Below are 142,118 nucleotides of genomic sequence, written 5' to 3' on the forward strand. Positions count from 1 at the left end.
CCCTGTGTAAAATTTGACGGTACTGTATTGGCTACCGGAAGGGTTTGATACTACTGCCAGTACTGTGAAACTGCTAGATTGTCACTGAACGGCCAGCACTGTGTTTCTCTAGCAGGGGTGCTTAACCCACAGCCCAAATCTGGCCTTCTTTCACACGTCTCCACACAATTTGTCTTGTTATTATTACTTTCACAGTTTTACTAATGGCTACTGCTGTGATTTGATTATGCCAAAAGGTTTTTATGCCCCCTCCACCATGGGTCAAATGCAGCCCTCAGCCTGAAAAAGGTCAGCTGTCAACCTCTAATCCTATAGATTACCATTGTTCACTTATAACGTAGCTCTTGGTAAAATTCAAAACAAGAAGTTTTTCAATGTTAACTGAGCTTTCAGATGAGAGCTTAAGTGATTCTGTCTCATAGCTATTCTAAACAATCCTATACCTAAAATATGACTATTTTATTAAAATATGATTGTTTCCATCCTGCATTTTATTCAAATAATTGCATTTTTTACCATCTGGTGATATTCAACCTTTGAGGGGTTTTCATTGGCACTGGGCAACCTCCTTTTTCATTTTTTGTTCAGTTACTGGATACACTGGATTTTAATATCAGTTCAACTGCCACCAACTGCCACCAAGGCATGCCACTCCCTGTGTCTGTCAACTGCAGTTATTGCAGACCCAAACACAGCAGAAGAGCACACAATTTGAATACAAAAGGTCCCAGATTCAATCTCTGGTATCTCAAATTAACAACAGATTATCATTATCAATATGAGGCACCCAAGGTGGCTCACGATAGGATCAATTTTTTTAAAAAAACCAACAACCACAAATCAATAAATCTACAAATAAAATGGCAGCAGCAATAAACTCTAACAGAGAATGTAAACGAAATAATAGCAAGGGAACCAGAGAAAAAGTCAGGAATGGAAAGGCTGCCTTCAAACAAGTTTTGCTTTGTTTTTCAACTAACCACAGTTTCTTTTTATACTTGAGCCCAACTGAACTGTGGTTAGCCTTAAGTATGGCATGTTGAAAACTGAAGCAAAAGCTTCCAATATCTAACACGCGTGGCTGTGTCAAGAGTCGGAGTGGGGACCACACCAGCCCAATGCGGATGAACGTAATACTGAGTTTAGCATTCCATCCAAACCCCAACATCCAATTGGCCAAAGGGGTGCCTAGAAGAAAAAAAGATATTATGATCCATCAGCAGGTAATGAGAAAGACTTTTCTCAGCCCAAAACAATGGTGAGCCAGTCCCAGTCAGAGTAGACAATACTGATAGAAAAGGCCAAATATCTCTGCGGCTTCATAGGGCTGCCGCAAATAAAGACTTTGAACAAGGACTCCCCAAATCCCCACAGCAGGGAGACTGCAGACCTGAAAATTATTATTGTGACATGATCACTAAAAGGGCCTGGCCAGTCCATTATGGATTTTTGTTTCTCAGCCTCTACACAAAGCTTCTTTGAAGTCCAGCCCTGAGTAAACTATTAATCCCGAAATCAAGGACAACACTGTTTATGCCGCACCTGCTGTAGAAAGGCAGGTAGCTGGAGTCGCAGGTGCTCCTGAAGTGGGGGGTTGCCGGCGAAGAGGGGAACATTCACCATCATCTGCAAAGAAGAGCAAAGGCAGCTCAGGAAGGTGGAAGTTGCTATTCCTAGCACATGTCCCATGCAGCTAGGCAACAGCGGCATATTCTGATGCCACCAAAAGCACACAAATATAGGATCTTTTTAGTCTATTCCTGCTCCCTTTTTGGAAGATTCGGGAAAGATGACAGAAAGTCTTTCTTCATGCAGCACGTAGTTAATGTATGGAACTCTTTCCCCCAAGAGGCAGCAATTGCCACCAATTTACATGGCTTGAAAGGAGGATCAGACAAATTCATAGGAGGCTACTGATCCACAGGTGGAGGCAGCAATACTTCTGGATACCAGTTGCTGGAAACCGAAGGAGGGGAGAGGGCTCCTGTACTCAGGTCCCGCTTGCTGCTTTCCCACAGGCATCTAGTTGGCCACTTTGAGGGCCAGGATGCGGGCCACTGGACTGATCCAGCTGCAGAGCTCTCCTTCTGGTAGTTTTTAATTCCACATCTAGTAATCAATTCATATGAAGGGGCCCATTCTGCAAACAGCACACACTGCAACTTGACTTGTAAAAAGCAAACGTGAGAGTGCAGGAGTCATGAGATTCTGCTGCAGCTTTGTCAGTTACAGATATGAAATTGCTTTTGCTAAGGTAAGAGCGCTGCACTGCTCAACATCACACCAAAAGGAGGCTTCCTGGCTAACAGACCCCCCCTCCTTCACGTATTGGGCCCTATGAATGCAGACTGGGCTGTACTCACCTGTGCTGCAATGTCAGGGTACTGGCCTAGCTTTTCCCCCCAGGGGGTACACAAGGGTATGCAGTACCGGCACCTCTTTGTTGTTGTTGTTGCTGTTGTTGTATAAAAGTGTGGCACTTACCTTAACAACTTCATGGTGAGTACTGTCACCTCTTTTTCTAGAAAAAAAGGACTGGATATGACTAATATTGCTGTGTCATAAATGTCTGTTTTTAATGTCCATGGAGGCACAGGTCAATTCTGCGTCCAGGGCAACTGTTTACCAGTTCCATCTGCAATGCAGGCTGAGACCCTACCTGCCCGCAGACTGTCTCGCCAGAGTGGTGCATGCTCTAGTTATCTCCTGCTTGGACTACTGCAATGCGCTCTATGTGGGGCTACCTTTCAAGGTGACCCGGAAACTACAACTAATCCAGAATGCGGCCGCTAGACTGGTGACTGGGAGCAGCGGCCGAGACCACATAACACCGGTGTTGAAAGACCTACATTGGCTCCCAGTACGTTTCCGAGCACAATTCAAAGTGTTGGTGTTGACCTTTAAAGCCCTAAACGGCCTCCGTCCAGTACGGCCTCCGTCCAGTATACCTGAAGGAGCGTCTCCACCCCCATCGTTCTATCCGTACACTGAGGTCCAGTACCGAGGGCCTTCTTGCAGTTCCCTCACTGCAAAAAGTGAAGTTACAGGGAACCAGGCAGAGGGCCTTCTCTGTAGTAGTGCCCACCCTTTGGAATGCCCTCCCACCAGATGTCAAAGGAAAAAACCACCTACCAGATTTTTAGAAGACATCTGAAGGCAGCCCTGTTTAGGGAAGCTTTTAATATCTGAAGGACTATTGTATTTTAATATTTTATTGGAAGCCGCCCAGAGTAGCTAAGGAAACCCAGCCAGATGGGCGGGGTATTATTATTATTATTATTATTATTATTATTATTATTATTTCACAATATATATATGCCACTTGATTGTAGAAAACAACAACAACAACCATGTATAGGCTGCACAAATCACCCCCACCCCACCCCCCGTCCACGTCAAACATTTCAGGATCTTTACATTAAATTACAATGATAAATTCTCTTCTAACAATACAGTGGAACCTCTACTCGCGACCACAGTCCGTTCCGGAGGCCCGTCCTTATGGCGAAACAGGTCGCTGGGAGAGGCGCCATTGTGCGCAGGCACGGGCAACAGTTGCCCGCTTCTGTGCAGGCGCGAACGGCAGCAAACCCGCCAGTTACATCCGGGTTTGCCGTGGTCGCAACTTAGAATTTCTGCGAGTGGTGGCGGTTGTAAATAGAGGTTCTACCATTTCAAACACATTTCACAGAACTTACGGATGCTTCCAACTACCGAAGCACCTTCATGAAGAACGATGATTCCTTTCCTGTTCCCAGCAGGTGATGTCTTGGGCTTACTTTTCTTAATTGTAATTATAAATAGATTGCAGCAATATTAGCAAGAAGACTCAAACAAGTGTTAGGAAACTTAATACATGAAGACCAGACAGCATTTCTGCCGATGAGGCAGTTACAAGATAATGTTGCAATTGTATTAAATGCTACTGAATATTTTGAAAAAAGAAATGATTAGCAATTACCCATGGTTTTTCTAGATGCAGAGAAAGCGTTTGATAATTCACTGGTCAACAACAAATTTGTTGTCTGCATTTTTTCAGTTGATTTAGGACGAATCTGATGCGCTGAATCCAAAAATCACATTGGTTTTGCTCAATCAGTTCAAGTTTTTGAGCTATGGCCACATGTCGGTTTTTTTCACGTTTTTGTTCACATGTACGTTTGTCTGGAGCATTTTAGAAGAAGTTGGTGGGGGTAAAATGTCATGTCGAATAATTGTTTTGATTGGAAATGATTATTTTAATGACAAGAAGTATTCAGGTCCGATAGTTCTGGGTGATTATGTCGAAAAGGGATCAGTTTGAAGTTATAAAACCTCGAAGAAGAAGAAGTGGTTCTTGAAGATGATGCTCCACATCCATTTTCCCAAAAGGAGTTGAATGATCTAGTTCGCGACCTCAGCTTGTAAAGGACTCTGCCAAACTGTTGGCATCTAGATTGAAGGAAAAAAACCTCTCTGACAGTGCTTGCATCAGCTTCTTCAGCAACAGGCATCAAGAGTACCTCCGTTTTTTCTCGGAAGAGAAGGGCTTGGTGTACTGTGCAGATATTGCGCAGCTTCTGCTCAAGCTTGGAGTGCCACAGTACGAACCCAAAGATTGGAGACTGTTCATTGACAGCAGCAAGCGATCACTGAAACGTGTTCTGCTACACAACGGCAACCAGTTTGCCTCTATACTCCTGGCTCACTCGAGTACACTGAAGGAGAACTATGAAGCGGTGAAGTATGTGCTGGAGAAAATTGGTTATGATCAGCATAAGTTGTTTGTTTGTGTTGACCTGAAGATGGTGAACTTTTTGTTGGGACAACAGTCTGGCTTCACCAAGTACCCATGTTTTCTGTGCATGTGGGAAAGTAGGGACCGTGCTCAGCATGACACGAAGAAGGACTGGCCTGTGCGGGAGGAATTGGTGCCTTGCAAAGAAAGGAACGTCATCAATGACCCTCTGGACAGAGACAGAATACTCTTCCCACCGCTGCACATCAAGCTTGGCTTAATCAAGCAGTTCATCAAGGCTCTGGGCTGCAACTTGAGCATCAAGATGCACTACCTGGACCAGTTTCCTGAGAACCTGGGTTCAGTGAGTGATGAGCAGGGGGAGAGAATCCATCAGGACATGAAAGATATGGAGACCAGGTATCAGGGTCTCTGGGACACAGTCATGATGGCTGACTACTGTTGGACTCTGAAGAGAGACCTCCCTGCCGCTGAGCATTCCAGGAGTTCCAAGAAACGGAAGTTCAAGCACTGAAGTTTGAAAAATGGTGAAGCAACATGCAATTCACGTGTACTTACCTTTATCAATGCCCACCCTTCAGTTTACAGTAAACCTGACCTGATGGAGAGAAACGGATGCCATTTCCTGATTCAGCAGTGCAAAAATACATTAATCAGTTGTAGAAATCTAGACAACATTCAAAAAGTAAAAAATGGTTACCCAGTGTAATGCTTCTTGGAGTTGGGGGCGGGAATTACTAGATAAAATGGGGTTCAGGGAGAAATTTGTGAGAGGAATAAATACATTATATACAGAGCGATTTGCAAACAGTAAACAGAATTTTATAAGAAAAATGCATTATTGGCGAGGAAACAAGAGAAGGTTGTCTACTTTCACCATTATTGTTTATTTTGGTTTTAGAAGTGTTGTGTGGGGATATTAGGGAAAATGATATACGAAGCCTCCAAGTGAGTCTTCAAACTTACAAACGGAGGGCATTTGCGGATGATGTGGAAAACCTGATGGAAAACCTGATGAAAATGTGGTTAATTAAAAGGGGCGGCACAACGATGCAGGAGGGGCTGGCTGGCACAACACTACAATGGCATCCTCCCAACAGGGGTGTCACTGCAACTTTCCAGAACAGTGTGGTGAGGAAAGAGGTTGGCGCTGAGCAGGCTGACCAATGAGAGCCAATCCCACCCAGTCTATTGCTCCACTTTTCATTTATAAAGTCCATTTATTTATTTATAAAAGCTTCCTCTGCTTCCTCTACTGTTGGACCCATTGATGGCTTCTTGCTGAACTGATACAAAGAGTCTGAGGGGAGGTGAAATAAAATGGGATTTAATTCACTCATTTAATTATAAAAGCTTCCTCTGCTGTTGGACCCATTGGTCATTTGCTGCAATGATACAAAATGGAAGCATCCTGTCTTTCTTGGTTGAAGGAATGGATAACATTAGAGAATTCACATATTCTACACTTAGAAGGTCATGATAATATTTTTGGTTGGCACACTTCATTATGGTATGAAAAGGTGAAAGTACATAAAGGATTTATAAATCATATAATTAGGGGGTGGAATTGTATAGAATATGGGATAAATAGAAGCATTTATTAGAGGGGAACCACTTTGGCTCTCAATGCTGGAATTTATAGAGGTAAAGAAAAAGAATATTATTATTATTATTATTATTATTATTAATTGAATTTATATACCACCCTATACCTAGAGGTCTCAGGGCGGTTCACATAAAAGGATTACAATATGATAGAATGGTGGACAACTTACAAAAAATTATTAAAACAAGTGGGAGGAAAGTATTAATTTATAAAAAATAAGGAATTATCAGGAAAACTAACAACAAGGATACAATATCATCATTTGAATGGAGTATTTAAGAAAGATAGGCTACAAGGGTCTGGGGAACAAATATCACAACTGGAGAGAGACCTGTTGGAATGGAATGTAAAAGTGCTGTCTATAATGTATAAAATATTATTGGAATGGGAGACAAAGGATGAGGAAATAAAATCCCCAATGATACATAGTGCAATAGAAATTGGTCATAATATAGACATGGAAGCATGGGGACGATTGTGGAATGTGGATATAAAATTTACAGCATGTTATGGTTTAAGAGAAAACTATATGAAAATAAACTATCAGTGGTATCTAACCGTTGGCAAAAATGGCAAAAATGTATAAATCTAAATCAAATAAATGTTGAAAATGTAAAGAGGAAGAAGGTTCTTTTTATCATGTGGTGGTCTTGTAGTAAGGTTAAAGCTTACTGGGAAATGATATATCATGAATAGAAAAGGATATTTAAAATAATGTTTGTAAAACAATATTTTTCTTTTGGGAATTATAGGGACAAAACTTCTTAAACTGTATAGAAACTTGTTTGTGTTTGCTACTACAGCAGCAATAATGCTACTTGCCCCAAAATGGAAAGAAGTAGAAGTCGCAGGAAAGGAAGAATGGATACACAAAACTTAAGGAATATGCAGAAATGGCAAAACTTACCAGAGAAATAAAAAACCCAGATAACAAACTTTTTATAAAAGAATGAAAATGGTTTATTGAATATTTACAGATACATTGTAAACAGATAAGAACATTGGCAGGATTATTGTTACAACCTGCAGTTTCAAAAGAGTATATATTTAAAGTAGAAGAATAAATTAAGTTAATTTGAATATGCAGAATATATTAAAAATAAATATCCCTTCCTCCCCCCCCTCTCTTTCTCAATGTGAAGTCCCAAAATTGTCACATCATAACTCCAGGCAGATGTTGCTACATAATATCTGCTTGAGTTTGAAGATTTAGCAACGAGAAACATCTGTGCAAAAAGCTAAGCCAAGTCCTTTGGAGTGCAATGGGTCCATTTCATTATACCCACATTAGACAGAATTATAATCAAACCCAGATACCCGGACACACAAAAGGCAAGACATTATGCTGCTCTCTCCATATCAGGCCAACAAGCAAGAAGATGTCGTTGGATCTCACCATCCTCTGATCACTTGAATTCAAACTTTGAGCTGCCAAGGAGAACCTTGAAATGTCATCCAGGCCAATAAGTCAGTGAACAAACAGTTGCAAGCAGTATATCAAGAGCAGGTGTTAAGAAGCGGGTGGTCAGGGCAGCCCTCTGCTGAACCCTATCTGCAGGGGGCTCCCAGAGAAGGACCCACCATCCTAAGGTCCAGCTTTGAAGGGCAAGGGTGTCTATAAAAAAGGTAAAGGGACCCTGACCATTAGGTCCAGTCGTGGCCGACTCTGGGGTTGCGGCGCTCATCTCGCTTTACTGGTCGAGGGAGCCGGCGTACAGCTTCCAGGTCATGTGGCCAGCATGACTAAGCCACTTCTGGTGAACCAGAGCAGCGCACGTGTCAGGGGCTCAGGAGCAGAGGCACAGGGGAGAGAGGAAATGGAGAGCGAAGGGGAAGAGTCGGAGGGCAGCGTAGGGGAGTATGAAAGTGGCCCAAGAGATTCCATGAGCTTCTCCAGCGATTCAGAAGATTCCCAGAGGGGGGCGCCGATGGCCAGGGCAAGGGGGGCCAGCGGGGACTCCCAAAGCAGCAGCGGGAGATCGGGACCAGCTCCTCCACCAGAGCGTAGTGGGGGGGAAGAGTCCCATGTATCAGGGCCAGCTTCTCCTCCAGCAGGGAGAGAAGATGAATCAGGGCTGGCCACGCCTCTATCGCAGAGTGAGGGAACGGAGGGGAAGTCAGGTCCAGCTAGCCTCTCCAAAGGGGGAAGCAGTGACAGGAGCAGTGTAACGGTCAGAAGGAAGGTTGCCGGCTGGGCGCGCGTGCCAAGTTCGAATGTACAGGCGCGCGGCACAGCAGGAAACCCGGATTGGGAACCAGGTCCTAAAGCCCGCCGGAGGGAGCGGGAAGACTCAGGGGACTCAGCGTCAGAAGAGTCTAGAAAGGGCAAGACCCCAGCGGACAGGCGGACCCAGGGGAGGAAAGAGCAAAGGAAGAGGTGGAGCAAGGCTAGAGTCTTAAACTGGTGTCTGGGGGGAGGAGATTCAGACGGAGCTTCAGCGGTCTAGAGTTTAAGACGTAGAGCTGCACGCCGTGGCTTTGAAATCGAAAACGAACTTCAATAAAGACTTTTGTATATAACAACGAACTGGCGTTGGTCCTTTGTGAGCTGGGACCTCGGGCAGCTCTGACAGTAAGCTCCGTCTCCATAAGAATTGAACCCTCGCAGTGTGAGTTGGCGCAGCGAGGGGCAAAACTTGGTGTTTTGCGAGCTCACCAAGATCGGTAAAGATGACTACAGAGGACCAGGTGAAAGACCTGCAAGAAGCAGTCACGAGGCTTCACGCAGAAATAGCAGCATCCAGAAAGAGAGAGGAAGAAGCAGTAGCGCTCTGCCGGGATCTGCAAAACAGGTGGGAACGTTTGGGCAGAGAGGGGCTGCCAGGACCCAAGCCGGAGGGAGTTGGCCTCGGGAAGAGGGGGGGCAGCATCGTAGCCCACTTCGACGGGAACCTGCAGCAGTATCCTAACTTCAGAGCAGACATAGTTTTCGCGCTCAATTTGCTTCGGAAAGACTTTAGAGATGAGGAGGAGAAAGTAGGCTTCATAATAACTCATCTGCATGGGGAAGCGAAATCGTGGCTGTGCAATTTATGGCGCGAAAATGACCCCGCCCTCCAAGATTCAAAAGCCTTTATCAAGGCTATGGACGATTGTTTTAAATCAACGGTAGATGTGGATGTGGCCAGGAGGGAAATGCATGGGCTGAAGCAGGGCAAAGCCACTGTGAGACAATATCACTCCCGCTTTTCTGCGTTAGTAAATGTGCTGGGCTGGGAGAAGGACTCCGCTGCCGTCAGGGATCTGTTCTGGGAGGGGCTGAATGGGGCTGTGAAAGATGAGCTGGCGAGAGGGGAGAGACCCAACAGCACCACCGAAGTCGTCCAAAGAGTGCTGGCAATAGGGGTGCGCCTGGAAGAACGCCCTTGGAGCAGGGATGAGGGACGTATGGCACGCACACCAGCCAGAACAACTCCCTTCCTACCCAGAGAGACAGCGTGCGCGCAGTCCACGCCTCCAGTGGGGGGGGGGGGAGAAGAGCCGATGGAGATAGGTGGTGCCAGGGCTCAGACAGCAACCAGAGCCCAAACACCAGGAGCAGTCAAGGCGAAGTCTCCTAGAGGGAACAGGAAGTGTTATATCTGCGACAGTGCACAGCACATGGCCAAAGAGTGTCCCCAGAGGCTCCAGAGGCAAACTGCAGCCTCAGCAACAGTAAGGGGAGCAGTTCAGCAGGGGGAACAGCTGCAGGGAAACGACGAAGCCTGGTTGGAGGCAGAGGCACTGGGGCCCAGCCAGGCGAGTCATTGAAGCAGCCCCTAGAGATTTTACAGCCCACAGACCCCCTCCCGCCCAAACCAGTGGTGCAACTCACCGCATCGCTCCAGCTGCCCAATGGACTCACCCTGGAAGTTCCTATTACCATTGACTGTGGTAGTAATGCAGACTTTGTAGGAGTGGATTTCATCAAGCAACATCGCATAGCGCTCCTACCAGCCACGATGCCCCTAAACGTCGTCACGGTCGATGGCAGAGAGCTACTGGGAGGACAGGTGGTACAGCAAACACCGCCAATGGTAATGCAAATTGGAAATCACCGCGAAGTCATCAGCTTCAACGTCACCCACCTGTCGGACACGCCCATAGTGTTCGGCATCAGTTGGCTGGATAGGCACAGCCCGGCATTAGCATGGTACCAGCGGCGATTGACCTTCTGCTCCTCCTACTGCGCAGAACACTGCATCCTGACCAGCCAGGAAGATGAGGGGCAAGAGGATGAACTACGGCTACACTTAGGCATGGTGCAAGCGGTACCCAACAAGTACAAGGCATTTTTGGAAGTCTTCTGCGAGAAGGAAGCGGACAAGTTGCCTCCCCATAGGCCCTACGACTGCAAGATTGACCTCCTGCCGGGGGCGACGCTGCCGACTGGAAAACTGTATTCCATGTCTGAAGACGAACTGCAAGAACTCAGGGAGTTCATAGATCACAACTTGAAGCGGGGATTCATCCAAGAATCCAAAGCGGTGGGGGGCAGTCCCGTGTTTTTCGTGAAGAAGAAAGACACGCCCCAACGGAGGCTGGTAGTTGATTACAGAATCATCAATTCCAGGACAAAGCCCACAGCATTCCCCATGCCCAAGATCGATGACCTGCTCGCGACGGTGAGGAAGGGACGCATCTTCACCAAGTTGGATCTTTGAGGGGCGTACAACCTTATACGCATGCGGGAGGGCTATGAGTGGAAGACGGCCATGTTTATGCCTTTAGGCACCTATGAATATCGAGTTATGCCGTTTGGTTTGCAGAATGGCTCCCATTGTTTCCAAGCCTTCATGCACCACGTGTTAGCGGGACTCCTCTACAAGAAGTGCGTCTGCTTCCTAGACGACATCCTGATCTTCTCGGAATCGCAGGAGGCTCACGAGAGAGACGTCAAGGAGGTCCTGCAGAGACTACGGGAGCACAGACTTTACGCCAAACTGGAGAAGTGCCAGTTCAACATGACGGAGGTGGATTTCCTGGGCTACAAGCTGTCCGACAAGGGACTCGCCATGGACAGCACCAAGGTCCACTCGGTGTTGGACTGGAAGAGCCCGCGCAATCGGAAGGAGGTCCAGAAGTTCGTCGGTTTCGTCAACTTTTATCGCAAGTTCATCAAGGGGTTCGCGATGGAGACGGCGGCCATCACGGACACCCTCAGCTCCAAGAAGAAGAAGTTCACCCGGACGGACCAGGCGGAGCAGTCCTTTCAGAGACTCAAGCGTCTCTTCGCGTCCGAAGAACAGCTGCTACACGTAAACCCCAGCAAACCAATGAGGGTTGAAACGGACGCCTCGGACAGAGCGGTGGGGGCGGTCCTGTTGCAGCAAGATCCGCAAGGGGACTGGAGGCCATCGCATTCTACTCCAGGAAACTCAGCAAGTCGGAACAGAACTACACCATCTGGGACAGGGAGTTGCTGGCCATTCATGCAGCCTTCAAGGCGTGGCGGCACTTCCTCATCAGAGCCAAGCACACAGTGCAAGTCCGCACGGACCATAAGAACCTGGAGTACTGGCGCACGGCGCAGTTCCTGAACCAGAGACACATCCGCTGGGCGGAGTTCTTTGCGGATTTCGACTTCCGGATAGAATACATCCCGGGAGACAACAACGTCATGGCGGATGTGCTATCCAGGAAGCCGTAGTATCTCGAGGAAGCGGCACCGGTGGCAGCCAAACACATTTTCGCACTGAAAGCGTGGGCGTGCACTTCAGCCACCGTGGACCTGGACGCGGTACGTCGCGCGCTGCAGACGGATTCGTTCGCGCAATCCAAGATGGAGGGGGTGCGAAGAGGCACAGCAAAGGACGACGAGTTCCAGATACGCGACGGACTGCTCATCCGCAAAGGGACCCTCTACGTGCCGGGAGACGACCTCCACGCGAAAGTACTGCAGCAGTTACACGACGCGCCCAGCGCCGGGCACTTCGGTAAGGACAAGACGGCGGAATTAGTAGCCAGAGACTTTTGGTGGCCCAAGATGAGGGGAGAAGTCGCGGATTACGTCACTAGGTGTGACACATGCCAAAGGGCCAAACCAGTACACAGACCGCCGGCGGGACTGCTGGAACCGCTACAGACGCCGCTCGAGCCGTGGGAGAAAGTGGCCCTGGACTTTGTCACAGATCTGTCCAGCTCGCGGGGCAAAACAGCGGTACTCGTGGTCGTAGACCTGTTCACCAAGATGGCGCACTTCATTCCTTGCGCGAAGGTGGCCACAGCGGAACAGACAGCCAAGCTGTTCATAGACCACGTGTTCAAGGTTCACGGCTTACCGCGATCCATCCTGTCCGACCGGGGTCGCCAATTCATCTCGAGCTTCTGGCAGAAGCTGCTGGGCATCCTGAACGTCAAGATCAACTTAGCGTCGGCACGACACCCGCAGACCAACGGACAAGCGGAGAGGGTCAACGCCATCATGCAGCAGTACCTGAGATGCTACGCGAATCAACAGCCCTCGACCTGGGTGGACTACCTACCGCTGGCCGAGTTTGCCTACAACAACACGAAGCACGTGTCCACGGGGGTGACACCGTTCTTCACCAACAATGGACGGCATCCCAGAACCTTCCCGGGATTAGAGAAAGTGGGGGAGGGGGAGACACAGGGAGCAGAGGCCTTGGCAGCGGAATTACAGGAGGTCCACGAGCAACTCCGAAGGCACTTAGAACTAGCAAAACACGCCTACAAAGTGCAGGCAGACAGGCACAGGAGAGTCGGGGAAGACATCCAGGTGGGGGACTGGGTCTGGTTAGCAGCCCAGGCAGTGCTGGCCAGAACGTTAGCTAAGAAGAAGCTCGGACACAAGCAGCTAGGGCCTTACCAAGTCGAGGCACAAATCAATCCGGTAGCCTTCCGGTCGACACTCCCGGAGGACTCCAGAATGCACCCGGTCTTTCATAGATCAGTGCTTACACCCTACAAGGAACCCCACAGGTTTCAGGCGCCAGGGAACGCACCAGACCCACCCCGCAAATCACCAAGAAGGGGGGGGGTCACTGAGGGCGGCGCCACTCAACGAGGTCACGGAGATTTTAGACTCGAGATGGGGGGAAGAGGGGGTTGAATATCTACTCGCCAGGGAAGGTACCATGGCCAGCGCCAACAGGTGGGTACCGTACTATGCCGTGGAGGAGCACTACCTCAAAGACGAGTTCCATGCACTCTTCCCACACAGACCTATGCCGGTGGATTATTTTGACGACTATCTTTTCACACCCACACTTTCAGCCAGCACGTTCCAGGGGTTCTCATCAGCTGAGGAAACGGCGCCAGAAACAAGCTCCCCAGAGGGATCACTCTCGGGGTTTGTCACAGACCGCTCTTATTGGTGGGACAATCAACCGGAGGTGGGGTGGAGCAGGGAACTGCTGAGGGGGCCCTTACACGCAGCATCACCCGAGGCAACAGGGGGAGAGAGGGACATGGACGTGTTGGGGGAGTATCCTGGGTTCGAGCACAGCTGCAGAGAAATGGAAGCAGAGGAGATCGACATCGACGAGCCCATTACGGACTGGCCGGATCCAGCTGGCGGGCTGCACACCAGGGGGGAAGAACTGTATCCCGCACTCACCCCCACAGCACTGGAGCACCTGGAACCCACACCCGAAGAGGGGGAGGGGGGAAGGGGGGGCTTCGAGGGGGAGATGGATGTCAGGGGCTCAGGAGCAGAGGCACAGGGGAGAGAGGAAATGGAGAGCGAAGGGGAAGAATCGGAGGGCAGCGTAGGGGAGTATGAAAGTGGCCCGAGAGATTCCATGAGCTTCTCCAGCGATTCAGAAGATTCCCAGAGGGGGGCGCCGATGGCCAGGGCAAGGGGGGCCAGCGGGGACTCCCAAAGCAGCAGCGGGACATCGGGACCAGCTCCTCCACCAGAGCGTAGTGGGGGGGAAGAGTCCCATGTATCAGGGCCAGCTTCTGCTCCAGCAGGGAGAGAAGATGAATCAGGGCTGGCCACGCCTCTATCGCAGAGTGAGGGAACGGAGGGGAAGTCAGGTCCAGCTAGCCTCTCCGAAGGGGGAAGCAGTGAGAGGAGCAGTGTAACGGTCAGAAGGAAGGTTGCCGGCTGGGCGCGCGCGCCAAGTTCGAATGTACAGGCGCGCGGCACAGCAGGAAACCCGGATTGGGAACCAGGTCCTAAAGCCCGCCGGAGGGAGGGGGAAGACTCAGGGGACTCAGCGTCAGAAGAGTCTAGAAAGGGCAAGACCCCAGCGGACAGGCGGACCCAGGGGAGGAAAGAGCAAAGGAAGAGGTGGAGCAAGGCTAGAGTCTTAAACTGGTGTCTGGGGGGAGGAGATTCAGACGGAGCTTCAGCGGTCTAGAGTTTAAGACGTAGAGCTGCACGCCGTGGCTTTGAAATCGAAAACGAACTTCAATAAAGACTTTTGTATATAACAACGAACTGGCGTTGGTCCTTTGTGAGCTGGGACCTCGGGCAGCTCTGACAGCACGGAAACGCCGTTTACCTTCCTGCCAGAGTGGTACCTAAAGCATAACTCGGGCATAGGCCAACTGGGCCCTCCAGAAGAAGAAAAGATAACAAATCAAACAGCAGCATTTCAAAGCATTTTTACACCGACCTGGATACTCACCCGTCGCTTCGGGGCAACAATTTCAGTCAGTGGTGGAGTTAGCTTCACAGACTCCCGGAGCACTGGCCATGCCGTGCCCCCGGGGGGGCAGGGCGAGCTGTGGGAGCGTGCGCAGTGATCTGCTGTGGGCAGTGGTGGCAACTCGAGCCGCTGCACATGGGGCAGCAGGGCAAGCCCCCTGCAGTGTGCCTTTTTGTCACCCCACCTCAGGGATGACACACAGGGCGGGCTGCCGCCACCACACCCCCCTTCCTACGCCCCGGATGCCTCCTAATAATAAAAATTAAGCCTCGTGTCTGTGTTTGGGTGCTTCCACTCCCACCCCCTTTCCTTGCCTGCCGGGCGCAGGCGGACTCTTCTTCAAACTGGCTTTGCCCAAGGAAAGTTCCCCGTTTTCCCTCCCCGCCTCCTCTCAGCCTTCCCCAGGACCAATAACAAGCTGCTCTAAGGGACAGCAGCATCGCGTTTTCAGATTTGGACCAGCCTCCCACCCCCTATAAGGGACGCAGGTGGCGCTGTGGGTTAAACCACAGAGCCTAGGACTTGCCAATCAGAAGGTGGGCGGTTCGAATCCCCACGGCGGGGTGAGCTCCCGTTGCTCGGTCCCTGCTCCTGCCAACCTAGCAGTTCGAAAGCACACCAAAGTGCAAGTAGATAAATAGGTACCACTCCAGCGGGAAGGTAAACAGCATTTCCGTGCGCTGCTCTGGTTCGCCAGAAGCGGCTTAGTCATGCTGGCCACATGACCCGGAAGCTGTACTCCGGCTCCCTCGGCCAATAAAGTGAGATGAGTGCCGCAACCCCAGAGTCGGTCACGACTGGACCTAATGGTCAGGGGTCCCTTTACCTTTACCTTTTACCCGCCCCTACCCTGCTTTTCCCAACCTGTAGAAGGACCAGACTCCAGTTTCTCACCTCTTGATCCCTCTGCAAAGCTTTTTCCCCACCCTCCCCTCTCCCCCACTGAAGTTTTCTAAATCCGGCCCGCAGACGGTCTGGGAACCAGCATGTTTTTACATGAGTAGAATGTGTCCTTTTATTTAAACTGCATCTCTGGGTTATTTGTGGGGCATAGGAATTTGTTCATTTTCCCCCCACTTCAAAATATAGTCCGGCCCACCACATGGTCTGAGGGACAGTGGACTGGCCCCCTGCGGAAAGTTTGCTGACCCCTGCTAAGTACCTTTTTGATGGACAGCAAAGCCAGACCAGAGTTTGGTGATGCAGTCCCTCAGAATTCCACCAGAGGGCTGGAGCCTCTCTGAATGAGTACTAAGCAGAGTGGGAGGAGGAAAATAAAAGGAGCAGTTTCTGAGGGAGTTTTTAGACTGGGCTTGGTTTGAGTGTCTTGGGAGAGTTTTATGCCAGGAGCTAGCTGGAGGGCTGACTTTGAGCCAGGAGAAGTAGCAGCTGTGTGGATACAGCCTACATGGGTCTCATTCCAGTCAGGAGGGGAGAGATCTTCTAGAAAGAGAAGACTCCCAAACCAGTAGCAAGGGGTGTGGCAGTCCTCAGGGTCTGTTATACTATTTACTTCAATAAGAGTATGTGTCAGGGACTCAGCGGGAGCGCAGGGAGGAGAGGAGATGGAAAGCGAGGGGGAGCAATCCGAGGGCAGCGTAGGAGAATATGACAGCAGCCCGATAGATTCCATGAGCCTCTCCAGCGAATCGGAAGATTCACAGAAGGGGGCGCCGATGGGCAGGGCAAGGGGCGACCCAAGGGGGACACCCCAGAAGCAAGGGGCCAGCGGGGACTCCCAGAGCAGCAGTTGCAAATCAGGACCAGCTTCCCCACCAGAGCGTAGTGGGGGGGAGGAGTCCCAGGTGTCAGAGCCCACATATGCACCACCAGCGAGAGAAGATGAGTCAGGGTGGACCACGCCTCCATCGGAGAGCGAGTTAACGGTTAAGAGGAAAGTTGCAGGCTGGGCGCGCGCGCCAAGTTCAAAGGTACAGGCGAGCGGCACAGAAGGTAGCCCGGATAGGGAACCAGGTCCTAAAGCCCGCCGGAAGGAGGGGCAAGAATCGTCAGGGTCAGCGTCAGAGGAGTCCAGGAAGGATGAGACCCTAGCGGGCAGGAGGGCCCAGAGGAGAAAGGAATTTAGGAAGAGGTGGAGCAAAGCGAGAGTCTTAAACTGGTGTGGAGGGGGAGGAGACTCAGACAGGACTTCGCCGGTCTAAGGTCGGGACGTAGAGCTGCACGCTGCGGCTTTAAAATGGAGACTGAATCTCAATAAAGACTTTTGTACATAACTACAGCCTAGCGTTGGTCCTCTGTGAGCTGGGACCTGGAGGCAGCTCTGACAGTATGTAAACGTAGTCAGTAACATTGGAAGATAAGGACGGATCAAGGACGGCGCGCAGGAAGTCACTTACACAGAATTGTATTAATTTGTTATAATTTTTATAATTGGGTTAAAATCTGGAAAATCAATTAAAAAAAAGTGATGAAGAAGTTCCAACAAAAGAGGAGAAGGACTTTAAAACTATTGGACTATATGGAGAAGGCAAAAATAAGAAACCAAAAAGACGAAATGCTTATGGAGGAGTGGAGATCCTTTTCAGAATATCTGAGAAAATATTATAGTCAAATGAAAACACAGGCTGGACTGGAAATATAAGCAAAGGAAGGAGAATGATAAAGGAATCTAATGTTGGATATTTGTTATAGAAATGAGTATTACATTTAGTAGACAAAGAATTTGAACAGGAACATCATGGAAGTAAGAATGAGGAGTCAAAATGTTGAGGGAATATTGTATTGAAACTGAATTGAATTTGTTAAATTGTATGAAAATTAATTTAAAAAATATGTAACATAAAGAGAACAAGATGCTGCATGAAGTGAGCCAATGGCTTGATCCAGTAGGGCTTTGCTTTTTACTTCAGAGCCCATGGTGATTTCAATAAATTAAACAGAGTAGAACTTTTGATCAGATTTTTTCTTTTTACTTCAGGATTGGCACAATGAGGAACGATATTTCCCTCCACAGAAGGGGAATACTGCCATAGGAAGACAAAGAATGTCATTCATTTCTATAAACCTTTTAAGAACTGTATTACATTCTGCAAACATTTCTGTGTGCTTGGATATTCAATTGCCTTCAAACCAACCATGATCATTATTCCATGAAATCCATCTTGAACATGATACCATGTCACTGACACACCGTGGTCCTCTAGCCGCTTCTTATACAACAGCCCATCGTCCCGGAGAAAATCATATTCACAGGTTAGAATGAAAGCCTCTGGGAGCTGGCGGATTATGTCATCCTCTGCTAAAAGGGGGGCAAACATTGTCTCAGTACCTCTTTTAACTTGTTCATAAAGTTCTTCTGAAAATGGGGCAGGTGCTACAGGAACATAGCCCCTAGCTTTAAATTCTTCTGGAATGTTATCAGCACTGATCCATTTTTGGTATTTCTCTCTCAAATCAGGAGGGACATGGGCACCTTTCAGAATTCCATCTACATTCATTGTCTTCCCAATGAGATATGTCAAAGCGAATTTAACACCTCGTTTGCTAAACAAGGGAGGAACTGAATGGTTTTGCTGATAGGATGGCAAATTGAAGTCCACTGCTTGGAGGAATGGGTAGATCAGGACCTGAGCTCGCACCTTTGGGAGGTCCTCTCTGGTCACCAGTTCTTGGCAAATGGCTGCAGCAAAAGTGCCTCCACTACTCTCCCCAACAATGGTAATGCAGTTGGGGTCCACTCCGTATTCCTCTGCATTTTTCATAAAATGTATTACAGCAGTTAAACAGTCCTGTACAGGGACTGGATATGGATGCTCAGGAGCTAAACGAAATCTAAAGAAAAAGCAAGATATCATCAACATTTGACATCATACTTGGGGCTGAGGTACCTTCAGCACCCCCAAGGAGGCTGGGTCCCCCTAAGCTGATTGACATTTCCATTCAAATGGTTATGTGCTCCATGTCATGTGATCATTTATGCAATATGGGACTTACCGGGGGGGGGGCAATATTTACTCAGGTTGGCACCCCTGCCTTCATGCAAGCAAGACAAATTCCAGTCAGGCAGATGCCACTCAAGGAGGGTGCAAAAGAGGGGCAATGGTGCAGAGATGGGGGTCTGCGGTGATTTCAGAGGGAAGAAGAGGAGTTTGGATTTGATATCCTGCTTTATCACTACCCTAAGGAGTCTCAAAGCGGCTAACATTCTCCTTTCCCTTCCTCCTCCACAACAAACACTCTGTGAGGTGGGTGGGGCTGAGAGACTTCAAAGAAGTGTGACTAGCCCAAGGTCACCCAGCAGCTGCATGTGGAGGAGCGGGGATGCGAACCCGGTTCACCAGATTACGAGTCCACCGCTCTTAACCACTACACCACACTGGCTCTTCAGGGAGAACTGAAGAGGCCTGGAGTGGAGCATTGAGCCCCAGTGCCTGAGGTTTTCCATGGTAATATAATGCTAGTTCACATCCTGTTCTCAGTGGCCAGTGGTCAATCATTGGAGAAACTCACAATCAGAACATGAATCCTGTGGTGCTCTTCCCTCCCACAGCTTCCAGCAACTGGCATTCAGAAGGACACTGTCTCCACCTGCAAAGGCAGGCTATAGCCATCATGGCTAGTAGCCACTGGTAGTCTTATACCGTGTGCATTTGTCTAATCCTCTATTAAAGCCACCCAGGTTGGAGGCCATCATTGCCTCCTGAGGGAACGAGTTCCACAGCTGAACTACACACTGCGTAAAGAAGTACTTTCTTTTAGGTGAATCTTCTAGCATTCAGCTTCATTGAATGTCCACATGTTCTAGAGTTAAGAGAGAGGGACAAAAGCATTTATCTAGTTTTATGTAAGAGTAGTTTAATGTTCCTTATATGATGCCTTGGAAGGACTTTTGTCCTGAAAGGCAGGATAGAGATAATTGCAACAGACAGAACTAGCATAGATTGAGACGCCATATTAGCCTCTCATGGTGGATGAGGTTATCCATGAATACTAGTCACAAGGCCGATGGGCCATCTCCACTATCACAGGCAGTAATGCTTCTGAATACCAGATGATGTACATTGCAACTGGGAGCAGTGCTCCTGTGTCTGGGTCCAGCTTGTGGGCTTTTCATTGGGATATTTGGTTGGCCACCGTGAGAACAGGATGTTGGGCCCCCTTTGGCCTGATCCAGCATCTTAAAGCCAGAGGGACTGGGTCCAAAGGCATAAAAATCAAAATACAAAGGTGAACACCCATTCTAAAGGTTGGCAAATTCACGATGTTGGCAAAATCAGCCGTTTTCTGGGCTCATGTGGAAGGGTTAGAAACTGAAGCGTGAAGATACTTACTCAACACACATAACCACTGAGTCGGTTCCGTGGGCAAGCGAATGGCAGATCCTTTCAGAAGTTCCTGGAAAAAGGCACACAACCTTTAACGAATCTCCTTTGGCAACAACTAAGCTGAACTGAGGGGACGCAGGTGGCGCTGTGGGTTAAAGCCTCAGCGCCTAGGACTTGCCGATCGAAAGGTCGGCGGTTCGAATCCCTGCGGCGGGGTGCGCTCCCGCTCCTTGGTCCCAGCGCCTGCCAACCTAGCAGTTCGAAAGCACCTCCGGGTGCAAGTAGATAAATAGGGACCGCTTACCAGCGGGAAGGTAAACGGCGTTTCCGTGTGCGGCTCTGGCTCTGGCTCTGGCTCTGGCCAGAGCAGCGATGTCACGCTGGCCACGTGACCCGGAAGTGTCTCCGGACAGCGCTGGCCCCTGGCCTCTTAAGTGAGATGGGCGCACAACCCCAGAGTCTGTCAAGACTGGCCCGTACGGGCAGGGGTACCTTTACCTTTACCTTTAAGCTGAACTGAACCCTTTATAAATGGGGCATCACTATTTGAAAACCATTATGTACATTTTGTTCCCTCCTGATCCACAGTTTCAATGGGTAAAACTCAGAAGAGAACCAAAAAAATCCATACTTTTAAAGCAAGGTGTGCTAGGAAGAACAAAGACTGGGATCCATTTTGGACTGGCTAGCTAAAGGCTGGCTGGGAAAGATGCCTTTGACTCCAGTGCTGCACAGCTGTGGGAACAAGCCCTGCTTGAGATGACCATGGACTCCCTCCATGCAGAATGAACGTGTAAATATGTGAATAAGTCAGAACAGGGCCAAACAAACCTCAGACCACATTTTTGGGCTTCTTTCAAATTAATTCTGACCATCTCTGGAAGACCTTTCATAGAAGTCCATTGAAGTACGAAGCACAAATACCTTCTTTGGCATTTTTCATTGACCTTGACATTAGGAATTAATACAGAACCAGACATCTCTGGAACAGGAAGGCTCAGCCCTGTTTTCTTACCACACAATCCCATCCTGCCATGTAAAGCTGCCTACAGTTCAGAAACTTCAGCTGGTGCGGAATTCAGCAGCCAGGTTGCCCACCGTGGTTTGAGCATATAATGCCAATCCTGGTGTGACTGCATTGGCTGCCAATTTGTTTCTGGGCCCAAGCCCAGAACTGTTGTGGCTCCCTGTTTGTGGAATGCTCTCCCCCGGGAGACTCACCTGGCGCCTTCGTTTCATATCGTCAGGTGCCTTTGGCTAATTAACCAATAGACGGCCTTTTAAACTGTGTGTAGGCACAGGTTATTGACATTGTTTGTTGTTATTCTTTATATTGTTATAGATTTGGGGGGAGACCACCCTAAACCTTAGAAATTAATAAGTTGATTATTATTTGGAGCAGGCATAGGCAAACTCCGGCCCTCCAGATGTTTGGGACTACAATTCCCATCCTCCCTGATCACCGGTCCTGTTAGCTAGGGATATGGGAATTGTAGTCCCAAACATCTGGAGGGCCGGAGTTTGCCTATGCCTGATTTGGAGTATTGAAGGGAAGATTGGAGGCCAGCGGAAAAAACACTTTCCAAGTCAGTGCCTCACTTGGATAGAGGCCTTAACATGACAAAGGGGCTGGTGGCACATATGTGAGGAATTCTTGGGCCTGAGCAGAAAGAGGTTGTCAGACTCATGGCAGTGGGGGGGGGGGGGTTGAGTTTTCAGGAAAAGAGTGTCTTTAGAGCGGTGTTTCCCAAGCTTGGGTCTCCAACTGTTCTTAAACTACAATTCTCATCATCCCATACTACTGGTTTGGCAGAGAGTGGAGGTGGTACCCAACTTTTGTAGCAGTATTCATAAAGCTAAAAATAAAAACCCAGAGGCAGCACAAACCACCCCCACCCCTCCATAGCAAACATTTCATGACCTTTACATTAAAGTATCACCCCAAATTCTCCACAAACAACAAAGTGAACCATTTCAAAGAACTTACGGATGCTTGCAAATAGTGCAACCCCTCCATGAAGATAGATGATTCCTTTCCTCTTCCCAGCAGGTGATGTCTTGGGCCAGTACAGCCTCACAGGCACCCCATCAAAAACCAGGTCCCTTGTGATCATTTTTGGGTCCTTCACTTCTGGAATGAGTAGGTTTAGGATCCTGAGTATGGAATATCTATGGCAGATGCCAAGTTTTTCCAGAATCCCTCCCTGTTTAAGCCAAAACATTTAGCATTTTAAATCAGCATTAGATATATGTATTGCATATATGTATTGCCTATGGAACAGAAACCGTGCATGGGAGATGACTGTGCTGTTTATCTTTTCCTTCCTCTTGGGATGGAAAATTATTCTCTTTGACCAGCACAGAAGTGAATCCCCTGCCCACTCCCCTTTCCTAGTATGCTTCCTGTTATTTCAAACCTTAAGATGCAACACAAATTGGGGGTATTCAGTGCTAGTACTCCTCAGGATAAATCCACTGGAGTGCATAAGAACCTAAGTAGTGTAGGAGTACAAATATCCAGAGTGTGGGGATCAGATGGGATTACTATGAGGAATTATAAAATATGCCTCAAGCCATTGTGTCAGCTGTGAAAGCATGGTGTTGATTGGGTTTAATTCATTGACAGTAATTTCTGATCAAATCCCACAACCCTCTGCATCTCTGGCCATTTCCTCTACTGTCCATTTCTCTCTGCTTGCGTACACAGCCCAGCTGCCAGTTGCTTTGCTAGGCATCACAGCTGTCAACCGTCCCTTATTTGGCGGGAAACTCCCTTATCCCAGCGCCGTTTCCCGCTGCTGTCCTGGATTGATGATGTCCCTTAAATTTCCCAGGTTTCAAAGGAAGCAGCTCCTCTCCCTCCCTCCCTGCCAGCCAGGGAGGAGGGAGGCTCCAACTGTGTTGCTTGGTTGCGTTGCTCACCCAATAAGGAGTCTAAGAACGACTGGGGGATGGAGCTTGCATGCCTTGTGCCGATCAAATCGGCCGCGTTGCCTGGGGACTCGCCTTTGCTCAGCGCTTCCCAGCGGAGAGGTGACGGTGTGGTAATATTGAGGCTTGGAAGTGAGCAATAGCCCTGGCGGAGCTGGTCTGGGGAAAGGAGAAAGGTCTGCTTATGGAAAGTAACTGCAGCACTTACCAAGCAACGGTCAGGGGGGCGGAATGAGAAGCAAGGAAACGTGGGGGGGCCACCAGGGGGCTCATTGGAAGATAGCCAACAATAACATCTCTCCGACCCACACGAGGCAATTAAGAGGCTGACATGGGAGTATGCAGCCTCCCTTGCCCCCCCCCCAGGGAATGGGGGGGACTGCCTTGCCAGCTGTGCCCATAATTCACCCCCGGATTCGAAAGAAGGGGGTGACTGGGCACTTGGCACAAAGCCCTCGGGTGGGGCCCCTCTCCCGGACGCTGTCTCTGATCGTGCACTGGTTTGCATTACTTCGAAATATGTAATTGGATAAAGAAGCAAATGCACATACTTCAAGTGAAGATCGGGTGTAAAGACTGCTGATTAATGGGATCTCTGTGTGCGGAGCGACGGGCTGGACAATAAATCAAGTGAAGACTCATCATTAAAAGATTGGTATGTCAGACTGAAATGGAAAGGGGGGGGGGAGGAAAAAACTTTTCTTTTTTTTGTCTTATGTGAGTACCCAATAATCCTCCCTCCCAGAGAGAAAGAATTGTTGCAAATTACTAATCACAAACTGGAGATTAAAAGCTGTGTGGAAATGAATTATTGATCAAAGAGAGGCTGGTGGGAATATCGGGAATGGAAGGAAAGCTTTGTGACGCAGTTTCAAATGGAGATTCGTCAAGTCGGCCTGCCCACAGGAGGACGGGGGGAGGAGGACCGTGGTCATCGGAATGTGAATGTATGGTTATCAGAATGTGAATTTGACCTGGCAGGGCCCCCTGAGATACAGATTCGCAGGCCGGTGGAAATCACGGACAGACTGTATGAATGTTTTTTATGGAGGTGTGGAAATGGTGGCTGTCCTTTATGTGATATGGCTCCTGGAGAGTGTAAAATCCACACAGGATATGTTTGTTTTCAACCCGCTTGTGAAGATTATCAGAGATCGTAAAGAAAGGAATATATGATTACAATAAAAAGATGAGGAAAATAATAAGGAGACTATCTGGACAGAACTGGATAGAACTGTGAAATTAAAGCAGCAGCAAGAGCGATGTTTGGATCCCTTTCGGAGCGCGAAGTATGGGTACCCCCAATAAAATTTTAAAAATTTGGCTGTATAATTTGGAACTAATGTGATTTGGAATTAATGTGATTTGATTGGACTGTTAATAAAAATTATTTCCAAAAAAAAAAAAAAAAGAGAGAAGCAAGGAAAGGTTATGTTGGGATCCACCTCTGAATTACCTGATGCAATTTGCCAGGAAGGCGCCTGATAACAAATGCTGGAAATGTAAAGAAACTGAGGGAACATTCTTTCACCTTTGGTGGACATGCCCAAAGGTTAAGGCTTTCTGGGAAATGATCTATAATGAACTAAAAAAGGCATTTAAATATACCTTTCCTAAGAAACCAGAGGCCTTCCTTCTGGGCATTGTCGGCCAATTGGTGCCAAAGAAAGATAGAACATTCTTTATGTATGCAACAACCGCAGCAAGAATACTCATCGCAAAGTATTGGAAGACACAAGATTTGCCCACTCTGGAAGAATGGCGGATGCAAGTGATAGACTATATGGAATTGGCAGAAATGACTGGCAGAATCCAAGAACTGGGAGAAGAGTCGGTGGAAGAGGACTGGAAGAAATTCAAAGAATACCTACAAAAACATTGTAAAATGTTTGAATGTTAAAATGATGTTGGATATAAAGATAATATGGCATTAGTGACATGGTAAAAAGAAAAATGCAAAAATGTTTTAAAAGAGAAGGGTGTAAAGGCCAGAGTAATATTATGTCGAAATTAAACAAAATGATATAAGGGACTAAGTTATAAAGAACATGTAAAAATGGATTTAAAAAGAAAGGGAAAATTGAAGACATAATAGGTTGAAATGTATAATATTGATTAAGATTTGAAAGAGGGTAAGGAGCTGCTGAATTTGATTGTGTAAAGGAGAATGCAGGAAAGGGAGACGTGAGGAAGTCAGGAAAGAGGGTTATAAAGATAAGAATCCAAAAACTAATTTTCTTTATTTTCTGCTCTTTTTTTATTTTTTCTGTCATATGTTCTTTACTGTGTTTTTTTTTAGCTCTGTTGGATTATGTTGCTTTTTATTGTACTTCTTTTCTGTTTTGTTTGATTGTAATATTTGTTTTATTATATAAAACCAAAATAAATATCTTTTTTTAAAAAAAAAAACAATTTGCCAGGAAGGCCACTGGGTGGCAGTACATTACAAAATGACTGAAACATGAAAAGAGGGTGCTGCGATTGTTTGCAAGGGCAAAAGCCCACCTACAGATTAGCTGAGCTCTTTACTTTGGGACCTGTAATCCCTTATTCCAGCTGCTGATCCCTTATTTTTAAATCTGAAAGTTGACAGCTATGCCAGGCATGCATCCTGGGCTGTGAAAGATAGTGGGCAAAGGATGTAGCTTTTGATGTAGCTTTTCTGATATGTTAATTTTAAGATGTTAATCTTAGGGCCGGGAAATAGATCTCACATGAAGGTGATAATGATCCCTGGCCTCCTGGCCTCCTTCTTATCATGTATATTGCTTGCTTGTGACTTCCAGGGTTGCTGGATGCACTCCTTTGTAGTTCTGTTTTGTTTACCCCAGAAATATGCATGCTAACGGTAATTAGTTTTTGTAGGTTAACTTTGTCCCCACGCATAGGCGCCGACTCCATGGGGCCTGAGGGGGCCCGAGCCCCCTCAAAAATTCGTTTGGGGGGGCTCCGCCCCCCCAATAATTTAAGAAAATTATTAGTTATATTATGCTTTGTAAAATCACAAAATTATGTTGGTATTTTTTATTTTCCTTGTTTGATGATAGTTACCTTTTAAAATACATTCAGTAATGAGTTAAAACAAAGCCACTCCCGATCTAGAGAGGGGGTGGGGTTGCGGGCTCTCGACCCATCAACAATCTCGCGGGGCTGGCGTCAGCCCCGCGAGAAGCGGGGATTCCCCCTAGCTCATTAATATTCACCGCCCACGGCGGCAGCCAATCGGCTGCCGCAAAGGGCGGGCCCTCACAGGTTCACTTAAGGTCGGGGCAGCCCGGGGCTCGCCCCTTTCGTTCCCCCAGCAGCAGCGGTTTGGAGGTCTTGGGCCCCCCCAATATTTTTTATGTCGGTATGGGCCCCCGCCCCCCCCCAATATTTTTTATAAGTCGGCGCCCCTGTCCCCACGTGGGGTTTGTTGAAATGCTCAGAGGAAATCTGATTGGTTCTTCCAAACACGGTGACAAAAGTTCTTTTGTGAATAAAACAACCTGGGCCGGAGGGTGGACAGGAATTATTATTATACGCAACCAGTCTTGCTGGTTCAAGCCTCTGTGTGTATTTTCATAATCAGAGTTTCCGTATGCGGCTCTGGCTCGCCAGATGCAGCTTTGTCACGCTGGCCATGTGACCCGGAAGTGTCTCCGGACAGCGCTGGCCCCTGGCCTCTTAAGTGAGATGGGCGCACAACCCCAGAGTCTCCCAAGACTGGCCCGTACGGGCAGGGGTACCTTTACCTTTACCTTTACCTTGCTGGTTCAAGCCTCTGTGTGTATTTTCATAATCAGAGTTCAATCCTTTCTTTACTTTGGGAACGCCTCAAAGCAGAGCCTGCTGGATTAGGACAATGGCCCATCTAGTTCAGCATCTCGCAGTTGTCAACCAGGTGCCCCAATGGGAAACCCACAAACCCGGACCCAAGCACAGGAGCCCTCTCCCCTCCTGTGTTTTCCAGCAACTGGTGTTCAGAAGCATTGCTGCCTCCATCTCTAGAGCCAGAGCTAGTTAATAAGCATCCATAGCTATTGCCTCCATGAATTTCTCTATTTCTCGTTGGAAGCTATTCAACTTGGCAGCCATCACTGCCTCTTGTGAGAGTGACTTCCATGGACTGAATATATTATGTGTGAAGAAGTCCTTTCTTCTATCTGTCCTGAATCTTCCAACATTCAGCTTCATTGGGTTGTCTACAAGTTCTAGTGTTGTGAGAGATGGAGGAAAACCTTTCTCTCTCTATTTTCTCCATAATCTTAAACATTTCTATCACGTCGCCTCTTACTTGCCTTTTCTCTAAACTAAAATATTTCAAATGTTGCAGCCCTTTTTATAGAGGTGTCGCTTCATCCCTGTAATATATGTAAAATAAACTTACCAGTACAAATCCATATCCCACTAAGAGATTTAAAAGTATCAATAGTGCAGGACGACTCATTCCTCGAGGCACGTGGGTCCTGGCAAGAGCATAAGAAACTCCCCACACTAACAGCAAGAAATGAATGAAAATAGTTGTATATAATATCAGCATCCACAGAGTTCCACCAAATGCCATTTCCCTTCAACTCAGAGGCACAGAGACAAGGACTTTGCCTTCGCCAATGCTGATGGCTTTTATACAAGAACAGTCGATGTCACCTGCAAGAGGACATCCTCGGACAACCCACTTAATCTCTCAGCTGAGAAGAAAACAAATGGTTTAGGAATGTGGTAATATTGTGCAGGCTAACCATAGACTTGCTTAACAGCTTATCTTTAGAATGACTCGTGGTTAGAATGCCCGAAAACAGGTTGGCTGACAGTTGAAATGGATGCATGCTTCAGCAAATATAGAGCTTGCTTATGCCCAGGGGTTATCAGTATGTGGCTTTATTGCTTGAGTCAATGTGTAAAAGCATAGGAACACAGACCAAAGAAGAAGGAAAGAAATTAGGAGGAATGGTCATCAAATGCAGAGTAATGGGAGATGTCAACAAAGGGGGGGGGGATTTTAGTATTTTAATTGGGCGGATGTGATAGGCTGTAAACCCTGCACATACCCAGCCAATGGGGAAACAGGAGGGAACCTGCCTCGGGTATAAGGGATATAAGCTTCGGTCTTACTATTTTTGGGTGTGTCTGCTTTTGGACACCTGATCTTACAAGTACGTTATTTTGTAATCGATAAACTCTCTGCTGCTTCACCAATTTTGTTCAGATTTTGAGTCTCACACCCACTTCGAACATTCCTCACACAGGGTGTGAATTTGCCTAAACTCCCCTGTCAAGTGCCAATCAATGTCCCTGCAGTCGTTATTAGCACTAGCTCAGGTTTCCAGCCCATTTCCAAATTCAACTCCTTGCACAACACGTTGCAGTAAGCCAAATGAAAGGTTGCAAGTATTGATTTGTCCTCAAGATTTGCAGGCCACCACCTAATGCCATGACGCCATAGGGTGGAGGTGATGAGCGCAAGGAAGGAAAGTCAACATTACTGTGGTGTTGCGTTCGCAAAGTAAAGGAAGGATTGAACTCTGATTAATAAGAATACACACAGAGGCTTGAACCAGCAAGACTCTGGGAAGGGTGCGTATATTTGTGTCTCTTTGTGCTTGTCCGTGTTTTTTTCGCAGACCCCGGCCCAGGTAGTTTTATTCACAAAAAAGCTTTTTACACAGTGTTCCTAAGAACCAATCATATTTCTTCTGAGCATTTCCACAAATCCACGTGGGGACAAAGTTAGATCAAAAGAAATTCTTTTAACTACAAAGACTACTACTCTGAGCATGCATACCTAATCTGAAAGTAAATAAAAGAGGACTAGAGAAACTCTGGAGATCACAAACAGGAGTAAACAAGAGAGGATGGAAGGATGGCAAGGAGATAGGCATCATTATCACCTTCCTGTGAAACTATTTCCAGGCCCTAAGATTAACATCCCAAGATTAATTAAGATTATATAAAAAACTACTTCAAAGGAGGGACACGGGTGGCGCTGTAGGTAAAACCTCAGCGCCTAGGACTTGCCGATTGCATGGTCGGCGGTTTGAATCCCCGCGGCGGGGTACGCTCCTCTCGTTCGGTCCCAGCGCCTGCCAACCTAGCAGTTCGAAAGCACCTCTGGGTGCAAGTAGATAAATAGGGACCGCTTACCAGCGGGAAGGTAAACGGCGTTCCGTGTGCTGCGCTGGCTCGCCAGATGCAGCTTGTCATGCTGGCCACGTGACCCGGAAGTGTCTGCGGACAGCGCTGGCTCCCGGCCTATAGAGTGAGATGAGCGCACAACCCTAGAGTCTGGCAAGACTGGCCCGTGCGGGCAGGGGTACCTTTACCTTTACCTTTACTTCAAAGGAACTTGCCCAGTGTCTTTATGGCCCAGGATGCCTGCCTGGCGAAGCAACTGCTGTGTACGTGACATGTGAGGAAGAGAGGAATGGAACAGGGATGCAGGGGTGTAGATTGATCAAGAATCATTTCAAAATAGTTTAAACCCAGGCAACGCCATGCTTTCATTGCTGATGCAGATGGCTTACTCTATATCTGTTATAATTCCTCATAGCAATCCCACCTAATCACTACATCTCTGGATATTTGCACTCCTACATCTCACCATTTTTTTTTTATTTTTTTTTTATTGTGTACAGAGAAGCTTAAGGCATTGTGAGATGGCATTGTGTCCTCATAATCTTCCTGCATGTGTTTCTGTATCAGACATTCCTGAAGGAGGGCGTGGAAAAAATGTAGTGCAGAGAGAGAACAAGGAAAGGATACACTGTAAAAATCAAGAAGTTCCAATTAAGGCAACAATGATTAGCAACCCATACATGAGCCGCGTTCGAAACCACCCAATCTGTGGTAACCAAGGACCACAGAGTGTCCCACCAGGAGGGAAGAACATCCTGTGTGATGTTGTGTGCTAGTGCTGGCAATTGATCTATTTGAGTTTGCACATGGTAACTATCATCAGTCAAATTAAAACAGAAAAGATTAGACACAACTTGACATCCTAGATGCTGGTGTAGCAAGAGATAGTCTTATAGAAGCTTTCAGTGTAATAACAGCTTCTCTTAAAATCTTCTGTTCTTGATTTAAAAGAGCTAAAGCACGTGAGGTCCTTGCAAAGTCTGGAAGGGGATTCTGCAGGCCTTGGTGCCAGCTCATGTCTTGGCCAATAGGGATGGGTACAGTGACCTGGAATCCACACAGGACCTGGGAAAGTAAGAACAGTAGGGCATCCCTGCCCCTAGGTAAGCAAAGGAACAGGTTCCTCTCACTTCGGGTTGGGGAGCTGCTGGTACATCACTAGAGGGCATTCCAGAGGTCATTCCAGAGGTGCCTCTTCCCTACAATGGTGATCCATAGGAGAAAATTTATTAGGAAAGGAAACAGTTAATTGAAGGTAAAGTTAACAGAAGTTAAAGCACAGGAAGGACATCCATCAACAATATCCTTAGCTTGTGTCAGAGGAATGAAAAAATAGTTTAAAATCAGCTGTTTAGCTCCCTGGTGTAAAAATGCATGGCTGTCAATTGGATTAGAAAATAATGGACAGAAGGATTTCAGAGCAGAATCAGCATGTTGATTACCTTCTGAAATTATATCCTTGAATTCTGTATGGGAGCAAAATGTGAGCAGCATAGAAAGGCATAGTTCTATGCATTAAGAGATATTTCAGTGTCGAGATCAAAGAGTAGATTAAACTCTAGCATAGGAGAAAGATAGGATTAGCCAAATGTGATAAAAAGATATCCCACTTCACACAAAAATCACAAAATGCAGTGGAAATGTAGGCTGGTCTCTGTCAGTTTTCTGATTAGCTGCAAAAAAATATGCTAGTTATTTTCAGAAAGCCACTCCCGACATAAGGGGGGGGGGTTGCGGGCTCACGCCCCATCTACATCCTCGCGGGGCTGGCTGCAGCCACGCGGGACTTGGGGAATCCCGGGATTCATTAGTAATCATCATTCACTGTGCCAGCCAATCGGCAGGCAGCGGGCTGCAGGCTTAGTAGGGGGCATTTAAGGTCGGGGCAGCCCGTGCTCGCCCCTTTCTTTTCTTACAGCCAGCTGCGGTTCCCCACCCACCCACCCTCTAGGTTGTCATTTGGACTTTGCTATGGGCTTCGGCTGGTCGCCGCAAGGGGCCTGGTAGGAGTTTTTCCACTTGGCTAATTGGCATTATTTTAGAAGCCACTTGGTTTTTTCACCTACCTCATAGCAAAACGTCACAACACCTTTGGTTTGGGCGGTTAGGCATTGGCGGGGGGGGGGAGGAATGCCATCACTTCCCCCAAATGTTGAAGGGTAGTTCGTTAAAGGACTCCGGGGGGCGTCGCCTCGTCCGAAACCTATGGAGGCTAGTGCCTAAAGCGCGCTCCCGAGCGGTAACCCCTCGGGGAGCGCCTAGGGATGTGCATCTCGGGGGCTCCCCCTGTTGGTGCTTAACCCTTCCCGGTTTTATGCCGGTTAGTCTGATAGGGCCAATGCCTAAAGCCAATACTGCTCTTACCTGTAATCAATAAAGTTGTGGCCATTTTTCACCCATTAACCTAAATTTTGGTGTCCTGTGTCTTTATTTATTCCATCTGTGGGAGGGGACGGGAATCGCCACGCAATCCTTATATGTTAAAACACTCTAGAGGTGTTGAATAGGAACCTGTTTTTGGACAGAAACCAATTTTCAGGGTACCTGTTGAATTAAACTAGGCGTGAATCTTTAGGAGGGTTAAAATAAACTATCCCAAGTTAATCAGTAAATGCAAACAGATAGGAAAGAAAAGAACTCATTGATCCTGTTTAGAAATAAGCAAATAACAAGCAGCAATATCAAATCTAGTGTTAGGCAATTCAGAGTGTAGCCACTCTAAAATCACTATTCTGTCAGCAGTGTCTGGGGAAAAAGTAGTCCTGTAGGTGAAAGCATTGTATTAAAAGAATCACGCGTATGAAGTGACCCCAAAACTCTGCAACTGCTGTAAAGTAAATTCATTAGGAATTTTAAGTCAGGGAGGAAAGGAGAAAAAACAGTCTGCAAAAAGCGATTAAGAATGAGTCTCACTGTCTGAGGTGGAATCAGACCTGTGTGCTACGTCTTAATTGTATACACCACCATAGGGAACTGGAACTGAAAAGTAGCAAGTTCTGCTGTCATTAGATTCAAACCAGCACTGCCCTTAGCGGCATGGCGCAGATTTGTCACAGGAGACTGTGTGTTCAAAGCAGCTGTGTTAGAAGCAATACCTGGCTCTTGCTAATTTACGGTAGCTTCAGTAAAAGACTGACAATCAGCTGGCACAACAGTCTTTGTTTTCCCATTTAAACTCAGGCTGGAAGGCCATCCATTGTGGCATTGCCTGTCTTTAGCAGGATGCACTGAAGGAGACAAAGCTGCTGCTAGGAGGGCAGATTTGTGAGTCTCGGTGTCAATATTCTGGCAAGGCTTACTCATTTGAGCAACATCTGTTTCTGGCTTCTGCTACATCGCTTTAAGAGCAGTCTTGCAATCAGCATTTTCATTTTCATAAGCCAATTGTTTCATTGAAACTTCAGAGGCGTCAAAGTTTGGAATTAAAGTACTGGCTGCTCTTAGGCCATCAAGAATACCATGCAAGCCATTTTCTGTCACACTTCGCTTCAATTTTTTAAAAACTACAAAGGGCAATGATTCATGGGCTCTCTGTTCCTGTGCATTCTGAACAACAGGAGAGACTGCTAATAATGGTAAGGTGTCAGCTGTTTTTTCTTCACTGCTTCCTTCTGCCATATTTGGAATAGTCAATTTTTGCACTGTGGTCTGAGCCCCTTGCAGGCATTGGTCCACCAAAGAAGGTGGCATGGAATTTACATTCGACCCAGGCAAATTTTTGGCAAAGGAAGGTGCCAATGGAATTACCTTTGGCATGACCTCAGAGGAGAGAGGCTGGAAATCTAGAGGCTGAGATGGAGGGAACAATATTATGGTATTTTTAAAAGCAGCTAGGGGTTGCAACAATGTGGGAGCATTCACAGAGACAGCTGGTGGCTGGAGCAAAGGGTTAGAGAGCTTTCCAACTGCGTCTCTACACAAATGCCAGGTGTGCAAGACTTGTACAGATGCCTCAGGATGTCTATGGAGTGCATCTCCCAGCTCATTCCATTTCTTAATGTCATAAGTACCCCCCTCTGGAAACCAGGGGCACAGTCTAGCAATCTCTAACAACAATTTTTCTACTGGGGTGCTAAATGCTTATCATGCCCTTCCTGAGTTAGGAAAAATAATAAATTATTCCTATGCTTTTCCTGCACATGTGAAAGCTTGCTTCTCATGATCTCACCTTAAGGGTAACAGACGCGCGTCTTTGGGGCTCGTTCCGAGCAAATGAGATCCTAAGTCCAGGAATCGTTTTGCAGGAGATGATCCACCGCGACCGAGGGATAGCAGGTTGCTAGCTCCGAGGAGAGTCCAATCCTGGGGGTTTCCTTTCGCTGAGGTTTCCTTTTGCTGTGCCTCAAATGCTGAGGTTTTCTTTTTAGCTTTGCCTCACACGCTGAGGTCCCCCCCCCCAAGCCTCACACGGTTCCCTTTTAGGTTTGCCTCACCTGGAGCACCACTTGAGGTGTTCTCAAAGTAAAGGAAGGATTGAACTCTGATTAATAAGAATACACAGAGGCTTGAACCAGCAAGACTCTGGGAAGGGTGCGTATAATAATCTCTGCGTGCCTCCACCCCTCGGCCCAGGTCGTTTTATTCACAAAAGAACTTTTACAGAGTGTTCGTAAGAACCAATCAGATTTCCTCTGAGCATTTCAACAAACCCCATATGGGGACAAAGTTAAACTACCAAAACTAATTAAGCACACATAGTTCTGGGGTAAACAAAGGAGTACATTTGGCAACCCCTGAGGTCATAAACAAGCAATATACATGGTAAGGAGGATGGCCAGGAAGACAGCGATCATTATAACCTTCAGGTGAGATCTGTTTCCTGGCCATAAGATTAACATCCTAAGATTAACATCAGAAAAGCTACATCAAAGAAACTGCCCACTGTCTTTGATAACCCAGGATGCCTGCCTGGCGAAGCAACTGGGCTGTGTAAGTGACTTGTCAAGCAAGAGAGATGGGCAGTAGAGGAAATGGCCAGAGATCCAGAGGGTTGTGGGATTTGATCAGAAATTATTGTCAATGAATTAAACCCAGTCAACACAATGCATTCATTGTGGACACAATGACTTGATGCATATTTTATAATACCTCATAGTAGTCCCACCTGACCCCACACTCTGGATATTTGCACTCCTACAAGGTCATTCATTTCTATAAACCTTTTAAGAACTGTATTACACTCTGCAAACATTTCTGTGTGTTCAGGAATGCAAGTGGCCCCCAACCAGCCAAGGCCATTATTCCGTGGTATCCATCTTGAACATGATACCATGTCACTGGCACACCATTGTCCTCTAACCGCTTCTTGTACAACAGCCCATCGTCCCGGAATCCATCATATTCACAGGTTAGAATGAAAGTCTCTGGGAGCTGGCGGATTATGTCATCCTCTGCTAGAAGGGGGGAAAACATTGTCTCATAACCTCTTTTAACTTGTTCATAAAGTTCTTCTGAAAATGGAGCAGGTTCTACAGGAACATAGCCCCTAGCTTTAAATTCTTCTGGAATGTTATCAGCATTGATCCATTTTTGGTATTTCTCTCTCAAATCAGGAGGGACATGGGCGCCTTTCAGAACTCCATCTACATTCATTGTCTTCCCAGTGAGATATGTCAAACCAACTTTGACAGTTCTTTTCCGGAACATAGGAGGAACTGAATGGTTTTGCTGATAGGATGGCAGATTGAAGTCCATTCCTTGGAGGAATGGGTAAATGAGGACCTGAGCTCGCACTCTTGGGAGGTCCTCTCTGGTCACCAGTTCTTGGCAAATGGCTGCAGTAAAAGTGCCTCCACTGCTCTCCCCTGCAATGGCAATGCGGCTGGCGTCCACTCCATATTCCTTTGCATTTTTCATAAAGTATATTACAGCAGTTAAACAGTCCTGTACAGGGACTGGATACGGATGCTCAGGAGCTAAGCGATACCTAAAGAGAAGGCAAGATGTCATCAGCATTCATCATGTTAAGTCATGGGCGAACATATCAGACGACACAGCGATTCTTCCAAAGCAGCTCTTTATTTGTAAGCTGGAACAGAACTGAACTGAGGAGCTCGGTCAGCCTGCTTATATAGAGCTCCACTAGAATGCAACAGTAACCATTTTCTGTAACTAGCCAATCACTGAACGTCACTTTCAATCCTTCATTTGCATACAAACTATCCAATCACTGAATGTCACTTTTGATCCTTCATTTGCATAACTATCTACAGTATCCCCCTGCTGGCCCAGGGTGAGAACTTCAGTACATAACACATCATACACTTTGCAGCATTTTCCTGCAATGGCATATATATCAAGGGTGGCCCCCTAGGGCCACATTCCTTTCTATGCAACCTTCCTGGGGGCCACATGTCAGCTGTGGGTGGGACCAGAGAGCAAAATGGAAAGCAAATGCGAACTTTCCCACTGGACAAGTAGGTTGGTTCCTACACACAGCCACACACCTTTCTCTACCCTCCAACCAAGCAAGCAAGACACATTCACACCAGTCAGATGCCATTCAAGGATGGTGCAAAAGAGGGGCAATGGTGCAGGGGTGGGGTCTGGGGTCAGAGGGGAATTGAAGTGGCCCAGAGGGCAACATTCAGCCCCTGTGGCTGATGCTCTGCACCCAAATATAATGCTAGTTCAGCATCCCATTCTCAGTGGCTGATGGTCAAATCTGATTCCGACCATAGAGGCAGACTATAGCCAGCATAGCTAGGAGCCACTGGTAGCCTTATACTCTGCCCAGTTATTTAATCCCTTTTCAAAGCCATCCACATTGGAAGCTATCTCTGCTTTCTGTGGGAATTAGTTCCATAGTTTAACTTTGCACTGTATGGATAAGTACTTTCTTTTATCTGAATCTTCTAGCATTCAGCTTCATTGAATGTCCACATGTTCTAGAGTTCAGAGAGAGCGACAAACACATTTCCCCAGGCCACTTTCCACATGACATGCCTAATATAACCAACTTCTATATTTTGAATATTTTGAACTTCTATAGTTTGAATGTTCCCTTGATTTCATTTTCCATCTCAGGAAAACAACCCCAGTTCTGAATCACCTTCAGTATGTCCCACCATGCCTTCCTGAGATCAGTGCTTCCCACTCTTTCTGCCCACTTTAAACCATATGGCCTTAAAGCCAAGAACTCCTGTTCACCCACCTTGGCCAGGAGGCTTCAGATCATGCACCAAAGGTGCACTAAGGCAGCGAGGGCAGCCATTGGGAGAGATGATGTTCATTACTGTCGGGAAGGCTTGCCTTGTAAAGGGCTCTGAAGCCCTGGCAAATAACACTTCTCCCATTGCCCAATGTACCACTGCTCTCATTGGGTGGTAAGTGTGGCTGACAGGACAGTTGGGAACAGCTTGAGCTTATTTCCCGGAGAGAAGTTCACCTTAACTCCAGCTGCACTTTCCCTCTCAACCGCAGGGCCATTTTGCCTTAGGAGAAGAATCCTAATGGCTTTTTATGGGTTGATGTGGTGGTTTTCTTTAAAAGTAGTTTAATGGCCTGATCCAGCAGAGCTCTTCTTATCATAAAAGCCAGAGGGATTGGGTCCAAAAGCATAAAAATCAAAATACAAAGGTGAACACCCATTCTAAAGGTTGGCAAATCCACTATGTTGGCAAAATCAGCTTTTTTCTGGGCTCATGTGGAAGGGTTAGAAACTGAGGGGAAATACTCTTTTTTCTGCTACAACAAGCATGAAGATACTTACTCAGCACACATAACCACTGAGTCAGTTTGGTGGGCAATGGAACGGCAGATCATTTCAGAGGTTCCTAGGGGGAGGAAACACATCACACACTGCCTGCTGTGAGCAATTATTTGTTACTCTCCATTACAAATTTCCTTGGTCGTTCACATTGAAATCACTGTGAGTTGAATCCACTGTGAGTTAGTCCTACTGAAAGTAAACCTGTTGAAATTAACAGATATGACCAATGCTTCCGCCCCCCAGGGGGTACACAAGGGTATGCAGGACCGACACCTCTTTGTTGTTGTTGTATAAATGTGTGGCACTTACCTTAACAATTTCATGGTGAGTACTGCCACCTCTCTTTCTAGAAAAAAAGGACTGGATATGACTAATATTGCTGTGTCATAAATGTCTGTTTTTAATGTCCATGGAGGCACAGGTCAATTCTGCGTCCAGAGCAACTGTTTACCAGCTCCATCTGGAATGCAGGCTGAGACCCTACCTGCCCGCAGACTGTCTCGCCAGAGTGGTGCATGCTCTAGTTGTCTCCTGCTTGGACTACTGCAATGCACTCTACGTGGGGCTACCTTTCAAGGTGACCCAGAAACTACAACTAATCCAGAATGCGGCAGCTAGACTGGTGACTGGGAGCAGCCGCCGAGACCACATAACACCGGTGTTGAAAGACCTACATTGGCTCCCAGTACGTTTCCGAGCACAATTCAAAGTGTTGGTGTTGACCTTTAAAGCCCTTAACGGCCTCCGTCCAGTATACCTGAAGGAGCATCTCCACCCCTGTAGTTCTGCCTGGACACTGAGGTCCAGTGCCGAGGGCCTTCTTGCAGTTCCCTCACTGCAAGAAGCGAAGTTACAGGGAACTTCCAAACCAGGTTTGGGAGTTGGGAGTTTAGGTTTGTCAGTTGGGAGTTGAGGCTTGGGTGTTGGAGAAGGAAGATGGTGGATTAGGAGTGGGTTGGTTAGTTGTATTGTGAGAGAGTGAGAGGAATTGTTAGGGAGTTAGATAGATAGTTGAGAATAATTCAGTTTGAAGTTGTAGGAACTAAGATTAGGAAACTGACCAGAAGAAAATGAACTGCAACCATATGCTTGTTCCTGCTCTTAAAAATAAACTTGATTATTTGTTTATGTTGACAACTGTCTGGACTCCGTGTGTCCCTGTGAGAAGTGGGGTGGTGGCAGCGAAGAAAGGAACCGCAGTGGTGGCACAGGGTCAATAGACCGTGAAACGTCCGGGGGCCATGTGTGATCGCCACAAAATTGGTGGTGCAGCGGTGGGATAACAACTGAACCTGCCGCCACAAAATTGGCGACAGCAGCAGGATTCAATAAGTCTAAGTGCCTGTGAGGGGAAACAATACACCTGGAGAGGGGAAGGGTAAAACCGGTGAAGAGATTACCTGGCCTGAGGGTGTGATTGAGGATAAACCCCAGATTGCCGTTTGGCCGAGATCACAATAAGAGCAAGAGATCTCAAAAGACTGTTCTGGCGGAGGCTTAGGCTCAGGGTCAGAGGAAGTAAGCTTGAAAGGTTAGAGGGGAAAACCTAAAACTATACTTTGGGGACCGGGGTCTTGGAAAGCCAAGCCGGGAGGAACTGTGCTGAGAGTAAAAGTCTCTTATTTAATTAGTGCAAAATACTGACTCAACCATAATGCCACCCAAGAAGACTAAGCACCCAGTGAGAGAAAACCAACATGAAAGCTCTGGAGAAGAGAATGGGAATCCCCAGGGGGAAGAAACCAGAACAGAAGAGATGACTAAAACTCCACTGAAGTAGAAGTTCCACAGTTTTCAGAGGATTTTGAAAAGTGGAAATTAGTACAAGAATATAACTTGAAATTAGAGCTTGATAAAAATAGGCTTGAGAAAGAATTGGAAAAAGAAAAATTGAGGGCTGAGCAGGAAAGGGAACAGCAGCAGTTTCAGTTAGAGATGAGACGGTTGGAACTAATGGTATTAGAAAAAGTAATAATAGTAATAACACCGATGGGCAGAATCAAATGAAGATAGATTTAAAACGCTTTCCTGAATTTAGAGATAGGGATAGCCCAGAAGCATTTCTAGTAGCCTTCGAGAGAGCCTGTCACGATTTTCAAGTAAAAGAGGAAGATAAAATGATGATCTTGAGAGCTAGAATAAGCGGTCCTCTAGCCGAATTATATGCTCAAATGACTGAGGAACAATCCAAGAGAATGCAGACACAGTACCTAAGATTAGAGAAGTGATGGCGTTGGAGCAATTTTACGACACAATAAATGGCCATTTGAAGTACCTGATAAAAGAAAGAAACCCCAAGACAATAGAGGAAGCAGCGGGTTTAGCCGATAAAATAGATGAAATCTGAGACCATGGATTTGATGGGCCAAAATTTGGTGGGAGATATTGGGAAACAAACAAGAATAACTTTCAGCAAACCAAAGGAAAGTTTACCTCAGTGACGAGAACCCGCTCGCCATCCGTAAATAATCAGTCTCACGCCAAGATGGGTTGAAGAAGTCTGGCCGCAGCTCTCCCTAGAAGCTGCTGCTGCCCCAACCTTTATTGTGTGTGTCCAAGAAAAGATACAAATTCAAGGAGAGAGCTTTGCCTCAGTCAGCAGATAAAAGGCAATACAATACATTAGTCTCATGTTCTCACACCAGACCACGCAGTTGATCATGTTATACTACGGGGACCAATCATTGGATGGCATGAGCTGTCCACGCGCTGCTCATGCTTCCAAGCAATGCTTTCTACTATGAAATCATCCTTGCAATAATAATCTTTTGCCCATGCTCTTATGGACAAATGACCATATTCCCACACCTCAGAAACCGATAAGAGAGGCAGGCCCTCATCGGGAAGCCCACATGAGAAGGCACACACCCATACAGAGTTTACTGAGGGAAAAGTAAATAAAACAAGTTATGCAGGACCCAAATACATTTCATGCTGGAGATGTGGGAAATTAGGTCATAAACGTTTTGATTGTAAAACAGGAAAAGAAACATCTAGTTATAGTACCACACAGAAACAGACATATTGTATCCAGTCTGTGGAGCAGAGCCCAACTAGCCAGGTTGTCAAGGAAACAGACCTGCCAACTAGGCCTGAGCCTGCTGAGGTAGTAGAGGCCAAAGTCCTGCACTGTTATGTGATTCAACAAGATAATCTCTTGTTAAATAGATGGAAAAAGATATCTCGGGTTAAAGGACATGGGATCGCAAGTCACCATAGTCCACCTGGATATAATCAGGGATGATGCCATAATTCCAGGAAAAGTAATGAAATTAAAAGGAATTTCGAAACAAGCAGAAATCCTAAAGGTGGCGGAAATAGATGTCAGATTCAAAAACTGGGTAGGGAAGTGGCAGGTAGCCCTGTCGGAAGAAATTCCCGCCCCTGTGCTCATTGGTTGGGACATTTTAGAACATGTGCAGAGTACTTTCATAGTTACCAGAGCAAAAGGGAGTCCACAGTCACCTAATCCTGAGGGGGTGGATACAGTAGCAGAGGCAGACAGTGCTGAAGAACAGCAAGGGAATGATCAGTGTGAGGAAAGAAAAGACACCTTTTTATTTCCTTTGACTAAAAGTCAAACCTCAAGTTTTGCCAAAAAGCAAAAAGAAGATACTGAGTTACAAATGTACTTTGAGGCAGCCGAGTCGGAGAGGTCGTTAACTCCTGAGTGCCCAGAACGGTTTTGTTTGAGCAAGGGCCTTTTATATCGAGAAGTCCTTGACCCACCATGCGGGGGGGGGGGGGGTGAAGAAGTGAAAAGACAGTAATCCCTCATACTTATAGAGAAAAGATTTTGCAACAAGCCCATAATAGCATTCTTGGTGCACACATGGGAGTTGTACATCATATCGACACTGGAGATGCTAAGCCAATTGCTGTCAACCCATATAGAATAACTGGGGAGAGTATGTGGGGAAAGTTAGCAATGAGATAAGGGCAATGCTGAAGGCAGGGATTATAACCACTTCGGAAAGTCCCTGGGCAGCACCCATAGTGTTATTAGACAAACCTGATGGAGCTATTGGGGGGGCCACTAGGTGGCGCATCGGAAGATGGCTGACAATAACATCTCTCCGACCCACACGAGGTAATTTGGAGGCTATGATGGGGGTAATTAGCCTCCTTAACCCCCCCCCCAGGATTGTGGGGGGGACGGCCCTTGCCTGCTGTGCCCTATACCACCCCCGAATTTGTGGGGGTGGGGGCACTAGGCACAAAGCCCTCCTGTGGGATTCCGGCACTCCTCGATGCTGTCTCTGATCCGCGCCTCTAGTTGGAACAATCTTCAAAAGAAACAATTTGGACAAGATAAATTGCACATACTTCAAGGAAAAAGGGGAAGTAAAGACTGCTGACAGAAGAGCTCTCTGATAACAAGACAAGAATAAAATATGAGAAGATACGTCAAGATACGGTACGACAAATGACTGAGGGGGGAGGGGGGGAAAACCTGCCTCTCCTTTTTTTTATGTGATTAAACAAGAATCCCCTCCCCTAATGAGTCAGAAATTAAGGACTTAAGCTGTGGATTTAAGACTGTGTGGAGATAAACTTTCGAACCAAAGCAATGTTTCAAGAAGAAGCTGGAAAGCTAAGAGTTTTGGAATGACGCAGTTAAAAATGCCGTCGCCATTTTGGGAGGCATTGATGGAGCTCTTGGGTCTGGGAGGAGAAAGAGAGAAATCAACTTCTCGGTGGGACTTAAGAGTGACAATGCCTAATTTATGATGGAAAGAGCGATGTTATCTACGAAGGAGATATATGGAAACCATCTGGACTTAGTTTGGAGGAACGGGAAATCCACACAGGATCATTATACTTGCTTACCGGCTTAAGGAGACTAACAGAAGAGATCGTAAAGGAAAAAGAGAAATTATATGAACAAGATATGATGTGGAAACACCAAGATAAGACTGGATAGGATAATGAACTTTGTCTGGACTGATTGGGACTGATTTGGACATTAACGCAGTAATAAGAAGATGATCTGAATCCCCCTTTGGATCTTGAAGTATGGGTTCCCCCAACAAAATTTAAAAATTTGGCTTTGTAATTTGGAATTTATGCGATGTGATTTAATTTGATGTGACTGGCCAGTTAATAAAAATTATTAAAAAAAAAAAACAACCTGATGGAGCTATTAGATTTTGCCTAGATTATAGGAAGCTGAACCATGTCACTAAAGCGGATGCATATTTAGATGACCTGAACGAAGCTATAGGCCAGTGTCATTTCATCACCTGCCTAGACTTAACAAAGGGGTACTATCAAGTAGAAATGGACCCTAAGGACCAGGAGAAAACTACGTTCAGAAGTCCTTTAGGGTTGTTTGAATTTAAAATAATGCCCTTTGGCTTAAAGAATGCGCCAGCAACTTTTCAGCGATTGGTGGACAAAATCCTGAATAGATTAAGAAACTGGACAGCAGCATGTCAGCAGGCGTTTGATGCCTTAAAAAGTGCCTTGACATCAAATCCAGTCCTTGTTGCTCCTGATTATGATCATGTAATGGTTGTAAGGGGTTACTTGTGCGTAAGTTGCCTTCAATTTCGGTTAGATTGCCTGGGTCACCATGCCTTGGCTGACAGCCCACACTCCGTGGCCGGTCAGTCGCTTGCAGAATCCATCAGTGGGCGTTTCTTGAACCTCTTCCAGCATAAGAGCTGTTTGACGCCAAGTCTCCTCCTACTTTCCCTGCGCGGAACTCGTCTGCGCAAGTAAGGGGAAGGCAGAGGCGTGTCAGCGCTCTCTCCACTAGTCTCTGGTGAAGGTTCACCGTCTTAACCGAAGCATCTAATGCCAGGATCGGGGCCGTGCTGTGCCAACAGGGAGAGAAGGACGACCTGCATCCCATCACCTTCATAAGCAAGAAACTACTACCAAGGGAAAGACATTATTCGACCATCGAGAAGGAATGCCTTGCCATTGTATGGGCATTACAGAAGTTGAAGTTGTACATCTGGGGCCGAACTTTTACTTTATGTACTGACCGCTCACCCTTGTTGTGGTTGAGGACAATGAAGACCAACAGTAAGTTGTTGAGGTGGGCCCTATCACTGCAAGACTTTAATTTTATGATTAAAAATGTGAAAGGGACCCTGAATACCGTCACAGATGCTTTGTCCAGAAGACCTGCAGTTGAAAGTTAACTGAATACCTAACATGTAACAGGTTTTTGTATATATGTATATTTTACCAGAACACAGTATTTGATGTGCAAATGTTAGATGTGATGTGAAGGGTGAAATGACAGGTTAGGAAATGTTTATTTGCCATAAAAATGTACTGCTGATTGATCAGGAGAATAACTAGGTTAAGTTATCCCTCCTGAGTCAATCTTCTTAAGGGGGGAGGAATGTGGCGTTTGCCCCCTAGGATGTGTCAAGGAAAGGGTTAAAATGGGTGTGAGGTGATTGGCCTGTGAGAATGCGAGGGGGGAGTAAAAGATAGAGTGGGAGGTTTTGAAAAGTCACTTGAGGTCTGGGAGTTGATGGTTGAGGTCTGGGGGTTGGGAGTTGAGGTTTGTCAGTTGGGAGTTGAGGCTTGGGTGTGGGAGAAGGAAGAGGGTGGAATACGCAGTGGGGGTTGAGTTGTATTGTGAGAGAGTGAGAGGAATTGTTAGGGAGTTAGATAGATAGTTGGGAATAATTCAGTTTGAAGTTGTAGGAACTAAGATTAGGAAACAGACCAGAGGAAAATAAACTGCAACCATATGCTTGTTCCTGCTCTTAAAAATAAACTTGATTATTTGTTTATGTTAACAACTGTCTGGACTCCGTGTGTCCCTGTGAGAAGTGGGGTGGTGGCAGCAAAGAAAGCAACCGCAGTGGTGGCACAGGGTCAATAGACCGTGAAACGTCTATTGGGGCCCTGTGTGATCGCCACACCGTCCTTATGGCAAAACAGGTCGCTGGGAGAGGCGCCATTGTGTGCAGGCACGGACGACAATTGCCTGCTTCTATGCAGGTGTGAACGGCAGCAAACCCGCCAGTTACATCCGGGTTTGCCGTGGTCGCAACTTAGAACGTCCGTGAGTGGCGGCGGTTGTAAATAGAGGTTCTACTGTACAGTTAACCATTTCAAACACATTTCACAGAACTTACGAATGCTTCCAGCCACTGCAGCACCTCCATGAAGGAAGATGATTCCTTTCCTGTTCCCAGCAGGTGATGTCTTGGGCCAGTACAGCCTCACAGGCACCCCATCAAAAACCAGGTCCTTTATGATCAGTTTGGAGTCCTTCATTATCGGAATGAATAGGCACATGGCCCTGATTATGGAATATCTATGGCAGATGCCCATTTTTTCCAGAATTCCTACCTGTTTAAAACAAAACATTTAGCATGCATAATTAGCATTAGATATTTTTCCACTTACAATTTTTTAATACTTAAAAAAGTATTTTGGGACCGTCTAATCCAGCCTTTAGAAATGATCATGACCAGTACTTTGACACAGGGTGAGATACCTGATACTTGGAAGACCATTCCCTGCTGAAAGGCCCATTTCCCCTTGGCCTAGGGGGCAGGGCCCACTGGGGACTCACCTTGAACAGCTAAAAGGGGATGCTGGGAGGCCAGAGGGGCATTGCTGGAACAACTCTTGGGATGTGGCAACTGGCTAAAAAGTTTTAAAATCTTTAATTTTAGTTCCCCGTTTTGTTTTTGTTGGGTTGGGGTTGGTTAAATGTCTTGTTGGGATTGGCAGCTATTTTAATTTGGGTATTATTATTATTATTATTATTATTATTATTATTATTATTTTATATTGATTTATAGGTTTATTTTAGTCTGTATAAGATATTCTATTTGTTAATGTTTGATGTTTTATTATGCTTATATATGCTGTAAGCCCCCCAGAGTGGCTGGGTAAACCCAACCAGATGGGCGGGATACAAATAATATAATTAGTATTATTATTAGTATGCCAATATCACATTGATAGCAAAACAAGATCATGACCCAGCCCAAGTCAATAATTATAGACCTATTACTTTGCTTAATTGTAATTATAAATGGTTTGTGGCAACATTAGCAAGAAGACTCAAACAAGTGTTAGGAAACTTAATACATGAAGACCAGACAGCATTTCTGCCGATGAGGCAGTTAAAAGATAATGTTGCAATTGTATTAAATGCTACTGAATATTTTGAAAAAAGAAATGATTAGCAATTACCCATGGTTTTTCTAGATGCAGAGAAAGCGTTTGATAATTCACTGGTCAACAACAAATTTGTTGTCTGCGTTTTTTTTAATTGATTTAGGATGAATCTGATGCGCTGAATCCAAAAATCACATTGGTTTTGCTCAATCAGGTCAAATTTTTGAGCTATGGCCACATGTCGGTTTTTTTACGCTTTTGTTCACATGTACGCTTGTGTGGAGCATTTTAGAAGAAGTTGGTGGGGGTAAAATGCCATGTCGAATAAATGTTTTGATTGGAAATGATTATTTTAATGACAAGAAGTATTCAGGTCCAATAGTTCTTGGTGATTATGTCAAAAAGGGATCCGTTTGAAGTCATAAAACCTCGAAATCTTCCATAAATTGGTGCACTGTTGATGTGACTGGGATCAACAGAAAGAACCGGAGCAGCCTCAAGTATCCTGATCTTCAATCAGCACGTCGTCCTGTAGCTCATTGTGATGAAATTCCAGTGCCTATCTTCAGAGAACTTCCTGACGAAGATGCCTCCAGTGTTGAAGGACATGAAGAAGAAGAAGAAGTGGTTCTTGAAGATGATGCTCCACATCCATTTTCCCAAAAGGAGTTGAATGATCTAGTTCACGACCTCAGCTTGTAAAGGACTCTGCCAAACTGTTGGCATCTAGATTGATGGAAAAAACCATCTCTGACAGTGCTTGCATCAGCTTCTTCAGCAACAGGCATCAAGAGTACCTCCGTTTTTTCTCGGAAGAGAAGGGCGTGGTGTAGTGTGCAGATATTGCACAGCTTCTGCTCAAGCTTGGAGTGCCACAGTATGAACCCAAAGATTGGAGACTGTTCATTGACAGCAGCAAGCGATCACTGAAATGTGTTCTGCTATACAACGGCAACCAGTTTGCCTCTATACCCCAGGCTCACTCGAGTACACTGAAGGAGAACTATGAAGCGGTGAAGTATGTGCTGGAGAAAATTGGTTATGATCAGCATAAGTGGTTTATTTGTGTTGACCTGAAGATGGTGAACTTTTTGTTGGGACAACAGTCTGGCTTCACCAAGTACCCATGTTTTCTGTGCATGTGGGAAAGTAGGGACCGTGCTCAGCATTACACAAAGAAGGACTGGCCTGTGCTGGAGGAATTGGTGCCTTGCAAAGAAAGGAACGTCATCAACGACCCTCTGGTGGACAGAGACAGAATACTCTTCCCACTGCTGCACACCAAGCTTGGCTTAATCAAGCAGTTCACCAAGGCTCTGGACAAGGATGGTGACTGCTTCACTTACTTGTGCCAGGCTTTTCCAGGATTGACCATGGAGAAGTTGAAAGCTGGCATCTTTGACGGTCCTCAGATCCGTCAGCTCATCAGAGATTCAGAGTTCGGAAAGTTAATGAACGAAGTGGAACTGAAAGCGTGGAAGGCATTTGTTCTGGTAGTGAAGAACTTTCTTGGCAACAATAAGGCCAGAAACTACGCAGAACTTGTCAACAACATGCTGACTGCTTTCAGAAACCTGGGCTGCAACGTGAGCGTCAAGATGCACTACCTATTTTCACATATGGACCGGTTTCCTGAGAAACTGGGTTCAGTGAGTGACGAGCAGGGGGAGAGATTCCATCAAGACATGAAAGAGATGGAGACCAGGTATCAGGGTCGCTGGGACACAGTCATGATGGCTGACTACTGTTGGACTCTGAAGAGAGACCTCCCTGCCGCTGAGCATTCCAGGAGTTCCAAGAAACAGAAGTTCAAGCCCTGAAGTTTGAAAAATGGTGAAGCAACATGCAATTTACGGGTACCTACCTTTATCAATGCCCACCCTTCAGTTTACAGTAAACCTGACCTGATGGAGAGAAACGGATGCCATTTCCTGATTCAGCAGTGCAAAAATACACTAAATCAGTTGTAGAAATCTAGACAACATTCAAAAAGTAAAAAATGGTTACCCAGTGTAATGCTTCTTGGAGTTGGGGGCGGGAATTACTAGATAAAATGGGGTTCAGGGAGAAATTTGTGAGAGGAATAAATACATTATATACAGAGCGATTTGCAAACAGTAAACAGAATTTTATAAGAAAAATGCATTATTGGCAAGGAAACAAGAGAAGGTTGTCTACTTTCACCATTATTGTTTATTTTGGTTTTAGAAGTGTTGTGTGGGGATATTAGGGAAAATGGTATACGAAATCTCCAAGTGAGTCTTCGAACTTACAAACTGAGGGCATTTGCGGATGATGTGGAAAACTTGATGGAAAACCTGATGAAAATGTGGTTAAGGTACTGGAAGCAATAAAGCAGCTTGGTGATTTTCTTTTATAAGAGAAAGAAAGTAGTGGGCAGCAGAGGGCGGGAGATAAAAAAAATTTGACCAGATATCAAAATTTACTTGAACAGAAATCACTTTTATGATTATCTCCTATTGAAGCCAATACACTAAGGAAATTAAACATTCAAGAGAATTGGGGTACTTATAGAGACATACTATGTTTTTCTGGTAATGCATATAAAATGATAAAGTTAGAAGAAATTCAAGAATGGGTATCAGATTGGTTTCAATATTTTCAAATTAGCATTTTTAAAAGAATTATTCTAAATTATTTTATTGACTCTAAAGGGTTGCAGCCCCTTTTATAGAGGTGTCTTCATCCCCATGATATATGTAAAATATACTTACTAGTGCCAATCCATATCCCACTGAGAAATCGTGAAGCAGTATTATTAGGCGATAGGACAGTCCTCGAGGCAGGTGGGTCCTGGTAAGACGATAAGAAACTCCCCACACTAACAGCAAGAAATGAATGAAAATAGTTGTATATAATATCAGCATCCACAGAGTTTCACCAAACGCCATTTCCCTTAAACTCAGAGGCACAGAGACAAGGACTTTGCCTTGGCCAACACTGGTGGCTTTTATAGTAGAACAATCTATGCCATGAGGAAAAGAACACCCTAGGTCAACCCATATAGTTCTCAGTTGAGAAGAAAAGAAATAGTTTAATAATCCAGTAAGACATTGCAGCTATCCTGGATTCCTGAAAGACACTGTTGTTCCTCACACAGGGTGTGGATACGCATTGGTGGGTGTGAATTTGCCTATCTTCTCCTCCCAAGGAAAGTCGTGCATTGGAGTGTGCCTGCCCTCCCACACAAAATCATTGTGCCTCTTCCCTCCCTGAGGAGTTTATCAGGGATAATTAAAAGGGGCGGCACAACGATGCAGGAGGGGCTGGCTGGCACGACACTGCAATGGCATCCTCACAACAGGGGTGTCACTGCAACTTTCCAGAACAGTGTGGTGAGGAAAGAGGTTTGGCGCTGTGCAGGCTGACCAATGGGAGCCAATCCCACCCAGTCTATTGCTCATATAACTCCACTTTTCATTTATAAAGTCCATTTATTTATTTATAAAAGCTTCCTCTACTGTTGGACCCATTGATGGCCTCTTGCTGAACTGATACAAAGAGGGGAGTTGAAATACAATGGGATTTAGTTCATTCATTTATTTATAAAAGCTTCCTCTGCTGTTGGACCCATTGATCATTTGCTGCAATGATACAAAATGGAAGCATCCTGACTTTCTTGGTTGAAGGAATGGAGAACATTAGAGAATTCACATATTCTAGACTTAGAAGGCCATGATAAAATTTTTGGTTGGCACACTTCATTATGGTATGAAAAGGTGAAAGTACATAAAGGATTTATAAATCATATAATTAGGGGGGGGAATTGTATAGAATATGGGATAAATAGAAGCATTTATTAGAGGGGAACCACTTTGGCTCTCAATGCTGGAATTTATACAGGTAAAGGAAAAGAATATTATTATTATTATTATTATTATTATTATTATTATTATTAATTGAATTTATATACCACCCTATACCCAGAGGTCTCAGGGCGGTTCACATAAAAGGATTACAATATGATAGAATGGTGGACAACTTACAAAAAATTATTAAAACAAGTGGGAGGAAAGTATAAATTTATAAAAAAAATAAGAAATTATCAGGAAAACTAACAACATGGATACTATATCATCATTTGAATGGAGTATTTAAGAAAGATAGGCTACAAGGGTCTGGGGAACAAATATCACAACTGGAGAGAGACCTGTTGGAATGGAATGTAAAAGTGCTATCTATAATGTATAAAATATTATTGGAATGGGATACAAAGGATGAGGAAATAAAATCCCCAATGATACATAGTGCAATAGAAATTGGTCATAATATAGACATGGAAGCATGGGGACGATGGTGGAATATGGATATAAAATTTACAGCATGCTATGGTTTAAGAGAAAACTATATGAAAATAAACTATCAATGGTATCTAACCGTTGGCAAAAATGGCAAAAATGTATAAATCTAAATCAAATAAATGTTGAAAATGTAAAGAGGAAGAAGGTTCTTTTTATCATGTGGTGGTCTTGTAGTAAGGTTAAAGCTTACTGGGAAATGATATATCATGAATAGAAAAGGATATTTAAAATAATGTTTGTAAAACAATATTTTTCTTTTGGGAATTATAGGGACAAAACTACTTAAACTGTATAGAAACTTGTTTGTGTATGCTACTACAGCAGCAATAATGCTACTTGCCCCAAAATGGAAAGAAGTAGAAGTCGCAGGAAAGGAAGAATGGATACACAAAACTTAAGGAATATGCAGAAATGGCAAAACTTACCAGAAAAATAAAAAACCCAGATAACAAACTTTTTATAACAGAATGAAAATGGTTTATTGAATATTTACAGATACATTGTAAACAGATAAGAACATTGGCAGGATTATTGTTACAACCTGCAGTTTCAAAAGAGTATATATTTAAAGTAGAAGAATAAATTAAGTTAATTTGAATATGCAGAAGATATTAAAAATAAATATCCATTCCTTCCCCCCCCCCTTTCTCAATGTGAAGTCCCAAAATTGTCACATCATAACTCCAGGCAGATGTTGCTACATAATATCTGCTTGAGTTTGAAGATTTAGCAACGAGAAACATCTGTGCAAAAAGCTAAGCCATGTCCTTTGGAGTGCAATGGGTCCATTTCATTATACCCACATTAGACAGAATTATAATCAAACCCAGATACCCGGACACACAAAAGGCAAGACATTATGCTGCTCTCTCCATATCAGGCCAACAAGCAAGAAGATGTCGTTGGATCTCACCATCTTCTGATCACTTGAATTCAAACTTTGAGCTGCCAAGGAGAACCTTGAAATGTCATCCAGGCCAATAAGTCAGTGAACAAAGAGGTGCAAGCAGTATATCAAGAGCAGGTGTTAAGAAGCGGGTGGTCAGGGCAGCCCTCTGCTGAACCCTATCTGCAGGGGGCTCCCAGAGAAGGACCCACCATCCTAAGGTCCAGCTTTGAAGGGCAAGGGTGTCTAAAAAAAAGGTAAAGGGACCCCTGACCATTAGGTCCAGTCGTGGCCGACTCTGGGGTTGCGGCGCTCATCTCGCTTTACTGGTCGAGGGAGCCGGCGTACAGCTTCCGGGTCATGTGGCCAGCATGACTAAGCCGCTTCTGGCGAACCAGAGCAGCGCACGGGAACACCGTTTACCTTCCCTATTTATCTATTTGCACTTTGACATGCTTTCGAACTGCTAGGTTGGCAGGAGCAGGGACCGAGCAACTGGAGCTCACCCCGTCGCGGGGATTCGAACCGCCGACCTTCTGATCGGCTCTGTGGACAGCGCCACCTGCGTCCCAAGGGTATCTATACCCTTCACAAATTAGGGCCATGATACCTGAAGGAATTCCGCACGTGGGCCTATTCAGATCAGACGTGCACACCTGAAAACAGACTGGGATCTACCCAGGCCCAGATGAGATATGGATCTGTTGCCAAGCAGTGGCGTAGCGTGGGGGGTGCAGGGGGGGCCAGCCGCACCGGGCGCAACATCTGAGGGTTAGGGTTAGGGGGCGCAAATCCATGGGTTAGGGGGCGCAAATCCATGGGTTAGGGGGCGCAAATTACTTGCCTTGCCCTGGGTGCAAACAACCCACGCTACGCCACTGTTGCCAAGTGCCAATCTATGTCCCAAGAGTCACTATTGGTACTAACTGAAGTTTCAGAATTCAACTCCTTGCATAACACATTGCAGAAATCCAAATGGAAGGTTGCCAGTGTTAATTCTGAGATCAAGATAAAGCTGCAGGCCAGCATCTATTCGTCCTCCCCCCAACCCCATCCCGCTCCTCTTTCTCCATTTGCTCTCCTTTCCCCCTGCTTCCTCAGCACTTCCCTCCATCTGCAGCAGGCTGCTTCTTTCTGTCCCCCTCCATCTTTCTATCCGGGGACGCAGGTGGCGCTGTGGGTTAAAGCCTCAGCGCCTAGGACTTGCCGATCGAAAGGTCGGCGGTTCGAATCCCTGCGGCGGGGTGCGCTCCCGCTGTTCGGTCCCAGCGCCTGCCAACCTAGCAGTTTGAAAGCACCTCCGGGTGCAAGTAGATAAATAGGGACCGCTTACCAGCGGGAAGGTAAACGGCGTTTCCATGTGCGGCTCTGGCTCTGGCTCTGGCTCTGGCCAGAGCAGCGATGTCACGCTGGCCACGTGACCCGGAAGTGTCTCCGGACAGCGCTGGCCCCTGGCCTCTTAAGTGAGATGGGCGCACAACCCCAGAGTCTGTCAAGACTGGCCCGTACGGGCAGGGGTACCTTTACCTTTATCTTTCTATCCAGTGGCAGCAGGATGCCTGGAGCTGATAAGGAAGGTGAGGAGCCGCCCCGGGTGTCACCACTGAGGGGGTGACAAAATACCGGGCAGTACACATTGTGGCACCTGCAGTGCGCCCAAGTCATGCGTCTCGCAGGCTTTGCGCTGCCCAAACGGTCCGCCTGCTGCCTCTCCCCCAGATGTAGGGCGGTTGAGTGGGAGGAAACAGGCTCCTGAACACGCCACCCCAGGTACCCGAGCGGCTTCCTCCGCCGCTGCAGACAAGTACGCCCAAAGGGAGAGGGGAGTCCCAGAAGCAGCGGAGCTGTATGGTTCCTAGAGGTGCATAGATAATAAGGCAGAAAGTCAATTTTTTAAAAAATATATATAATTTTTATTACTTTTTTTAAACATATCATTTTCAACAGTAATTAAACATACTTTTACATCTTATTCAAATTTTTGACTTCCATCAATCCTGTCTGAAAATTTTCCAATCTAATCTCTCAGTATGTATTTCTTATCTTCCCTATTACATTTCAAACTCATAACCAATATCTCTATCTTTTTCTACTTTGTAACACTTAATATATTTCTCCTTACAAAACTTCTTGTAGTCCTACTAGCGTAATTTGTTGATTACAGTTGCTCTTCAAATAATTCATATACTTCTTCCAATCTTCTGTAAATCTCTGGTCCCGCAGGTTTCGAATCCTTCCTGTCATTTTGCCCAATTCTGCATAGTCCATTAATTTTGGCTGCCATTCTTATTTTGTCAGAATTTCTTCTTGTTTCCATTTCTGGGGTTACAATACTCTTGCCACAGTTGTTGCATATAAAAACAATTTAGCAGAAAGTCAAATTAATGAGATGTTGAAAGGAAGCCTGGTACAAAGTAATTAGCTTTCTAGCAACATATATTTACCAGAATAAAATTGTCCTCGCCATTGTATATGACTCCACAATTAAAACAAAAACACAGATTAATCGCTGGGATTAATTGCTGGGATTAACTTTACCTTGTTATTTTTGTTTTGATTATGACTAGCAGTAGTGTAGCAAAAGTCTGGTAAAGTATAACTCAGACCTAGGCAAACTGGGCCCTCCAGATGTTTTGAGACTACAGTTCCCATCATCCCTGACCACAGGTCCTGTTAGCTAGGGATGATGGGAGTTGTACTCCCAAAACAGCTGGAAGGCCAAGTTTGCCTATGCCTGGCATAATTAATTGCATGTGAGCTGCGACCCTTTCACCTTACTTGTGAGTAAACTCTAAAACCAATGGGATACATTTCTGAGTAAGTGTACCGGGTAGGACAACTCGATATTAAGGATTCTACCCACCCAGGCATTTGGAGATAGAGAGTGGGGGGAGAGGCCTCTCGAAGAGAGGATAATAAATCAAACAGCAGCATTTCAGAGCATTTTTACACCGACCTGGAAACTCGCCCATCGCTTCGGGGCAAAAACTTCAGGCAGTGGTGGAGTTAGCTGCACAGACGCCCGGAGCAGCAGCCATGCCGTGCACCTGGGGGGGGGGGCGAGCTGGGGGGCGCGCGGTGATCTGCTGTGGGCAATGGCGGCAACTCGAGCCGCTGCACATGGGGCAGCAGGGCGAGCCCCCTGCAGTGTGCCTTTTGCCACCCCACCTCAGGGATGACACACAGGGCGGGCTGCCGCCACCGCACCCCCCTTCCTACGCCCCGGATGCCTCCTAATAATAAAAATTAAGCCTCGTGTCTGTGTTTGGGTGTTTCCACTCCCACCCCCTTTCCTTGCCTGCCGGGCGCAGGCGGACTCTTCTTCAAACTGGCTTTGCCCAAGGAAAGTTCCCCGTTTCCCCTCCCCGCCTCCTCTCAGCCTTCCCCAGGACCAATAACAAGCTGCTCTAAGGGACAGCAGTGTAGGAATGGAGAATCAGGACAGACAAGGAGTTTTAATGATCCGAGAGACGTTCCTCCTGGCAAGCCTCCAGAATCTCTCTTTTATTGAGTATTACAAACATTGCCACCAGTGTGCTGGTGGCTGATTGGTTAACATAAAGACAAAGAAACTCATTGCTGATTGGTTAACTTTGCATAAGGCGGGTACAAGGCAGGATTACATATAAACATTAATCTTTACTAGTTCAAAGACTGTTAAACAAGGTAGAGCTTAGACAGGTATGAAAGCTCTTAATCCACTTATAACTAAGATTGACTATAATACGTCTAAAGCAATTACTAATGTTATGATCATAACATAAGAGCACATAATCAATTATATTTTGAAGTAAAATATATCAGGGTAAACATTAGGTGAACTAAAGAAAAGAATGTGTGCCTGGCACATCTTTGGTATGTGCAGAAAGGGATTAGAAAGATAGCTATAGGTTGAATATGATTAGAGGGGACCGGTTGGTGGAAGGGATTCAGGTCGGAGCGAAACAATATAAACTTAAAGCTTTTGCAGATGACCTAGTTCTGACCCTGCAGGAGCCAGAATCTAGTACAAAAAGAGTACTACAACTGATTCAAGATTTTGGTCGGGTGGCGGGATTTAAACTAAATAAACAGAAAACTAAGGTGTTGGGGGAAAATCTGACAGATACAGAGTCGGAACGGTTTCAGAGAGAAACAGAACTAACTGTGGTTAAAAAAGTAAAGTACCTAGGGGTTAACATAACAACAAAGAATCTGAGTCTATTTAAGGATAACTATGAAAAATGTTGGTCTGAAATTAAGAGAGACTTGGATAGTTGGACAAAATTGAAGCTTTCTTTGTTAGGCCGAATTGCTGCTGTTAAGATGAATGTATTGCCAAAGATGTTGTTTTTGTTTCAAACATTGCAGATTGTGGACAAGACAGAGTGCTTCCGGAAGTGGCAGAGAGATATATCTAAATTTGTCTGGCAGGGCAAAAAGCCCAGAATTAAGTTTAAGATACTAACTGATGCGAAAGAAAGAGGGGGCTTTGCCCTGCCGGACTTAAAGTTGTACTATGAAGCCGCAGCTTTTTGCTGGCTAAAAGACTGGCTACTTCTCGAAGACACTGACGTATTGGACTTGGAAGGTTTTAACAATGCTTTTGGTTGGCATGCATACCTTTGGTACGATAAGGTTAAGATCAATAAGGTCTTTAAGAACCATATTGTCAGGAAAGCAGTTTTTAATGTCTGGACAAAATACAAAGACTTATTGGAAAACAAAACTCCGAGGTGGTTTTCACCTCTGGAAGCTAAGGCCCGAAAAAGACCCAATATGGAGGCCAAATGGCCAAAATATTGGGAAATATTAGAAAAAGATGGAGACAATTGGAAATTGCAGAGTTTGGAGAAAATGAAGGATAAAGTGCGAGACTGGTTACATTACGCTCAGATTAAAGAAGTTTTTAAAAATGACAAAAAGGTAGGGTTCCAGGTGGAGAAATCGAAGTTGGAAACAGAATTGTTAGAACCAAAAAATAAGGTACTATCAAGAATGTATAACTTGCTGTTGAAATGGAATACACAAGACGAAATGGTTAAATCGGTTATGATAAAGTGGGCTCAGGATATTGGGCATAATATCTTGTTTGAGGACTGGGAAAGGTTGTGGACCACAGGGCTGAACTTCACTGCATGTAATGCTTTGAAGGAAAATGTAATGAAAATGATATATAGATGGTACATGACCCCAGTTAAACTTGCCAAAATATACCATCTGTCTGATAATAAATGTTGGAAATGTAAAGAACATGAAGGAACATTCTTTCACCTCTGGTGGACTTGCCCTAGAGTGAAGGCCTTCTGGGAAATGATATATAATGAGTTGAAAAAGGTATTTAAGTATACCTTCACTAAGAAACCAGAGGCCTTCCTTCTGGGCATTGTCGGCCAGAAGGTGTTAAAGAAGGACCGAACATTTTTTATGTATGCAACAACGGCAGCAAGGATACTTATCGCTAAGAGCTGGAAAACTCAAGATCTACCCACACTGGAAGAGTGGCAGATGCAGCTGATGGACTATATGCAACTGGCCGAGATGACTGGTAGAATTCGAGACCTGGGAGAAGAGAGGGTTGAAGAAGACTGGAAGAAATTCAAGATTTATTTACAAAAGTATTGTAATTTGGTCGAAGGCTAAGAAGGATGCTAGATCATAAATAACTGCCTACCATCGAATTCGATTTGAATTTGACGATAAGTGAGATTGAGGAAAATATAAAATTTTTGGAGAATTACTAGATTAAATTAATTGAATGAGATTTAAGAATGTAAACAAGATGATAAATTGCTGGAAAAAGGTCACAATGATGTAAGTGGGAGTGGGAGACGTGAGGGAGTCCAAAGAAGTGTTGAAAAATGTGTTATGATACATGTTACATTGTTTATCATTTTTACATTTTGTACTTAAAAAATCTCAATAAATATTTATAAAAAAAATAAAATAGAAAGATAGCTATAGGATTAAAAGGTGAAGCTTGAGTGTTTCAAGAAAGGCAAGAAGGGAGGGCAATAGTGATTCCCAAAATCTCCCAGAATCTCCCAGAATGCCACACAGAAAAGAACCAATGTTTTACTATACTGGTATAGAAAGAGAACATCCTTTCACAGCAGCATCACGTTTTCAGATTTGGGCCAGCCTCCCACCCTCTATAAGGGACGCGGCTGGCGCTGTGGGTTAAACCACAGAGCCTAGGACTTGCCAATCAGAAGGTCGGCGGTTCGAATCCCTGCGACGGGGTGAGCTCCCGTTGCTCGGTCCCTGCTCCTGCCAACCTAGCAGTTCGAAAGCACGCCAAAGTGCAAGTAGATAAATAGGTACCACTCCAGCGGGAAGGTAAACAGCATTTCTGTGCGCTGCTCTGGTTCGCCAGAAGCGGCTTAGTCATGCTGGCCACATGACCCGGAAGCTGTTCTCTGGCTCCCTCGGCCAATAAAGCGAGATGAGCGCCGCAACCCCAGAGTCGGTCACGACTGGACCTAATGGTCAGGAGTCCCTTTACCTTTACCTTTTACCCACCCCCTACCCTGCTTTTCCCAACCTGTAGAAGGACCAGACTCCAGTTTCTCGCCTCTTGATCCCTCTGCAAAGCTTTTTTCCCCACCCTCCCCTCTTCCCCACTGAAGTTTTCTAAATCCGGCCCACAGACGGTCTGGGAACCAGCATGTTTTTACATGAGTAGAATGTGTCCATTTATTTAAATTGCATCTCTGGGTTATTTGTGGGGCATAGGAATTTGTTCATCCCCCCCCCCCTCAAAATATAGTCTGGCCCACCACATGGTCTGAGGGACAGTGGACTGGCCCCCTGCGGAAAAGCAAAGGAAGGAGAATGATAAAGGAATCTAATGTTGGATATTTGTTATAGAAATGAGTATTACATTTAGTAGACAAAGAATTTGAACAGGAACATCATGGAAGTAAGAATGAGGAGTCAAAATGTTGAGGGAATATTGTATTGAAACTGAATTGAATTTGTTAAATTGTATGAAAATTAATTTAAAAAATATGTAACATAAAGAGAACAAGATGCTGCATGAAGTGAGCCAATGGCTTGATCCAGTAGGGCTTTGCTTTTTACTTCAGAGCCCATGGTGATTTCAATAAATTAAACAGAGTAGAACTTTTGATCAGATTTTTTCTTTTTACTTCAGGATTGGCACAATGAGGAACGATATTTCCCTCCACAGAAGGGGAATACTGCCATAGGAAGACAAAGAATGTCATTCATTTCTATAAACCTTTTAAGAACTGTATTACATTCTGCAAACATTTCTGTGTGCTTGGATATTCAATTGCCTTCAAACCAGCCATGGCCATTATTCCATGAAATCCATCTTGAACATGATACCATGTCACTGGCACACCGTGGTCCTCTAGCCGCTTCTTATACAACAGCCCATCGTCCCGGAGAAAATCATATTCACAGGTTAGAATGAAAGCCTCTGGGAGCTGGCGGATTATGTCATCCTCTGCTAAAAGGGGGGCAAACATTGTCTCATAACCTCTTTTAACTTGTTCATAAAGTTCTTCTGAAAATGGGGCAGGTGCTACAGGAACATAGCCCCTAGCTTTAAATTCTTCTGGAATGTTATCAACACTGATCCATTTTTGGTATTTCTCTCTCAAATCAGGAGGGACATGGGCACCTTTCAGAATTCCATCTACATTCATTGTCTTCCCAGTGAGATATGTCAAACCAACTTTGACAGTTCTTTTCCGGAACATGGGAGGAACTGAATGGTTTTGCTGATAGGATGGCAAATTGAAGTCCACTGCTTGGAGGAATGGGTAGATCAGGACCTGAGCTCGCACCTTTGGGAGGTCCTCTCTGGTCACCAGTTCTTGGCAAATGGCTGCAGCAAAAGTGCCTCCACTACTCTCCCCAACAATGGTAATGCAGTTGGGGTCCACTCCGTATTCCTCTGCATTTTTCATAAAATGTATTACAGCAGTTAAACAGTCCTGTACAGGGACTGGATATGGATGCTCAGGAGCTAAACGAAATCTAAAGAAAAAACAAGATATCATCAACATTTGACATCATACTTCGGGCTGAGGTACCTTCAGCACCCCCAAGGAGGCTGGGTCCCCCTAAGCTGATTGACATTTCCATTCAAATGGTTATGTGCTCCATGTCATGTGATCATTTATGCAATATGGGACTTACCGGGGGGGGGGCAATATTTACTCAGGTTGGCACCCCTGCCTTCATGCAAGCAAGACAAATTCCAGTCAGGCAGATGCCACTCAAGGAGGGTGCAAAAGAGGGGCAATGGTGCAGAGGTGGGGGTCTGCGGTGATTTCAGAGGGAAGAGGAGGAGTTTGGATTTGATATCCTGCTTTATCACTACCCTAAGGAGTCTCAAAGCGGCTAACATTCTCCTTTCCCTTCCTCCTCCACAACAAACACTCTGTGAGGTGGGTGGGGCTGAGAGACTTCAAAGAAGTGTGACTAGCCCAAGGTCACCCAGCAGCTGCATGTGGAGGAGCGGGGATGCGAACCCGGTTCACCAGATTACGAGTCCACCGCTCTTAACCACTACACCACACTGGCTCTTCAGGGAGAACTGAAGAGGCCTGGAGTGGAGCATTGAGCCCCAGTGCCTGAGGTTTTCCATGGTAATATAATGCTAGTTCACATCCTGTTCTCAGTGGCCAGTGGTCAATCATTGGAGAAACTCACAATCAGAACATGAATCCTGTGGTGCTCTTCCCTCCCACAGCTTCCAGCAACTGGCATTCAGAAGGACACTGTCTCCACCTGCAAAGGCAGGCTATAGCCATCATGGCTAGTAGCCACTGGTAGTCTTATACCGTGTGCATTTGTCTAATCCTCTTTTAAAGCCACCCAAGTTGGAGGCCATCATTGCCTCCTGAGGGAATGAGTTCCACAGCTGAACTACACACTGCGTAAAGAAGTACTTTCTTTTAGGTGAATCTTCTAGCATTCAGCTTCATTGAATGTCCACATGTTCTAGAGTTAAGAGAGAGGGACAAAAGCATTTATCTAGTTTTATGTAAGAGTAGTTTAATGTTCCTTATATGACGCCTTGGAAGGACTTTTGTCCTGAAAGGCAGGATAGAGATAATTGCAACAGACAGAACTAGCATAGATTGAGACGCCATATTAGCCTCTCATGGTGGATGAGGTTATCCATGAATACTAGTCACAAGGCCGATGGGCCATCTCCACTATCACAGGCAGTAATGCTTCTGAATACCAGATGATGTACATTGCAACTGGGAGCAGTGCTCCTGTGTCTGGGTCCAGCTTGTGGGCTTTTCATTGGGATATTTGGTTGGCCACCGTGAGAACAGGATGTTGGGCCCCCTTTGGCCTGATCCAGCATCTTAAAGCCAGAGGGACTGGGTCCAAAGGCATAAAAATCAAAATACAAAGGTGAACACCCATTCTAAAGGTTGGCAAATTCACGATGTTGGCAAAATCAGCCGTTTTCTGGGCTCATGTGGAAGGGTTAGAAACTGAAGCGTGAAGATACTTACTCAACACACATAACCACTGAGTCGGTTCCGTGGGCAAGCGAATAGCAGATCCTTTCAGAAGTTCCTGGAAAAAGGCACACAACCTTTAACGAGTCTCCTTTGGCAACAACTAAGCTGAACTGAACCCTTTATAAATGGGGCATCACTAGTTGAAAACCATTATGTACATTTTGTTCCCTCCTGATCCACAGTTTCAATGGGTAAAACTCAGAAGAGAACCAAAAAATCCATACTTTTAAAGCAAGGTGTGCTAGGAAGAACAAAGACTGGGATCCATTTTGGACTGGCTAGCTAAAGGCTGGCTGGGAAAGATGCCTTTGACTCCAGTGCTGCACAGCTGTGGGAACAAGCCCTGCTTGAGATGACCATGGACTCCCTCCATGCAGAATGAACGTGTAAATATGTGAATAAGTCAGAACAGGGCCAAACAAACCTCAGACCACATTTTTGGGCTTCTTTCAAATTAATTCTGACCATCTCTGGAACACCTTTCATAGAAGTCCATTGAAGTACGAAGCACAAATACCTTCTTTGGCATTTTTCATTGACCTTGACATTAGGAATTAATACAGAACCAGACATCTCTGGAACAGGAAGGCTCAGCCCTGTTTTCTTACCACACAATCCCATCCTGCCATGTTAAGCTGCCTACAGTTCAGAAACTTCAGCTGGTGCGCAATTCAGCAGCCAGGTTGCCCACCGTGGTTTGAGCATATAATGCCAATCCTGGTGTGACTGTATTGGCTGCCAATTTGTTTCTGGGCCCAAGCCCAGAACTGTTGTGGCTCCCTGTTTGTGGAATGCTCTCCCCCGGGAGACTCACCTGGCGCCTTCGTTTCATATCGTCAGGTGCCTTTGGCTAATTAACCAATAGACGGCCTTTTAAACTGTGTGTAGGCACAGGTTATTGACATTGTTTGTTGTTATTCTTTATATTGTTATAGATTTGGGGGGAGACCACCCTAAACCTTAGAAATTAATAAGTTGATTATTATTTGGAGCAGGCATAGGCAAACTCCGGCCCTCCAGATGTTTGGGACTACAATTCCCATCCTCCCTGATCACTGGTCCTGTTAGCTAGGGATATGGGAATTGTAGTCCCAAACATCTGGAGGGCCGGAGTTTGCCTATGCCTGATTTGGAGTATTGAAGGGAAGATTGGAGGCCAGCGGAAAAAACACTTTCCAAGTCAGTGCCTCACTTGGATAGAGGCCTTAACATGACAAAGGGGCTGGTGGCACATATGTGAGGAATTCTTGGGCCTGAGCAGAAAGAGGTTGTCAGACTCATGGCAATGGGGGGGGGGGTTGAGTTTTCAGGAAAAGAGTGTCTTTAGAGCGGTGTTTGCCAAGCTTGGGTCTCCAACTGTTCTTAAACTACAATTCTCATCATCCCATACTACTGGTTTGGCAGAGAGTGGAGGTGGTGCCCAACTTTTGTAGCAGTATTCATAAAGCTAAAAATAAAAACCCAGAGGCAGCACAAACCACCCCCACCCCTCCATAGCAAACATTTCATGACCTTTACATTAAAGTATCACCCCAAATTCTCCACAAACAACAAAGTGAACCATTTCAAAGAACTTACGGATGCTTGCAAATAGTGCAACCCCTCCATGAAGATAGATGATTCCTTTCCTCTTCCCAGCAGGTGATGTCTTGGGCCAGTACAGCCTCACAGGCACCCCATCAAAAACCAGGTCCCTTGTGATCATTTTTGGGTCCTTCACTTCTGGAATGAGTAGGTTTAGGATCCTGAGTATGGAATATCTATGGCAGATGCCCAGTTTTTCCAGAATTCCTCCCTGTTTAAACCAAACCATTTAGCATTTTAAATCAGCATTAGATATATGTATTGCATATATGTATTGCCTATGGAACAGAAACCGTGCATGGGAGATGACTGCACTGTTTATCCTTTCCTTCCTCTTGGGATGGAAAATTATTCTCTTTGAGCAGCCCAGAAGTGAATCCCCTGCCCACTCCCCTTTCCTAGTATGCTTCCTGTTATTTCAAACCTTAAGATGCAACACAAATTGAGGGTATTCAGTGCTAGTACTCCTCAGGATAAATCCACTGGAGTGCATAACAACCTAAGCAGTGTAGGAGTGCAAATATCCAGAGTGTGGGGATCAGATGGGATTACTATGAGGAATTATAAAATATGCCTCAAGCCATTGTGTCAGCTGTGAAAGCATGGTGTTGATTGGGTTTAATTCATTGACAGTAATTTCTGATCAAATCCCACAACCCTCTGCATCTCTGGCCATTTCCTCTACTGTCCATTTCTCTCTGCTTGCGTACACAGCCCAGCTGCCAGTTGCTTTGCTAGGCATCACAGCTGTCAACCGTCCCTTATTTGGCGGGAAACTCCCTTATCCCAGCGCCATTTCCCGCTGCTGTCCTGGATTGATGATGTCCCTTAAATTTCCCAGGTTTCAAAGGAAGCAGCTCCTCTCCCTCCCTCCCTGCCAGCCAGGGAGGAGGGAGGCTCCAACTGTGTTGCTTGGTTGCGTTGCTCACCCAATAAGGAGTCTAAGAACGACTGGGGGATGGAGCTTGCATGCCTTGTGCCGATCAAATCGGCCGCGTTGCCTGGGGACTCGCCTTTGCTCAGCGCTTCCCAGCGGAGAGGTGATGGTGTGGTAATATTGAGGCTTGGAAGTGAGCAATAGCCCTGGCGGAGCTGGTCTGGGGAAAGGAGAAAGGTCTGCTTATGGAAAGTAACTGCAGCACTTACCAAGCAACGGTCAGGGGGGCGGAATGAGAAGCAAGGAAAGGTGGGGGGGCCACCAGGGGGCGCATTGGAAGATAGCCGACAATAACATCTCTCCGACCCACACGAGGCAATTAAGAGGCTGACATGGGAGTATGCAGCCTCCCTTGCCCCCCCCCAGGGAATGGGGGGGACTGCCTTGCCAGCTGTGCCCATAATTCACCCCCGGATTCGAAAGAAGGGGGTGACCGGGCACTTGGCACAAAGCCCTCGGGTGGGGCCGCTCTCCCGGACGCTGTCTCTGATCGTGCACTGGTTTGCATTACTTCGAAATATATAATTGGATAAAGAAGCAAATGCACATACTTCAAGTGAAGATCGGGTTTAAAGACTGCTGATTAATGGGATCTCTGTGTGCGGAGCGACGGGCTGGACAATAAATCAAGTGAAGACTCATCATTAAAAGATTGGTATGTCAGACTGAAATGGAAAGGGGGGGGAGGAAAAAACTTTTCTTTTTTTTGTCTTATGTGAGTCCCCAATAATCCTCCCTCCCAGAGAGAAAGAATTGTTGCAAATTACTAATCACAAACTGGAGATTAAAAGCTGTGTGGAAATGAATTATTGATCAAAGAGAGGCTGGTGGGAATATCGGGAATGGAAGGAAAGCTTTGTGACGCAGTTTCAAATGGAGATTCGTCAAGTCGGCCTGCCCACAGGAGGACGGGGGGGGAGGAGGACCGTGGTCATCGGAATGTGAATGTATGGTTATCAGAATGTGAATTTGACCTGGCAGGGCCCCCTGAGATACAGATTCGCAGGCCGGTGGAAATCACGGACAGACTGTATGAATGTTTTTTATGGAGGTGTGGAAATGGTGGCTGTCCTTTATGTGATATGGCTCCTGGAGAGTGTAAAATCCACACAGGATATGTTTGTTTTCAACCCGCTTGTGAAGATTATCAGAGATCATAAAGAAAGGAATATATGATTACAATAAAAAGATGAGGAAAATAATAAGGAGACTATCTGGACAGAACTGGATAGAACTGTGAAATTAAAGCAGCAGCAAGAGCGATGTTTGGATCCCTTTCGGAGCGCGAAGTATGGGTACCCCCAATAAAATTTTAAAAATTTGGCTGTATAATTTGGAACTAATGTGATTTGGAATTAATGTGATTTGATTGGACTGTTAATAAAAATTATTTCCAAAAAAAAAAAAAAAAAAAGAGAGAAGCAAGGAAAGGTTATGTTGGGATCCACCTCTGAATTACCTGATGCAATTTGCCAGGAAGGCGCCTGATAACAAATGCTGGAAATGTAAAGAAACTGAGGGAACATTCTTTCACCTTTGGTGGACATGCCCAAAGGTTAAGGCTTTCTGGGAAATGATCTATAATGAACTAAAAAAGGTATTTAAATATACCTTTCCTAAGAAACCAGAGGCCTTCCTTCTGGGCATTGTCGGCCAATTGGTGCCAAAGAAAGATAGAACATTCTTTATGTATGCAACAACCGCAGCAAGAATACTCATCGCAAAGTATTGGAAGACACAAGATTTGCCCACTCTGGAAGAATGGCGGATGCAAGTGATAGACTATATGGAATTGGCAGAAATGACTGGCAGAATCCAAGACCTGGGAGAAGAGTCGGTGGAAGAGGACTGGAAGAAGTTCAAAGAATACCTACAAAAACATTGTAAAATGTTTGAATGTTAAAATGATGTTGGATATAAAGATAATATGGCATTAGTGACATGGTAAAAAGAAAAATGCAAAAATGTTTTAAAAGAGAAGGGTGTAAAGGCCAGAGTAATATTATGTCGAAATTAAACAAAATTATATAAGGGACTAAGTTATAAAGAACATGTAAAAATGGATTTAAAAAGAAAGGGAAAATTGAAGACATAATAGGTTGAAATGTATAATATTGATTAAGATGTGAAAGAGGGTAAGGAGCTGCTGATGGGACGCAGGTGGCGCTGTGGGTAAAAGCCTCAGTGCCTAGGGCTTGCCGATCGAAAGGTCGGCGGTTCGAATCCCTGCGGCGGGGTGCGCTCCCGTCGTTCGGTCCCAGCGCCTGCCAACCTAGCAGTTCGAAAGCACCCCCGGGTGCAAGTAGATAAATAGGGACCGCTTACCAGCGGGAAGGTAAACAGCGTTTCCGTGTGCGGCTCTGGCTCGCCAGAGCAGCGATGTCACGCTGGCCACGTGACCCGGAAGTGTCTCCGGACAGCGCTGGCCCCCGGCCTCTTGAGTGAGATGGGCGCACCAACCCCAGAGTCTGGCAAGACTGGCCCGTACGGGCAGGGGTACCTTTACCTTTACCTTTAAGGAGCTGCTGAATTTGATTGTGTAAAGGGGAATGCAGGAAAGGGAGACGTGAGGAAGTCAGGAAAGAGGGTTATAAAGATAAGAATCCAAAAACTAATTTTCTTTATTTTCTGCTCTTTTTTATTTTTTCTGTCATATGTTCTTTACTGTGTTTTTTTTTAGCTCTGTTGGATTATGTTGCTTTTTATTGTACTTCTTTTCTGTTTTGTTTGATTGTAATATTTGTTTTATTATATAAAACCAAAATAAATATCTTTTTTTAAAAAAAAAAAAACAATTTGCCAGGAAGGCCACTGGGTGGCAGTACATTACAAAATGACTGAAACATGAAAAGAGGGTGCTGCGATTGTTTGCAAGGGCAAAAGCCCACCTACAGATTAGCTGAGCTCTTTACTTTGGGACCTGTAATCCCTTATTCAAGCTACTGATCCCTTATTTTCAAATCTGAAAGTTAACAGCTATGCCAGGCATGCATCCTGGGCTGTGAAAGATAGTGGGCAGGTTCTTTTGATGTAGCTTTTCTGATATGTTAATTGTAAGATGTTAATCTTAGGGCCGGGAAATAGATCTCACATGAAGGTGATAATGATCCCTGGCCTCCTGGCCTCCTTCTTATCATGTATATTGCTTGCTTGTGACTTCCAGGGTTGCTGGATGCACTCCTTTGTAGTTCTGTTTTGTTTACCCCAGAAATATGCATGCTAACGGTAATTAGTTTTTGTAGGTTAACTTTGTCCCCACGCATAGGCGCCAACTCCATGGGGCCTGAGGGGGCCCGAGCCCCCTCAAAAATTCGTTTGGGGGGGTCCGCCCCCCCCCCAATAATTTAAGAAAATTATTAGTTATATTATGCTTTGTAAAATCACAAAATTATGTTGGTATTTTTTATTTTCCTTGTTTGATGATAGTTACCTTTTAAAATACATTCAGTAATGAGTTAAAACAAAGCCACTCCCGATCTAGAGAGGGGGTGGGGTTGCGGGCTCTCGACCCATCAACAATCTCGCGGGGCTGGCGTCAGCCCCGCGAGAAGCGGGGATTCCCCCTAGCTCATTAATATTCACCGCCCACGGCGGCAGCCAATCGGCTGCCGCAAAGGGCGGGCCCTCACAGGTTCACTTAAGGTCGGGGCAGCCCGGGGCTCGCCCCTTTCGTTCCCCCAGCAGCAGCGGTTTGGAGGTCTTGGGCCCCCCCAATATTTTTTATAAGTCGGTATGGGCCCCCGCCCCCCCCAATATTTTTTATAAGTCGGCGCCCCTGTCCCCACGTGGGGTTTGTTGAAATGCTCAGAGGAAATCTGATTGCTTCTTCCAAACACGGTGACAAAAGTTCTTTTGTGAATAAAACAACCTGGGTGGGTGGACAGGAATTATTATTATACGCAACCAGTCTTGCTGGTTCAAGCCTCTGTGTGTATTTTCATAATCAGAGTTCAATCCTTCCTTTACTTTGGGAACGCCTCAAAGCAGAGCCTGCTGGATTAGGACAATGGCCCATCTAGTCCAGCATCTCGCAGCTGTCAACCAGGTGCCCCAATGGGAAACCCACAAACCCGGACCCAAGCACAGGAGCCCTCTCCCCTCCTGTGTTTTCCAGCAACTGGTGCTCAGAAGCATTGCTGCCTCCATCTCTAGAGCCAGAGCTAGTTAATAAGCATCCATAGCTATTGCCTCCATGAATTTCTCTATTTCTCGTTGGAAGCTATTCAACTTGGCAGCCATCACTGCCTCTTGTGAGAGTGACTTCCATGGACTGAATATATTATGTGTGAAGAAGTCCTTTCTTCCATCTGTCCTGAATCTTCCAACATTCAGCTTCATTGGGTTGTCTACAAGTTCTAGTGTTGTGAGAGAAGGAGGAAAACCTTTCTCTCTCTATTTTCTCCATAATCTTAAACATTTCTATCACGTCGCCTCTTACTTGCCTTTTCTCTTTTTTTTTTTAAATAATTTTTATTCGTTTTTCAAACACATAATAAAAACAGAACAAGACAAACAGAAGAAAAACAAGAAAATCAAAACACACAAAACAATTAGACCAATATAACTTCAAAATCATCATTTCATACCCTTCTTTCTTTTGACTTCCCCATACCTCCCCATCCCTGCATCCTTGTTTAGTGATTCTTTAGCAACCCTTAAGTCAATTGTCTTAATTCCCTTTCATAAAGTTTCCTTTAGTTTTTTAGTTACTGCTGCAATTCTTTACCTCTTACCCCCTGACATCTTAACATTCCTCAATTTTGCAATAGTTTTTGAGATATATTTTAAATTTCTTCCAGTCCTCTTCCACTGTCTCCTTCCCCTGGTCGCGGATTCTGCCCGTCATCTCAGCCAGTCCCATAAAGTCCATCACCTTTGTTTGCCATTCTTCCAGAGTAGGTAGTTCTTGCATCTTCCAATACTTTGCCAGTAGAATTCTTGCTGCTGTGGTGGCATACATAAAGAAAATCCTATCCTTCTTTAACACCAATTGGCCAACCATACCCAAGAGAAAAGCCTCTGGTTTCTTAGGAAAAGTCCACCTAAGGACCTTCTTAATTTCATTATAGATCATTTCCCAGAAAGCTTTAACCTTTGGGCAGGTCCACCAAAGGTGGTAAAAAGTGCCTTCAGTCTCATTACATTTCCAACACTTATTGTTAGGCAGGTGATAAATTTTTGCAAGCTTGACGGGGGTCATGTACCACCGATAGATCATTTTCATAATATTTTCTTTTAAAGCATTACATGCAGTAAATTTAATACCGGTGGTCCATAACTGTTCCCAGTCAGCAAACATAATATCATGACCAATATCTTGTGCCCATTTAATCATAGCTGATTTCACCGTTTCATCCTGTGTATTCCATTTCAACAGCAAGTTATACATTTTTGATAAATTCTTAGTATTGGGTTCCAACAATTCTGTTTCTAGATTTGACCTCTCTTTCTGGAATCCTATTTTCCTGTCCTGTTTGAATGTCTCATTTATCTGATGATAGTGCAACCAATCTCGAACCTTGGGCTTTAATTTCTCATAACTCTGAAGTTTAACCCTTTCACCATCATATTCTAGAATTTCATAATATTTTGGCCATTTAGAGTCCATATTAAGCTTTTTTACTTCCCTAGCTTCCATTGGTGACACCCACCTGGGGGTTTTACTTTCCAACAAATCTTTGTATCTAATCCAAACATTATACAATGCTTTCCTTACAATATGGTTTTTAAAGCCTTTATACACCTTTGCCTTGTCGTACCATAAATATGCATGCCAACCAAAGCTATTGTCATACCCTTCCAGATCCAAAATGTCTGTGTTCTCAAGAAGTAGCCAGTGTTTCAACCAGCAAAAAGCTGCCGATTCATAATAGAGTCTTAAGTCCGGCAGGGCAAACCCCCCTCTATCCTTTGCATCAGTTAAAATCTTAAATTTAATTCTGGGCTGTTTGCCCTGCCAGACAAATTTTGATATGTCTTTCTGACACTTCTTGAAACAGTCCATCTTATTTGCCTTTTCTCTAAACTAAAATATTTCAAATGTTGCAGCCCTTTTTATAGAGGTGTCGCTTCATCCCTGTAATATATGTAAAATAAACTTACCAGTACAAATCCATATCCCACTAAGAGATTTAAAAGTACCAATGGTGCAGGACGGCTCATTCCTCGAGGCATGTGGGTCCTGGCAAGAGCATAAGAAACTCCCCACACTAACAGCAAGAAATGAATGAAAATAGGTGTATATAATATCAGCATCCACAGAGTTCCACCAAATGCCATTTCCCTTCAACTCAGAGGCACAGAGACAAGGACTTTGCCTTAGACAATGCTGGTGGCTTTTATACAAGAACAGTCGATGTCACCTGCAAGAGGACATCCTCGGACAACCCACTTAATCTCTCAGCTGAGAAGAAAACAAATGGTTTAGGAATGTGGTAATATTGTGCAGGCTAACCATAGACTTGCTTAACAGCTTATCTTTAGAATGACTCGTGGTTAGAATGCCCGAAAACAGGTTGGCTGACAGTTGAAATGGATGCATGCTTCAGCAAATATAGAGCTTGCTTATGCCCAGGGGTTATCAGTATGTGGCTTTATTGCTTGAGTCAATGTGTAAAAGCATAGGAACACAGACCAAAGAAGGAGAAAAAGAAATTAGGAGGAATGGTCATCAAATGCAGAGTAATGGGAGATGTCAACAAAGGGGGGGGGGATTTTAGTATTTTAATTGGGCGGATGTGATAGGCTGTAAACCCTGCACATACCCAGCCAATGGGGAAACAGGAGGGAACCTGCCTCGGGTATAAGGGATATAAGCTTCAGTCTTACTATTTTTGGGTGTGTCTGCTTTTGGAATAGCAAGGAGAGACAAGAAGACCTTCTTAAACAAGCAATGCAAAGAAATAGAGGAAAGCAATAGAATGGGAAGAACCAGAGATCTGTTCAAGAAAATTGGAGATATGAAAGGAACATTTCGTACAAAGTTTTCCATAATAAAGGACAAAAGTGGAAAGGACCTAACAGATGATGGAATATCTGTCTGTTAGGATTGATAAACAAGCCATAATGATGTTTGTCGATGCCGAAAAGGCATTCGATAACATAACATGGGATTTTATGCTGATAAATTTAGAATATATGGAGATTGGTAAAGAGTTTCTTAACGGAATAAAAGCAATCTACACAGAACAAAAAGCCAAACTGATTATAAATAATGTAGTCACAGAAGAGATAAAGATACAAAAAGGAACAAGACAGGGTTGCCCACTCTCACCGTTACTTTTCATAACGGTATTAGAAGTACTTTTGAATTCGATTAGGCAAAATAAGGAAATAAAGGGTGTGACAATCGGTCGGAACGAATATAAGATCAAAGCGTTCACGGATGACTTGGTAATAATGATTGAAGAACCAACAAGTACGGTAAAAGAAGTTTTGGAGGAAATGGAACAGTTTGGAAGTGTGGCGGGATTCAAACTAAACAAGAAAAAAACAAAAATGATAGTGAAAAATATGGATCAAGATCAAATAGAAGTATTGCAACAACAAACACAAATAGAGGTGGTTAAAAAGGTGAAGTACCTGGGTATATGGATAACTCCCAAAAATATAGATTTATACAAAAATAACTATGAACCAGTTTGGAAGGAAATAAAGGACCTAGAGGTGTGGGGAAAATTGAAATTGTCATTCTGGGGAAGGATCTCTACAATTAAAATGAATGTGCTTCCAAAGATATTATTCTTATTTCAGACTATCCCTATAATTAAGGGGAATAAGATTTTCAAAGAGTGGCAAAGAGCGATTTCGAGATACATCTGGCAGGGCAAAAAGCCGAGAATTCAATTTAAATTGTTAACAGACATAAAGGAAAGAGGAGGCTTTGCCCTGCCAGATCTGAAACTATATTATGAGGCATCATGTCTTTGCTGGGTGAAAGAGTGGATTAAATTAGAGAATAACGAATTGTTGGATCTAGAGGGGTTCGACAATAGATTTGGATGGCACGCCTACTTATGGCATGAGAAAAGGAGAATCCATAAAGGCTTTGAGAGCCACATCTTTCGGGGTCCTTTAATTGAGGTATGGGACAGGTATAAAAACCTACTAGAACCTAGAACACCACGTTGGTTATCACCTCTAGAAGTTATGAGTGTAAGGAGAATTAATATGAGAAGTAATTGGATAACGTACGGTCAACTGTTATTTAAAGAAGGAGGAAAGTGGAAAATAAAACCGTATGAGCAGGTGAAAGAACATGTATATGATTGGATGCACTACTTCCAAGTAAATGAGATGTTTAAGAAAGATGGCAAAGAACGAGGTTTTACGGATAAGGAATCGAAATTTCAAAGTGAGGTTATAGATAACGACGGTAAAAATTTATCTAAAATGTATAGGCTGTTGTTAGACTGGAATTTGGAAGATGAAGAAGTCAAGTCGGTGATGATTAGTTGGGCCAGGGATGTGGGTCATAATATACAATTTGAGGATTGGGAGAAACTATGGAAGGAGGGTCTGAAATTCACTGCTTGTGTGACGTTGAAAGAGAATATGATGAAGATGTTCTATAGATGGTATATGACACCGGTAAAACTGGCGAAAATGTATAAGACATGTAATAGGTGTTGGAAGTGTAGGGATAAAGAGGGTACTTTCTACCACATGTGGTGGGAATGTAAGAAAGTGAAAGACTTCTGGGAAAAAATATATAATGAGTTAAAGAAGATCTTAAAATACACATTTGTAAAGAAGCCAGAAGTCTTTCTGTTAGGAATAGTAGGAAATGAGATAAAAAGGATAGATTGTAAATTTTATCGATATGCAATCACAGCTGCAAGAGTGTTACTGGCCCAGAAATGGAAACAGCAAGAAATACCGACCGTGGAAGAGTGGAGAATGAAATTGTTAGATTACGCAGAGTTAGATAAATTGACAGGGAAGATCAGATACTCAAGAGACCAAAAGTTCATCGAGGACTGGGGGAAATTTGTGGAATATCTGGAATATTTAAGTGAAGGACAGATGACGCTTAAGGGATTTAAAGAAGCTCTGTAAAAAAGTAAGAAATATTGTCTAAAGGGAATAGGAAAAAAAGAGATAAACAATGTCAATATAAATTTGAGAAATGTGTAATTAAAATTATGACTATGGATGATTTACGGAACAGCTGAGGGAAGTCCAAAGGAGAAATAAGTTATGAAAATGATGTGAATTAATGTATTTTGTATTGTTTGCTGATGTTGATTAATAAAAATTATATGATAAAAAAAGGAAAGGACCTAACAGAAGCAGAAGACATCAAGAAGAGGTGGCAAGAATACACAGAGGAATTATACCAGAAAGAAACGGATGTCTCATATACCCCAGGCAGTGTGGTTGCTGACCTTGAGCCAGACATCCTGGAGAGTGAAGTCAAATGGGCCTTAGAAAGCACTGCAAATAACAAGGCCAGTGGAAGTGATGGTATTCCAGCTGAACTATTTAAAATTTTAAAAGATGATGCTGTTAAGGTGCTACACTCAATATGCCAGCAAGTTTGGAAAACTCAGCAGTGGCCAGAAGATTGGAGAAGATCAGTCTACATCCCAATCCCAAAGAAGGGCAGTGCCAAAGAATGCTCCAACTATCGCACAATTGCACTAATTTCTCACGCTAGCAAGGTTATGCTTAAAATTCTACAAGGAAGGCTCAAGCAGTATGTGGACCGAGAACTCCCAGAAGTGCAAGCTGGATTTAGAAGAGGCAGAGGAACCAGAGACCAAATTGCAAACATGCGCTGGATTATGGAGAAAGCTAGAGAGTTCCAGAAAGACATTTACTTCTGCTTCATTGACTATGCAAAAGCCTTTGACTGTGTCGACCATGGCAAACTATGGCAAGTTCTTAAAGAAATGGGAGTGCCTGATCACCTCATCTGTCTCCTGAGAAATCTCTATGTGGGACAAGAAGCTACAGTTAGAACTGGATATGGAACAACTGACTGGTTCAAAATTGGGAAAGGAGTACGACAAGGCTGCATTTTGTCTCCCTGCTTATTTAACTTATATGCAGAATTCATCATGCGAAAGGCTAGGCTGGATGAATCCCTAGCCGGAATTAAGATTGCCGGAAGAAATATCAACAACCTCACATATGCAGATGACACAACCTTGATGGCAGAAAGTGAGGAGGAATTAAAGAACCTTTTATTGAGGGTGAAAGAGGAGAGTGCAAAATATGGTCTGAAGCTCAACATCAAAAAAACGAAGATCATGGCTACTGGTCCCATCACCTCCTGGCAAATAGAAGGGGAAGAAATGGAGGCAGTGAGAGATTTTACTTTCTTGGGCTCCATGATCACTGCAGATGGTGACAGCAGCCACGAAATTAAAAGACGCCTGCTTCTTGGGAGAAGGGCAATGACAGGCCTAGACAGCATCTTGAGAAGTAGAGACATCACCTTGCCAACAAAGGTCCGTATAGTTAAAGCTATGGTTTTCCCAGTAGTGATGTATGGAAGTGAGAGCTGGACCATAAAGAAGGCTGATCGCCGAAGAATTGATGCTTTTGAATTCTGGTGCTGGAGGAGACTCTTGAGAGTCCCATGGACTGCAAGAAGATCTAACCTCTCCATTCTGAAGGAAATCAGCCCTGAGTGCTCACTGGAAGGACAGATTGTGAAGCTGAGGCTCCAGTACTTTGGCCACCTCATGATAAGAGAAGACTGCCTGGAGAAGACCCTGATGTTGGGAAAGATGGAGGGCACAAGGAGAAGGGGGCGACAGAGGACGAGATGGTTGGATAGTGTTTTCGAGGTTACCAGCATGAGTCTGACCAAGCTTCGGGGGGCAGTGGAGGACAGGAGTGCCTGGCGTTCTCTGGTCCATGGGGTCACGAAGAGTCGGACACGACTAAACGACTAAACAACAACAACAACAACTGCTTTTGGACATCTGATCTTGCAAGTACGTTATTTTGTAATCGATAAACTCTCTGCTGCTTCACCAATTTTGTTCAGATTTTGAGTCTCACACCCACTTCTAACATTCCTCACACAGGGTGTGAATTTGCCTAAACACCCCTGTCAAGTGCCAATCAATGTCCCTGCAGTCGTTATTAGCACTAGCTCAGGTTTCCAGCCCATTTCCAAATTCAACTCCTTGCACAACACGTTGCAGTAATCCAAATGAAAGGTTGCAAGTATTGATTTGTCCTCAAGATTTGCAGGCCACCACCTAATGCCATGACGCCATAGGGTGGAGGTGATGAGCGCAAGGAAGGAAAGTCAACATTACTGTGGTGTTGCGTTCGCAAAGTAAAGGAAGGATTGAACTCTGATTAATAAGAATACACACAGAGGCTTGAACCAGCAAGACTCTGGGAAGGGTGCGTATATTTGTGTCTCTCTGTGCTTGTCCGTGTTTTTTTCGCAGACCCCGGCCCAGGTAGTTTTATTCACAAAAAAGCTTTTTACACAGTGTTCCTAAGAACCAATCATATTTCTTCTGAGCATTTCCACAAACCCACGTGGGGACAAAGTTAGATCAAAAGAAATTCTTTTAACTACAAAGACTACTACTCTGAGCATGCATACCTAATCTGAAAGTAAATAAAAGAGGACTAGAGAAACTCCGGAGATCACAAACAGGAGTAAACAAGAGAGGATGGAAGGATGGCAAGGAGATAGGCATCATTATCACCTTCCTGTGAAACTATTTCCAGGCCCTAAGATTAACATCCCAAGATTAATTAAGATTATTATAAAAAACTACTTCAAAGGAGGGACGCGGGTGGCGCTGTAGGTAAAACCTCAGCGCCTAGGACTTGCCGATTGCATGGTCGGCGGTTTGAATCCCCGCGGCGGGGTACGCTCCTCTCGTTCGGTCCCAGCGCCTGCCAACCTAGCAGTTCGAAGGCACCTCTGGGTGCAAGTAGATAAATAGGGACCGCTTACCAGCGGGAAGGTAAACGGCATTCCGTGTGCTGCGCTGGCTCACCAGATGCAGCTTGTCACGCTGGCCACGTGACCCGGAAGTGTCTGCGGACAGCGCTGGCTCCCGGCCTATAGAGTGAGATGAGTGCACAACCCTAGAGTCTGGCAAGACTGGCCCGTGCGGGCAGGGGTACCTTTACCTTTACCTTTACTTCAAAGGAACTTGCCCAGTGTCTTTTTGGCCCAGGATGCCTGCCTGGCGAAGCAACTGCTGTGTACGTGACATGTGAGGAAGAGAGGAATGGAACAGGGATGCAGGGGTGTAGATTGATCAAGAATCATTTCAAAATAGTTTAAACCCAGGCAACGCCATGCTTTCATTGCTGACGCAGATGGCTTACTCTATATCTGTTATAATTCCTCATAGCAATCCCACCTAATCACTACATCTCTGGATATTTGCACTCCTACATCTCACCATTTTTTTTTTATTTTTTATTTATTGTGTACAGAGAAGCTTAAGGCATTGTGAGATGGCATTGTGTCCTCATAATCTTCCTGCATGTGTTTCTGTATCAGACATTCCTGAAGGAGGGCGTGGAAAAAATGTAGTGCAGAGAGAGAACAAGGAAAGGATACATTGTAAAAATCAAGAAGTTCCAATTAAGGCAACAATGATTAGCAACCCATACATGAGCCGGGTTCGAAACCACCCAATCTGTGGTAACCAAGGACCACAGAGTGTCCCACCAGGAGGGAAGAACATCCTGTGTGATGTTGTGTGCTAGTGCTGGCAATTGATCTATTTGAGTTTGCACATGGTAACTATCATCAGTCAAATTAAAACAGAAAAGATTAGACACAACTTGACATCCTAGATGCTGGTGTAGCAAGAGATAGTCTTATAGAAGCTTTCAGTGTAATAACAGCTTCTCTTAAAATCTTCTGTTCTTGATTTAAAAGAGCTAAAGCACGTGAGGTATGATTTATAGATTTTGTCAAAGAACAGGCCAGGTGAGCACAGGCCATGCAAGCATTGTATATAGCCAAAGCAGGGACTCCCACTAAGGAAGAAGCCAAGGAAGTATACTCTGCTTTGGAAAAAAAAAACTGTAGATTGGAGTCACACATGTCAGTTAATCTTTCAGCATGACGTTGAGGGCGCTTTTGAATGCTGCTGCCTGTTTTTTTCAAAAAGTGAAAACTGCCTGTTTTTTTCAAAAACTAACATCAATCGGCTAAGGCAGCATTGAGCATCAGATAAATTGGCGGAAATGTAGTTATAACTTCTTTGATTACATGTAAAAAACCAGCCATCTGGTAAGCGCACATGAGCATAATTAAAAGTAATCTGCTGAACACGTGAACAATTTCAACTGGCCCTTCCTGTGTCCAGACAGCGAGTCGCTTCCCCACTGCAATTCACAATCTGAGCACAAGAGGTGTCTGGCAGTGCTGCAACTCTAGGTGTGTATTGTATCCAGGGATATCTTTTGTGTTACCTTTCCCCAATCATGGAGATTGGTATAACTAATGATACCTTTAGAAATCCATTTAGAAAACCACTTTCCCATGTGTGTGGCATGTACCATATGAAAGGCTGTGTACAAACTGGGATTATACAATTTCCTAAGGCAGTGTGCATATCATATGTTTCACTCAGACAAAAACGAGAGACATTAGCAACTTCAGCTAAATGCATCCACATATTATAGCTATGACTAGAAGTGGTGTCAGGAGGAAGACAGATACAGTGAGTACTAGGTATCAAGAAAACAAATAATATACCTGTTAAAATCAGCATAGGGTTCATACGTAGCTGAGTAATTAGAGCTACTAAAAAGGTCTCTGATTCCGTTGGAACATCATGATGCTGAAATTGTGTCTTGGCATCAGAGGTCAAGGTCTTCAGCATTCCCCATGTCACCTCCGGGCATCCCTCAGCCTTTCAAGGATGAGGATGGGTGCAATGGACTTTCGCACGGGGCTGCTGAGCCTGTAGATGCGGAGTCAGGGTCATGGTCCTTGCAAAGTCTGGAAGGGGATTCTGCAGGCCTTGGTGCCAGCTCATGTCTTGGCCAATAGGGATGGGTACAGCGACCTGGAATCCACACAGGACCTGGGAAAGTAAGAACAGTAGGGCATCCCTGCCCCTAGGTAAGCAAAGGAACAGGTTCCTCTCACTTCGGGTTGGGGAGCTGCTGGTACATCACTAGAGGGCATTCCAGAGGTCATTCCAGAGGTGCCTCTTCCCTACAATGGTGATCCATAGGAGAAAATTTATTAGGAAAGGAAACAGTTAATTGAAGGTAAAGTTAACAGAAGTTAAAGCACAGGAAGGACATCCATCAACAATATCCTTAGCTTGTGTCAGAGGAATGAAAAAATAGTTTAAAATCAGCTGTTTAGCTCCCTGGTGTAAAAATGCATGGCTGTCAATTGGATTAGAAAATAATGGACAGAAGGATTTCAGAGCAGAATCAGCATGTTGATTACCTTCTGAAATTATATCCTTGAATTCTGTATGGGAGCAAAATGTGAGCAGCATAGAAAGGCATAGTTCTATGCATTAAGAGATATTTCAGTGTCGAGATCAAAGAGTAGATTAAACTCTAGCATAGGAGAAAGATAGGATTAGCCAAATGTGATAAAAAGATATCCCACTTCACACAAAAATCACAAAATGCAGTGGAAATGTAGGCTGGTCTCTGTCAGTTTTCTGATTAGCTGCAAAAAAATATGCTAGTTATTTTCAGAAAGCCACTCCCGACATAAGGGGGGGGTTGCGGGCTCACGCCCCATCTACATCCTCGTGGGGCTGGCTGCAGCCACGCGGGACTTGGGGAATCCCGGGATTCATTAGTAATCATCATTCACTGTGCCAGCCAATCGGCAGGCAGCGGGCTGCAGGCTTAGTAGGGGGCATTTAAGGTCGGGGCAGCCCGTGCTCGCCCCTTTCTTTTCTTACAGCCAGCTGCGGTTCCCCACCCACCCACCCTCTAGGTTGTCATTTGGACTTTGCTATGGGCTTCGGCTGGTCGCCGCAAGGGGCCTGGTAGGAGTTTTTCCACTTGGCTAATTGGCATTATTTTAGAAGCCACTTGGTTTTTTCACCTACCTCATAGCAAAACGTCACAACACCTTTGGTTTGGGCGGTTAGGCATTGGCAGGGGGGGGGGGGAGGAATGCCATCACTTCCCCCAAATGTTGAAGGGTAGTTCGTTAAAGGACTCCGGGGGGCGTCGCCTCGTCCGAAACCTATGGAAGCTAGTGCCTAAAGCGCGCTCCCGAGCGGTAACCCCTCGGGGAGCGCCTAGGGATGTGCATCTCGGGGGCTCCCCCTGTTGGTGCTTAACCCTTCCCGGTTTTATGCCGGTTAGTCTGATAGGGCCAATGCCTAAAGCCAATACTGCTCTTACCTGTAATCAATAAAGTTGTGGCCATTTTTCGCCCATTAACCTAAATTTTGGTGTCCTGTGTCTTTATTTATTCCATCTGTGGGAGGGGACGGGAATCGCCACGCAATCCTTATACGTTAAAACACTCTAGAGGTGTTGAATAGGAACCTGTTTTTGGACAGAAACCAATTTTCAGGGTACCTGTTGAATTAAACTAGGCGTGAATCTTTAGGAGGGTTAAAATAAACTATCCCAAGTTAATCAGTAAATGCAAACAGATAGGAAAGAAAAGAACTCATTGATCCTGTTTAGAAATAAGCAAATAACAAGCAGCAATATCAAATCTAGTGTTAGGCAATTCAGAGTGTAGCCACTCTAAAATCACTATTCTGTCAGCAGTGTCTGGGGAAAAAGTAGTCCTGTAGGTGAAAGCATTGTATTAAAAGAATCACGCGTATGAAGTGACCCCAAAACTCTGCAACTGCTGTAAAGTAAATTCATTAGGAATTTTAAGTCAGGGAGGAAAGGAGAAAAAACAGTCTGCAAAAAGCGATTAAGAATGAGTCTCACTGTCTGAGGTGGAATCAGACCTGTGTGCTACGTCTTAATTGTATACACCACCATAGGGAACTGGAACTGAAAAGTAGCAAGTTCTGCTGTCATTAGATTCAAACCAGCACTGCCCTTAGCGGCATGGCGCAGATTTGTCACAGGAGACTGTGTGTTCAAAGCAGCTGTGTTAGAAGCAATACCTGGCTCTTGCTAATTTACGGTAGCTTCAGTAAAAGACTGACAATCAGCTGGCACAACAGTCTTTGTTTTCCCATTTAAACTCAGGCTGGAAGGCCATCCATTGTGGCATTGCCTGTCTTTAGCAGGATGCACTGAAGGAGACAAAGCTGCTGCTAGGAGGGCAGATTTGTGAGTCTCGGTGTCAATATTCTGGCAAGGCTTACTCATTTGAGCAACATCTGCTTCTGGCTTCTGCTACATCGCTTTAAGAGCAGTCTTGCAATCAGCATTTTCATTTTCATAAGCCAATTGTTTCATTGAAACTTCAGAGGCGTCAAAGTTTGGAATTAAAGTACTGGCTGCTCTTAGGCCATCAAGAATACCATGCAAGCCATTTTCTGTCACACTTCGCTTCAATTTTTTAAAAACTACAAAGGGCAATGATTCATGGGCTCTCTGTTCCTGTGCATTCTGAACAACAGGAGAGACTGCTAATAATGGTAAGGTGTCAGCTGTTTTTTCTTCACTGCTTCCTTCTGCCATATTTGGAATAGTCAATTTTTGCACTGTGGTCTGAGCCCCTTGCAGGCATTGGTCCACCAAAGAAGGTGGCATGGAATTTACATTCGACCCAGGCAAATTTTTGGCAAAGGAAGGTGCCAATGGAATTACCTTTGGCATGACCTCAGAGGAGAGAGGCTGGAAATCTAGAGGCTGAGATGGAGGGAACAATATTATGGTATTTTTAAAAGCAGCTAGGGGTTGCAACAATGTGGGAGCATTCACAGAGACAGCTGGTGGCTGGAGCAAAGGGTTAGAGAGCTTTCCAACTGCGTCTCTACACAAATGCCAGGTGTGCAAGACTTGTACAGATGCCTCAGGATGTCTATGGAGTGCATCTCCCAGCTCATTCCATTTCTTAATGTCATAAGTACCCCCCTCTGGAAACCAGGGGCACAGTCTAGCAATCTCTAACAACAATTTTTCTACTGGGGTGCTAAATGCTTATCATGCCCTTCCTGAGTTAGGAAAAATAATAAATTATTCCTATGCTTTTCCTGCACATGTGAAAGCTTGCTTCTCATGATCTCACCTTAAGGGTAACAGACGCGCGTCTTTGGGGCTCGTTCCGAGCAAATGAGATCCTAAGTCCAGGAATCGTTTTGCAGGAGATGATCCACCGCGACCGAGGGATAGCAGGTTGCTAGCTCCGAGGAGAGTCCAATCCTGGGGGTTTCCTTTCGCTGAGGTTTCCTTTTGCTGTGCCTCAAATGCTGAGGTTTTCTTTTTAGCTTTGCCTCACACGCTGAGGTCCCCCCCCCCCCAAGCCTCACACGGTTCCCTTTTAGGTTTGCCTCACCTGGAGCACCACTTGAGGTGTTCTCAAAGTAAAGGAAGGATTGAACTCTGATTAATAAGAATACACAGAGGCTTGAACCAGCAAGACTCTGGGAAGGGTGCGTATAATAATCTCTGCGTGCCTCCACCCCTCGGCCCAGGTCGTTTTATTCACAAAAGAACTTTTACAGAGTGTTCGTAAGAACCAATCAGATTTCCTCTGAGCATTTCAACAAACCCCATATGGGGACAAAGTTAAACTACCAAAACTAATTAAGCACACATAGTTCTGGGGTAAACAAAGGAGTACATTTGGCAACCCCTGAGGTCATAAACAAGCAATATACATGGTAAGGAGGATGGCCAGGAAGACAGCGATCATTATAACCTTCAGGTGAGATCTGTTTCCTGGCCATAAGATTAACATCCTAAGATTAACATCAGAAAAGCTACATCAAAGAAACTGCCCACTGTCTTTGATAACCCAGGATGCCTGCCTGGCGAAGCAACTGGGCTGTGTAAGTGACTTGTCAAGCAAGAGAGATGGGCAGTAGAGGAAATGGCCAGAGATCCAGAGGGTTGTGGGATTTGATCAGAAATTATTGTCAATGAATTAAACCCAGTCAACACAATGCATTCATTGTGGACACAATGACTTGATGCATATTTTATAATACCTCATAGTAGTCCCACCTGACCCCACACTCTGGATATTTGCACTCCTACAAGGTCATTCATTTCTATAAACCTTTTAAGAACTGTATTACACTCTGCAAACATTTCTGTGTGTTCAGGAATGCAAGTGGCCCCCAACCAGCCAAGGCCATTATTCCGTGGTATCCATCTTGAACATGATACCATGTCACTGGCACACCATTGTCCTCTAACCGCTTCTTGTACAACAGCCCATCGTCCCGGAATCCATCATATTCACAGGTTAGAATGAAAGTCTCTGGGAGCTGGCGGATTATGTCATCCTCTGCTAGAAGGGGGGAAAACATTGTCTCATAACCTCTTTTAACTTGTTCATAAAGTTCTTCTGAAAATGGAGCAGGTTCTACAGGAACATAGCCCCTAGCTTTAAATTCTTCTGGAATGTTATCAGCATTGATCCATTTTTGGTATTTCTCTCTCAAATCAGGAGGGACATGGGCGCCTTTCAGAACTCCATCTACATTCATTGTCTTCCCAGTGAGATATGTCAAACCAACTTTGACAGTTCTTTTCCGGAACATAGGAGGAACTGAATGGTTTTGCTGATAGGATGGCAGATTGAAGTCCATTCCTTGGAGGAATGGGTAAATGAGGACCTGAGCTCGCACTCTTGGGAGGTCCTCTCTGGTCACCAGTTCTTGGCAAATGGCTGCAGTAAAAGTGCCTCCACTACTCTCCCCTGCAATGGCAATGCGGCTGGCGTCCACTCCATATTCCTTTGCATTTTTCATAAAGTATATTACAGCAGTTAAACAGTCCAGTACAGGGACTGGATACGGATGCTCAGGAGCTAAGCGATACCTAAAGAGAAGGCAAGATGTCATCAGCATTCATCATGTTAAGTCATGGGCGAACATATCAGACGACACAGCGATTCTTCCAAAGCAGCTCTTTATTTGTAAGCTGGAACAGAACTGAACTGAGGAGCTCGGTCAGCCTGCTTATATAGAGCTCCACTAGAATGCAACAGTAACCATTTTCTGTAACTAGCCAATCACTGAACGTCACTTTCAATCCTTCATTTGCATACAAACTATCCAATCACTGAATGTCACTTTTGATCCTTCATTTGCATAACTATCTACAGTATCCCCCTGCTGGCCCAGGGTGAGAACTTCAGTACATAACACATCATACACTTTGCAGCATTTTCCTGCAATGGCATATATATCAAGGGTGGCCCCCCTAGGGCCACATTCCTTTCTATGCAACCTTCCTGGGGGCCACATGTCAGCTGTGGGTGGGACCAGAGAGCAAAATGGAAAGCAAATGCGAACTTTCCCACTGGACAAGTAGGTTGGTTCCTACACACAGCCACACACCTTTCTCTACCCTCCAACCAAGCAAGCAAGACACATTCACACCAGTCAGATGCCATTCAAGGATGGTGCAAAAGAGGGGCAATGGTGCAGGGGTGGGGTCTGGGGTCAGAGGGGAAATGAAGTGGCCCAGAGTGCAACATTCAGCCCCTGTGGCTGATGCTCTGCACCCAAATATAATGCTAGTTCAGCATCCCATTCTCAGTGGCTGATGGTCAAATCTGATTCCGACCATAGAGGCAGACTATAGCCAGCATAGCTAGGAGCCACTGGTAGCCTTATACTCTGCCCAGTTATTTAATCCCTTTTCAAAGCCATCCACATTGGAAGCTATCTCTGCTTTCTGTGGGAATTAGTTCCATAGTTTAACTTTGCACTGTATGGATAAGTACTTTCTTTTATCTGAATCTTCTAGCATTCAGCTTCATTGAATGTCCACATGTTCTAGAGTTCAGAGAGAGCGACAAACACATTTCCCCAGGCCACTTTCCACATGACATGCCTAATATAACCAACTTCTATATTTTGAATGTTTTCTTGATTTCCTTTTCCATCTCAGGAAAACAACCCCAGTTCTGAATCACCTCCAGTATGTCCCACCATGCCTTCCTGAGATCAGTGCTTCCCACTCTTTCTGCCCACTTTAAACCATATGGCCTTAAAGCCAAGAACTCCTGTTCACCCACCTTGGCCAGGAGGCTTCAGATCATGCACCAAAGGTGCACTAAGGCAGTGAGGGCAGCCATTGGGAGAGATGATGTTCATTACTGTCGGGAAGGCTTGCCTTGTAAAGGGCTCTGAAGCCCTGGCAAATAACACTTCTCCCATTGCCCAATGTACCACTGCTCTCATTGGGTGGTAAGTGTGGCTGACAGGACAGTTGGGAACAGCTTGAGCTTATTTCCCGGAGAGAAGTTCACCTTAACTCCAGCTGCACTTTCCCTCTCAACCGCAGGGCCATTTTGCCTTAGGAGAAGAATCCTAATGGCTTTTTATGGGTTGATGTGGTGGTTTTCTTTAAAAGTAGTTTAATGGCCTGATCCAGCAGAGCTCTTCTTATCATAAAAGCCAGAGGGATTGGGTCCAAAAGCATAAAAATCAAAATACAAAGGTGAACACCCATTCTAAAGGTTGGCAAATCCACTATGTTGGCAAAATCAGCTTTTTTCTGGGCTCATGTGGAAGGGTTAGAAACTGAGGGGAAATACTCTTTTTTCTGCTACAACAAGCATGAAGATACTTACTCAGCACACATAACCACTGAGTCAGTTTGGTGGGCAATGGAACGGCAGATCATTTCAGAGGTTCCTAGGGGGAGGAAACACATCACACACTGCCTGCTGTGAGCAATTATTTGTTACTCTCCATTACAAATTTCCTTGGTCGTTCACATTGAAATCACTGTGAGTTGAATCCACTGTGAGTTAGTCCTACTGAAAGTAAACCTGTTGAAATTAACAGATATGACCAATGCTTCCGCCCCCCAGGGGGTACACAAGGGTATGCAGGACCGACACCTCTTTGTTGTTGTTGTATAAATGTGTGGCACTTACCTTAACAATTTCATGGTGAGTACTGCCACCTCTCTTTCTAGAAAAAAAGGACTGGATATGACTAATATTGCTGTGTCATAAATGTCTGTTTTTAATGTCCATGGAGGCACAGGTCAATTCTGCGTCCAGAGCAACTGTTTACCAGCTCCATCTGGAATGCAGGCTGAGACCCTACCTGCCCGCAGACTGTCTCGCCAGAGTGGTGCATGCTCTAGTTATCTCCTGCTTGGACTACTGCAATGCACTCTACGTGGGGCTACCTTTCAAGGTGACCCAGAAACTACAACTAATCCAGAATGCGGCAGCTAGACTGGTGACTGGGAGCAGCCGCCGAGACCACATAACACCGGTGTTGAAAGACCTACATTGGCTCCCAGTACGTTTCCGAGCACAATTCAAAGTGTTGGTGTTGACCTTTAAAGCCCTTAACGGCCTCCGTCCAGTATACCTGAAGGAGCATCTCCACCCCTGTAGTTCTGCCTGGACACTGAGGTCCAGTGCCGAGGGCCTTCTTGCAGTTCCCTCACTGCAAGAAGCGAAGTTACAGGGAACCAGGCAGAGGGCCTTCTCTGTAGTAGTGCCCACCCTTTGGAATGCCCTCCCACCAGATGTCAAAGGAAAAAAACACCTACCAGATTTTTAGAAGACATCTGAAGGCAGCCCTGTTTAGGGAAGCTTTTAATATCTGAAGGACTATTGTATTTTAATATTTTATTGGAAGCCGCCCAGAGTAGCTAAGGAAACCCAGCCAGATGGGCGGGGTATAAATATATTATTATTATTATTATTATTATTATTATTATTACATAAAATATATATGCTACTTGATTGTAGAAAACAACAACAATAACCATGTATAGGCTGCACAAATCACCCCACCCCACCCCCGTCCACGGCAAACATTTCAGGATCTTTACATTAAATTACAATGATAAATTGTCTTCTAACAATACAGTGGAACCTCTACTCGTGACCACAATCCATTCTGGAGGCCCGTCTGTGGCGTTTGCCCCCTAGGATGTGTTAAGGAAAGGGTTAAAATGGGTGTGAGGTGAAAAGTCAGTTGAGGTCTGGGGGTTGTCGGTTGAGGTTTGGGAGTTGGGAGTTTAGGTTTGTCAGTTGGGAGTTGAGGCTTGAGTGTTGGAGAAGGAAGATGGTGGATTAGGAGTGGGTTGGTTAGTTGTATTGTGAGAGAGTGAGAGGAATTGTTAGGGAGTTAGATAGATAGTTGAGAATAATTCAGTTTGAAGTTGTAGGAACTAAGATTAGGAAACTGACCAGAAGAAAATGAACTGCAACCATATGCTTGTTCCTGCTCTTAAAAATAAACTTGATTATTTGTTTATGTTGACAACTGTCTGGACTCCGTGTGTCCCTGTGAGAAGTGGGGTGGTGGCAGCGAAGAAAGGAACCGCAGTGGTGGCACAGGGTCAATAGACCGTGAAACATCCGGGGGCCATGTGTGATCGCCACAAAATTGGTGGTGCAGCGGTGGGATAACAACTGAACCTGCCGCCACAAAATTGGCGACAGCAGCAGGATTCAATAAGTCTAAGTGCCTGGAGAGGGGAAGGGTAAAACCGGTGAAGAGATTACCTGGCCTGAGGGTGTGATTGAGGATAAACCCCAGATTGCCGTTTGGCCGAGATCACAATAAGAGCAAGAGATCTCAAAAGACTGTTCTGGCGGAGGCTTAGGCTCAGGGTCAGAGGAAGTAAGCTTGAAAGGTTAGAGGGGAAAACCTAAAGCTATACTTTGGGGACCGGGGTCTTGGAAAGCCAAGCCGGGAGGAACTGTGCTGAGAGTAAAAGTCTCTTATTTAATTAGTGCAAAATACTGACTCAACCATAATGCCACCCAAGAAGACTAAGCACCCAGTGAGAGAAAACCAACATGAAAGCTCTGGAGAAGAGAATGGGAATCCCCAGGGGGAAGAAACCAGAACAGAAGAGATGACTAAAACTCCACTGAAGTAGAAGTTCCACAGTTTTCAGAGGATTTTGAAAAGTGGAAATTAGTACAAGAATATAACTTGAAATTAGAGCTTGATAAAAATAGGCTTGAGAAAGAATTGGAAAAAGAAAAATTGAGGGCTGAGCAGGAAAGGGAACAGCAGCAGTTTCAGTTAGAGATGAGACGGTTGGAACTAATGGTATTAGAAAAAGTAATAATAGTAATAACACCGATGGGCAGAATCAAATGAAGATAGATTTAAAACGCTTTCCTGAATTTAGAGATAGGGATAGCCCAGAAGCATTTCTAGTAGCCTTCGAGAGAGCCTGTCACGATTTTCAAGTAAAAGAGGAAGATAAAATGATGATCTTGAGAGCTAGAATAAGCGGTCCTCTAGCCGAATTATATGCTCAAATGACTGAGGAACAATCCAAGAGAATGCAGACACAGTACCTAAGATTAGAGAAGTGATGGCGTTGGAGCAATTTTACGACACAATAAATGGCCATTTGAAGTACCTGATAAAAGAAAGAAACCCCAAGACAATAGAGGAAGCAGCGGGTTTAGCCGATAAAATAGATGAAATCTGAGACCATGGATTTGATGGGCCAAAATTTGGTGGGAGATACTGGGAAACAAACAAGAATAACTTTCAGCAAACCAAAGGAAAGTTTACCTCAGTGACGAGAACCCGCTCGCCATCCGTAAATAATCAGTCTCACGCCAAGATGGGTTGAAGAAGTCTGGCCGCAGCTCTCCCTAGAAGCTGCTGCTGCCCCAACCTTTATTGTGTGTGTCCAAGAAAAGATACAAATTCAAGGAGAGAGCTTTGCCTCAGTCAGCAGATAAAAGGCAATACAATACATTAGTCTCATGTTCTCACACCAGACCACGCAGTTGATCATGTTATACTACGGGGACCAATCATTGGATGGCATGAGCTGTCCACGCGCTGCTCATGCTTCCAAGCAATGCTTTCTACTATGAAATCATCCTTGCAATAATAATCTTTTGCCCATGCTCTTATGGACAAATGACCATATTCCCACACCTCAGAAACCGATAAGAGAGGCAGGCCCTCATCGGGAAGCCCACATGAGAAGGCACACACCCATACAGAGTTTACTGAGGGAAAAGTAAATAAAACAAGTTATGCAGGACCCAAATACATTTCATGCTGGAGATGTGGGAAATTAGGTCATAAACGTTTTGATTGTAAAACAGGAAAAGAAACATCTAGTTATAGTACCACACAGAAACAGACATATTGTATCCAGTCTGTGGAGCAGAGCCCAACTAGCCAGGTTGTCAAGGAAACAGACCTGCCAACTAGGCCTGAGCCTGCTGAGGTAGTAGAGGCCAAAGTCCTGCACTGTTATGTGATTCAACAAGATAATCTCTTGTTAAATAGATGGAAAAAGATATCTCGGGTTAAAGGACATCTCGGGTTAAAGTCACCATAGTCCACCCAGATATAATCAGGGATGATGCCATAATTCCAGGAAAAGTAATGAAATTAAAAGGAATTTCGAAACAAGCAGAAATCCTAAAGGTGGCGGAAATAGATGTCAGATTCAAAAACTGGGTAGGGAAGTGGCAGGTAGCCCTGTCGGAAGAAATTCCCGCCCCTGTGCTCATTGGTTGGGACATTTTAGAACATGTGCAGAGTACTTTCATAGTTACCAGAGCAAAAGGGAGTCCACAGTCACCTAATCCTGAGGGGGTGGATACAGTAGCAGAGGCAGACAGTGCTGAAGAACAGCAAGGGAATGATCAGTGTGAGGAAAGAAAAGACACCTTTTTATTTCCTTTGACTAAAAGTCAAACCTCAAGTTTTGCCAAAAAGCAAAAAGAAGATACTGAGTTACAAATGTACTTTGAGGCAGCCGAGTCGGAGAGGTCGTTAACTCCTGAGTGCCCAGAACGGTTTTGTTTGAGCAAGGGCCTTTTATATCGAGAAGTCCTTGACCCACCATGCGGGGGGGGGGGTGAAGAAGTGAAAAGACAGTAATCCCTCATACTTATAGAGAAAAGATTTTGCAACAAGCCCATAATAGCATTCTTGGTGCACACATGGGAGTTGTACATCATATCGACACTGGAGATGCTAAGCCAATTGCTGTCAACCCATATAGAATAACTGGGGAGAGTATGTGGGGAAAGTTAGCAATGAGATAAGGGCAATGCTGAAGGCAGGGATTATAACCACTTTGGAAAGTCCCTGGGCAGCACCCATAGTGTTATTAGACAAACCTGATGGAGCTATTGGGGGGGCCACTAGGTGGCGCATCGGAAGATGGCTGACAATAACATCTCTCCGACCCACACGAGGTAATTTGGAGGCTATGATGGGGGTAATTAGCCTCCTTAACCCCCCCCCCAGGATTGTGGGGGGGACGGCCCTTGCCTGCTGTGCCCTATACCACCCCCGAATTTGTGGGGGTGGGGGCACTAGGCACAAAGCCCTCCTGTGGGATTCCGGCACTCCTCGATGCTGTCTCTGATCCGCGCCTCTAGTTGGAACAATCTTCAAAAGAAACAATTTGGACAAGATAAATTGCACATACTTCAAGGAAAAAGGGGAAGTAAAGACTACTGACAGAAGAGCTCTCTGATAACAAGACAAGAATAAAATATGAGAAGATACGTCAAGATACGGTACGACAAATGACTGAGGGGGGAGGGGGGGAAAACCTGCCTCTCCTTTTTTTTATGTGATTAAACAAGAATCCCCTCCCCTAATGAGTCAGAAATTAAGGACTTAAGCTGTGGATTTAAGACTGTGTGGAGATAAACTTTCGAACCAAAGCAATGTTTCAAGAAGAAGCTGGAAAGCTAAGAGTTTTGGAATGACGCAGTTAAAAATGCCGTCGCCATTTTGGGAGGCATTGATGGAGCTCTTGGGTCTGGGAGGAGAAAGAGAGAAATCAACTTCTCGGTGGGACTTAAGAGTGACAATGCCTAATTTATGATGGAAAGAGCGATGTTATCTACGAAGGAGATATATGGAAACCATCTGGACTTAGTTTGGAGGAACGGGAAATCCACACAGGATCATTATACTTGCTTACCGGCTTAAGGAGACTAACAGAAGAGATCGTAAAGGAAAAAGAGAAATTATATGAACAAGATATGATGTGGAAACACCAAGATAAGACTGGATAGGATAATGAACTTTGTCTGGACTGATTGGGACTGATTTGGACATTAACGCAGTAATAAGAAGATGATCTGAATCCCCCTTTGGATCTTGAAGTATGGGTTCCCCCAACAAAATTTAAAAATTTGGCTTTGTAATTTGGAATTTATGCGATGTGATTTAATTTGATGTGACTGGCCAGTTAATAAAAATTATTAAAAAAAAAAAACAACCTGATGGAGCTATTAGATTTTGCCTAGATTATAGGAAGCTGAACCATGTCACTAAAGCGGATGCATATTTAGATGACCTGAACGAAGCTATAGGCCAGTGTCATTTCATCACCTGCCTAGACTTAACAAAGGGGTACTATCAAGTAGAAATGGACCCTAAGGACCAGGAGAAAACTACGTTCAGAAGTCCTTTAGGGTTGTTTGAATTTAAAATAATGCCCTTTGGCTTAAAGAATGCGCCAGCAACTTTTCAGCGATTGGTGGACAAAATCCTGAATAGATTAAGAAACTGGACAGCAGCATGTCAGCAGGCGTTTGATGCCTTAAAAAGTGCCTTGACATCAAATCCAGTCCTTGTTGCTCCTGATTATGATCATGTAATGGTTGTAAGGGGTTACTTGTGCGTAAGTTGCCTTCAATTTCGGTTAGATTGCCTGGGTCACCATGCCTTGGCTGACAGCCCACACTCCGTGGCCGGTCAGTCGCTTGCAGAATCCATCAGTGGGCGTTTCTTGAACCTCTTCCAGCATAAGAGCTGTTTGACGCCAAGTCTCCTCCTACTTTCCCTGCGCGGAACTCGTCTGCGCAAGTAAGGGGAAGGCAGAGGCGTGTCAGCGCTCTCTCCACTAGTCTCTGGTGAAGGTTCACCGTCTTAACCGAAGCATCTAATGCCAGGATCGGGGCCGTGCTGTGCCAACAGGGAGAGAAGGACGACCTGCATCCCATCACCTTCATAAGCAAGAAACTACTACCAAGGGAAAGACATTATTCGACCATCGAGAAGGAATGCCTTGCCATTGTATGGGCATTACAGAAGTTGAAGTTGTACATCTGGGGCCGAACTTTTACTTTATGTACTGACCGCTCACCCTTGTTGTGGTTGAGGACAATGAAGACCAACAGTAAGTTGTTGAGGTGGGCCCTATCACTGCAAGACTTTAATTTTATGATTAAAAATGTGAAAGGGACCCTGAATACCGTCACAGATGCTTTGTCCAGAAGACCTGCAGTTGAAAGTTAACTGAATACCTAACATGTAACAGGTTTTTGTATATATGTATATTTTACCAGAACACAGTATTTGATGTGCAAATGTTAGATGTGATGTGAAGGGTGAAATGACAGGTTAGGAAATGTTTATTTGCCATAAAAATGTACTGCTGATTGATCAGGAGAATAACTAGGTTAAGTTATCCCTCCTGAGTCAATCTTCTTAAGGGGGGAGGAATGTGGCGTTTGCCCCCTAGGATGTGTCAAGGAAAGGGTTAAAATGGGTGTGAGGTGATTGGCCTGTGAGAATGCGAGGGGGGAGTAAAAGATAGAGTGGGAGGTTTTGAAAAGTCACTTGAGGTCTGGGAGTTGATGGTTGAGGTCTGGGGGTTGGGAGTTGAGGTTTGTCAGTTGGGAGTTGAGGCTTGGGTGTGGGAGAAGGAAGAGGGTGGAATACGCAGTGGGGGTTGAGTTGTATTGTGAGAGAGTGAGAGGAATTGTTAGGGAGTTAGATAGATAGTTGGGAATAATTCAGTTTGAAGTTGTAGGAACTAAGATTAGGAAACAGACCAGAGGAAAATAAACTGCAACCATATGCTTGTTCCTGCTCTTAAAAATAAACTTGATTATTTGTTTATGTTAACAACTGTCTGGACTCCGTGTGTCCCTGTGAGAAGTGGGGTGGTGGCAGCAAAGAAAGCAACCGCAGTGGTGGCACAGGGTCAATAGACCGTGAAACGTCTATTGGGGCCCTGTGTGATCGCCACACCGTCCTTATGGCAAAACAGGTCGCTGGGAGAGGCGCCATTGTGTGCAGGCACGGACGACAATTGCCTGCTTCTATGCAGGTGTGAACGGCAGCAAACCCGCCAGTTACATCCGGGTTTGCCGTGGTCGCAACTTAGAACGTCCGTGAGTGGCGGCGGTTGTAAATAGAGGTTCTACTGTACAGTTAACCATTTCAAACACATTTCACAGAACTTACGAATGCTTCCAGCCACTGCAGCACCTCCATGAAGGAAGATGATTCCTTTCCTGTTCCCAGCAGGTGATGTCTTGGGCCAGTACAGCCTCACAGGCACCCCATCAAAAACCAGGTCCTTTATGATCAGTTTGGAGTCCTTCATTATCGGAATGAATAGGCACATGGCCCTGATTATGGAATATCTATGGCAGATGCCCATTTTTTCCAGAATTCCTACCTGTTTAAAACAAAACATTTAGCATGCATAATTAGCATTAGATATTTTTCCACTTACAATTTTTTAATACTTAAAAAAGTATTTTGGGACCGTCTAATCCAGCCTTTAGAAATGATCATGACCAGTACTTTGACACAGGGTGAGATACCTGATACTTGGAAGACCATTCCCTGCTGAAAGGCCCATTTCCCCTTGGCCTAGGGGGCAGGGCCCACTGGGGACTCACCTTGAACAGCTAAAAGGGGATGCTGGGAGGCCAGAGGGGCATTGCTGGAACAACTCTTGGGATGTGGCAACTGGCTAAAAAGTTTTAAAATCTTTAATTTTAGTTCCCCGTTTTGTTTTTGTTGGGTTGGGGTTGGTTAAATGTCTTGTTGGGATTGGCAGCTATTTTAATTTGGGTATTATTATTATTATTATTATTATTATTATTATTATTATTTTATATTGATTTATAGGTTTATTTTAGTCTGTATAAGATATTCTATTTGTTAATGTTTGATGTTTTATTATGCTTATATATGCTGTAAGCCCCCCAGAGTGGCTGGGTAAACCCAACCAGATGGGCGGGATACAAATAATATAATTAGTATTATTATTAGTATGCCAATATCACATTGATAGCAAAACAAGATCATGACCCAGCCCAAGTCAATAATTATAGACCTATTACTTTGCTTAATTGTAATTATAAATGGTTTGTGGCAACATTAGCAAGAAGACTCAAACAAGTGTTAGGAAACTTAATACATGAAGACCAGACAGCATTTCTGCCGATGAGGCAGTTAAAAGATAATGTTGCAATTGTATTAAATGCTACTGAATATTTTGAAAAAAGAAATGATTAGCAATTACCCATGGTTTTTCTAGATGCAGAGAAAGCGTTTGATAATTCACTGGTCAACAACAAATTTGTTGTCTGCGTTTTTTTTAATTGATTTAGGATGAATCTGATGCGCTGAATCCAAAAATCACATTGGTTTTGCTCAATCAGGTCAAATTTTTGAGCTATGGCCACATGTCGGTTTTTTTACGCTTTTGTTCACATGTACGCTTGTGTGGAGCATTTTAGAAGAAGTTGGTGGGGGTAAAATGCCATGTCGAATAAATGTTTTGATTGGAAATGATTATTTTAATGACAAGAAGTATTCAGGTCCAATAGTTCTTGGTGATTATGTCAAAAAGGGATCCGTTTGAAGTCATAAAACCTCGAAATCTTCCATAAATTGGTGCACTGTTGATGTGACTGGGATCAACAGAAAGAACCGGAGCAGCCTCAAGTATCCTGATCTTCAATCAGCACGTCGTCCTGTAGCTCATTGTGATGAAATTCCAGTGCCTATCTTCAGAGAACTTCCTGACGAAGATGCCTCCAGTGTTGAAGGACATGAAGAAGAAGAAGAAGTGGTTCTTGAAGATGATGCTCCACATCCATTTTCCCAAAAGGAGTTGAATGATCTAGTTCACGACCTCAGCTTGTAAAGGACTCTGCCAAACTGTTGGCATCTAGATTGATGGAAAAAACCATCTCTGACAGTGCTTGCATCAGCTTCTTCAGCAACAGGCATCAAGAGTACCTCCGTTTTTTCTCGGAAGAGAAGGGCGTGGTGTAGTGTGCAGATATTGCACAGCTTCTGCTCAAGCTTGGAGTGCCACAGTATGAACCCAAAGATTGGAGACTGTTCATTGACAGCAGCAAGCGATCACTGAAATGTGTTCTGCTATACAACGGCAACCAGTTTGCCTCTATACCCCAGGCTCACTCGAGTACACTGAAGGAGAACTATGAAGCGGTGAAGTATGTGCTGGAGAAAATTGGTTATGATCAGCATAAGTGGTTTATTTGTGTTGACCTGAAGATGGTGAACTTTTTGTTGGGACAACAGTCTGGCTTCACCAAGTACCCATGTTTTCTGTGCATGTGGGAAAGTAGGGACCGTGCTCAGCATTACACAAAGAAGGACTGGCCTGTGCTGGAGGAATTGGTGCCTTGCAAAGAAAGGAACGTCATCAACGACCCTCTGGTGGACAGAGACAGAATACTCTTCCCACTGCTGCACACCAAGCTTGGCTTAATCAAGCAGTTCACCAAGGCTCTGGACAAGGATGGTGACTGCTTCACTTACTTGTGCCAGGCTTTTCCAGGATTGACCATGGAGAAGTTGAAAGCTGGCATCTTTGACGGTCCTCAGATCCGTCAGCTCATCAGAGATTCAGAGTTCGGAAAGTTAATGAACGAAGTGGAACTGAAAGCGTGGAAGGCATTTGTTCTGGTAGTGAAGAACTTTCTTGGCAACAATAAGGCCAGAAACTACGCAGAACTTGTCAACAACATGCTGACTGCTTTCAGAAACCTGGGCTGCAACGTGAGCGTCAAGATGCACTACCTATTTTCACATATGGACCGGTTTCCTGAGAAACTGGGTTCAGTGAGTGACGAGCAGGGGGAGAGATTCCATCAAGACATGAAAGAGATGGAGACCAGGTATCAGGGTCGCTGGGACACAGTCATGATGGCTGACTACTGTTGGACTCTGAAGAGAGACCTCCCTGCCGCTGAGCATTCCAGGAGTTCCAAGAAACAGAAGTTCAAGCCCTGAAGTTTGAAAAATGGTGAAGCAACATGCAATTTACGGGTACCTACCTTTATCAATGCCCACCCTTCAGTTTACAGTAAACCTGACCTGATGGAGAGAAACGGATGCCATTTCCTGATTCAGCAGTGCAAAAATACACTAAATCAGTTGTAGAAATCTAGACAACATTCAAAAAGTAAAAAATGGTTATCCAGTGTAATGCTTCTTGGAGTTGGGGGCGGGAATTACTAGATAAAATGGGGTTCAGGGAGAAATTTGTGAGAGGAATAAATACATTATATACAGAGCGATTTGCAAACAGTAAACAGAATTTTATAAGAAAAATGCATTATTGGCAAGGAAACAAGAGAAGGTTGTCTACTTTCACCATTATTGTTTATTTTGGTTTTAGAAGTGTTGTGTGGGGATATTAGGGAAAATGGTATACGAAATCTCCAAGTGAGTCTTCGAACTTACAAACTGAGGGCATTTGCGGATGATGTGGAAAACTTGATGGAAAACCTGATGAAAATGTGGTTAAGGTACTGGAAGCAATAAAGCAGCTTGGTGATTTTCTTTTATAAGAGAAAGAAAGTAGTGGGCAGCAGAGGGCGGGAGATAAAAAAATTTTGACCAGATATCAAAATTTACTTGAACAGAAATCACTTTTATGATTATCTCCTATTGAAGCCAATACACTAAGGAAATTAAACATTCAAGAGAATTGGGGTACTTATAGAGACATACTATGTTTTTCTGGTAATGCATATAAAATGATAAAGTTAGAAGAAATTCAAGAATGGGTATCAGATTGGTTTCAATATTTTCAAATTAGCATTTTTAAAAGAATTATTCTAAATTATTTTATTGACTCTAAAGGGTTGCAGCCCCTTTTATAGAGGTGTCTTCATCCCCATGATATATGTAAAATATACTTACTAGTGCCAATCCATATCCCACTGAGAAATCGTGAAGCAGTATTATTAGGCGATAGGACAGTCCTCGAGGCAGGTGGGTCCTGGTAAGACGATAAGAAACTCCCCACACTAACAGCAAGAAATGAATGAAAATAGTTGTATATAATATCAGCATCCACAGAGTTTCACCAAACGCCATTTCCCTTAAACTCAGAGGCACAGAGACAAGGACTTTGCCTTGGCCAACACTGGTGGCTTTTATAGTAGAACAATCTATGCCATGAGGAAAAGAACACCCTAGGTCAACCCATATAGTTCTCAGTTGAGAAGAAAAGAAATAGTTTAATAATCCAGTAAGACATTGCTGCTATCCTGGATTCCTGAAAGACACTGTTGTTCCTCACACAGGGTGTGGATACGCATTGGTGGGTGTGAATTTGCCTATCTTCTCCTCCCAAGGAAAGTCGTGCATTGGAGTGTGCCTGCCCTCCCACACAAAATCATTGTGCCTCTTCCCTCCCTGAGGAGTTTATCAGGGATAATTAAAAGGGGCGGCACAACGATGCAGGAGGGGCTGGCTGGCACGACACTGCAATGGCATCCTCACAACAGGGGTGTCACTGCAACTTTCCAGAACAGTGTGGTGAGGAAAGAGGTTTGGCGCTGTGCAGGCTGACCAATGGGAGCCAATCCCACCCAGTCTATTGCTCATATAACTCCACTTTTCATTTATAAAGTCCATTTATTTATTTATAAAAGCTTCCTCTACTGTTGGACCCATTGATGGCCTCTTGCTGAACTGATACAAAGAGGGGAGTTGAAATACAATGGGATTTAGTTCATTCATTTATTTATAAAAGCTTCCTCTGCTGTTGGACCCATTGATCATTTGCTGCAATGATACAAAATGGAAGCATCCTGACTTTCTTGGTTGAAGGAATGGAGAACATTAGAGAATTCACATATTCTAGACTTAGAAGGCCATGATAAAATTTTTGGTTGGCACACTTCATTATGGTATGAAAAGGTGAAAGTACATAAAGGATTTATAAATCATATAATTAGGGGGGGGAATTGTATAGAATATGGGATAAATAGAAGCATTTATTAGAGGGGAACCACTTTGGCTCTCAATGCTGGAATTTATACAGGTAAAGGAAAAGAATATTATTATTATTATTATTATTATTATTATTAATTGAATTTATATACCACCCTATACCCAGAGGTCTCAGGGCGGTTCACATAAAAGGATTACAATATGATAGAATGGTGGACAACTTACAAAAAATTATTAAAACAAGTGGGAGGAAAGTATAAATTTATAAAAAAAATAAGAAATTATCAGGAAAACTAACAACATGGATACTATATCATCATTTGAATGGAGTATTTAAGAAAGATAGGCTACAAGGGTCTGGGGAACAAATATCACAACTGGAGAGAGACCTGTTGGAATGGAATGTAAAAGTGCTATCTATAATGTATAAAATATTATTGGAATGGGATACAAAGGATGAGGAAATAAAATCCCCAATGATACATAGTGCAATAGAAATTGGTCATAATATAGACATGGAAGCATGGGGACGATGGTGGAATATGGATATAAAATTTACAGCATGCTATGGTTTAAGAGAAAACTATATGAAAATAAACTATCAATGGTATCTAACCGTTGGCAAAAATGGCAAAAATGTATAAATCTAAATCAAATAAATGTTGAAAATGTAAAGAGGAAGAAGGTTCTTTTTATCATGTGGTGGTCTTGTAGTAAGGTTAAAGCTTACTGGGAAATGATATATCATGAATAGAAAAGGATATTTAAAATAATGTTTGTAAAACAATATTTTTCTTTTGGGAATTATAGGGACAAAACTACTTAAACTGTATAGAAACTTGTTTGTGTATGCTACTACAGCAGCAATAATGCTACTTGCCCCAAAATGGAAAGAAGTAGAAGTCGCAGGAAAGGAAGAATGGATACACAAAACTTAAGGAATATGCAGAAATGGCAAAACTTACCAGAAAAATAAAAAACCCAGATAACAAACTTTTTATAACAGAATGAAAATGGTTTATTGAATATTTACAGATACATTGTAAACAGATAAGAACATTGGCAGGATTATTGTTACAACCTGCAGTTTCAAAAGAGTATATATTTAAAGTAGAAGAATAAATTAAGTTAATTTGAATATGCAGAAGATATTAAAAATAAATATCCATTCCTCCCCCCCCCCTTTCTCAATGTGAAGTCCCAAAATTGTCACATCATAACTCCAGGCAGATGTTGCTACATAATATCTGCTTGAGTTTGAAGATTTAGCAACGAGAAACATCTGTGCAAAAAGCTAAGCCATGTCCTTTGGAGTGCAATGGGTCCATTTCATTATACCCACATTAGACAGAATTATAATCAAACCCAGATACCCGGACACACAAAAGGCAAGACATTATGCTGCTCTCTCCATATCAGGCCAACAAGCAAGAAGATGTCGTTGGATCTCACCATCTTCTGATCACTTGAATTCAAACTTTGAGCTGCCAAGGAGAACCTTGAAATGTCATCCAGGCCAATAAGTCAGTGAACAAAGAGGTGCAAGCAGTATATCAAGAGCAGGTGTTAAGAAGCGGGTGGTCAGGGCAGCCCTCTGCTGAACCCTATCTGCAGGGGGCTCCCAGAGAAGGACCCACCATCCTAAGGTCCAGCTTTGAAGGGCAAGGGTGTCTAAAAAAAAGGTAAAGGGACCCCTGACCATTAGGTCCAGTCGTGGCCGACTCTGGGGTTGCGGCGCTCATCTCGCTTTACTGGTCGAGGGAGCCGGCGTACAGCTTCCGGGTCATGTGGCCAGCATGACTAAGCCGCTTCTGGCGAACCAGAGCAGCGCACGGGAACACCGTTTACCTTCCCTATTTATCTATTTGCACTTTGACATGCTTTCGAACTGCTAGGTTGGCAGGAGCAGGGACCGAGCAACTGGAGCTCACCCCGTCGCGGGGATTCGAACCGCCGACCTTCTGATCGGCTCTGTGGACAGCGCCACCTGCGTCCCAAGGGTATCTATACCCTTCACAAATTAGGGCCATGATACCTGAAGGAATTCCGCACGTGGGCCTATTCAGATCAGACGTGCACACCTGAAAACAGACTGGGATCTACCCAGGCCCAGATGAGATATGGATCTGTTGCCAAGCAGTGGCGTAGCGTGGGGGGTGCAGGGGGGGCCAGCCGCACCGGGCGCAACATCTGAGGGTTAGGGTTAGGGGGCGCAAATCCATGGGTTAGGGGGCGCAAATCCATGGGTTAGGGGGCGCAAATTACTTGCCTTGCCCTGGGTGCAAACAACCCACGCTACGCCACTGTTGCCAAGTGCCAATCTATGTCCCAAGAGTCACTATTGGTACTAACTGAAGTTTCAGAATTCAACTCCTTGCATAACACATTGCAGAAATCCAAATGGAAGGTTGCCAGTGTTAATTCTGAGATCAAGATAAAGCTGCAGGCCAGCATCTATTCGTCCTCCCCCCAACCCCATCCCGCTCCTCTTTCTCCATTTGCTCTCCTTTCCCCCTGCTTCCTCAGCACTTCCCTCCATCTGCAGCAGGCTGCTTCTTTCTGTCCCCCTCCATCTTTCTATCCGGGGACGCAGGTGGCGCTGTGGGTTAAAGCCTCAGCGCCTAGGACTTGCCGATCGAAAGGTCGGCGGTTCGAATCCCTGCGGCGGGGTGCGCTCCCGCTGTTCGGTCCCAGCGCCTGCCAACCTAGCAGTTTGAAAGCACCTCCGGGTGCAAGTAGATAAATAGGGACCGCTTACCAGCGGGAAGGTAAACGGCGTTTCCATGTGCGGCTCTGGCTCTGGCTCTGGCTCTGGCCAGAGCAGCGATGTCACGCTGGCCACGTGACCCGGAAGTGTCTCCGGACAGCGCTGGCCCCTGGCCTCTTAAGTGAGATGGGCGCACAACCCCAGAGTCTGTCAAGACTGGCCCGTACGGGCAGGGGTACCTTTACCTTTATCTTTCTATCCAGTGGCAGCAGGATGCCTGGAGCTGATAAGGAAGGTGAGGAGCCGCCCCGGGTGTCACCACTGAGGGGGTGACAAAATACCGGGCAGTACACATTGTGGCACCTGCAGTGCGCCCAAGTCATGCGTCTCGCAGGCTTTGCGCTGCCCAAACGGTCCGCCCGCTGCCTCTCCCCCAGATGTAGGGCGGTTGAGTGGGAGGAAACAGGCTCCTGAACACGCCACCCCAGGTACCCGAGCGGCTTCCTCCGCCGCTGCAGACAAGTACGCCCAAAGGGAGAGGGGAGTCCCAGAAGCAGCGGAGCTGTATGGTTCCTAGAGGTGCATAGATAATAAGGCAGAAAGTCAATTTTTTAAAAAATATATATAATTTTTATTACTTTTTTTAAACATATCATTTTCAACAGTAATTAAACATACTTTTACATCTTATTCAAATTTTTGACTTCCATCAATCCTGTCTGAAAATTTTCCAATCTAATCTCTCAGTATGTATTTCTTATCTTCCCTATTACATTTCAAACTCATAACCAATATCTCTATCTTTTTCTACTTTGTAACACTTAATATATTTCTCCTTACAAAACTTCTTGTAGTCCTACTAGCGTAATTTGTTGATTACAGTTGCTCTTCAAATAATTCATATACTTCTTCCAATCTTCTGTAAATCTCTGGTCCCGCAGGTTTCGAATCCTTCCTGTCATTTTGCCCAATTCTGCATAGTCCATTAATTTTGGCTGCCATTCTTATTTTGTCAGAATTTCTTCTTGTTTCCATTTCTGGGGTTACAATACTCTTGCCACAGTTGTTGCATATAAAAACAATTTAGCAGAAAGTCAAATTAATGAGATGTTGAAAGGAAGCCTGGTACAAAGTAATTAGCTTTCTAGCAACATATATTTACCAGAATAAAATTGTCCTCGCCATTGTATATGACTCCACAATTAAAACAAAAACACAGATTAATCGCTGGGATTAATTGCTGGGATTAACTTTACCTTGTTATTTTTGTTTTGATTATGACTAGCAGTAGTGTAGCAAAAGTCTGGTAAAGTATAACTCAGACCTAGGCAAACTGGGCCCTCCAGATGTTTTGAGACTACAGTTCCCATCATCCCTGACCACAGGTCCTGTTAGCTAGGGATGATGGGAGTTGTACTCCCAAAACAGCTGGAAGGCCAAGTTTGCCTATGCCTGGCATAATTAATTGCATGTGAGCTGCGACCCTTTCACCTTACTTGTGAGTAAACTCTAAAACCAATGGGATACATTTCTGAGTAAGTGTACCGGGTAGGACAACTCGATATGAAGGATTCTACCCACCCAGGCATTTGGAGATAGAGAGTGGGGGGAGAGGCCTCTCGAAGAGAGGATAATAAATCAAACAGCAGCATTTCAGAGCATTTTTACACCGACCTGGAAACTCGCCCATCGCTTCGGGGCAAAAACTTCAGGCAGTGGTGGAGTTAGCTGCACAGACGCCCGGAGCAGCAGCCATGCCGTGCACCTGGGGGGGGGGGCGAGCTGGGGGGCGCGCGGTGATCTGCTGTGGGCAATGGCGGCAACTCGAGCCGCTGCACATGGGGCAGCAGGGCGAGCCCCCTGCAGTGTGCCTTTTGCCACCCCACCTCAGGGATGACACACAGGGCGGGCTGCCGCCACCGCACCCCCCTTCCTACGCCCCGGATGCCTCCTAATAATAAAAATTAAGCCTCGTGTCTGTGTTTGGGTGTTTCCACTCCCACCCCCTTTCCTTGCCTGCCGGGCGCAGGCGGACTCTTCTTCAAACTGGCTTTGCCCAAGGAAAGTTCCCCGTTTCCCCTCCCCGCCTCCTCTCAGCCTTCCCCAGGACCAATAACAAGCTGCTCTAAGGGACAGCAGTGTAGGAATGGAGAATCAGGACAGACAAGGAGTTTTAATGATCCGAGAGACGTTCCTCCTGGCAAGCCTCCAGAATCTCTCTTTTATTGAGTATTACAAACATTGCCACCAGTGTGCTGGTGGCTGATTGGTTAACATAAAGACAAAGAAACTCATTGCTGATTGGTTAACTTTGCATAAGGCGGGTACAAGGCAGGATTACATATAAACATTAATCTTTACTAGTTCAAAGACTGTTAAACAAGGTAGAGCTTAGACAGGTATGAAAGCTCTTAATCCACTTATAACTAAGATTGACTATAATACGTCTAAAGCAATTACTAATGTTATGATCATAACATAAGAGCACATAATCAATTATATTTTGAAGTAAAATATATCAGGGTAAACATTAGGTGAACTAAAGAAAAGAATGTGTGCCTGGCACATCTTTGGTATGTGCAGAGAGGGATTAGAAAGATAGCTATAGGTTGAATATGATTAGAGGGGACCGGTTGGTGGAAGGGATTCAGGTCGGAGCGAAACAATATAAACTTAAAGCTTTTGCAGATGACCTAGTTCTGACCCTGCAGGAGCCAGAATCTAGTACAAAAAGAGTACTACAACTGATTCAAGATTTTGGTCGGGTGGCGGGATTTAAACTAAATAAACAGAAAACTAAGGTGTTGGGGGAAAATCTGACAGATACAGAGTCGGAACGGTTTCAGAGAGAAACAGAACTAACTGTGGTTAAAAAAGTAAAGTACCTAGGGGTTAACATAACAACAAAGAATCTGAGTCTATTTAAGGATAACTATGAAAAATGTTGGTCTGAAATTAAGAGAGACTTGGATAGTTGGACAAAATTGAAGCTTTCTTTGTTAGGCCGAATTGCTGCTGTTAAGATGAATGTATTGCCAAAGATGTTGTTTTTGTTTCAAACATTGCAGATTGTGGACAAGACAGAGTGCTTCCGGAAGTGGCAGAGAGATATATCTAAATTTGTCTGGCAGGGCAAAAAGCCCAGAATTAAGTTTAAGATACTAACTGATGCGAAAGAAAGAGGGGGCTTTGCCCTGCCGGACTTAAAGTTGTACTATGAAGCCGCAGCTTTTTGCTGGCTAAAAGACTGGCTACTTCTCGAAGACACTGACGTATTGGACTTGGAAGGTTTTAACAATGCTTTTGGTTGGCATGCATACCTTTGGTACGATAAGGTTAAGATCAATAAGGTCTTTAAGAACCATATTGTCAGGAAAGCAGTTTTTAATGTCTGGACAAAATACAAAGACTTATTGGAAAACAAAACTCCGAGGTGGCTTTCACCTCTGGAAGCTAAGGCCCGAAAAAGACCCAATATGGAGGCCAAATGGCCAAAATATTGGGAAATATTAGAAAAAGATGGAGACAATTGGAAATTGCAGAGTTTGGAGAAAATGAAGGATAAAGTGCGAGACTGGTTACATTACGCTCAGATTAAAGAAGTTTTTAAAAATGACAAAAAGGTAGGGTTCCAGGTGGAGAAATCGAAGTTGGAAACAGAATTGTTAGAACCAAAAAATAAGGTACTATCAAGAATGTATAACTTGCTGTTGAAATGGAATACACAAGACGAAATGGTTAAATCGGTTATGATAAAGTGGGCTCAGGATATTGGGCATAATATCTTGTTTGAGGACTGGGAAAGGTTGTGGACCACAGGGCTGAACTTCACTGCATGTAATGCTTTGAAGGAAAATGTAATGAAAATGATATATAGATGGTACATGACCCCAGTTAAACTTGCCAAAATATACCATCTGTCTGATAATAAATGTTGGAAATGTAAAGAACATGAAGGAACATTCTTTCACCTCTGGTGGACTTGCCCTAGAGTGAAGGCCTTCTGGGAAATGATATATAATGAGTTGAAAAAGGTATTTAAGTATACCTTCACTAAGAAACCAGAGGCCTTCCTTCTGGGCATTGTCGGCCAGAAGGTGTTAAAGAAGGACCGAACATTTTTTATGTATGCAACAACGGCAGCAAGGATACTTATCGCTAAGAGCTGGAAAACTCAAGATCTACCCACACTGGAAGAGTGGCAGATGCAGCTGATGGACTATATGCAACTGGCCGAGATGACTGGTAGAATTCGAGACCTGGGAGAAGAGAGGGTTGAAGAAGACTGGAAGAAATTCAAGATTTATTTACAAAAGTATTGTAATTTGGTTGAAGGCTAAGAAGGATGCTAGATCATAAATAACTGCCTACCATCGAATTCGATTTGAATTTGACGATAAGTGAGATTGAGGAAAATATAAAATTTTTGGAGAATTACTAGATTAAATTAATTGAATGAGATTTAAGAATGTAAACAAGATGATAAATTGCTGGAAAAAGGTCACAATGATGTAAGTGGGAGTGGGAGACGTGAGGGAGTCCAAAGAAGTGTTGAAAAATGTGTTATGATACATGTTACATTGTTTATCATTTTTACATTTTGTACTTAAAAAATCTCAATAAATATTTATAAAAAAAAAAAATAGAAAGATAGCTATAGGATTAAAAGGTGAAGCTTGAGTGTTTCAAGAAAGGCAAGAAGGGAGGGCAATAGTGATTCCCAAAATCTCCCAGAATCTCCCAGAATGCCACACAGAAAAGAACCAATGTTTTACTATACTGGTATAGAAAGAGAACATCCTTTCACAGCAGCATCACGTTTTCAGATTTGGGCCAGCCTCCCACCCTCTATAAGGGACGCGGCTGGCGCTGTGGGTTAAACCACAGAGCCTAGGACTTGCCAATCAGAAGGTCGGCGGTTCGAATCCCTGCGACGGGGTGAGCTCCCGTTGCTCGGTCCCTGCTCCTGCCAACCTAGCAGTTCGAAAGCACGCCAAAGTGCAAGTAGATAAATAGGTACCACTCCAGCGGGAAGGTAAACAGCATTTCTGTGCGCTGCTCTGGTTCGCCAGAAGCGGCTTAGTCATGCTGGCCACATGACCCGGAAGCTGTTCTCTGGCTCCCTCGGCCAATAAAGCGAGATGAGCGCCGCAACCCCAGAGTCGGTCACGACTGGACCTAATGGTCAGGAGTCCCTTTACCTTTACCTTTTACCCACCCCCTACCCTGCTTTTCCCAACCTGTAGAAGGACCAGACTCCAGTTTCTCGCCTCTTGATCCCTCTGCAAAGCTTTTTTCCCCACCCTCCCCTCTTCCCCACTGAAGTTTTCTAAATCCGGCCCACAGACGGTCTGGGAACCAGCATGTTTTTACATGAGTAGAATGTGTCCATTTATTTAAATTGCATCTCTGGGTTATTTGTGGGGCATAGGAATTTGTTCATCCCCCCCCCCTCAAAATATAGTCTGGCCCACCACATGGTCTGAGGGACAGTGGACTGGCCCCCTGCGGAAAAGCAAAGGAAGGAGAATGATAAAGGAATCTAATGTTGGATATTTGTTATAGAAATGAGTATTACATTTAGTAGACAAAGAATTTGAACAGGAACATCATGGAAGTAAGAATGAGGAGTCAAAATGTTGAGGGAATATTGTATTGAAACTGAATTGAATTTGTTAAATTGTATGAAAATTAATTTAAAAAATATGTAACATAAAGAGAACAAGATGCTGCATGAAGTGAGCCAATGGCTTGATCCAGTAGGGCTTTGCTTTTTACTTCAGAGCCCATGGTGATTTCAATAAATTAAACAGAGTAGAACTTTTGATCAGATTTTTTCTTTTTACTTCAGGATTGGCACAATGAGGAACGATATTTCCCTCCACAGAAGGGGAATACTGCCATAGGAAGACAAAGAATGTCATTCATTTCTATAAACCTTTTAAGAACTGTATTACATTCTGCAAACATTTCTGTGTGCTTGGATATTCAATTGCCTTCAAACCAGCCATGGCCATTATTCCATGAAATCCATCTTGAACATGATACCATGTCACTGGCACACCGTGGTCCTCTAGCCGCTTCTTATACAACAGCCCATCGTCCCGGAGAAAATCATATTCACAGGTTAGAATGAAAGCCTCTGGGAGCTGGCGGATTATGTCATCCTCTGCTAAAAGGGGGGCAAACATTGTCTCATAACCTCTTTTAACTTGTTCATAAAGTTCTTCTGAAAATGGGGCAGGTGCTACAGGAACATAGCCCCTAGCTTTAAATTCTTCTGGAATGTTATCAACACTGATCCATTTTTGGTATTTCTCTCTCAAATCAGGAGGGACATGGGCACCTTTCAGAATTCCATCTACATTCATTGTCTTCCCAGTGAGATATGTCAAACCAACTTTGACAGTTCTTTTCCGGAACATGGGAGGAACTGAATGGTTTTGCTGATAGGATGGCAAATTGAAGTCCACTGCTTGGAGGAATGGGTAGATCAGGACCTGAGCTCGCACCTTTGGGAGGTCCTCTCTGGTCACCAGTTCTTGGCAAATGGCTGCAGCAAAAGTGCCTCCACTACTCTCCCCAACAATGGTAATGCAGTTGGGGTCCACTCCGTATTCCTCTGCATTTTTCATAAAATGTATTACAGCAGTTAAACAGTCCTGTACAGGGACTGGATATGGATGCTCAGGAGCTAAACGAAATCTAAAGAAAAAACAAGATATCATCAACATTTGACATCATACTTCGGGCTGAGGTACCTTCAGCACCCCCAAGGAGGCTGGGTCCCCCTAAGCTGATTGACATTTCCATTCAAATGGTTATGTGCTCCATGTCATGTGATCATTTATGCAATATGGGACTTACCGGGGGGGGGGCCAATATTTACTCAGGTTGGCACCCCTGCCTTCATGCAAGCAAGACAAATTCCAGTCAGGCAGATGCCACTCAAGGAGGGTGCAAAAGAGGGGCAATGGTGCAGAGGTGGGGGTCTGCGGTGATTTCAGAGGGAAGAGGAGGAGTTTGGATTTGATATCCTGCTTTATCACTACCCTAAGGAGTCTCAAAGCGGCTAACATTCTCCTTTCCCTTCCTCCTCCACAACAAACACTCTGTGAGGTGAGTGGGGCTGAGAGACTTCAAAGAAGTGTGACTAGCCCAAGGTCACCCAGCAGCTGCATGTGGAGGAGCGGGGATGCGAACCCGGTTCACCAGATTACGAGTCCACCGCTCTTAACCACTACACCACACTGGCTCTTTAGGGAGAACTGAAGAGGCCTGGAGTGGAGCATTGAGCCCCAGTGCCTGAGGTTTTCCATGGTAATATAATGCTAGTTCACATCCTGTTCTCAGTGGCCAGTGGTCAATCATTGGAGAAACTCACAATCAGAACATGAATCCTGTGGTGCTCTTCCCTCCCACAGCTTCCAGCAACTGGCATTCAGAAGGACACTGTCTCCACCTGCAAATGCAGGCTATAGCCATCATGGCTAGTAGCCACTGGTAGTCTTATACCGTGTGCATTTGTCTAATCCTCTTTTAAAGCCACCCAAGTTGGAGGCCATCATTGCCTCCTGAGGGAATGAGTTCCACAGCTGAACTACACACTGCGTAAAGAAGTACTTTCTTTTAGGTGAATCTTCTAGCATTCAGCTTCATTGAATGTCCACATGTTCTAGAGTTAAGAGAGAGGGACAAAAGCATTTATCTAGTTTTATGTAAGAGTAGTTTAATGTTCCTTATATGACGCCTTGGAAGGACTTTTGTCCTGAAAGGCAGGATAGAGATAATTGCAACAGACAGAACTAGCATAGATTGAGACGCCATATTAGCCTCTCATGGTGGATGAGGTTATCCATGAATACTAGTCACAAGGCCGATGGGCCATCTCCACTATCACAGGCAGTAATGCTTCTGAATACCAGATGATGTACATTGCAACTGGGAGCAGTGCTCCTGTGTCTGGGTCCAGCTTGTGGGCTTTTCATTGGGATATTTGGTTGGCCACCGTGAGAACAGGATGTTGGGCCCCCTTTGGCCTGATCCAGCATCTTAAAGCCAGAGGGACTGGGTCCAAAGGCATAAAAATCAAAATACAAAGGTGAACACCCATTCTAAAGGTTGGCAAATTCACGATGTTGGCAAAATCAGCCGTTTTCTGGGCTCATGTGGAAGGGTTAGAAACTGAAGCGTGAAGATACTTACTCAACACACATAACCACTGAGTCGGTTCCGTGGGCAAGCGAATAGCAGATCCTTTCAGAAGTTCCTGGAAAAAGGCACACAACCTTTAACGAGTCTCCTTTGGCAACAACTAAGCTGAACTGAACCCTTTATAAATGGGGCATCACTAGTTGAAAACCATTATGTACATTTTGTTCCCTCCTGATCCACAGTTTCAATGGGTAAAACTCAGAAGAGAACCAAAAAATCCCTACTTTTAAAGCAAGGTGTGCTAGGAAGAACAAAGACTGGGATCCATTTTGGACTGGCTAGCTAAAGGCTGGCTGGGAAAGATGCCTTTGACTCCAGTGCTGCACAGCTGTGGGAACAAGCCCTGCTTGAGATGACCATGGACTCCCTCCATGCAGAATGAACGTGTAAATATGTGAATAAGTCAGAACAGGGCCAAACAAACCTCAGACCACATTTTTGGGCTTCTTTCAAATTAATTCTGACCATCTCTGGAACACCTTTCATAGAAGTCCATTGAAGTACGAAGCACAAATACCTTCTTTGGCATTTTTCATTGACCTTGACATTAGGAATTAATACAGAACCAGACATCTCTGGAACAGGAAGGCTCAGCCCTGTTTTCTTACCACACAATCCCATCCTGCCATGTTAAGCTGCCTACAGTTCAGAAACTTCAGCTGGTGCGCAATTCAGCAGCCAGGTTGCCCACCGTGGTTTGAGCATATAATGCCAATCCTGGTGTGACTGTATTGGCTGCCAATTTGTTTCTGGGCCCAAGCCCAGAACTGTTGTGGCTCCCTGTTTGTGGAATGCTCTCCCCCGGGAGACTCACCTGGCGCCTTCGTTTCATATCGTCAGGTGCCTTTGGCTAATTAACCAATAGACGGCCTTTTAAACTGTGTGTAGGCACAGGTTATTGACATTGTTTGTTGTTATTCTTTATATTGTTATAGATTTGGGGGGAGACCACCCTAAACCTTAGAAATTAATAAGTTGATTATTATTTGGAGCAGGCATAGGCAAACTCCGGCCCTCCAGATGTTTGGGACTACAATTCCCATCCTCCCTGATCACTGGTCCTGTTAGCTAGGGATATGGGAATTGTAGTCCCAAACATCTGGAGGGCCGGAGTTTGCCTATGCCTGATTTGGAGTATTGAAGGGAAGATTGGAGGCCAGCGGAAAAAACACTTTCCAAGTCAGTGCCTCACTTGGATAGAGGCCTTAACATGACAAAGGGGCTGGTGGCACATATGTGAGGAATTCTTGGGCCTGAGCAGAAAGAGGTTGTCAGACTCATGGCAATGGGGGGGGGTTGAGTTTTCAGGAAAAGAGTGTCTTTAGAGCGGTGTTTCCCAAGCTTGGGTCTCCAACTGTTCTTAAACTACAATTCTCATCATCCCATACTACTGGTTTGGCAGAGAGTGGAGGTGGTGCCCAACTTTTGTAGCAGTATTCATAAAGCTAAAAATAAAAACCCAGAGGCAGCACAAACCACCCCCACCCCTCCATAGCAAACATTTCATGACCTTTACATTAAAGTATCACCCCAAATTCTCCACAAACAACAAAGTGAACCATTTCAAAGAACTTACGGATGCTTGCAAATAGTGCAACCCCTCCATGAAGATAGATGATTCCTTTCCTCTTCCCAGCAGGTGATGTCTTGGGCCAGTACAGCCTCACAGGCACCCCATCAAAAACCAGGTCCCTTGTGATCATTTTTGGGTCCTTCACTTCTGGAATGAGTAGGTTTAGGATCCTGAGTATGGAATATCTATGGCAGATGCCCAGTTTTTCCAGAATTCCTCCCTGTTTAAACCAAACCATTTAGCATTTTAAATCAGCATTAGATATATGTATTGCATATATGTATTGCCTATGGAACAGAAACCGTGCATGGGAGATGACTGCACTGTTTATCCTTTCCTTCCTCTTGGGATGGAAAATTATTCTCTTTGAGCAGCCCAGAAGTGAATCCCCTGCCCACTCCCCTTTCCTAGTATGCTTCCTGTTATTTCAAACCTTAAGATGCAACACAAATTGAGGGTATTCAGTGCTAGTACTCCTCAGGATAAATCCACTGGAGTGCATAACAACCTAAGCAGTGTAGGAGTGCAAATATCCAGAGTGTGGGGATCAGATGGGATTACTATGAGGAATTATAAAATATGCCTCAAGCCATTGTGTCAGCTGTGAAAGCATGGTGTTGATTGGGTTTAATTCATTGACAGTAATTTCTGATCAAATCCCACAACCCTCTGCATCTCTGGCCATTTCCTCTACTGTCCATTTCTCTCTGCTTGCGTACACAGCCCAGCTGCCAGTTGCTTTGCTAGGCATCACAGCTGTCAACCGTCCCTTATTTGGCGGGAAACTCCCTTATCCCAGCGCCATTTCCCGCTGCTGTCCTGGATTGATGATGTCCCTTAAATTTCCCAGGTTTCAAAGGAAGCAGCTCCTCTCCCTCCCTCCCTGCCAGCCAGGGAGGAGGGAGGCTCCAACTGTGTTGCTTGGTTGCGTTGCTCACCCAATAAGGAGTCTAAGAACGACTGGGGGATGGAGCTTGCATGCCTTGTGCCGATCAAATCGGCCGCGTTGCCTGGGGACTCGCCTTTGCTCAGCGCTTCCCAGCGGAGAGGTGATGGTGTGGTAATATTGAGGCTTGGAAGTGAGCAATAGCCCTGGCGGAGCTGGTCTGGGGAAAGGAGAAAGGTCTGCTTATGGAAAGTAACTGCAGCACTTACCAAGCAACGGTCAGGGGGGCGGAATGAGAAGCAAGGAAACGTGGGGGGGCCACCAGGGGGCTCATTGGAAGATAGCCAACAATAACATCTCTCCGACCCACACGAGGCAATTAAGAGGCTGACATGGGAGTATGCAGCCTCCCTTGCCCCCCCCCAGGGAATGGGGGGGACTGCCTTGCCAGCTGTGCCCATAATTCACCCCCGGATTCGAAAGAAGGGGGTGACCGGGCACTTGGCACAAAGCCCTCGGGTGGGGCCGCTCTCCCGGACGCTGTCTCTGATCGTGCACTGGTTTGCATTACTTCGAAATATATAATTGGATAAAGAAGCAAATGCACATACTTCAAGTGAAGATCGGGTTTAAAGACTGCTGATTAATGGGATCTCTGTGTGCGGAGCGACGGGCTGGACAATAAATCAAGTGAAGACTCATCATTAAAAGATTGGTATGTCAGACTGAAATGGAAAGGGGGGGGAGGAAAAAACTTTTCTTTTTTTTGTCTTATGTGAGTCCCCAATAATCCTCCCTCCCAGAGAGAAAGAATTGTTGCAAATTACTAATCACAAACTGGAGATTAAAAGCTGTGTGGAAATGAATTATTGATCAAAGAGAGGCTGGTGGGAATATCGGGAATGGAAGGAAAGCTTTGTGACGCAGTTTCAAATGGAGATTCGTCAAGTCGGCCTGCCCACAGGAGGACGGGGGGGGAGGAGGACCGTGGTCATCGGAATGTGAATGTATGGTTATCAGAATGTGAATTTGACCTGGCAGGGCCCCCTGAGATACAGATTCGCAGGCCGGTGGAAATCACGGACAGACTGTATGAATGTTTTTTATGGAGGTGTGGAAATGGTGGCTGTCCTTTATGTGATATGGCTCCTGGAGAGTGTAAAATCCACACAGGATATGTTTGTTTTCAACCCGCTTGTGAAGATTATCAGAGATCATAAAGAAAGGAATATATGATTACAATAAAAAGATGAGGAAAATAATAAGGAGACTATCTGGACAGAACTGGATAGAACTGTGAAATTAAAGCAGCAGCAAGAGCGATGTTTGGATCCCTTTCGGAGCGCGAAGTATGGGTACCCCCAATAAAATTTTAAAAATTTGGCTGTATAATTTGGAACTAATGTGATTTGGAATTAATGTGATTTGATTGGACTGTTAATAAAAATTATTTCCAAAAAAAAAAAAAAAAAAAGAGAGAAGCAAGGAAAGGTTATGTTGGGATCCACCTCTGAATTACCTGATGCAATTTGCCAGGAAGGCGCCTGATAACAAATGCTGGAAATGTAAAGAAACTGAGGGAACATTCTTTCACCTTTGGTGGACATGCCCAAAGGTTAAGGCTTTCTGGGAAATGATCTATAATGAACTAAAAAAGGTATTTAAATATACCTTTCCTAAGAAACCAGAGGCCTTCCTTCTGGGCATTGTCGGCCAATTGGTGCCAAAGAAAGATAGAACATTCTTTATGTATGCAACAACCGCAGCAAGAATACTCATCGCAAAGTATTGGAAGACACAAGATTTGCCCACTCTGGAAGAATGGCGGATGCAAGTGATAGACTATATGGAATTGGCAGAAATGACTGGCAGAATCCAAGACCTGGGAGAAGAGTCGGTGGAAGAGGACTGGAAGAAGTTCAAAGAATACCTACAAAAACATTGTAAAATGTTTGAATGTTAAAATGATGTTGGATATAAAGATAATATGGCATTAGTGACATGGTAAAAAGAAAAATGCAAAAATGTTTTAAAAGAGAAGGGTGTAAAGGCCAGAGTAATATTATGTCGAAATTAAACAAAATGATATAAGGGATTAAGTTATAAAGAACATGTAAAAATGGATTTAAAAAGAAAGGGAAAATTGAAGACATAATAGGTTGAAATGTATAATATTGATTAAGATGTGAAAGAGGGTAAGGAGCTGCTGATGGGACGCAGGTGGCGCTGTGGGTAAAAGCCTCAGTGCCTAGGGCTTGCCGATCGAAAGGTCGGCGGTTCGAATCCCTGCGGCGGGGTGCGCTCCCGTCGTTCGGTCCCAGCGCCTGCCAACCTAGCAGTTCGAAAGCACCCCCGGGTGCAAGTAGATAAATAGGGACCGCTTACCAGCGGGAAGGTAAACAGCGTTTCCGTGTGCGGCTCTGGCTCGCCAGAGCAGCGATGTCACGCTGGCCACGTGACCCGGAAGTGTCTCCGGACAGCGCTGGCCCCCGGCCTCTTGAGTGAGATGGGCGCACCAACCCCAGAGTCTGGCAAGACTGGCCCGTACGGGCAGGGGTACCTTTACCTTTACCTTTAAGGAGCTGCTGAATTTGATTGTGTAAAGGGGAATGCAGGAAAGGGAGACGTGAGGAAGTCAGGAAAGAGGGTTATAAAGATAAGAATCCAAAAACTAATTTTCTTTATTTTCTGCTCTTTTTTATTTTTTCTGTCATATGTTCTTTACTGTGTTTTTTTTTAGCTCTGTTGGATTATGTTGCTTTTTATTGTACTTCTTTTCTGTTTTGTTTGATTGTAATATTTGTTTTATTATATAAAACCAAAATAAATATCTTTTTTAAAAAAAAAAAACAATTTGCCAGGAAGGCCACTGGGTGGCAGTACATTACAAAATGACTGAAACATGAAAAGAGGGTGCTGCGATTGTTTGCAAGGGCAAAAGCCCACCTACAGATTAGCTGAGCTCTTTACTTTGGGACCTGTAATCCCTTATTCAAGCTACTGATCCCTTATTTTCAAATCTGAAAGTTAACAGCTATGCCAGGCATGCATCCTGGGCTGTGAAAGATAGTGGGCAGGTTCTTTTGATGTAGCTTTTCTGATATGTTAATTGTAAGATGTTAATCTTAGGGCCGGGAAATAGATCTCACATGAAGGTGATAATGATCCCTGGCCTCCTGGCCTCCTTCTTATCATGTATATTGCTTGCTTGTGACTTCCAGGGTTGCTGGATGCACTCCTTTGTAGTTCTGTTTTGTTTACCCCAGAAATATGCATGCTAACGGTAATTAGTTTTTGTAGGTTAACTTTGTCCCCACGCATAGGCGCCAACTCCATGGGGCCTGAGGGGGCCCGAGCCCCCTCAAAAATTCGTTTGGGGGGGTCCGCCCCCCCCAATAATTTAAGAAAATTATTAGTTATATTATGCTTTGTAAAATCACAAAATTATGTTGGTATTTTTTATTTTCCTTGTTTGATGATAGTTACCTTTTAAAATACATTCAGTAATGAGTTAAAACAAAGCCACTCCCGATCTAGAGAGGGGGTGGGGTTGCGGGCTCTCGACCCATCAACAATCTCGCGGGGCTGGCGTCAGCCCCGCGAGAAGCGGGGATTCCCCCTAGCTCATTAATATTCACCGCCCACGGCGGCAGCCAATCGGCTGCCGCAAAGGGCGGGCCCTCACAGGTTCACTTAAGGTCGGGGCAGCCCGGGGCTCGCCCCTTTCGTTCCCCCAGCAGCAGCGGTTTGGAGGTCTTGGGCCCCCCCAATATTTTTTATAAGTCGGTATGGGCCCCCGCCCCCCCCCCAATATTTTTTATAAGTCGGCGCCCCTGTCCCCACGTGGGGTTTGTTGAAATGCTCAGAGGAAATCTGATTGCTTCTTCCAAACACGGTGACAAAAGTTCTTTTGTGAATAAAACAACCTGGGTGGGTGGACAGGAATTATTATTATACGCAACCAGTCTTGCTGGTTCAAGCCTCTGTGTGTATTTTCATAATCAGAGTTCAATCCTTCCTTTACTTTGGGAACGCCTCAAAGCAGAGCCTGCTGGATTAGGACAATGGCCCATCTAGTCCAGCATCTCGCAGCTGTCAACCAGGTGCCCCAATGGGAAACCCACAAACCCGGACCCAAGCACAGGAGCCCTCTCCCCTCCTGTGTTTTCCAGCAACTGGTGCTCAGAAGCATTGCTGCCTCCATCTCTAGAGCCAGAGCTAGTTAATAAGCATCCATAGCTATTGCCTCCATGAATTTCTCTATTTCTCGTTGGAAGCTATTCAACTTGGCAGCCATCACTGCCTCTTGTGAGAGTGACTTCCATGGACTGAATATATTATGTGTGAAGAAGTCCTTTCTTCCATCTGTCCTGAATCTTCCAACATTCAGCTTCATTGGGTTGTCTACAAGTTCTAGTGTTGTGAGAGAAGGAGGAAAACCTTTCTCTCTCTATTTTCTCCATAATCTTAAACATTTCTATCACGTCGCCTCTTACTTGCCTTTTCTCTTTTTTTTTTTAAATAATTTTTATTCGTTTTTCAAACACATAATAAAAACAGAACAAGACAAACAGAAGAAAAACAAGAAAATCAAAACACACAAAACAATTAGACCAATATAACTTCAAAATCATCATTTCATACCCTTCTTTCTTTTGACTTCCCCATACCTCCCCATCCCTGCATCCTTGTTTAGTGATTCTTTAGCAACCCTTAAGTCAATTGTCTTAATTCCCTTTCATAAAGTTTCCTTTAGTTTTTTAGTTACTGCTGCAATTCTTTACCTCTTACCCCCTGACATCTTAACATTCCTCAATTTTGCAATAGTTTTTGAGATATATTTTAAATTTCTTCCAGTCCTCTTCCACTGTCTCCTTCCCCTGGTCGCGGATTCTGCCCGTCATCTCAGCCAGTCCCATAAAGTCCATCACCTTTGTTTGCCATTCTTCCAGAGTAGGTAGTTCTTGCATCTTCCAATACTTTGCCAGTAGAATTCTTGCTGCTGTGGTGGCATACATAAAGAAAATCCTATCCTTCTTTAACACCAATTGGCCAACCATACCCAAGAGAAAAGCCTCTGGTTTCTTAGGAAAAGTCCACCTAAGGACCTTCTTAATTTCATTATAGATCATTTCCCAGAAAGCTTTAACCTTTGGGCAGGTCCACCAAAGGTGGTAAAAAGTGCCTTCAGTCTCATTACATTTCCAACACTTATTGTTAGGCAGGTGATAAATTTTTGCAAGCTTGACGGGGGTCATGTACCACCGATAGATCATTTTCATAATATTTTCTTTTAAAGCATTACATGCAGTAAATTTAATACCGGTGGTCCATAACTGTTCCCAGTCAGCAAACATAATATCATGACCAATATCTTGTGCCCATTTAATCATAGCTGATTTCACCGTTTCATCCTGTGTATTCCATTTCAACAGCAAGTTATACATTTTTGATAAATTCTTAGTATTGGGTTCCAACAATTCTGTTTCTAGTTTTGACCTCTCTTTCTGGAATCCTACTTTCCTGTCCTGTTTGAATGTCTCATTTATCTGATGATAGTGCAACCAATCTCGAACCTTGGGCTTTAATTTCTCATAACTCTGAAGTTTAACCCTTTCACCATCATATTCTAGAATTTCATAATATTTTGGCCATTTAGAGTCCATATTAAGCTTTTTTACTTCCCTAGCTTCCATTGGTGACACCCACCTGGGGGTTTTACTTTCCAACAAATCTTTGTATCTAATCCAAACATTATACAATGCTTTCCTTACAATATGGTTTTTAAAGCCTTTATACACCTTTGCCTTGTCGTACCATAAATATGCATGCCAACCAAAGCTATTGTCATACCCTTCCAGATCCAAAATGTCTGTGTTCTCAAGAAGTAGCCAGTGTTTCAACCAGCAAAAAGCTGCCGATTCATAATAGAGTCTTAAGTCCGGCAGGGCAAACCCCCCTCTATCCTTTGCATCAGTTAAAATCTTAAATTTAATTCTGGGCTGTTTGCCCTGCCAGACAAATTTTGATATGTCTTTCTGACACTTCTTGAAACAGTCCATCTTATTTGCCTTTTCTCTAAACTAAAATATTTCAAATGTTGCAGCCCTTTTTATAGAGGTGTCGCTTCATCCCTGTAATATATGTAAAATAAACTTACCAGTACAAATCCATATCCCACTAAGAGATTTAAAAGTACCAATGGTGCAGGACGGCTCATTCCTCGAGGCATGTGGGTCCTGGCAAGAGCATAAGAAACTCCCCACACTAACAGCAAGAAATGAATGAAAATAGGTGTATATAATATCAGCATCCACAGAGTTCCACCAAATGCCATTTCCCTTCAACTCAGAGGCACAGAGACAAGGACTTTGCCTTAGACAATGCTGGTGGCTTTTATACAAGAACAGTCGATGTCACCTGCAAGAGGACATCCTCGGACAACCCACTTAATCTCTCAGCTGAGAAGAAAACAAATGGTTTAGGAATGTGGTAATATTGTGCAGGCTAACCATAGACTTGCTTAACAGCTTATCTTTAGAATGACTCGTGGTTAGAATGCCCGAAAACAGGTTGGCTGACAGTTGAAATGGATGCATGCTTCAGCAAATATAGAGCTTGCTTATGCCCAGGGGTTATCAGTATGTGGCTTTATTGCTTGAGTCAATGTGTAAAAGCATAGGAACACAGACCAAAGAAGGAGAAAAAGAAATTAGGAGGAATGGTCATCAAATGCAGAGTAATGGGAGATGTCAACAAAGGGGGGGGGGATTTTAGTATTTTAATTGGGCGGATGTGATAGGCTGTAAACCCTGCACATACCCAGCCAATGGGGAAACAGGAGGGAACCTGCCTCGGGTATAAGGGATATAAGCTTCGGTCTTACTATTTTTGGGTGTGTCTGCTTTTGGAATAGCAAGGAGAGACAAGAAGACCTTCTTAAACAAGCAATGCAAAGAAATAGAGGAAAGCAATAGAATGGGAAGAACCAGAGATCTGTTCAAGAAAATTGGAGATATGAAAGGAACATTTCGTACAAAGTTTTCCATAATAAAGGACAAAAGTGGAAAGGACCTAACAGATGATGGAATATCTGTCTGTTAGGATTGATAAACAAGCCATAATGATGTTTGTTGATGCCGAAAAGGCATTCGATAACATAACATGGGATTTTATGCTGAGAAATTTAGAATATATGGAGATTGGTAAAGAGTTTCTTAACGGAATAAAAGCAATCTACACAGAACAAAAAGCCAAACTGATTATAAATAATGTAGTCACAGAAGAGATAAAGATACAAAAAGGAACAAGACAGGGTTGCCCACTCTCACCGTTACTTTTCATAACGGTATTAGAAGTACTTTTGAATTCGATTAGGCAAAATAAGGAAATAAAGGGTGTGACAATCGGTCGGAACGAATATAAGATCAAAGCGTTCGCGGATGACTTGGTAATAATGATTGAAGAACCAACAAGTACGGTAAAAGAAGTTTTGGAGGAAATGGAACAGTTTGGAAGTGTGGCGGGATTCAAACTAAACAAGAAAAAAACAAAAATGATAGTGAAAAATATGGATCAAGATCAAATAGAAGTATTGCAACAACAAACACAAATAGAGGTGGTTAAAAAGGTGAAGTACCTGGGTATATGGATAACTCCCAAAAATATAGATTTATACAAAAATAACTATGAACCAGTTTGGAAGGAAATAAAGGACCTAGAGGTGTGGGGAAAATTGAAATTGTCATTCTGGGGAAGGATCTCTACAATTAAAATGAATGTGCTTCCAAAGATATTATTCTTATTTCAGACTATCCCTATAATTAAGGGGAATAAGATTTTCAAAGAGTGGCAAAGAGCGATTTCGAGATACATCTGGCAGGGCAAAAAGCCGAGAATTCAATTTAAATTGTTAACAGACATAAAGGAAAGAGGAGGCTTTGCCCTGCCAGATCTGAAACTATATTATGAGGCATCATGTCTTTGCTGGGTGAAAGAGTGGATTAAATTAGAGAATAACGAATTGTTGGATCTAGAGGGGTTCGACAATAGATTTGGATGGCACGCCTACTTATGGCATGAGAAAAGGAGAATCCATAAAGGCTTTGAGAGCCACATCTTTCGGGGTCCTTTAATTGAGGTATGGGACAGGTATAAAAACCTACTAGAACCTAGAACACCACGTTGGTTATCACCTCTAGAAGTTATGAGTGTAAGGAGAATTAATATGAGAAGTAATTGGATAACGTACGGTCAACTGTTATTTAAAGAAGGAGGAAAGTGGAAAATAAAACCGTATGAGCAGGTGAAAGAACATGTATATGATTGGATGCACTACTTCCAAGTAAATGAGATGCTTAAGAAAGATGGCAAAGAACGAGGTTTTACGGATAAGGAATCGAAATTTCAAAGTGAGGTTATAGATAACGACGGTAAAAATTTATCTAAAATGCATAGGCTGTTGTTAGACTGGAATTTGGAAGATGAAGAAGTCAAGTCGGTGATGATTAGTTGGGCCAGGGATGTGGGTCATAATATACAATTTGAGGATTGGGAGAAACTATGGAAGGAGGGTCTGAAATTCACTGCTTGTGTGATGTTGAAAGAGAATATGATGAAGATGTTCTATAGATGGTATATGACACCGGTAAAACTGGCGAAAATGTATAAGACATGTAATAGGTGTTGGAAGTGTAGGGATAAAGAGGGTACTTTCTACCACATGTGGTGGGAATGTAAGAAAGTGAAAGACTTCTGGGAAAAAATATATAATGAGTTAAAGAAGATCTTAAAATACACATTTGTAAAGAAGCCAGAAGTCTTTCTGTTAGGAATAGTAGGAAATGAGATAAAAAGGAAAGATTGTAAATTTTATCGATATGCAATCACAGCTGCAAGAGTGTTACTGGCCCAGAAATGGAAACAGCAAGAAATACCGACCGTGGAAGAGTGGAGAATGAAATTGTTAGATTACGCAGAGTTAGATAAATTGACAGGGAAGATCAGATACTCAAGAGACCAAAAGTTCATCGAGGACTGGGGGAAATTTGTGGAATATCTGGAATATTTAAGTGAAGGACAGATGACGCTTAAGGGATTTAAAGAAGCTCTGTAAAAAAGTAAGAAATATTGTCTAAAGGGAATAGGAAAAAAAGAGATAAACAATGTCAATATAAATTTGAGAAATGTGTAATTAAAATTATGACTATGGATGATTTACGGAACAGCTGAGGGAAGTCCAAAGGAGAAATAAGTTATGAAAATGATGTGAATTAATGTATTTTGTATTGTTTGCTGATGTTGATTAATAAAAATTATATGATAAAAAAAGGAAAGGACCTAACAGAAGCAGAAGACATCAAGAAGAGGTGGCAAGAATACACAGAGGAATTATACCAGAAAGAAACGGATGTCTCATATACCCCAGGCAGTGTGGTTGCTGACCTTGAGCCAGACATCCTGGAGAGTGAAGTCAAATGGGCCTTAGAAAGCACTGCAAATAACAAGGCCAGTGGAAGTGATGGTATTCCAGCTGAACGATTTAAAATTTTAAAAGATGATGCTGTTAAGGTGCTACACTCAATATGCCAGCAAGTTTGGAAAACTCAGCAGTGGCCAGAAGATTGGAGAAGATCAGTCTACATCCCAATCCCAAAGAAGGGCAGTGCCAAAGAATGCTCCAACTATCGCACAATTGCACTAATTTCTCACGCTAGCAAGGTTATGCTTAAAATTCTACAAGGAAGGCTCAAGCAGTATGTGGACCGAGAACTCCCAGAAGTGCAAGCTGGATTTAGAAGAGGCAGAGGAACCAGAGACCAAATTGCAAACATGCGCTGGATTATGGAGAAAGCTAGAGAGTTCCAGAAAGACATTTACTTCTGCTTCATTGACTATGCAAAAGCCTTTGACTGTGTCGACCATGGCAAACTATGGCAAGTTCTTAAAGAAATGGGAGTGCCTGATCACCTCATCTGTCTCCTGAGAAATCTCTATGTGGGACAAGAAGCTACAGTTAGAACTGGATATGGAACAACTGACTGGTTCAAAATTGGGAAAGGAGTACGACAAGGCTGCATTTTGTCTCCCTGCTTATTTAACTTATATGCAGAATTCATCATGCGAAAGGCTGGGCTGGATGAATCCCTAGCCGGAATTAAGATTGCCGGAAGAAATATCAACAACCTCACATATGCAGATGACACAACCTTGATGGCAGAAAGTGAGGAGGAATTAAAGAACCTTTTATTGAGGGTGAAAGAGGAGAGTGCAAAATATGGTCTGAAGCTCAACATCAAAAAAACGAAGATCATGGCTACTGGTCCCATCACCTCCTGGCAAATAGAAGGGGAAGAAATGGAGGCAGTGAGAGATTTTACTTTCTTGGGCTCCATGATCACTGCAGATGGTGACAGCAGCCACGAAATTAAAAGACGCCTGCTTCTTGGGAGAAGGGCAATGACAGGCCTAGACAGCATCTTGAGAAGTAGAGACATCACCTTGCCAACAAAGGTCCGTATAGTTAAAGCTATGGTTTTCCCAGTAGTGATGTATGGAAGTGAGAGCTGGACCATAAAGAAGGCTGATCGCCAAAGAATTGATGCTTTTGAATTATGGTGCTGGAGGAGACTCTTGAGAGTCCCATGGACTGCAAGAAGATCAAACCTCTCCATTCTGAAGGAAATCAGCCCTGAGTGCTCACTGGAAGGACAGATTGTGAAGCTGAGGCTCCAGTACTTTGGCCACCTCATGATAAGAGAAGACTGCCTGGAGAAGACCCTGATGTTGGGAAAGATGGAGGGCACAAGGAGAAGGGGGCGACAGAGGACGAGATGGTTGGATAGTGTTTTCGAGGTTACCAGCATGAGTCTGAACAAGCTGCGGGGGGCAGTGGAGGACAGGAGTGCCTGGCGTTCTCTGGTCCATGGGGTCACAAAGAGTCGGACACGACTAAACGACTAAACAACAACAACAACAACTGCTTTTGGACACCTGATCTTGCAAGTATGTTATTTTGTAATCGATAAACTCTCTGCTGCTTCACCAATTTTGTTCAGATTTTGAGTCTCACACCCACTTCTAACATTCCTCACACAGGGTGTGAATTTGCCTAAACACCCCTGTCAAGTGCCAATCAATGTCCCTGCAGTCGTTATTAGCACTAGCTCAGGTTTCCAGCCCATTTCCAAATTCAACTCCTTGCACAACACGTTGCAGTAATCCAAATGAAAGGTTGCAAGTATTGATTTGTCCTCAAGATTTGCAGGCCACCACCTAATGCCATGACGCCATAGGGTGGAGGTGATGAGCGCAAGGAAGGAAAGTCAACATTACTGTGGTGTTGCGTTCGCAAAGTAAAGGAAGGATTGAACTCTGATTAATAAGAATACACACAGAGGCTTGAACCAGCAAGACTCTGGGAAGGGTGCGTATATTTGTGTCTCTCTGTGCTTGTCCGTGTTTTTTTCGCAGACCCCGGCCCAGGTAGTTTTATTCACAAAAAAGCTTTTTACACAGTGTTCCTAAGAACCAATCATATTTCTTCTGAGCATTTCCACAAACCCACGTGGGGACAAAGTTAGATCAAAAGAAATTCTTTTAACTACAAAGACTACTACTCTGAGCATGCATACCTAATCTGAAAGTAAATAAAAGAGGACTAGAGAAACTCTGGAGATCACAAACAGGAGTAAACAAGAGAGGATGGAAGGATGGCAAGGAGATAGGCATCATTATCACCTTCCTGTGAAACTATTTCCAGGCCCTAAGATTAACATCCCAAGATTAATTAAGATTATATAAAAAACTACTTCAAAGGAGGGACGCGGGTGGCGCTGTAGGTAAAAGCCTCAGCGCCTAGGACTTGCCGATTGCATGGTCGGCGGTTTGAATCCCCGCGGCGGGGTACGCTCCTCTCGTTCGGTCCCAGCGCCTGCCAACCTAGCAGTTCGAAGGCACCTCTGGGTGCAAGTAGATAAATAGGGACCGCTTACCAGCGGGAAGGTAAACGGCGTTCCGTGTGCTGCGCTGGCTCACCAGATGCAGCTTGTCACGCTGGCCACGTGACCCGGAAGTGTCTGCGGACAGCGCTGGCTCCCGGCCTATAGAGTGAGATGAGTGCACAACCCTAGAGTCTGGCAAGACTGGCCCGTGCGGGCAGGGGTACCTTTACCTTTACCTTTACTTCAAAGGAACTTGCCCAGTGTCTTTTTGGCCCAGGATGCCTGCCTGGCGAAGCAACTGCTGTGTACGTGACATGTGAGGAAGAGAGGAATGGAACAGGGATGCAGGGGTGTAGATTGATCAAGAATCATTTCAAAATAGTTTAAACCCAGGCAACGCCATGCTTTCATTGCTGACGCAGATGGCTTACTCTATATCTGTTATAATTCCTCATAGCAATCCCACCTAATCACTACATCTCTGGATATTTGCACTCCTACATCTCACCATTTTTTATTTTTATTTTTTATTTATTGTGTACAGAGAAGCTTAAGGCATTGTGAGATGGCATTGTGTCCTCATAATCTTCCTGCATGTGTTTCTGTATCAGACATTCCTGAAGGAGGGCGTGGAAAAAATGTAGTGCAGAGAGAGAACAAGGAAAGGATACATTGTAAAAATCAAGAAGTTCCAATTAAGGCAACAATGATTAGCAACCCATACATGAGCCGGGTTCGAAACCACCCAATCTGTGGTAACCAAGGACCACAGAGTGTCCCACCAGGAGGGAAGAACATCCTGTGTGATGTTGTGTGCTAGTGCTGGCAATTGATCTATTTGAGTTTGCACATGGTAACTATCATCAGTCAAATTAAAACAGAAAAGATTAGACACAACTTGACATCCTAGATGCTGGTGTAGCAAGAGATAGTCTTATAGAAGCTTTCAGTGTAATAACAGCTTCTCTTAAAATCTTCTGTTCTTGATTTAAAAAAGCTAAAGCACGTGAGGTATGATTTATAGATTTTGTCAAAGAACAGGCCAGGTGAGCACAGGCCATGCAAGCATTGTATATAGCCAAAGCAGGGACTCCCACTAAGGAAGAAGCCAAGGAAGTATACTCTGCTTTGGAAAAAAAAAACTGTAGATTGGAGTCACACATGTCAGTTTATCTTTCAGCATGACGTTGAGGGCGCTTTTGAATGCTGCTGCCTGTTTTCTTCAAAAAGTGAAAACTGCCTGTTTTTTTCAAAAACTAACATCAATCGGCTAAGGCAGCATTGAGCATCAGATAAATTGGCGGAAATGTAGTTATAACTTCTTTGATTACATGTAAAAAACCAGCCATCTGGTAAGCGCACATGAGCATAATTAAAAGTAATCTGCTGAACACGTGAACAATTTCAACTGGCCCTTCCTGTGTCCAGACAGCGAGTCGCTTCCCCACTGCAATTCACAATCTGAGCACAAGAGGTGTCTGGCAGTGCTGCAACTCTAGGTGTGTATTGTATCCAGGGATATCTTTTGTGTTACCTTTCCCCAATCATGGAGATTGGTATAACTAATGATACCTTTAGAAATCCATTTAGAAAACCACTTTCCCATGTGTGTGGCATGTACCATATGAAAGGCTGTGTACAAACTGGGATTATACAATTTCCTAAGGCAGTGTGCATATCATATGTTTCACTCAGACAAAAACGAGAGACATTAGCAACTTCAGCTAAATGCATCCACATATTATAGCTATGACTAGAAGTGGTGTCAGGAGGAAGACAGATACAGTGAGTACTAGGTATCAAGAAAACAAATAATATACCTGTTAAAATCAGCATAGGGTTCATACGTAGCTGAGTAATTAGAGCTACTAAAAAGGTCTCTGATTCCGTTGGAACATCATGATGCTGAAATTGTGTCTTGGCATCAGAGGTCAAGGTCTTCAGCATTCCCCATGTCACCTCCGGGCATCCCTCAGCCTTTCAAGGATGAGGATGGGTGCAATGGACTTTCGCACGGGGCTGCTGAGCCTGTAGATGCGGAGTCAGGGTCATGGTCCTTGCAAAGTCTGGAAGGGGATTCTGCAGGCCTTGGTGCCAGCTCATGTCTTGGCCAATAGGGATGGGTACAGCGACCTGGAATCCACACAGGACCTGGGAAAGTAAGAACAGTAGGGCATCCCTGCCCCTAGGTAAGCAAAGGAACAGGTTCCTCTCACTTCGGGTTGGGGAGCTGCTGGTACATCACTAGAGGGCATTCCAGAGGTCATTCCAGAGGTGCCTCTTCCCTACAATGGTGATCCATAGGAGAAAATTTATTAGGAAAGGAAACAGTTAATTGAAGGTAAAGTTAACAGAAGTTAAAGCACAGGAAGGACATCCATCAACAATATCCTTAGCTTGTGTCAGAGGAATGAAAAAATAGTTTAAAATCAGCTGTTTAGCTCCCTGGTGTAAAAATGCATGGCTGTCAATTGGATTAGAAAATAATGGACAGAAGGATTTCAGAGCAGAATCAGCATGTTGATTACCTTCTGAAATTATATCCTTGAATTCTGTATGGGAGCAAAATGTGAGCAGCATAGAAAGGCATAGTTCTATGCATTAAGAGATATTTCAGTGTCGAGATCAAAGAGTAGATTAAACTCTAGCATAGGAGAAAGATAGGATTAGCCAAATGTGATAAAAAGATATCCCACTTCACACAAAAATCACAAAATGCAGTGGAAATGTAGGCTGGTCTCTGTCAGTTTTCTGATTAGCTGCAAAAAAATATGCTAGTTATTTTCAGAAAGCCACTCCCGACATAAGGGGGGGGGGGTTGCGGGCTCACGCCCCATCTACATCCTCGCGGGGCTGGCTGCAGCCACGCGGGACTTGGGGAATCCCGGGATTCATTAGTAATCATCATTCACTGTGCCAGCCAATCGGCAGGCAGCGGGCTGCAGGCTTAGTAGGGGGCATTTAAGGTCGGGGCAGCCCGTGCTCGCCCCTTTCTTTTCTTACTGCCAGCTGCGGTTCCCCACCCACCCACCCTCTAGGTTGTCATTTGGACTTTGCTATGGGCTTCGGCTGGTCGCCGCAAGGGGCCTGGTAGGAGTTTTTCCACTTGGCTAATTGGCATTATTTTAGAAGCCACTTGGTTTTTTCACCTACCTCATAGCAAAACGTCACAACACCTTTGGTTTGGGCGGTTAGGCATTGGCGGGGGGGGGGAGGAATGCCATCACTTCCCCCAAATGTTGAAGGGTAGTTCGTTAAAGGACTCCGGGGGGCGTCGCCTCGTCCGAAACCTATGGAGGCTAGTGCCTAAAGCGCGCTCCCGAGCGGTAACCCCTCGGGGAGCGCCTAGGGATGTGCATCTCGGGGGCTCCCCCTGTTGGTGCTTAACCCTTCCCGGTTTTATGCCGGTTAGTCTGATAGGGCCAATGCCTAAAGCCAATACTGCTCTTACCTGTAATCAATAAAGTTGTGGCCATTTTTCGCCCATTAACCTAAATTTTGGTGTCCTGTGTCTTTATTTATTCCATCTGTGGGAGGGGACGGGAATCGCCACGCAATCCTTATACGTTAAAACACTCTAGAGGTGTTGAATAGGAACCTGTTTTTGGACAGAAACCAATTTTCAGGGTACCTGTTGAATTAAACTAGGCGTGAATCTTTAGGAGGGTTAAAATAAACTATCCCAAGTTAATCAGTAAATGCAAACAGATAGGAAAGAAAAGAACTCATTGATCCTGTTTAGAAATAAGCAAATAACAAGCAGCAATATCAAATCTAGTGTTAGGCAATTCAGAGTGTAGCCACTCTAAAATCACTATTCTGTCAGCAGTGTCTGGGGAAAAAGTAGTCCTGTAGGTGAAAGCATTGTATTAAAAGAATCACGCGTATGAAGTGACCCCAAAACTCTGCAACTGCTGTAAAGTAAATTCATTAGGAATTTTAAGTCAGGGAGGAAAGGAGAAAAAACAGTCTGCAAAAAGCGATTAAGAATGAGTCTCACTGTCTGAGGTGGAATCAGACCTGTGTGCTACGTCTTAATTGTATACACCACCATAGGGAACAGGAACTGAAAAGTAGCAAGTTCTGCTGTCATTAGATTCAAACCAGCACTGCCCTTAGCGGCATGGCGCAGATTTGTCACAGGAGACTGTGTGTTCAAAGCAGCTGTGTTAGAAGCAATACCTGGCTCTTGCTAATTTACGGTAGCTTCAGTAAAAGACTGACAATCAGCTGGCACAACAGTCTTTGTTTTCCCATTTAAACTCAGGCTGGAAGGCCATCCATTGTGGCATTGCCTGTCTTTAGCAGGATGCACTGAAGGAGACAAAGCTGCTGCTAGGAGGGCAGATTTGTGAGTCTCGGTGTCAATATTCTGGCAAGGCTTACTCATTTGAGCAACATCTGTTTCTGGCTTCTGCTACATCGCTTTAAGAGCAGTCTTGCAATCAGCATTTTCATTTTCATAAGCCAATTGTTTCATTGAAACTTCAGAGGCGTACATGACCCCAGTTAAACTTGCCAAAATATACCATCTGTCTGATAATAAATGTTGGAAATGTAAAGAACATGAAGGAACATTCTTTCACCTCTGGTTGACTTGCCCTAGAGTGAAGGCCTTCTGGGAAATGATATATAATGAGTTGAAAAAGGTATTTAAGTATACCTTCACTAAGAAACCAGAGGCCTTCCTTCTGGGCATTGTCGGCAATGGCCGACAATTGGTAGATAGATAGATTCTTTATTGTCATTACACAAGTGCAACATTGCACAAGTGCAACGAAATTGGATGCCATCCCTTAAAAACAACAAAAGCAAAACAACAACAACAACCAAACAAACCACATTCCAGCCACACCCACACCCACACCCATCAAACTCCCAGGTCACACTATCGAGTTACAGCATTTAAAAAGGCCACAGCTCTTGGATAGAAACTATTTTTCAGTCTATTTGTCCTTGACTTGATGTTTCTATATCTCCTGCCAGAAGGCAGTAGTGCAAACAGACTGTATCCCGGGTGAGATGCATCCTGCAGGATGTTGTTTGCTTTCCTAAGACAACGGGAACTGTACAGTTCTTCCAAAGATGGGAGAGGATATGTGCAGAGAGGGATTAGAAAGATAGCTATAGGATTAAAAGGTGAAGCTTGAGTGTTTCAAGAAAGGCAAGAAGGGAGGGCAATAGTGATTCCCAAAATCTCCCAGAATCTCCCAGAATGCCACACAGAAAAGAACCAATGTTTTACTATACTGGTATAGAAAGAGAACATCCTTTCATCTCCCCCTTTCTTTTTCCGTTTGTGAGGTAAGGCAACTGAGTGAATAAGGCAAAAATATTTCAGGATTAGTGGTGTGCCATCAAATACCCAAAATAATTTCACCAGGGTCGATGGGGCGAGAGTACTTTGGGATATGTGGTGTGCCAGCATATGCCCAAAATAATTCTACCCACACTTCCCCTTTTCTTTACTGTTGGCGTTGCCATTTCGCGTAATAGGCAGCAAGCAGTTTACTGGGTGGTGGAGGGGGAGAGAAAAGGCGAGTATAAGATTGATGATCCTGTATGGAAATATTCAAATGATTGAGAGTAAAAAGTACACTAGCCAGCCAGCCTTCTTTTTCTGAAAGTGAGGCTGGGACTCCGGCCTTCTTTTCTTGCCGATGCAAGGCGTCTTTCAAAGTACGATTGGCACGTTCTACAAGTGCTTGGCCCCGAGAATTATAAGGGATACCAAACAAATGATGAATGTTCCAAGTTTCACAGAATTGTGCAAAGGATTTTGAGCAGTATGCTGGGGCATTGTCAGTTTTTAGAGAATGAGGCTTGCCCATAACTGACATGGTACGAACAAGATGATTGCAAACATGCTTAACCTGTTCACCCCTTTGAGGGGTGGCATATAGAAAACCTGAAAATGTATCAATGCAAACATGTAAAAATTTCCAGGGTGAAAAAGGGGCAAAATGAGTTACATCCATTTGCCACAATTGGTTAGCTTCCAGCCCGCAGGGATTTACACCAGGGCTGGGGTGGCCAATCTGATTAGAGCATTGAGGACATTGCTGAATAATTGCACGTGCCGCTTCCAATGAAATCTGGAACTCACAGGTAAGGGCTTTTGCATTCTGATGATGAAAAGCATGACTTTCAATAGGGGATACAGGTAAAACCTTAAGCAAAGAATCTGCTTTTGCATTACCTTCAGTAATGTAACCTGGAAAGGGTTGATGAGAACGAATGTGTACCACAAACAATGGGTAAGTACGATTAGAAAGAAGTAACTGCAAGGACAGAAAGAGGCTCAATAAATTGTCATCCAATAAAGGACATACATAACTGCCTTGTAGGCGGGTTATAGCATTTGAAACATAGAGACTGTCCACTATTAAGTTAATAGGTTCTGAAGAAAAATGATGCAGAGCTTTTACAGCAGCTGCCAATTCAGAACGCTGAGCAGACGTTTGTGGAAGAGTGTACAGGCTGTGCCACTCCCCATGTTGTTGCCAAGCAACTACTCCCCTAGAGGGAGCTCCGTCAGTGAAGACAGTTAGGGCGTCCAAAGGGACAGGAGACAATATAGAAAAGAAAGACAGGGAAAATTGTTTGTTCATTTGCAGGCGAGAGTCAGGTGGGATATGGTAATCCACTTGACCAACAAAATCAGCAAGAGCACACTGCAAATCCATACTATTGGCAAGAGCAGTTTCCCATTGTTCTAAGGGCATAGGCACAATAAGTTGGCGACAATCAACGCCGAAGAGGCTTTTGCAGCGACGGCGTCCCTTGCTGATGAGCTGAGCAAGGAGATCCACTAAAGGTGTCACTGTGTTTTTTGGCGTATGATGTAAATACAGCCATTCAATTATATGGACTTTAAATGGTCCTATCTGGATAATGGCTGCAAAAGGTTGGACAGAATCTGTCATTATGACTACATCAGGCAAAACATTAAGAATTGCTCGATCAACCCAGTGAGTACGCATGATTTCTTTTATCTGGGCAACAGTTTTGTGCTGAGAAGAAGTCAAGGTGATTTGCTCACCAGGTAATTGATGGCCTTTTAAAGCTGAAAAAAGCGGCCGTAAAACTTCAAGAGGGATTTTAAAATAAGATCTTATCCAGTTAATATTGCCCAGCAATTGTTGCAGCTGGACATATTTCATTGTTTTTGGAATGTGTAGTTCAGGGACTATAGGAATAGAATAACTGGCTATCATTTTGTGACCTAAATAATGAAAGGGAGAAGTTTCCTGGACTTTCTCTGGAGCAATTTTCAAACCATAACGTGACAAGCAAGTTATCAAATCACGTTTCCATTGAGGGGGGAGGCTTGGCCCGCTAATAAGCACGTCATCAGTGTAATGGTAAATCAGAAGGTGTGGATACCGAAGGCGAAAGGGCTGAAGGGCTTGATTGACATAATATTGGCACATGGTAGGGGAATTTAGCATTCCTTGAGGCAAAACTTTCCATTGAAATCTCTCTGTTGGTTGACTATTATTTAATACAGGAACAGTAAAAGCAAAGAATTTACGATCTTTCTCCTGTAGGGGAATGGAGAAGAAACAATCTTGCAAATCTATTATAGCCAATTGATAAGAATGTGGTATCATATTTGGATTAGGTAGACCACACTGCAAAGGCCCCATGGGTTCAAGGATTTGATTGAGGACTCTCCTGTATGTGAGTGTCTGAGGGCCCTGCTCCTTCTTGCCACTCACCATCTGGCCTGGGGTGGGGCCTGAAGCCTCAAAGGGACTGCTGCGCTCTGCTGCCCAGGAGGACTCTCCTGTATGTGAGTGTCTGAGGGCCCTGCTCCTTCCTGCCACTCACCATCTGGCCTGGGGCGGGGCCTGAAGCCTCATAAGGACTGCTGCACTCTGCTGCCCAGGAGGACTCTCCTGCGTGTGAGTGTCTGAGGGCCCTGCTCCTTCCTGCCACTCACCATCTGGCCTGGGGCGGGGCCTGAAGCCTCACAGGGACTGCTGCGCTCTGCTGCCCAGGAGGACTCTCCTGTATGTGAGTGTCTGAGGGCCCTGCTCCTTCTTGCCACTCACCATCTGGCCTGGGGCGGGGCCTGAAGCCTCATAAGGACTGCTGGACTCTGCTGCCCAGGAGGACTCTCCTGTATGTGAGTGTCTGAGGGCCCTGCTCCTTCTTGCCACTCACCATCTGGCCTGGGGCGGGGCCTGAAGCCTCACAGGGACTGCTGCGCTCTGCTGCCCAGGAGGACTCTCCTGTATGTGAGTGTCTGAGGGCCCTGCTCCTTCTTGCCACTCACCATCTGGCCTGGGGCGGGGCCTGAAGCCTCATAAGGACTGCTGGACTCTGCTGCCCAGGAGGACTCTCCTGTATGTGAGTGTCTGAGGGCCCTGCTCCTTCTTGCCACTCACCATCTGGCCTGGGGTGGGGCCTGAAGCCTCACAGGGACTGCTGGACTCTGCTGCCCAGGAGGACTCTCCTGTATGTGAGTGTCTGAGGGCCCTGCTCCTTCCTGCCACTCACCATCTGGCCTGGGGCGGGGCCTGAAGCCTCATAAGGACTGCTGGACTCTGCTGCCCAAGAGGACTCTCCTGCGTGTGAGTGTCTGAGGGCCCTGCTCCTTCCTGCCACTCACCATCTGGCCTGGGGCGGGGCCTGAAGCCTCACAGGAACTGCTGTACTCTGCTGCCCAGGAGGACTCTCCTGTGTGTGAGTGTCTGAGGGCCCTGCTCCTTCTTGCCACTCACCATCTGGCCTGGGGCGGGGCCTGAAGCCTCACAGGGACTGCTGGACTCTGCTGCCCAGGAGGACTCTCCTGTGTGAGTGTCTGGGGCCCTGCTCCTTCCTGCCACTTACCACCTGGCCCAGGGCAGGGCCTGACGGGCCTCACTAGGACAGTTGCTGTTACTGCTGGAGGGGTGCAGAGTGCTTTTAAAATGTTTTAAAATTTTTATTTTGAATTTTTTGTATGTGGGGGGTGGGGTGGGGTGGATGTTTATTGGGCCTGGGAATTTGTTTGATTTTATGTTTTTGTAATTTTTATAATTTTTATTGTTTTTTGTTTGTATTGTTTTATTTGTGTTGTTTTTTGTTGTTGTTGTTTTTTAAAGGGGTTATTTTGTTCTTAAGGGGAGGGGTCAGGGCTGCCGGGGAATGGGCCCCAGCCCACAAAATGGCTGGGATATGTTTCACGGGGGGGAATGCACTGGGACAACCGATCTCAGTGATCACGGGTAGGAGGAGGAGTTACGCTAAGACCAGACCATGTCATTACAGAGGAGGCAGGTTTAGTCGTTGTCTGAGGACTATCCCTGCCTCCGGGTCTGGCCCTGACCGGATGAATACTAGGATCAGCAAGGGATACCCACATGAACTGAAAGTGTTGCTGTGCAATGCCAGGTCAATGATTCATAAGACCACTGCCATCCATGACTTGATCATGGATGGAGGACTTGACCTGGCATGTGTAACAGAGACTTGGTTGAATGAAGCAGATGGGCCTGTCCTTGCCGCTGCTTGTCCACCAGGTTTCTCTTACGCACAGCAACCCAGGTCATGTGGGCGGGGAGGGGGGGTTGCAGTGATTTTTAGGAAGTCATTAGTTTGCACCAGGCGTCCTATTGGAAAGACCCAGTTTTCTGAGTGCATGTTCTGGAAGTTGGGCAATAGGGGCAGTACAGGATTCCTTTTGGTGTACCGACCTCCCCGCTGCACCAAGGATTCCCTGCCCGAGCTGCTTCAGGTCGTGGCGGATGTTCTCCTGGAGACACCTAGCTTGGTCGTCCTAGGGGATTTTAACATCCATGCCGACACGACCTTACAAGGGGCCGCTCGGGACTTCGTGGAAAGCATGGCCTCCATGGGGCTGTCCCTGAATAAGTCTGGCCCAACCCATAGCCGCGGACATGCCTTGGACCTGGTGTTTACCTCTACGGATGTTGGTGATCTGACACTAAGTAAAAGTGAAACGAAAGAAGTGCCATGGTCAGACCACTTCCTGGTGCAACTGGACTTCTCTGCAACCCATCTCCTCTGCAGGGAGGTGGGACCGATTCGGATGGTCCGCCCCCGCCACTTAATGGATCCAAATGGTTTCCAGAGAGTGGTAGGGGATGCTTTATCCCATGTTGATGGCCTTTCAGCCGATTCCCTGGTGGCCCGCTGGAATGTGGAGTTAACCAGGGCTATTGACTGTTTGGCTCCGAAGCGCCCTCTCCGATTGCATGGAGCCCGGAGAGCCCCGTGGTTTTCCACGGATCTGAGGGCAATGAAACAATCGTTGAGACGGCTAGAGCGCCGGTGGCGGATAACCCATTCTGAATCTGACCGGACACAGGTTAGAGCTCAATGTCGAGCCTACCAAGTGGCGATAGCGACGGCGAAGAAGACTTTCTTCACCGCCTCTATTGCATCTGCAGAAAACAGCAGCAGGAGACTCTTTCAGGTGGTTCACAATTTAGCGGAACCACCTGTAACATCGGGGCCCAGTACGGGCCACATGTTCTCCTGCAATGATTTTGCAAAATTTTTTGCAGATAAAATCGCTCAGATTCGGGAAGAAGTAGACTCCACCGTGGGAGCAGGGCCGGGGCGGGAGAGTGCTAGAGTCCTGTCTGGTCAAGTTGTGTGGGATCAATTCCAATCTGTTACCTCCGAGGATGTGGACAGGCTGCTTGGACGAGTGAAGCCAACCACCTGTCTCCTGGATCCTTGCCCATCCTGGCTTATAAAAGCTAGCCGGGAAGGACTGGGCGATGGGCTTCGTGGGGTGGTGAATGCTTCCCTCCGTGAGGGAGCCTTCCCAGACCCGCTGAAAGAGGCGGTTATTAAACTGCTTCTTAAAAAACCATCTCTAGATGCGGCCACGATGGCCAATTATCGCCCAGTCTCAAACCTTCCATTCTTGGGCAAGGTGATTGAGCGAGTGGTCAAACCTTCCATTCTTGGGCAAGGTGATTGAGCGAGTGGTTGCTGAACAACTCCAGGCACGCCTGGAAGAAGCGGACCATTTGGATCCCTTCCAGTCGGGATTCAGGCCTCATCATGGGACTGAAACTGCCTTGGTCGCACTGGTTGATGATCTCCAGTGGGCTAGGGACAAAGGTGAGAGCTGTTTCCTAGTTCTGCTGGATCTCTCAGCGGCGTTTGATACCATCGACCATGACATCCTTCTGGACCGTCTTGAGGGGCTGGGAGCTGGGGGCACTGTCATACAGTGGTTCCGCTCCTTCCTCCTGGGCCGTGTTCAGAAAGTGGTGGGGGGGGGATGAGTGTTCAGACCCCTGGGCTCTCACTTGTGGGGTGCCTCAGGGTTCTGTCCTCTCCCCCATGCTTTTCAACATCTACATGCAGCCGCTGGGAGGGATCATCAGGAGGTTTGGGCTGGGTGTTCATCAGTATGCAGATGATACTCAGCTCTACCTTTCTTTTAAATCAGAACCAGTGAAGGCGGTAAAGGTCCTTTGTGAGTGTCTGGAAGCGGTTGGAGGATGGATGGCGGCTAACAGATTGAGGTTGAATCCTGACAAGACAGAAGTACTGTTTTTGGGGGACAGGAGGCAGGCAGGTGTGGAGGATTCCCTGGTCCTGAATGGGGTAACTGTGCCCCTGAAGGACCAGGTGCGCAGCCTGGGAGTCATTTTGGACTCACAGCTGTCCATGGAGGCACAGGTCAAATCTGTATCCAGGGCAGCTGTTTACCAGCTCCATCTGGTACGTAGGCTGAGACCCTATCTGCCTGCAGACTGTCTCGCCAGAGTGGTACATGCTCTGGTTATCTCCCGCTTGGACTACTGCAATGCGCTCTACGTGGGGCTACCTTTGAAGGTGACCCGGAAACTACAACTAATCCAGAATGCGGCAGCTAGACTGGTGACTGGGAGCGGCCGCCGAGACCATATAACACCGGTCTTGAAAGACCTACATTGGCTCCCAGTACGTTTCCGAGCACAATTCAAAGTGTTGGTGCTGACCTTTAAAGCCCTAAATGGCCTCGGTCCAGTATATCTGAAGGAGCGTCTCCTCCCCCATCGGTCTGCCCGGACACTGAGGTCCAGCTCCGAGGGCCTTCTGGCGGTTCCCTCACTGCGAGAGGCCAAGTTGCAGGGAACCAGGCAGAGGGCCTTCTCGGTGGTGGCGCCCGCCCTGTGGAATGCCCTCCCATCGGATGTCAAGGCGATGGACAACTACCTGACATTCAGAAAACATCTGAAGGCAGCCCTGTTTAGGGAAGTTTTTAATATGTGACATTTTAGTGTATTTTTCATCTCTGTTGGAAGCCGCCCAGAGTGGCTGGGGAAACCCAGCCAGATGGGCGGGGTACAAATAATAAATTATTATTATTATTATTATTTATCCTCCGCAAATCGTGTAAAAATCTCCAGCCAGCAGTTTTCTTTTTAATAACAAAAACAGGGGTATTAAAAGGGCTAACTGAAGATTCTAAATGATTTGCCAATAATTGCTGATGGACCAGCTGTCTTAACGCAATTAATTTTTCACTTGTAAGAGGCCATTGCTCCACCCATATAGGGTTGCTGGATTTCCAGCTAAGTGGAAGAGCAAACTTACTCATTCAATTGAATGGTAGCGTTTAATTGTTCCAGTAAGTCTCTGCCCCACAAGTTGAGATGGATTTTTAGCACACAGGGCTGAATACATGCAATAGTTTCAGAGCTATTAGGCAGAGAGACAGATAGGAACTGTGCACTTTTGTAAGAAGTCTGGTTACCACCCACGCCCCAAACTGCAGGAGCAGATTCAAGGGGCCACGTGGGGTCCCAGCAGCTACTGGAAATTACAGAAACATCTGCACCTGTGTCAATTAAGCCTTCCAAGACTTTGCCATTAATTTTATACTTACGAAGGAACTTCTGTCGTCCAATGTGCTGGATTACAGTTAAAAGCTGTGGGGGAAGAGAAGAGAGCTCGTGCAAATTATTATCCACAATAGAAGCAGTAGGATGAGAAGGGAGCACCACCAAATGTGCCCAAGATTCACCCTTCCTTAATTGCATGGGCATATGTCTCCAAAACTGAACCATGATTGTGCCCACATAATCAGGATCCAAAATTCCTGGAATAACCTGAATACCTTGTTTTGCCGCAGAAAATTTTGGTAAGATTAAACCTGTGACTTTGGAAGGTAAGGGACCTGCCAGTTGGGTAGCCATGAACAGGATGTCACCAGGTAAAACAGTGTCTTTGGTCTCTTGATTGATCAAATCAATTGCAAATTCAAAAGGCGTAATTTTAGAAACTTTTTTTGCAGTGGAAATTAAAGGCGAACAACTCTCTAATTTCCCTGGCCCGAGAGTGGGGCCGAAATTAAGTTTCCCTGAGACCTGCATTGATTTGCCCAATGATAGCCTTTTCCACATTTCGGGCATTTCTTGGAAGGTCTGGCTTTATTGTTGACAGCTCCATCCTTGCTTGCGCCTCCGCCAGGGGCTCTGCACTGCCTAGCAAAGTGACCTGGGCGCTTACAATTAAAGCAATTTCCCAGTTTATTATTGGTTTGGATTGCGGTAGCAAGTAAAGACATTGTATGCGTTTGACTACCAACGTCCGAGCACGCCTGGATCAGGTCCGCCAGTTCAAATTTAGGGCGAAGTATTATGGACTGTAATGCTTTCTTGCAGTCAGTATTTGCATTTTCAAAAGCCAATTTTTTCATCAATTCTTGTTGGGCTATCTCATTGTCTATTTGCCTAGAGACTGATTCTTTTAATCTATCTATAAATTGATGGTAAGGCTCTGAGTGCTGCTGCTTAACATTTACAAAAGAGTTCAAAGGCTGTCCTGAAATAGGAACTTTACGAAAGGCGCGCTGCACACAAGACGCAGTGTGACTGAAATGTGAAGCTGAGAGCAGCGCTTGAGCAGCCAGACTATCGAACGGCATTGAACCGAACAATTGGCTTGCAGTATGCTGTGGGTCAGCCAGGGCTATTGCAGCATGCTTAAATTCACTTTCAAAAACCACATATTGAGCCGGGGACAACAGCATGCGCATAAGGTCTTTCCAGTCCTGAGGCACCATTGTATAAGAATTTGCTATACCCTCTAACATGCCCATCACATAAGAGGATTTTAGACCTGAATCAGAGATGGCTTTCCTCAATTCTCTCATGACAGAGTATGGAAGCATGTGATGTAACACTTATTGCTGTGCTGTACCCGGAATGTTTTGATAAGTGAGGGGAAAAAGTGACGGTGTCTGACCAGGCCAAGCAGCCTGTTCCTCTAATGAGAGGAGGCCTGTTTGTCTGGCCTGGAAAATGCCGGCACGGATGGCTCCAGAAAGGGTTGACCCAGAGGAATGTGGAGGAGGGAGGGAAAGGGGGATGGGGGGGTGAAAGCAGGCTGAGACATGGTTTCTAAAGGAGCAGAAAGAGATGTAGCAGTAGCAAGGGGTGTGGCAGTCCTCAGGGTCTGTTATACTATTTACTTCAATAAGAGTATGTAAACGCAGTCAGTAACATTGGAAGATAAGGACGGATCAAGGACGGCGCGCAGGAAGTCACTTACACAGAATTGTATTAATTTGTTATAATTTTTATAATTGGGTTAAAATCTGGAAAATCAATTAAAAAAAAGTGAAGAAGTTCCAACAAAAGAGGAGAAGGACTTTAAAACTATTGGACTATATGGAGAAGGCGAAAATAAGAAACCCAAAAGACAAAATGCTTGTGGAGGAGTGGAGATCCTTTTCAGAATATCTGAGAAAATATTATAGTCAAATGAAAACACAGGCTGGACTGGAAATATAAGCAAAGGAAGGAGAATGATAAAGGAATCTAATGTTGGATATTTGTTATAGAAATGAGTATTACATTTAGTAGACAAAGAATTTGAACAGGAACATCATGGAAGTAAGAATGAGGAGTCAAAATGTTGAGGGAATATTGTATTGAAACTGAATTGAATTTGTTAAATTGTATGAAAATTAATTTAAAAAATATGTAACATAAAGAGAACAAGATGCTGCATGAAGTGAGCCAATGGCTTGATCCAGTAGGGCTTTGCTTATGTATTTATAGAGCCCATGGTGATTTTAATAAATTAAACAGAGTGGAATTTTTGATCAGATTTTTTCTTTTTACTTCAGGATTGGCACAATGAGGAACGATATTTCCCTCTACAGAAGGGGAAGACTGCCATAGGAAGACAAAGAATGTCATTCATTTCTATAAACCTTTTAAGAACTGTATTACATTCTGCAAACATTTCTGTGTGCTCGGGAATTCAATTGCCTTCAAACCAGCCACGGCCATTATTGCATGAAATCCATCTTGAACATGATACCATGTCACTGGCACACCGTGGTCCTCTAGCCGCTTCTTATACAACAGCCCATCATCCCGGAGAACATCATATTCACAGGTTAGAATGAAAGTCTCTGGGAGCTGGCGGATTATGTCATCCTCTGCTAGAAGGGGGGCAAACATTGTCTCATAACCTCTTTTAACTTGTTCATAAAGTTCTTCTGAAAATGGAGCAGGTTCTACAGGAACATAGCCCCTAGCTTTAAATTCTTCTGGAATGTTATCAGCATTGATCCATTTTTGGTATTTCTCTCTCAAATCAGGAGGGACATGGGCGCCTTTCAGAACTCCATCTACATTCATTGTCTTCCCAGTGAGATATGTCAAACCAAGACTGACAGCTCTTTTCCGGAACAAGGGAGGAACTGAATGGTATTGCTGATAGGATGGCAAATTGAAGTCCATTCCTTGGAGGAATGGGTAAATGAGGACCTGAGCTCGCACTCTTGGGAGGTCCTCTCTGGTCACCAGTTCTTGGCAAATGGCTGCAGCATATGTGCCTCCACTACTCTCCCCAACAATGGCAATGTGGCTGGCGTCCACTCCATATTCCTTTGCATTTTTCATAAAATATATTACAGCAGTTAAACAGTCCTGTACAGGGACTGGATACGGATGCTTAGGACCTAAACGAAATCTAAAGAAGAAAAAAGATATCATCAACATTTGAAATCATACTTGGGGCTGAGGTACCTTCAGCACCCCCAAGGAGGCTGGTCGCCCTAAGCTGATTGGCATTTCCATTCAAATGGTTATGTGCTCCACGTCATGTGATCATTTATGCAATATGGGACTTACCGGGGGGGGGGGGCAATATTTACTCAAGTTGGCACCCCTGCCTTCACGCAAGCAAGACAAATTCCAGTCAGGCAGATGCCACTCAAGGAGGGTGAAAAAGAGGGGCAATGGTGCAGAGGTGGGGGTCTGCGGTGATTTCAGAGGGAAGAAGAGGAGTTTGGATTTTATATCCTGCTTTATCACTACCCCCTACCCTGCTTTTCCCAACCTGTAGAAGGACCAGACTCCAGTTTCTCATGGGACGCGGGTGGCACTGTGGGTAAAACCTCAGTGCCTAGAACTTGCTGATCGTAAGGTCGGTGGTTCGAATCCCCGCGGCGGGGTGAGCTCCCGTCGTTCAGTCCCAGCTCCTGCCCACCTAGCAGTTCGAAAGCACGTCAAAGTGCAAATAGATAAATAGGTACCGCTTTATAGCGGGAAGGTACCGTATTTTTCGCTCTATAACACGCACCAGACCATAAGACGCACCTAGTTTTTGGAGGAGGAAAACAAGAAAAAAAAATAAAAAAATTCCTTCCAGTAGCACCTTAAAGACCAACAAAGTTAGTTCTTGGTATGAGCTTTCGTGTGCATGCAGACCAACACGGCTACCTATCTGTAACAAGAAAAAAAATATTCTGAATCTCAAAAGCCAGAACAACAAGAGGGATCACTGTGCAGCGAAAGCAGCGATCCCTCTTGCTGTTCTGGCTTCTGGGATAGCTGCGCAGCCTGCATTCGCTCCATAAGATGCACACACATTTCCCCTTACTTTTTAGGAGGGAAAAAGTGAGTCTTATAGAGCAAAAAATATGGTAAACGGCGTTTCCGTGTGCGGCACTGGTGCTGGCTCACCAGTGCAGCTTCGTCACGCTGGCCACGTGACCCGGAAGCGTCTTTGGATGGCGCCGGCTCCTGGCCTCTTAAGTGAGATGAGCGCACAACCCTAGAGTCAGTCACGAGTGGCCCGTACGGGCAGGGGTACCTGTACCTTTACCTTTAAGGAGTCTCAAAGCGGCTAACATTCTCCTTTCCCTTCCTCCCCCACAACAAACACTCTGTGAGGTGAGTGGGGCTGAGAGACTTCAAAGAAGTGTGACTAGCCCAAGGTCACCCAGCAGCTGCATGTGGAGGAGCGGGGATGCGAACCCGGTTCACCAGATTACGAGTCCACCGCTCTTAACCACTACACCACACTGGCTCTTCAGGGAGAACTGAAGAGGCCTGGAGTGGAGCATTGAGCCCCAGTGCCTGAGGTTTTCCATGATAATATAATGCTAGTTCACATCCTATTCTCAGTGGCCAGTGGTCAATCATTGGAGAAACTCACAATCAGAACATGAATCCTGTGGTACTCTTCCTTCCCACAGCTTCCAGCATTCAGAAGGACACTGTCTCCACCTGCAAATGCAGGCTATAGCCATCATGGCTAGTAGCCACTGGTAGTCTTATACCGTGTGCATTTGTCTAATCCTCTTTTAAAGCCACCCAGGTTGGAGGTGCCTCCTGAGGGAACGAGTTCCACAGCTGAACTACACACTGCGTAAAAAAGTACTTTCTTTTAGGTGAATCTTCTAGCATTCAGCTTCATTGAATGTCCACATGTTCTAGAGTTAAGAGAGAGGGACAAAAGCATTTATCTAGTTTTATGTAAGAGTAGTTTAATGTTCCTTATATGACGCCTTGGAAGGACTTTTGTCCTGAAAGGCAGGATAGAGATAATTGCAACAGACAGAACTAGCATAGATTGAGAAGCCATATTAGCCTCTCATGGTGGATGAGGTTATCCATGAATACTAGTCACAAGGCCGATGGGCCATCTCCACTATCACAGGCAGTAATGCTTCTGAATACCAGATGATGTACATTGCAACTGGGAGCAGTGCTCCTGTGTCTGGGTCCAGCTTGTGGGCTTTTCATTGGGATATTTGGTTGGCCACCGTGAGAACAGGATGTTGGGCCCCCTTTGGCCTGATCCAGCATCCTATGCTTAAAGCCAGAGGGACTGGGTCCAAAGGCATAAAAATCAAAATACAAAGGTGAACACCCATTCTAAAGGTTGGCAAATTCACGATGTTGGCAAAATCAGCCGTTTTCTGGGCTCATGTGGAAGGGTTAGAAACTGAAGCGTGAAGATACTTACTCAGCACACATAACCACTGAGTCGGTTCCGTGGGCAAGCGAATGGCAGATCCTTTCAGAAGTTCCTGGAAAAAGGCACACAACCTTTAACGAGTCTCCTTTGGCAACAACTAAGCTGAACTGAACCGTTTATAAATGGGGCATCACTAGTTGAAAACCATTATGTACATTTTGTTCCCTCCTGATCAACAGTTTCAATGGGTAAAACTCAGAATAGAACCAAAAAATCCATACTTTTAAAGCAAGGTGTGCTAGGAAGAACGAAGACTGGGATCCATTTTGGACTGGCTAGCTAAAGGCTGGCTGGGAAAGATGCCTTTGACTCCAGTGCTGCACAGCTGTGGGAACAAGCCCTGCTTGAGATGACCATGGACTCCCTCCATGCAGAATGAACGTGTAAATATGTTCTATACGTATAGAGAGACCTGGTCTGAACAAAGACATTGGATTCTTATCTCATTATACATGACAAAGCCATTTTTCACCTTCTCACCCCTTGCTTTTTCCTGTAAGACCTATTGCAGTCATTAAGAGTCGTCAACAGGCTCATCACAGCTATCTGCCAATCACCCAATCCCACCACCCTTCTGAGTAATACCCCTCCCCACCTTCTCACTATATAGAAGGGTCTGGTGACTTCTGTTTCAGTGTATCTGAAGAAGTGTGCATGCACACGAAAGCTCATACCAAGAACTAACTTAGTTGGTCTTTAAGGTGCTACTGGAAGGAATGTTTTTATTTTGTTTTGTCTATGGCAGACCAACACGGCTACCTATCTGTAACTGGAACTATGGAAGGCACCACATTGAGCCGCATGAAATGGAAGTCCATCAACCACACATGATTCAGTTCTGTGGGGACTTGGAAGCATTTTCCTGCCGTTTACGCCTGAAGGAGTGTTTTCAACACACACAACAACAAGACAAAGCAGAACAAGCAACAACTTCACAACACAACACCTCTCAACCCACTGAAGAACAACAACCACCCTCCCAACAGAACACTGACCACCAACTACCACCTAAAAAGTGTTACACAAAAAGGGACTCCACATGGACCCCTCCTGATGGACGCAATACCACACTGGACTTGTACATTGACTGCTTCCGCCACAGAATCCAAACAGATGTGACCAGAAAACACCATCGCTTACAACAAAATCTAAACCATGCTGAAAGGAGAGCCATAGATAATCTCAGAAACAACCCAGACATTATAATTAAAGAAGCGGACAAAGGTGGAGCTGTCGTCATCATGAACAAAACTGACTACATTCAGGAGGCTCACAGACAACTTTCCAATACCGCCTTTTACATAAAATTGGACTCAGACCCCACACAAGAATACAAAAAAGAACTGAACAAGATTGTTAAGGAGCTACCCCCACACATCCAAGAACAGATCCTCACAAACACACCAACAGAACCTCGACCAGGAACTTTCTATCTTCTACCTAAAATATACAAACCAGGAAATCCAGGACGCCCCATCATTTCAGGTATTGGCACTATTACAGTGGGTGTCTCCGGTTATATGGACTCTGTTCTGAAACCATATGCCATCAGTGCTCCCAGCTATGTACGTGACACCACAGATTTTCTGAGGAAAATACAATCTTTAAATAATCTTCCCAACAACACTATACTAGCTACTATGGATGTGGAATCTCTGTATACCAACATCCCACACAACGATGGTTTACAAGCTATAAGGAACACCATTTCAGATGAAACCACAGCGGACTTTGCTACCAAACTCTGCCAATTTGTCCTTACCCACAACAACTTCAAATTCGGTGATGACCTGTTCCTTCAGATCAGCGGCACAGCAATGGGCACCCGCATGGCCCCACAGTATGCCAACATCTTCATAGCGGATTTAGAACAACGTTTCCTAAACTCCTACCCACTCAAACCTCTCTTGTACCTGCGATACATTGACGATATTTTTATCATCTGGACACATGGTCAACAGACCCTGGACACCTTCCACCAGAAATTCAATGATTTTCACCCCACAATCAACCTAACAATGAATCAATCTATGCAAGAAATACATTTTTTGGACACTACTATAAAAATACAGGATGGGCGCATAGACACCACCTTATACCGTAAACCAACTGACCGACAAACATATCTACATGCCTCTAGCTACCATCCCAAACATACCAAACAGTACATTGTATATAGCCAGGCACTACGTTACAGCCACATCTGCTCCAATTCTACAGACAGAGACTCTCACCTAAGAGATCTACAGCAAACCTTTTTAGAACTAAAATACCCAGCAGATGAAGTTAGACAACAGATAAACAGAGCCAGACTGATACCCAGAGAGAACTTGCTGCAAGACAGACCCAAAAAAGAAAATAACAGAACACCTCTAGTCATCACATACAGCTCCCAAGTTAAAACAGTACAACGCATCATCAGAGATCTACAACCTCTCCTGGACAATGACAATTCTCTTTCTCAAGCTCTGGGAGGAAGACCTTTCATTGCCTACAGACAGCCACCCAATCTTAAACAACTCCTAACCCACAATAATACTACAACCAGACTTAACACGGACACTGGCACCAGAGCCTGCAATAAACCCAGATGCCAACTTTGCTGCCACATACACCCGGACAACACCATTACTGGCCCCAACAACATCACACATACCATCTCGGGACTATTTAATTGCTCATCGTCTAACATTGTGTATGCCATCAAATGCCAACAGTGTCCTTCAGCTCTCTATATTGGACAAACAGGCCAAACCTTACGCCAAAGAATAAACGGACATAAATCCGACATCAGGAACCACAAGACAGAAAAACCAGTAGGAGAACACTTCAGTCTCCCAGGACATTCTATACAAGATCTCAAAGTAGCTGTTCTATTACAAAGGAATTTCAGAAATAGACTGGAAAGAGAAGCTGCTGAATTGCAACTTATTACCAAACTTAAAACCATGGAGAGACCTGGTCTGAACAAAGACATTGGATTCTTATCTCATTATACATGACAAAGCCATTTTTCATCTTCTCACCCCTTGCTTTTTCCTGTAAGACCTATTGCAGTCGTTAAGAGTCGTCAACAGGCTCATCACAGCTATCTGCCAATCACCCAATCCCACCACCCTTCTGAGTAATACCCCTCCCCACCTTCTCACTATATAGAAGGGTCTGGTGACTTCTGTTTCAGTGTATCTGAAGAAGTGTGCATGCACA

The 142,118-nt window shown here is 44.8% G+C and overlaps 6 protein-coding genes and 3 long non-coding RNA genes across 15 annotated transcripts in view; 2 read left to right on the plus strand and 7 right to left on the minus strand.

Moving 5' to 3' along the window:
• Positions 1–2,394, minus strand: part of LOC307205077 — a 2,934-nt gene extending 540 nt beyond the window's left edge. Inside the window, exons 1-2 of the long non-coding RNA XR_013833835.1 lie at positions 2,364–2,394; positions 1,543–1,626 (exon numbers count right to left, since the gene is read on the minus strand). This is a non-coding gene — a long non-coding RNA (uncharacterized lncRNA). The remainder of the gene's footprint in view (positions 1–1,542; positions 1,627–2,363) is intronic.
• A 15,452-nt stretch (positions 2,395–17,846) lies between these two features.
• Positions 17,847–27,756, minus strand: LOC307204960 (arylacetamide deacetylase-like 4). Its single transcript, XM_079957165.1, has 5 exons — positions 27,527–27,756; positions 23,149–23,316; positions 22,214–22,357; positions 20,233–20,296; positions 17,847–18,733 (listed from the first exon to the last, which is right to left on the minus strand). Exons 3-5 carry the CDS (start codon positions 22,338–22,340, stop codon positions 17,959–17,961), a joined length of 966 nt encoding a protein of 321 aa, XP_079813291.1. The 5' UTR covers positions 22,341–22,357; positions 23,149–23,316; positions 27,527–27,756; the 3' UTR covers positions 17,847–17,958.
• A 6,020-nt stretch (positions 27,757–33,776) lies between these two features.
• On the minus strand, positions 33,777–48,102 carry LOC307204862 (arylacetamide deacetylase-like 4). The gene is made up of 4 exons (XM_079956930.1): positions 47,821–48,102; positions 44,089–44,305; positions 36,983–37,046; positions 33,777–35,197 (listed from the first exon to the last, which is right to left on the minus strand). Exons 1-4 carry the CDS (start codon positions 47,995–47,997, stop codon positions 34,423–34,425), a joined length of 1,233 nt encoding a protein of 410 aa, XP_079813056.1. The 5' UTR covers positions 47,998–48,102; the 3' UTR covers positions 33,777–34,422.
• An 8,997-nt stretch (positions 48,103–57,099) lies between these two features.
• On the plus strand, positions 57,100–57,530 carry LOC307205087. Its single transcript, XR_013833852.1, has 2 exons — positions 57,100–57,251; positions 57,396–57,530. It is a non-coding gene; the product is annotated as an uncharacterized lncRNA (long non-coding RNA).
• LOC307204863 (arylacetamide deacetylase-like 4) lies at positions 57,399–68,763 on the minus strand. 4 transcript variants are annotated; one of them, XM_079956934.1, is made up of 5 exons: positions 68,414–68,763; positions 62,863–62,976; positions 61,369–61,512; positions 59,782–59,845; positions 57,399–58,282 (listed from the first exon to the last, which is right to left on the minus strand). In XM_079956934.1, exons 3-5 carry the CDS (start codon positions 61,493–61,495, stop codon positions 57,508–57,510), a joined length of 966 nt encoding a protein of 321 aa, XP_079813060.1. In that variant the 5' UTR covers positions 61,496–61,512; positions 62,863–62,976; positions 68,414–68,763; the 3' UTR covers positions 57,399–57,507. The 4 variants fall into 4 exon arrangements, with proteins under 4 accessions (XP_079813060.1, XP_079813058.1, XP_079813059.1 ...); XM_079956932.1 differs by having other exon boundaries at positions 61,369–61,585; positions 68,414–68,702; XM_079956933.1 differs by lacking the exon at positions 62,863–62,976 and having other exon boundaries at positions 68,414–68,721.
• An 11,024-nt stretch (positions 68,764–79,787) lies between these two features.
• On the minus strand, positions 79,788–94,548 carry LOC307204861 (arylacetamide deacetylase-like 4). The gene is made up of 4 exons (XM_079956929.1): positions 94,312–94,548; positions 90,580–90,796; positions 82,971–83,034; positions 79,788–81,208 (listed from the first exon to the last, which is right to left on the minus strand). Exons 1-4 carry the CDS (start codon positions 94,486–94,488, stop codon positions 80,434–80,436), a joined length of 1,233 nt encoding a protein of 410 aa, XP_079813055.1. The 5' UTR covers positions 94,489–94,548; the 3' UTR covers positions 79,788–80,433.
• Positions 94,549–103,575: 9,027 nt separating this feature from the next.
• Positions 103,576–104,009, plus strand: LOC307205088. Its single transcript, XR_013833853.1, has 2 exons — positions 103,576–103,730; positions 103,875–104,009. It is a non-coding gene; the product is annotated as an uncharacterized lncRNA (long non-coding RNA).
• LOC307204864 (arylacetamide deacetylase-like 4) lies at positions 103,878–115,239 on the minus strand. Of its 4 annotated transcripts, none has more exons than XM_079956938.1 (5): positions 114,890–115,239; positions 109,341–109,454; positions 107,847–107,990; positions 106,262–106,325; positions 103,878–104,761 (listed from the first exon to the last, which is right to left on the minus strand). In XM_079956938.1, exons 3-5 carry the CDS (start codon positions 107,971–107,973, stop codon positions 103,987–103,989), a joined length of 966 nt encoding a protein of 321 aa, XP_079813064.1. In that variant the 5' UTR covers positions 107,974–107,990; positions 109,341–109,454; positions 114,890–115,239; the 3' UTR covers positions 103,878–103,986. The 4 variants fall into 4 exon arrangements, with proteins under 4 accessions (XP_079813064.1, XP_079813062.1, XP_079813063.1 ...); XM_079956936.1 differs by having other exon boundaries at positions 107,847–108,063; positions 114,890–115,186; XM_079956937.1 differs by lacking the exon at positions 109,341–109,454 and having other exon boundaries at positions 114,890–115,199.
• Positions 115,240–135,548: 20,309 nt separating this feature from the next.
• LOC307204866 (arylacetamide deacetylase-like 4) overlaps positions 135,549–142,118 on the minus strand; it is a 10,531-nt gene continuing 3,961 nt past the window's right edge. The window contains exons 3-4 of the mRNA XM_079956945.1: positions 138,900–138,963; positions 135,549–136,616 (exon numbers count right to left, since the gene is read on the minus strand). Coding sequence (XP_079813071.1) covers positions 135,842–136,616; positions 138,900–138,963 — 839 coding nt within the window. The 3' untranslated portion in view covers positions 135,549–135,841. The remainder of the gene's footprint in view (positions 136,617–138,899; positions 138,964–142,118) is intronic.

This window comes from Podarcis cretensis, assembly GCF_951804945.1.
Source record: "Podarcis cretensis genome assembly, chromosome: 16".
Lineage (NCBI taxonomy): Eukaryota > Metazoa > Chordata > Lepidosauria > Squamata > Lacertidae > Podarcis > Podarcis cretensis.

What these genes read in the sequence shown, in the direction of transcription:
- LOC307204960 (XM_079957165.1), bottom strand. Translation starts at nt 22,340, where the DNA reads ATGATCACAAGGGACCTGGTTTTTGATGGGGTGCCTGTGAGGCTGTAC. An exon ending in TGCACTATTTGCAAGCATCC is followed by an intron (nt 20,297 to 22,213) that starts GTAAGTTCTTTG and finishes GCCTTTTTCCAG; the next exon opens with GAACTTCTGAAAGGATCTGC. An exon ending in TCAGTGGTTATGTGTGTTGA is followed by an intron (nt 18,734 to 20,232) that starts GTAAGTATCTTC and finishes CTTTTTCTTTAG; the next exon opens with ATTTCGTTTAGCTCCTGAGC.
- LOC307204864 (XM_079956935.1), bottom strand. Translation starts at nt 115,066, where the DNA reads ATGGCATTTGGTGGAACTCTGTGGATGCTGATATTATATACACCTATT. An exon ending in TGGGATATGGATTTGTACTG is followed by an intron (nt 108,064 to 114,889) that starts GTAAGTTTATTT and finishes TGGTTTAAACAG; the next exon opens with GGAGGAATTCTGGAAAAACT. An exon ending in TGCACTATTTGCAAGCATCC is followed by an intron (nt 106,326 to 107,846) that starts GTAAGTTCTTTG and finishes GCCTTTTTCCAG; the next exon opens with GAACTTCTGAAAGGATCTGC.
- LOC307204861 (XM_079956929.1), bottom strand. Translation starts at nt 94,488, where the DNA reads ATGGCGTTTGGTGAAACTCTGTGGATGCTGATATTATATACAACTATT. An exon ending in TGGGATATGGATTGGCACTA is followed by an intron (nt 90,797 to 94,311) that starts GTAAGTATATTT and finishes TGTTTTAAACAG; the next exon opens with GTAGGAATTCTGGAAAAAAT. An exon ending in TCAGTGGTTATGTGTGCTGA is followed by an intron (nt 81,209 to 82,970) that starts GTAAGTATCTTC and finishes CCTTCTCTTTAG; the next exon opens with GTATCGCTTAGCTCCTGAGC.
- LOC307204862 (XM_079956930.1), bottom strand. Translation starts at nt 47,997, where the DNA reads ATGGCGTTTGGTGAAACTCTGTGGATGCTGATATTATATACAACTATT. An exon ending in TGGGATATGGATTGGCACTA is followed by an intron (nt 44,306 to 47,820) that starts GTAAGTATATTT and finishes TGTTTTAAACAG; the next exon opens with GTAGGAATTCTGGAAAAAAT. An exon ending in TCAGTGGTTATGTGTGCTGA is followed by an intron (nt 35,198 to 36,982) that starts GTAAGTATCTTC and finishes CCTTCTCTTTAG; the next exon opens with GTATCGCTTAGCTCCTGAGC.
- LOC307204863 (XM_079956931.1), bottom strand. Translation starts at nt 68,590, where the DNA reads ATGGCATTTGGTGGAACTCTGTGGATGCTGATATTATATACACCTATT. An exon ending in TGGGATATGGATTTGTACTG is followed by an intron (nt 61,586 to 68,413) that starts GTAAGTTTATTT and finishes TGGTTTAAACAG; the next exon opens with GGAGGAATTCTGGAAAAACT. An exon ending in TCAGTGGTTATGTGTGTTGA is followed by an intron (nt 58,283 to 59,781) that starts GTAAGTATCTTC and finishes TTTTTTCTTTAG; the next exon opens with ATTTCGTTTAGCTCCTGAGC.